Source organism: Pongo pygmaeus, chromosome 12, assembly GCF_028885625.2.
Source record: "Pongo pygmaeus isolate AG05252 chromosome 12, NHGRI_mPonPyg2-v2.0_pri, whole genome shotgun sequence".
NCBI lineage: Eukaryota > Metazoa > Chordata > Mammalia > Primates > Hominidae > Pongo > Pongo pygmaeus.
Genome location: NC_072385.2, coordinates 44,357,387 through 44,501,244, shown reverse-complemented (window position 1 = coordinate 44,501,244; position 143,858 = coordinate 44,357,387). Strand labels below are relative to the sequence as shown.

The following is a 143,858-nucleotide window of genomic DNA, read 5'->3' as shown; positions in this document are numbered from 1 at the left end:
AAGCCAGGACATCTGGGATCAAGAAGACAGAACACAGTACAACAGCTGGAAGGAGTGGAGAAATGTACAGATGAAGCAAAATAATCAGGATATGAGATCTCTTTCCATGCCCAGTTAATCATCTAGAAGCTGTATTCAAGGCTGCACATTAACTTCACGAATACGCCACAGACACCTCAAGTGCAAGAGGTTTAAAGCCAAACTCCATGTTTTAACCACCCAATATGTTTCCTTCCTGTGTTCCCAATTCCAGAAAATGCCTCGGTTAGGACTTTCTGAGCCTTAGTTTTTCAACCCACAAAATGGAGGGAGCAATGCCTGCTCTGTCCACCTGGGCTGCCAGAGTCAGGTGAGAACCCAGACAGAAACACACATTGGAAAATAAAAAATGTGAGGAAGACAGAGACCAGAGCATGCTCACTCACTGCCAACATTGGTCACCTCGTTATTGACTCTCAAAGGAGGGACCCCATCTAACATGAGCATGTGATGGCACCATGCAAATTGCAATGGGCTGCACCAGCAAGAGAATGACAAACCAACGAGGCCAGCACCATAAGACGAGAGCACCAGAGACTTCCTTGAGATGCTACGCACAGCCATTTCCACAGAGACCCGTTAGAGACTAAAACTGAATTTTTAGTATGAAACAAGGGACTGACAATGACAGCAGGAATTTTCAGCAAGAAGGGAAAGGAGAGCAACACATAGCAGGCTTGAGGGAGGGCTAATTGGAGCAAGCAAGGATGTGGTTAAAAGGGGAGGACCTCAGCAGTAATCAACTATATCCCTTATTTCCCAGCGGAACCATTTAAACCGAGAGAGGATGTGGAGGTTAGCCTCCAGCATGGCTCACAGTGATCCCCACCTCCTGGAAATCATATCGTTGTGTAGTCTCCTCCCAGACTGAATAGGGGTGACCTGGAGAACCAATAGGGTATTGAGACGATCACAGTGTTTGACTTCTGCACCTGTGTCATAAAGCACATGATGACATCTGCCTTGGATCACTCACTCTGTGGGAAGCCAGCTTCCCTGTGGTGAGGACACTCAAACAGCCTTAGGAAGAAGCTTCCATGGAGAGTAACTGCAGCCTCCTGACAACAGTCAGCAAGGAACTAAGACTTCCTGCCAACAGCCACATGAGTGACCCATCTTGGGAGATGATTCTCCAGCCACAGTCAAACCTTCAGATGATGTGGTTCCAGCCAATGTCTTAAGAGCCTGTGAGCAGACTCCCAGTTACACCACTCCCAGATTTCTGACCCATTATACTATGACATAATTAATAAATGATTGTTGTTTCAATTCACCCAAGTTTGGGGTTGCTTGTTATACATCAACAGATAACTACTACAGAGGGTTATTTCATTTCTAACTACTTTCTGTATTTTTACACTATATCCACAGTCATTACCTCATTTGATTCTTATACTTACTTATTTTCTCTGGCTCAAAGATTGATAAGCTGTGTCTTGGAGAAGTTAAGTAGCATTTCCAAATTCACATTATGCATGGTGGCAGATCCAGGTGAAGGGCCAAGCATTCTGACTTCTCATGTTTTCTCTCTGCATATAATCCAGATGCTGAAATCACATTCTGTGGGCAGCTGCATCCTTGAATATTGTCTGGAGCCTGCTCTATTTTGAAAGAACTCTTTGCTGCATGCTCTAGGGCACAGATGGAGGCAGCATCATAGGTGGGTTAAGCAGTTACCTCATCTTTGGCACAACCTGCTAAGCTAACCTGAGGATTCCCAGCCATTATTCCACAAGCCTCTACTGAGTGCCTGCTGTATGACAAGTGTCATAGAACTCATATCAACAGGATGCGTTTCCTGGAGGCACAGTTCAATAGAGAGCTGGGGGTGAAAAAAAAAAAGAGAGAGAAAAGAAAAAATAAGAAAGCTATAACATTTGAGCTTGAAATGTCACAGGGAGCCAAGGAAGTTGTCTGATGGATTGCCCTGTCATCTCCAAGCCAAAAGAAAAAAAACTTTCAGATCCATCAATTTGTTCCTGCCCTTTTAATCCAAACAATATTTTACAGCATCAGAACGCAAAGAAATTATTTTCTTAGACATTCAATTCCGCATGTGGACTGCTGAGCACTTAACCAGAAAGCGGCAAGTGAGAACTGTAGGTTATTCAAGTGTCTGCACATCTGATTGATCCAGATTGAATGTATAATATACTGGAACACATATGAGAGCCTACTGGTAACATATGTTCATTCATTCATTCATCCATGAGGAGTTGACATCTCTTTGCCATAGACAATGAATTTGAAGAGACACCTGTGTACACATGCACCAGCTGCCCAGGTTGAGGACTGCTCCTGCCTGCTCTGGACCTGCTCCTCCCTTTGGCTGGCTTTCCAATTACTGTAGACCTGTTCTCCAGTATCTTAGCCTCTCCTCGGGCCACATTTGAGGATACCACCATCCACTCCTTGGATCAAATGTTTGGCTCTTGGGCTCAGACCCTGTTGGGATATAGCTTTATTTGCAAAGTAGGCTGAAAGACTCCCTCTCCTGAAAAGGAAAGCTGATTGGCAGTATGAAGAGTACATTGCAGAAGTTTTGAGGAGGACAAGCACTTACGATGGCTTTACAGGGATGGCTGCCCAAGTGAGATAGAATTTAACATGGGTATTTGTCAGCCCTCAAACAAGTCCTGCCTTCTTTCCTCCAGGTCTTTATTCACACCGCTTCTGCCTCCTCTAAGCAATCCTTCCTGATTTCCCCCATCCCCTCAGTCAGTGTGCTCTCTCCCTGTCCCCTCGTTGTTGGTTCCTCTATCTTGGTGATCTGCTTTGCATGCGAACGACCCATGTGTGTGTCTATTTCTCCCACTATATTGTAATTTCCATGGGACTTAACTGTGTCTGTATTCCTATACAATGTCTAGCACAAGGAATAATAAATCTTTATTACAGTGACTTGAATGGGAAGAAATGTAAAGTGGGCATGTCCTGTATTGCTTGTGGGATAAGTGGAGTAATCATCTGTTTGTTCATACAAAGACTTGTACATGAATGTTCATGTGAGCCTTATTCATAATCACCAAAAACTGGAAACAACTCAAATGTCTACATCAATGCAATGGAATACTACTCAGCAATAAAAAGGAATGAACTACTGGCATATGCCACAACATAGATTAATCTCAAAGGCATCATGCTAAGTAAAAGAGCCAGACATAAAAAACTGTATACTGTTAGATTCTATTTATAAGAAATTCTAGAAAATTAAAAACTGTAGTGGCAGAAAGCAGACTAGTGGCTGTATGGGACAACAGATGGCAGGAAGTGGGTTGAAACAGTGGGAACATTATTTGTTCCTGGGGACACAGGGAAGTAATAGAAATGAACTAATCCTGATTGTGGTGAAAGTTGCACAGCTGTGTTCATATTCTCACACTCACCAAACAGTATATTTAAAATAGATGAATACTATTGCATAAAATTACACTTCAAGAAAGCTATAGAAGAAAATTGGCCAGAATGGGAAGGATTTTGGGTGCAACTTAAGATGTTTGAACTCTATCATTGGCTATAGAAGCACTAAAATGTTTGAAGAAGGGAGAAATGGATAGTGTTGGAGAGAAGATGCTGGGTATAAGAGTTTTTTGTGTTTTTTTGTTGTTGTTGTTCTTGTTGTTGTTGTTTTTTTTTTTTGAAAAGGAGTCTCACCTGTCACCCAAGCTGGAGTGCAGTGGCGCTATCTTGGCTCACTGCAAGCTCTGTCTCCCGGGTTCACGCCATTCTCCTGCCTCAGCCTCCCAAGTAGCTGGGACCACAGGCGCCTACCACCACGCCCAGCTAATTTTTTGTATTTTTAGTACAGATGGGGTTTGTCCATGTTAGCCAAGATGGTCTTGATCTCCTGAGCTCATGATCTGCCCGCCTCAGCCCCCCAAAGTGCTGGGATTACAGGCGTGAGCCACCTCACCCGGCCAAGAGTTTTTTTTATGAATTATGAAATAGAACAGAGAAGATTATGGCCTGAGTAAAGGTGGGAACAAAGGAAATAGAAATGATCATATGGATGCAAGAGACTCAGCAATGAAATAATCACAGACCCTGCGATTGAGGACTAAAATGATGCGTGTTTTGGCTGAGCCTTTAGTTTGATGACCTTGGTGAGAGATACTTGTACAAACCTGGAGCCAGCTTGGGGAGAAAGTGGGTGGATCCAAGGTCCTGAATTCTACCATGGAAACAGATTTAGAAACTTGATTTAAGCTAGGTGCCAAATTGATTCCACAGGATTGCCAAATATTGGGAGGGCAGGGACAAAGATACTGGCATTAGTGATGTGAGGAGGCATGAGACTCCATGTGGGAATGGAGGCTTACGGACATGGATTCCTTTTGTAAGGGCCTGCCCTCAGGAAGCCTCTCTGTCTGCCAGGTGAAACGTGTAAGAGGAAGCCAAGGAACAAAAGGAATGATTTAGGTCTGAGTGCCAGAGAGCATTGCACCACCACTGATAGACCCAGAGAACCCAGAATGGGAGATGCTCAAGGACAGTGGTGGTGAAAAGCAAACACAGAAAGGGAACTTTGATGGCATCCAGTCCTACCTACCTCGCCAAAGAAGACACTTCTGCTATGTCCCCAGTACCATTTGGGTTGAGTGTTCTTCTAGAAACATGAAGTCTACTGCTTTGTGAAGAGTTGGCTCCATTACTGGACAGCTCTAAATGCAGGTGATGATGATGATGATGATGATGATGATGATGATGATGATGATGATGATGATAGAAAGAGGAGCAGGAGAAGGGGACAACTAACATGTATTGAGCAGTCTCCTTCTGCCGGGCATTCTTCCAGGTTGTACATGCACTGTCTTATTTAATCCTCAAAATAACACTATAAGATAGGCACTATAATTATCTATCTTCGTTTTGCAGATGACAAAATGAAGGCACAGAGAAATGATATAGCTTGCTCAAGGTCATACAGAAGTGGTCGACCTGGGATTTGAACCCATGGCATCTGATGGCAGAGCCTTCACAAGACTGGCATGTATTGCTTGCTAGTGATTCCATATCTACCTGTCTGTAATTTCTATCTAATTCCATTTTCTGTAGGAATTCAAATCAGTAAACAGAAACTTTTTTGCATTTTTTCAAATGTGTTAAGACCGCAAAGTGTACATTTTCTCTGAATTTTCTCTTCTGTAGGTTAAATACATCCATTCTATCAAGTGTTCCATAAGAGGAGATAATTCTAGTGCCCTTACCATCTTGGTCCTCCTTATTGAATATCCCTGAGTTGGTCATAATTCTCACTGAAGGTGAAACCTAGAGGTAAACACAGTACTCCCAGTGTGACTCAATCTGAATGCAGTAAAATAAGAGAATGTAGTGCATGATGGTTCCCTGTGTGGGGGTAGAGCAGATGGCAAGAAGACTAGGCCTGGAGAAAAGCCCACTGTAAAAGGATGGGGTGATACTGAATCAGAAAAGAAGACGAAACAATGAGTTTAAGGAGGATAAGAACTGAGAACTTAAACAGATCTGCTGGCTTAGGGAGAGTCATTGGGAAGAAATGCAGAAGCTATGGAAAGAATAGGTAATGAGCCAGCAGGAGGGACTACGTGTTGTCCTCTCTGGTTACAAAAGGAAAGGGAAAAGGACAGTGGCTGGTGGGAGGTGGAACAGACAGAAGGATCAAGTAAGAGGTTGTTTACATGCTAGGAAAGTGAGGATGGTGCGTAAGGCAGGGAAAGGATTGTCAATAGAGAGGAAAGAATGCAAGAAGAGGGAAAGACTGAAGTTGCTGCAGCCAGAGTCAGATGGAGGCAGCAAGTGAGATGAAAGGTAAAAGAAGCACTTTGGGGGTAGAGATAGCGATATCTGAAGGTGCAGAGAAGGAGGGCTGATAACACCTCTCACATAGTGCTTCATGTTGTGCAAAGGTTTTCCATGTTCATTATCTCATTGGATCACACACTAGTCCTGAGAGGGGAAATACTACTATTTGTAGTTTACCATGGAAGACAATGGAGAGTCAAAGAAGGTAAGTGACTTCCCCAGTGCTATGAAAGGAATACAATTTTCTGATTTCTTGTCCCTTTTCCTGAGTCTATGACTACAGCCTATTACACTGTGTCCCAGAGCGCTCAGTAAGATGTGAGTCAAGACCATGTCCCAAAAGGGAACCAAGAGAAGTGAATCGTTGAGAGAAATTAGGAACTAAGGAGAGCTTGGAAAACTGAGCACATTGTTTAGAAAAGGGGACAATGAGAAATAGAGAATTGGTCTGGCAACATCAAGAGCATCAAGGAAGATAGCCTAAGTCTGCACTAATTTAAAGGAGGCCAACCCCAACCTTCTCCTGTGTTCTGAGAAACAATACTCCATCCATTAATCCCACTGAATTTAATGAATGCCACAGTGCATCAGAGAAACAGTAGGTGACTCAGAGCAGGAGCAGGAGTTTTGTGCGGCCAGACACAGGGTACAAGGTATAAGACGTACATGAATCAGGATGACGGTCATGCCGGGCAGGATGTTACCAAAGAATGATGTACCTGCACAGAGACCCATAGGAAAGAAAGGGGACTCAGTGGAAGGGGGTGATCTAAGAAGGTTTCTGGGGAGTGCTGAGCCCAGAATTTCACACATGTATAAGCATGGTGGTGAGAGTAGCTACAAAAATTAAGAAACGTTAATGTTAGTGAATGTGTTTGGCTGAAGACAAGTCCTTTTACTAAAAGGGCTGTAAAGCTCTCCCATAAGGGTTGGCAAAGGAAGCCTTTGTAAAATCTGATGTGGAGAAGGGGCATGATGAGTCAACATGGCATTGAAACTGTCCATGAGAAATCAGGTTAGGAGACTAATGAAACATGGTGTGAAGGCCTAAACTAGGGTTCTGGCAATAATGATGGGAAAAAATGTTATGAAAGGGAGAATAAATTGATTTGATTGCTGAATAAGATGTAGATAATGAAGGAGAAGACAGAAGTCAAGGATGAGTCTTGATCATCAATGAAATCATAGCAATATTGATGGATAAATAAAAATTAGAAGAGTCACAGTTAATGAGGAGAGGAAAGCTTAAGAGAACACAGGGAGATATGCATAGATACCTGGAGACACAGTCTGATGTTCTCATCAGTGATCAGATCTAAGTGATGAGATTCAGAGGTCATCTATAAGGAGAGACGTATGACTCCTTGAGTGTGGGGAACAAGGGAGAGAAGCAGAAGGCCATGGTCTGAGCCTTGAGTGACATCAGAGAAATTTTCTATCTGCTAGGGAAGTGGGAAGAAACATTTCAATTAAAAAGCATTTCAATTCAAAAATGAGAGATACTGGAAAAAGAAGCTGAAGGCATCAAAACTTAGAGATGGTAAGGAAGTCCTTGGTGCTCTTGGGTTGAGTACCTAAGATTGGTGAAGGGGAAGCACTGTGTGGGGGTGTGTGTGTGTGTGTGTGTGTGTGTGTGTGTGTGTGTGTGTGAAGGATGGCCTGGGACAGGCAAGGAAACCCAGAAACTTGGAGTTCTTTCAGGCAACTGTCAAACTCCTTTAGCTCCCAGGATGCTGCTCTCAAGGTGTTGCCAGGGTAGGACCAAGTGCCCAAAGATGCTGGCCACATTTTTGAGGTTGGTAAAACCTGGCCTGGAACTCCTGGTGCCACGTTGGCATGTAAACAGGTATCTACTAGCCTCACCTTGTCTCAAGACCAATATATGCTGGACGATCTTGGCCCTAGATGGAACTCCATAACAAATACATGAGGGGAAGTGCATTAGAAAGCATTTCCATTTGTGTACAAACAATACTTTAAAAACTGCTTGCATTTTTGGGAGTAGAGTTTGGCAGTTGCCTGGAAGAATGCCCAACCCCAGTTCTACTAGAACTCTTGGCCCAGCTAGTGATAATTAATGTTTTATGAAGAGTGTGAGCTGACTTACAAGAATACATATAAGAATGGTGAAAACATGTTTGAAGTTATCTCAGTACATAAAGGTAGAGTCACCATTTGTGTGTAACTAGAGAGTTTGAGTTGCCCAGCCTGAGTTTGAGACCTGCAAACCTCACCTCCTTGCTCTGTAAACTTGAGCATGTCTCAGACTCTCAGAGCCAACTTCAAATCTCAGACCATCTCACGGTGTAAAAAGAATAAAATGGACCAAATTACATAGCAGGACTTTATGAATTTTAAAGTGCTTTTTAAATTATTGTATTGCCAATAAGTAGTAAAAGAGCCTTTCTTTAAGTTGGTCTTCAGAACCTAGAGTTCAAGCATTTGACAATGACTTTCCCTGCATGGCTTTTTCCCTCATCTGCTATTCCTAATTCAGTAATACATAGCAAGTTTCCTTTTCCCAGTTATCCTCAATCATTTTTAGCAGAGAAACTTCACAGTCCCATGCCCTCTAAAATGAGTTTGGAACTAAGTCAGGAGGTTTGGGAAGACAGTTCGGTGATCTGAAACAAATAATTCATTTGGGGGCTTATGTCTCATTTTCTTGTGGGGTAATTCCAAGACCTGACTCACTTTGGGCTGAAGCTATTAGAAAATGTCCATGTAGCCTTAGTTTAGGAGAGCTGCAAAACACCACCTTCCAGGCCCATTATAATGCCAGGAACTTTCACGTCCTTTACAATACAAAATTTAATCTAATCCTCAAAGCAGCTTCTCAGGTTGAAACTACTATTCCTAGTTAACAGATGAAGAGTCTGAGGCTCAGAAAAATTAAAAAATGTGCCGAAAGTCACATATATATGTGCCACAGCTGAGATTTTCATCTTTTTTTTCAAGTCCACCCCTATATATCACCATTAAACCACCCCTATAAGGAAGAGTCTCTGTGAACCAAAGGAATTATTTTGAGCTCCTTCTCCCACTATTTGGACTCAAGAGTTTCATCGAATATGCTACTCTGTCAGCAGGGCTGAGATAGAGAAATTATCCAGTGGAAAGGATCACAGAACCCAGAAATAGATCCACATATGTATGAACACCACTTAATATAAACACAACTGACAGTGCAGGTCAACAAGGAAAGAACAGACTATTCAACAAATCTCACTGCAACAACTATTTAGCCATAAAAACCAACTAAATTGGAATTCTGCTTCACAGCATACATAAAATCAATTCTAGGTGGCTTAATAACTTAAATATGTAGGGTAAAATTTAAAACTTTAGAAGACAATATGAGGGAATATCTTTGACTTTAAGATAGGAAATACTTTTGTTTTAAAACACAATATAAAAAATAAAACTCATAAAGAAAAGATTGTTAACTTTGACTGTGTTGAAATCAAGAATGTGGGTTCATCAAAACACACTATAAAAAATTGAAAAGACTGGGCACAATCTGGGAGAAAATATTTGCAACACATATAATCAACCACAGGTTTTCAGGACAGAATTTCTGCAAATCAGTAAGAAAAAGGCAAACAGCTTAACAACAACAACAATAAAAAATGTCAAAAAAAATCATGAATAATCATTTCACAGAAGAGGAAACACAAGTTTCCAACAAACATACAAAAACCCATTCAACCTCACCAGTAAGCAGAAAAAATGGGTGAATGAATGGGGTGACCAGCTCAAAGCCTATATAACATGAATATAATTCATAGAAGCTCTTGGGGCAACTGAGGGAAGAAAGCAGAAGAGCAGAAGCTAAGACCTGAGGTCTGCAACCAGGAATCTCTTTCTCTTATCTTCTGAATGCGCTCAGTCAGATAGAATTAGGGTCATCTAATCCAACATAAGCCTAATTAGGCCAGGCACGGTGACTCATGCCTGTAATCCCAGCACTTTGGGAGGCCGAGGCAAGGGGATCGCCTGAGGTCAGGAGTTCAAGACCAGCCTGGCCAACATGGTGAAACCCCGTCTCTACTAAAAATACAAAAATTAGCCAGGCATGGTGGCAGGCACCTGTAATCCTAGCTACTCAGGTGGCTGAGGCAGGAGAATCGCTTGAACTCGGGAGGTGGAGGTTGAAGTGAGCCGAGATCGTGTCATTGCACTCCAGCCTGGGAGACAAGAGTGAGGCTTCACCTCAAAAAAAAAAAAAAAAAAAAAAAAAGCCTAATTAAATCCTTCTTTATTAAATGAAAAGAAGAATGAGAGTATGTGAATTCTGCATTCTGCACAACCTCTCCACTAACCCCACCCTCACCAGTCTCCCTGCAGAATGTCTTCTTCTTTCTTGACTCCCTCCTGCTTTTTCCCTGACCCCTGCTCCCCAATCTATGCCAATTCAGTCCTTTGAATGCTCTTTGATTGTAGACATTGTTTACTGGTTTGCAAGCTCGATGCCCTTCTAGGCCCTTCTAGGCTGTAAGCTTGATGCAGGGAAATGTGTCTTAGTCATCGGTTAATCCTGCACCTCTTACAGTGCTTGGCAAATCATATGTGCTGGACACTTCTTTTGAATCTAACAGACACTAAGTCACAGACCATGAAAAGCAGCGAATCTAAAGTCAATGACTCAAAACGCAAGTATTAATAGATTAACAGAGTAGGGATCTCAAAATGAAAAGAAAGGGCAAAAATACAAAGTAGACTCCAGGCTGATTATGACTAAGATATAAAAAAACAATTTAAACTAAGCCCTGAAGTCTTGCTGAGTCCCCTGCTAAGCCAAGCAAGTCTGATGCACATAATACCCTTGCAGGCCACACACAGCCCAAGTTTGGGCTGGGATATCCTCGGAAGAGAGAATAAAAGTCAACTTTGTGGAAATGGGGCAATCCAGATTTTTAGAATTTGAGGTATTTGTCCCTAGAAAACACTCACATCATTGCATACTGAAAGGAGCAGGCCGGTGGCAAGGTGACAAGGCCAGGGGTAGGTGCAGAAACACAAGGAGGTAAAGGCAGAGGGTAGGGACCCACCCACAGAGAAGTGTGAGCATCAGAATGAATCATGCCTGTTATCACTCAGACCACTATCTGCACTGAACCTGTATTAATTCTGCCAAAGTGGCCAAAACCCAGTGGAAATTCTTCTAGCAGATACTTCTGGAAACTCCTCTTCCAAAAATCTCTCAAAGTTGCTTTACTTTGTCGTACATCAAATGCTTCCTTGCGTCTGAATATAAAAACAGAACTTGAGGATGAGATCAGGTTAGAACTCATAATAGGTTCTGATGATTTCCTTTCTTCTTCTTTTTGGGAATATTCTCAAATGTTGACCGGTGTAGCCTGGTTAGTGAAAGCCATTATTGTTCAGCTAATGGATTAAATGCCTAACTAACATTACAACACAAAGCAGGTACAACTTGTTGACCACTCATGGTGTGGTCACCGTCTTAATCAGTGAATGTGTGTTATCCTCATAATAGTCACAGTAGTGTCCTCGGCCAGGATTGTTATCAACCCCACTTTCCATATCAGAAAACTGAGTCCTGAGCAATAAAGTAGCCTCTACTAAATAAAAGCACTGAGATTATTCTCCAAGGCCATCTGATTCCATCTCCTTCTAGCTGATATTCATGAAGAAGGATTGCTCTTGGGAACACCGGGTTCTCTATACGCATTGTCAGTTATTTCTGCAAACAACAATAACAACAACCATTAAACTCTGGGAAACTCATGGGCAGGACTCAGCGCAGAGCTGGGCATCATGCTACTTTGTACATCTGCTGATTAATTTTGTTTGTATGAAGCCACATACAGCATCAGGAATTTGAGAATATTAGCTAACCAATGAAGACTTCCAACTCCAGGGGGTCTGTATTCTTTTCCTCTTCTTTCCCTTTCCTTTTTCCTTCCTTCCTTCCTTCCTGCCTGCCTTAAACATTTATAGGCACCTACTATGTACCAAGTGCTGTGCTGTGAGCTGGGACACAGAGATTAAAAAGACATGGACCACTCAAGGGCCTTGGCATCTAGGTATGGGAACACACCAATGCTCAGTGCAAGAAAGGCTACTCAAATTCCAGGGAGACGAGTGAATAGACAGAATCAAACACATCTCCTTTTCTCTGGGTTCCTCATTAGACTACAGGGCTATATTTCTAAAGGGAAGGGGAACTCCCAGGCAGGTCTGTCTGGAAAGTGAGGGCAAGTCTGCAAAGGAGCCCGACCACATTACAAAGAGGAAGGACGGTGCCTGTGACAAGAAGGAAGAGCCACAGAGCCAGGGTGGTGGCACAGTGCAGGACCTGGGAGAGGCAGACAGATTCCCCTATGCCAAACCCTGAAGAAGCGGGGAAGGGGCTGCAGGTCTGGGAAATAAGTTAGCGAGCAGCAGAATTCTATCTGACCAGTTGCACCCCAGCTCCCACACTCAGCCCACTATCTCCCAAGGAGGACTTTGACTTCTCTTTGTCCTTCATCTTGTAAATAAGAAGGGAAAATGTAAATCACCTCAGTGCTAGAGAGTAGGACAGGGCTGGAGCCCGCCTTCCAGTGGGAGGGGGAATATCCATTCCAATATTTATTTATTATTATTATTTAGAGGAGAGAGAGGAAAAAAAAAAGCCAGAAATATTTCCAAAATGTCAACACTATTAAGGAAATCTGAACACCTTAATCCATTTAAATGTCAGCTAGAACCAGGCAAAGGGTTTTCGGGAGGGGAGAATGAGGAAGTAAGGAGGGGCAGAGAGAATTAACGCCAGATTCCACATAATCTATCAAAGTTTCTTTCTTTTCTTAATATATTAAATATTAAATGCTTCTTTGCATCTGAGTGAGAGAGGAGAGAGAGAGGGACCAGGGTGGAACTCATAAATGCCTAGATAATTGGTTTTGAGGTTTTTTTTCTTCTTTCTTTCTTTCTTTCTTCTTGGCGGAATCTCAATTTCCCTATAAAAGAGAAAATTCATTTCCAGCCACTAATGTAATGTCAGCGTGCTGTTTACTAAGCATGGATGATGTATAGGGGGACACTACTTTCAGAGGACTACTTAATGATGCATAGAATTAAATCCTGAGCTCCTCAGCTGAGCCTCCTCCCTCCCTCCTGGTTCCCAGGCTCCCAGTGCATCCTGGGAGAAGCAGGCTTGGCATAGCCTGTCTCTCTCATTACTAGAATTCTGGGGTCTCTGCCGAAGAAGCTTGGAAATCACCCTTAACTTTAGCAGACACATTTGCCCTTGGCGTAGACCAGAGTGAGCTCCTGGGCAGTAAGAAGCTGATGGCCAGGGGAAAGCAGACTGCTCAGTGCTGAGGGAGATAGAAACAAGGAGTTCATAGGATGCACCAGGGTGTTGGGGTTTCCCTGTAGGGAAAGGGCTGGCCAGGGAGAGAGAGGGGTGGAGCTTCTCCCAGCTCTCCTTCTGCGCCCTGGGAACCATGGCATTCAGATGTCAAGTAAAATATATTTCCCTAGTTCAGCTGCAACCTTAGGGGCCTGTGAGGCTGTCATTGCCAGAGCAGCACCTTGGTTCTCCTGCACCTGCTCTCACAGTGGGCTGGCCAGCCTGGGTGGGCCTGGCCTCTGCTGAGGAGCTGCACCCTGCTGAGAGACTACCCCACCTTCCCCACTGGGGAAAAGTGATTCAGCCATGCCACCAAGGAGACCACCAACTGGTGGTCAGCACTGAGGAATTGGGAATGAAGGCAGGAAGGTAGAAAATGGGAGGGATGAGTGGGCTGAGGGGAGAGGGGGAAATGTAGCTCTCCTGTGGTGGGGGTGTTGGGAGGGGGTATCCAGACATGCAGTCCCTTCTGAATCTCCGCCAGGGTCGCTTTGGCCCTCTTGAGTCTACTGAAACTGACTTCCCCCTAGGTAAACCCAGTGGCCTCATTTTCTTTATCCTCCTGAGCGTTTGCTATCACTAACCACTCTTTCCTTTTGAAAGCCCTCTACTTAGGCATGGTCGATGCTGCTCTCCAGAAAATTCAGTGAGTCCCTATCTCCTTTGTGGGGGTCTTGGGCTCTTCTAGTCTGCGCGCCAAGGATTTCCTATAGGAGTCTTTCTTGATGGCTCTCTCCTCTGTATATTTTCACTCCCTATACAGGTTCCCTGTTTTTCATGAATCCAAAGCCCATGTCTCCAATCTAACCATGAACCTGGGCTCCCAGAGTATGTCCACAGCCTCCTCTAGCAGCAAATTCAGAACTGTTCCCCAGTCAGCTCCCTTCCCCGCCACCCCACTTCTGCCCATGCTATTGCCATGGCTTTCAGATTAGAGAAAACTTAAAGTCATCATTGTCTCGCTTTTCTTTTATTAAAATTTTGAAATGACCTTTGGCTTCCATCTTTCCTACTTATCCCCTGACCCCCATCACCCCTGATCCAAGTCCTAGGCCTAAACCCTTGCCAAGGTCCCCCAAATTTTGCCTTCCTGCAATTGAATCATCCCAGCCTATCCTGAACTCTGAACCCCACCTCATTTTCACAAAATACCATTTAAAACCCATCATTTTACAGAGGCTAGTCACCACCCACTGAACTGTGTCCAGACTACACAGCCCTGAGCAGATCCTACTTCAAAGGAGAATCAAAGGGAGCGCCTTCACCAGCTGAACCTGTGGAACAACAGTTGGAGAAACTGAGTTTCCAACCTGGAAAAGGGGAAGTTAAAAGGTTGCCGAGCTTGTTTAGGAAATCAGAAGGGCTGCTCTGCAGCAAACAGGGAGAGATACTGATGACACAGAGAGAGGTATCTGAAATCAGTGAACACCAGGAACTATGAGCTAGGCTCCACAGGACTTTCCAACAGAGACACCTAAAGGTGAAATTATCTGCTCCCATCTTGAAATATTTCCCAACAAAGACTGATGATCACGTGTAGGGATCTTACAGAAGAAACCCACATGTAGGACTGGGAAGGCATGCATAGTGTTTCTAGAAGGGTTTTAAAGTTCCTCCCCAACCAGAGGTCCTGTGATGCTGCACCTCGCTTCAAGACCTTCCTTCATCTAGCCATCCCTCTGTATTCCTCTTTTTTCCCAGCATCCCAGTGTATGTCCAGGCAGGCCAGATTCCTCACTGTCCACACACACTCCATGCAAGTCTTTGCCCATGTGGCTTCCCTATGAAGAATGGCCTCTTGCTGGTCCTTCAGACCTCCTCCTCCAGGAGACCTACTCAGACTCCTCTGCTCTCTCTTATCTTTGCTCAGCCCTTCAACCACACAATCTTGTACTATACTCCCCCTCCCTACCCTTAACTTTTTCTAAGTGAGGATGAATCTGACCTCCTATAGTATATGAATCATAATGCATCTTTTGCAATCTCACTGTAGCTAACACAGAACCTTGAAACACTGGCCATTAATAAAAACTCGATCTGTTGATTGATTAAACACAAGTACACACAATTTTCACTGCCCACCTTGAGTATTGCTGTGTGAGCCTTGCCAGTCAGGAAGTGTTGCCCAAAGAAAAATTCTGCATGTGGCTCTCCATCATATACTGAACAAAATGCCAGTTCCTAAGCATGACACTCAGATCCCAGCCCATAGTGATCCTGAGCTACCTGTTCAAGTGTTCCTGCATTCCTTACTCTATCCGCTGGCCAAATCAGACTATACGCCATGAACTATTTTCACAGTTTCCCTGCCTCAAAAGCTCTTCCCATTTTTATGCACCTGGACATTCCTATTTGGTCTTCAAAAGGCAGCTCAGAAATCACCTTCTCAGTGGAGCTTTTCCTGATGACCTCTAAGGCAGCTTCTTTGCTCCCTCCTCCGTGCTCCCAGGACACTTTGGGCAGATCTCCATTATATTGCTCACCATATTTTATTATAGTTAATTGTGTACACATCTGCCTTCCCCGTCATATGATGTGCTTGCCTTTCAAGGGCAAGGACAATGCCTTACCCAACCCTCATGCCTCTAGTACCCAGCAGCATGTGAGGTGTATAGGAAGAAGGAAGGAGAGAGGGAAGGTACAGAAGGAAATGGAGGAAAGGAGGAAGGGATACAGAAAAGAAAAGAAGGAAAGAAAAGGGAGAAGATATTATGGGCAGTGGAGATGTTATGACAAGGATCCAATAAAGCACATTAACCTGGCCCATAAATAATAAGTGACCAATAAAAGACACTTCATGAAGCTTCATGAGTCTGAAAAAGGAGATCTTTGCCTTCTTTCAGACACATCCGCTCTGGTCTGAATATACTTGATTCATGGCTACAGGTTCTCTGCATTACAGTCCATACTAATTAAAGTAAATGTTCTCTCCCTTCTGGGTCTTTAGTGTGCCCTGTTGCATAAGACAGAAGACAGTAACTATTTCCCAAAATAGTGGAGGTCTTGCATGATGAGATAATTCAGTGCAGGGATCTGGGAGCATGTCTTGCCCCAGGAGCATCGTTTATTCAGCCATAGTTGGGTGGGAAGGTGGTCCTGGGCTTTGTGGTGATAGTGGATGTGTTGGACTAACTCTTGGCAGATTCGGTCCTCAGGGAAGTTCTGCCTAGGTATTGCTGCTAATTGGAATAACTAGGTGTCCCAGCTGGGCCAGAAGGGAGCCCCTGGAACACTCCGCTAGATGGAGCTGGAAAATACCATTCTCCAAAAATGTATGTGATCCCTTGATTACAGCAGAAATGAGATATCGCTCAAAAAAAATGTTAAACTGATTCTATAGGAGTTTGCACATAAATAGACATGTCTGATGAGCTACTTGGTGTTTCCTTATGGAAGCCCATTTGCAGAAAGGAATGATATGAACCCTGTGAGATAATTCACCAAAAGTAAGAAAGTCTGCCAAGGTGAACCAGACACAGCAGCAGGACTGGAGCTTAGGGTGATGGTGGCTCTGTGTGCAGCATTTGAGTAACATTAGGAACTCATCCCAATTCAGCTATCCTAAAGACACAAAGAGAAGAAACGTCTGTGTGTTTGTAAATTGACTAAATTTTGTCCCACTAAATTGTGACCCTTTGAGGTACAGACAACGTTATTTTGAGATCTTCCTCAGTGAAGCACCGGGGACACAACGTTCTCACTTCCTACGAACATCACTGGTTGAGCCAGTTGGCAGCGATTTAGGATGACAGAGCGAGCCCCTTATCATGGCAATCCTGGGACAAACAAAGACTTTTGCTGAATAGTAGAGGTGACAGGCCAAAGTAACAGAAGCCAGCATCAAATGGTGGCTCGGACTGCACAGCCTCCAGCAACTACCCCATGGGTAGTCCAAGAATGTTTGGGAGGAGGGAACTCAGTAAGACACTGTGAAGCAGGTGGGAGCTCAAAGGTAGCAAGGCTCGAAGCTATGATTCAGATGTCATTATCTGAACCTACAGACTGGTGAGATGCAAGACTGAGAATACATTGTTTTGTTATTTTTGTTTTACCTTTTGATGTTTGTTTAAATACAGAGAGTAATCATTTAGGCCAGGGGCGATAATAAAATAACCCTAGCAGATGCTCATACCTTAGATCAACTCAAGACACCCTACAGCCGTGTGCTCTAAGTTCAGGCTCGGTGTGTGGGGCAGGCATTCCCCAAAGATAAGAGGTCCCACCTGGGAATCTTGGCTTTACCCCCTGAGAGTCCAGGAAGCCTGGGGTGCTCCCAAGGATGAGATCGTGAAGGGGAGGCAGAGTTCAAAGCCCACCCTCAGGGTGTCAGAACAAGGACCTCCTCCCTTAGAGCCTCTGTGTGGCATCAAAAGAAAGGGATTTCAAGAGACCCTAAGAAGTTGGACACCTTGCCATCAGTCAGTCCACCAAGAGCTCTGGTTGGCAGCAGCTCTTTAGGTCTGAGCACCTGTTCCTGGGATTTAGGCACAACTAGAATTTCCTTGTATTGTTTTCTTTTCTGCATCCTTTGATTTTCCCCTACTAAATATAAATTCTTTTAGACTATGGCTTCTAGATTTTACCCTTTAACGTAATTCCCTAAATAAAATATCCTGATCTCTCTCCCTTCTCATGTCCTCCACAAGCCAACCCATCTCCATTAGCAGGCCCACCACCCAAGATAATTAGACTGGCCCCAGAAGAAAATGAAGACCCTACAAAATCTGCCTCTCCCCCAGGGGGTCACCGGTGCCTCCAAATCCGGTCCAGCAGGCTTGGCCTCCTCTTTTCCCTCAGCCCCATTCCTTCCTGGTCAGCCCATTATCCACTTTCCTGGGTCTTATAAATCTAGAGCTAATCTGCTAAACTCCTCTGGGTCTGAATGTTAATGGCTGCTGCGAGTAAACGGGTTACCTTTCCCTGGAGCCTTCTCAAGCCACTATGGCAGGAGATTTCCACTCAAATCCTTCATATTAGTAGGTTCCTGAGACACCCACATTTCAGTTCTTTGGAAAGTACTAGGGTCAAACTACTGGAAGACCTAGGACTCCGGTCACACACCCCACCTACTCCACACTTCCTGCACTGTCCTGGGCCGTCTCTCCCTCCTGAGGGTCTCCACAAATGGCTCAATTCCATACGGTCTTGTTGATCTTACATCAACCAGTGTAGAAACTTCTGTCTCTCTCTCCCCATTCCTAACTCTTTCTTTCACATTTTCTTATTCATACTCACCTTCCTTTAAAATAATTCCATGGATCTTTTTTCAAAGTTAAAGTTAAAGAGACTTTTAAGAATCTTAGTTTGAGTCTGTGACAAAATAGGGGAAATATCGTCCCTGAGGATGATTCTTGAGACAGTTATAAATGACTATAATAAAATTAGAAATTTAGAATAAGAAGGGATTCCCAACTGCTATTCTTCTAGCCAGGAGTCGAAACAGGCCCTTCACAAAGGGAGTGACAGGGAGGATGGCAGGGAGGGGCAGTGAGGAAAGTGGGGAGTTGAATAAGCCTTGCCAGATTGGGAAATGAGACCCACAGGGAAACATGACTCCAATCCCTCCTCAGCCATAAAGCCTTGTTCACACACCCTCCCCAGCAGCACTTCCCACACACATGTGTAAACAACAGAAAGGGCTCCAGGGAGCCAGGCTCTGAGCGGGAGTGGGAGAGAGAGAACAGTCTGAACTCTCCTGGCTTGGGATTTAGGGAAAGTGTCCCTCAGTTTCCTCATCTGTAAACCTTAATAACTGAAGCTAACAGCTACTTAGCCATCGCCATGGCAGACACTTCCAATTTCTTTATGTGCATTCACTTACTCACTCCTCACGGCAACCTGATGAGGCAGGTCCTATTATTGATCCCATTATACAGATAAAGAAACTAAGGCTTGGAGAGATAAAGTCACCAGCCAGAGCTTATATGGTGCACCTTCAGTTCATCCACAAGACTGGCTATTTTTCTACCTGCTTCTCTGAAGCCTTTTATGGCAGGACTTGTATCTTATTCCCTTGAAATACAGAATCTTCCTGGACCTTCTCCTTCTATGTTCCATTTTTGTCATCAGTAGGCTAGGGACAGAAAGAGGGTAGACGAATTTTCTTTGGTACTAAATTGGTCTATGGGTCAAGAGGAAAGTTAGCCAGGGATATCAACCCATGCACGTGGACAACACCTCACCTGTTTTAAATTTTTCTTCCACACATTTTCTTTTGGCCTTCTCAGAAGCCTTCAAATATAAATGAAGCAAGTCTTCCTCATCTATAAAATGAGGGTAAAATTGCCTGTCTTGCAGCGTTGGTATGAAGACTAAACGATTATAGGAGAGCCCTTAGGACAATGTCAGGCACATAGTTTACTCTTACCAAACGTGAGGTTCCTTCCCAAGTCTAGGAGAGTGATGGCACTGACATGGAGACTGGACAATGCATAGTCTCACAACTGTAATTCCAGCACCCCGGGCTTCCTCCCTGGAAGCAAGCATGACAGCATCCTGTGCCTCTTCTCTAGGCTACCTTTCTCCCTGCCTGTTTCTTCTCCTCTCTCCCCACCTCAAATGTCCCAAATCTACAAGTTCTAAAATAAATTTACAACACGGTACTGTGCTTTAGGACAAGAATGGGAAAGAAGACCCCAGATATGGAATGGATAAGGGATGTTTTGGGGAGTAGGATGCAGACATCGTCAGGGAGGGAAGGGCTCAGGTCACTGAGGGGAGGAAAGGTACATGGCACTGAAAGACACCCAGATGAGTGCATATGCAGCACATGCACACACATGCACATGCATACACACATATATGTACACATTATCCAGTGCCTTGGTAGACCACACCTCTGGCAGCAGTGGGTAGTCTTCACAAATGAGCCCCTGCTCACTCTAGAAAGCTATTCAGGCAAACTGTTCCTCTAGGAAACATTGATTTTTAGGGACTCTTCTGAGAAAGAGCAATTGGGGTTAATATATGCCTATAATCATATAAAATATAACTATGATAAAGGCTCTGTTTAAAATGTGGCCAACTGTGCCTGAGGACCAGTCCCCTTGGCTGGCCTTTTAGTCCCCATGGCTACCCCTGAGATATCTCCACAGTTCCTTAGGGCACCACAGTGTACACTTTGAAAACCACAACCTCAAACCAGAGAAGGAAGAAATGCAAGGTTCTGAAGTTGGGGACAGGGGACCATGGTTGACTCTCTGATCACACTATGCAGGCAGTTGCCTATGCAGCTCTGGGGGGCAGATTGCCTGGTCCTCTACTTGATGGCATTCCTGAACCAGAGCTGGATGGTCGCCTCCACATCTCTTGCTTTGTGAAATCCTTATAGAGCCCTGCTTTGTTTAGGCTTCCACTGTTTGGATTTTCTGTTATATGTAGGTCTGCTCAGGCCCCAGCTGATCCATCATGCTATTATTCCTCTCCTGGCCTCCTGCATCCTGGGCTGACCTCCTGCATCCCAGGCTGACCTCCCACACTAATGCTCTCTCCTTCCCCCGGCCCCATTCGTGACTTGACAGCACTTATTCTCTTCCTCTGTACAAATCATTCAAGATGCCCTCCCTGTCTGATTCACTGCAGTATTCCCAGGGCTCAGATCCATGCTTGGCACACAGTAGGCACTCAATGAATGTTTCTTAAGTAGACAAACGAATTATCTCACCAACCTGGCATTGCTCTCATTATCTGACAGCTGTTCAGCCTACTCTCAAACCCTGACCCCTTGTCCTTCTCCTATCTCATATTTCTTATTGTCTATGAAAGATCTCTATTTGGTTGGCCTTCCAACCCCTGCAACAAAATTTGTCTGAAGCAAAGCTTGTTATCTTTCCTTCCAAGCCAGACCCCATTCCCAACTTCCCAGTTATTGCTAGCAGCACAATTAGCCTTAGGACCACGTGGTCATTGCTCTTCATTTTTCTCTTTGCTTGGCGTTCACTCCCTCTTTGACTCCTGTCTGTTCTTTCTCAGCAAGGTCTCCCAGTCTCTGTACTCTCTTTTCTCACAGCAGTTCCTGATCCAGGCTTGGACTCTGCACTGGAAGCACCAGCGGGCAATCTTCCTTCCCACTTTGCACCAACACCAGTCAAGTGCAGGTCCTGCCAGTCCCCTGACAGAGAGGGCCTTGAAAGTGAATGTCACAGAGAGCACTCAGTGAGTGTGGGATGAGAGATGAGTAAAGGATGCCACATCTCTTTTTCCTTGAGGAGAAGGATCCTCTGTGTCTATCGTACCTTTGCAATTAATACAATAATTGTGAAGACAGACTGGAGGCTCTTCTCAATTCATCAAGTATATTGCATCCCCGAAACCAATCTAGAAATTTTACCCCTCTCCACTACCTTTACACCCTCACTCCTTCTCCCTTTCTCCTGATTCTGGGCCACAGCTGTTCACTGAGTGGCTTCCACACAACAGCTGGGGAAGCGCCCATGATAGGAATCACTGCTGAGCTCCACAGCCTGCCTGCAGGAGGCAGAGGGTCCTGGCCTCATCCACCTACTGGCTTCTCCTGATTCTGTGCTCCCTGGCTTCTCCTTCATCACTCTCTGGAAAACACTTCAAAGCTTCCTGCTCTCTCAATGCTGACCCTATGGTGCTATTTCCCAAATAAATAAATGACAAAGAAAGAAACAATAACTCTTCATATAGGCAGGGCAGGCCATTTTCTTCACCATCCACCTCCATTGCAAACTCTAATTACCTGATCCTACCTATAGGTGCTTCTCACATGAAGAATGGCAGAGAGGATTTTGCTCACCTTAGCATGCTTTCTGGGTATAACTCTATGTCCCGGATAAGCTTTTGGGCTCCCTGCACCCCACACTCCTCAGTCTATTTGCGCCAACTGATTTATGCAGGGCTGGGAAGCTTCCAGAAAACAAACAAAAAAACAATTTGGGATTTGGACATATACAGACATGTCTGATGACATTGGCAATGCCTTCATGAAAGCCAAATTGCAGTGAGGAACTTTAGGAGATAGATCCCGAGGGAAAGAAGCCACCATTATGAACCAATCTGGAAACAGGACCTGAGCAGTAAATGGAAATATTTCTGCATAGAATGAGGCCAACACTGCTTGAGCATCCTTGCAGAGAAAAGGTCGTGTATATGCAAAGTGAAAAGAGCTGGAACGTCTTGGAGCTCAGGCATCCCTGTAAAGGAGTCACAAAGGAAGAGAGAAGCCTTTCCCTTCCCATTCTGTAGATGTTCAGATAATAGCTGTCCAGAGAAAGTGGTGGTGGCCACACTTCAAGAGGCAGCCTGAGCAGAGTGATGATGGTGACACAGACAAGAAGCAACAGGCACAGCAAAGAGATTCATGAAAGCATCATGGCAACCCCGGAGTACCACCTGAGATGGCTAGGAGGAGCCACGGAAGGATGGCAGAGGGTGGTGGCCTCAAGTTCCTAGCCGCACCTCTCCAGTCCCAGGAGCCAAGCACACAGTCCCTTGTGACCTCATTGTACCCACAGGTAGTGAGGTGAAGAAGCATTTAGATTATATAAAGAATCCTCCACTCAAGGTACATCAAGTAAGTCCAAACAATTATGTAGGAAGAATAAAAAAGACAACAGGCTTGCAAAGCATTGAGCATATTTGCAAAAGCTGAGTATAGACAGTGCAGGTGCTGTTTGGTCAGGATTGAATGGGAGGCGGAGGAGAGGCCAGACTTTGGTGTCCACTCAGCCCGTCCTGAGCCAGCACTGTCCTTGGAGTGATGGAGGGTTCGAGTAAGTACAAAAACACTGGAAGCCTCAGAGACTGGCAAGTCCAATCCCTCTTTTACATGAATAATCACCTGGGCTTTCCACAAAAGAAAATGGTTAGAAGTAGCATTTGGGTGGCACATCACAGAAGGTCCCCACACACATTAGCCTGGACGATTCTCACAATGTCCCCATGAGATTGTGTTGTCCTCACTGCGAAAGCAAAGAAATAGGAGGTTTGATAATATTAAAGAAAGTGCCCAAGGTCTCTTGGCTCCACTGCACACCATGCTCTGTGAAAGACGGAAGGGGTGGGAGGCAGGGGCTAGTGGGTTATGCAGGGGCTAGTGGGTTATGCAGAGGATAGCTTGATGAGATATTGCAACCATTAGTTCAATACAAAGAATGCATGTGAGTGAATGAATGAAAGAATGGATGAAAACCTGTGAGATATTAATAAAGATCATCAAACACAGGCTGTGTAGGTTTTTAAGAACTGAATAATCTCATTAAATAGTGGGAAAATTTAAGATTCCAGAAAACTCAGAAAATATATGGGCCAGTGTTTGGTGTACATCAGTTCATTAAAATTATAGATGTGAAGACTCTACTCATAAACTACTGAATCAGAATTTCTGGGGCCTCCTTATATTCAACAAGCTGCCCAAGTGATTCTGCTGTGTGTGAAAGTTGGAGAACTAGTGATTTAGGTTATAGTTTAATTTGTAATAATCAAGACAAATAATTAAATGCCTTGTAATAAACACTCACATTCACTGATTGCCATCATGTCTCTTTCTGATAATAATAGTGAATCTACATGAGCACTTACTCTCTGCCATATGTGTATATTCTGATTGAATTTTCATAAGAACTTTGCAGGGTGAGTATTATTATCTTCACTCAGTAAAAACAGGGCCTAATGCTCAGAGGGATGGAGTGACTTGGTTAAACCGACATTGTTAGATTGTGGCAAAGCTGGCTCTGCAACAGGTCTGCCTGTCCCCAAGCCCGTGCTCCCTCCATCAGAGCCAGGACACCCCTCCTCCTCTGCATGAAGTTGGACCCAGGGCTGGGCTGGGAGGTTCAGAACAGTCTGTCATAATTTCAAAAGTGATGAGCATAATTCACAAATGTGAACACTTATCTATCATTGCAGCAACAAATAAGAACTTTTGAGAAGCTGGTGACCAAAGTTAAGAAGCATAGATAGCCTCCAAAAACTCTAGAAGAAACGGAGACCATGCCTGTGAAAGAATTATGAAACATTAGAGAGGGAGTTTGAGGGATAACAGAAGGTGGAGAAATGGAGGCTGGCTTGAGAAATGTAAGTAGCCTAGATCTGGAATCTGGGAAGGAAGGGAGTGAGGGAGTATAGTGGAAGGTGCTGCAGAAAGGAAGTTGGGTGAAAGGGGAAGGAAAGAAACTTCCAGATGAAAGGATTCAAGGATAAGCCTGATGTGATGGAGGTGGGTAGAATGAGAGCAAGAGCCAGGAGAGAGAGAGAGAGAGTGACAGAGAGAGAGAAAGAGAGAGAGAAGGAGAGAGACAGGCCTTGAGCGGATGATTCACCCATGCATGATTTGTAACATCATGCACTGGTCACTTAGAAAATGTTGGATCACTGAGTTACAAAGATCTTCCAAATGCACAGTAAAAAGCCCCACTGTACACCTGGAGGTAAATAAGAAAGCAAAGGCAAACGACCTTGAAACAGCATTGACCTCTCAGACACCCTGAAAGGATCTCAAGGAGTCCAGGAGTCTCAGGCTAACACCTTGAGAATTACTGCTGTGGTGTAATGAAGAGCGTTCTGAACTGGGAATCAGACAAACAGGATGCTGTATCGGACTCACCTTTTCATTAGCTTGGGCACGTCCCTGAATTTCTCTGAGCTCTGTCAGACAAGCTGGATGACTCATTATTTCTTAACAATTCCCCATGAATTCCCCCATCAGAGCATTTCTCTGCTCTGCCTAAGATAGACTCTTCTCTGCCCAGTTCTCCAACTGCCACCTGCCAACTGTACCCCTTCTTGAAGGCATAGCCAGTAACCACCGTGACATGTTCTCTATTTCCCCTCTTCAGATACATCTCTCCTTCTTAGGCCCTTTACTGCCTGTGTTTGGACCTCTCCTGGGGATCTTATCTCGCTCTGTCCGCAGAGTAAAAATGACCAGAATCCTTTTCTGGCACCCCAACACCTCTGGCACCCCCTCTTCCCCTTCCCAACTGGACTGTGAGTCCCTGAAGAGCAGAGACCACCAGGTCTTGTTCATGTTTGTGTCTCCTTCAGCCACTAGCCCAATGCCTGATACAGAGTAGGCACCCTGTAGAAGTGAAATTAATTGGTTAGCATGTTTCAGAAAGATCTATCTGTAAGGTTAAATGGATATTTATGGGAGAAGAGGCTGGGAAAAGGTGACTGGGAGGTGAAGGGAGAGGAATGGCGGTAAAGGGAAATAATGAGAAAACTGATGGAAGGGGCCTGAGGGGAGAGGTCAGAGTGTACACCTATGGGCTGAAGAGATGGGGTGTGATGGGGGCACAGTAAGAAGATAAGAAGGGCATTTTATGGTAGACTTAGAGGATGGGGAGGGGAGTGGGATGCTTGGGCAATGGCATTCCATTGGACTAAGACACTAAAGAATACTTGGGATGAAAATCAGGAGACACTGGGTGGAGGAGGAGTCCTGGCTGCTGGATGAGTCCTTGAGTGAGTGAGGGGCACGAACAGAGGTGCTAGGAAGCCGACCCCATTCACTCTGCACACGATGCCAGGGATGCCATTGGATCTCCTGTGTGGGGCTTCCTGAGAACCCCCCTTCCAGGCACCTGGAAACCCTTGTCAGCTCCCACACATCTGGTGAGGAGCAAGCCCGCATGAAGCACAAGTGGAAAAGAGCGAGACACTCAAAACCTCTGTCTTTTTCTCTTCAAATATTTGCAGAGGGAGTGTGGCAGGAGCTCAGTAATGCGGTGCTTATTGCTCACACTACATTAAAATTCAGATTGGCTTGTGCAATATCCCTGGCATAACCACTCTGTGCTGATATTTTTATAACTCTTAATATCAAACAAATTGCCTCTTCACTGAGACAGTTTAATGTGACGGGGGCCGTGCCTGCCAGCTTCCTCACGCCGGCCCCATAAAGATCACCGTTCTGTTACTGGGGACAGAGGAGCTATGAATTTACTGTCCAAAATATGACTAGATTATGCAGAGTAAATCTTGGACTGTATTAAAAGGATCATGGTGTTTTAATTTCTTTTCTCTCTGCATACACTCACCACCGCATCTTTTTTTACTAATAAAATAAGATGGGGGCCTCCAGGTTGAATCATCTATGAATCATCTTTTTTGGCCTAGGTTCCTGTTTTTGTCATATTCATGCCTCTTCTTCAGTCGTCAATAGATGCCTTTGGCTCCGCCTTACATTCAGTAGATGCCTCCTCTTTCCTTCATGATCTGGGAGAGAAAAAGATTTGAATGAATTTTTCTAGAAAATCTCCACCATACTTCAACTTCAGGGTCAACAGAATCTTCTCTCATTTGGGTAACTTTTACCCCAATGGCATCTGGGGAGTAGAGAGAACTGTAGTTGAACACTGCACTCTTCTTCACGAGCTCATTCTATCAAACACTCCTTTTATTACAAAGATATGATTTCCTACATAATTAGGAAAAATAGACTGTATTTATTGAATAATCAGTTCTCCCTTTCATTTATAAATCAAGGACCTAGAAAAATGCCAATCAGAGCAATCCTTTGAGATAGTACGTATTCCCTAATTGAGTTGTTATAAATCAACCCAAAGCAAAGAAACCTGACATTTTACTAGCCCAGGTCACTTTACTGTAGGTAATCAGTCCTTTCCAAATATTGAACATAGTTTGTGAACTCTGCCCTCCCACCATTACTGCCCTAGAGAGCCACTCAGAGACCCAGGACACTGAAGTTTAGAACAAATGAGTAAGGTGTCCTCCAAGAAATACATTGATTGGAGGAGTCATGTGAGTAGAAGTCTCAGTACAGCATATGCAAGTGCTAATAGCAGCACAAATGCAAAGAACAAATGATCAAAGTGTTTTGCATCATCTTCCAGCCCTCCTGAGACCACACACTCCAGACTGACAGACAGACATACAAATGGACACCAGTCACACATCCTTGCTTTCAAGGCAGGGAGGAAAGCTTCCACTTGAAAAGTGCCCCATCACTTGAAAGAGTTACCTGTGTGAGGTCACATAGTTTTGAGTGTTTTTCTCTCGTATCTTTATATGTCAGATCTTCTTTTTCTTCTCTACTTGTATTTTATGAAATAATACTTAGGATGACTCCACCATTTTCAAGTTTTACATTTTAATATAGTTTGAAATTGGTATCCTCACATAACACAGTTAACACCAATCAGAGGTAACTTCACCTAGTATTAAAACTTGGTGCACATTTGTTTTGTAAATGTTTTAGGAAGATTTGAACTGAATAATCTTTTTCTTTAAATACCATATCTTTTTTGTTTCCTATGGCTGAAGCCATATCCACTCCCTTTGCTTCCAGAACATTCCAGATTACCCTGGCTTGCAGCAGTGGTGGTCTTTGAAAATCTACAAAGTCCCAGAAAGGCTGATCTAGGCTAGGAACTCAGATCAGGCCCTGCAGAATTGTCAACTATTAAAATATGTCACATCTTATGCTTATGAAACTAGGAAAAAGCATAAATCACGCTTTTATAACTGACTGCTATGGTCTGAATGTGTCCCCCAGAGTTCAAATGTTGGTAACTTAATCTCCAATGCAACAGTGTTAAGAGGATGGATATTTAAGGGTTATTGGGCTCTGTCCTCATTAATGGATTAATGATGTTATCATGGGAGTTAGTTATTGATGGAGCAGGTTTCTGATAAAAGGGTGAGTCTGCCCTGCTTTCTCTCTTGCTCCCTCCTGCTCTTTTCCCCTTCCTCCTTCCGGGGTAGGATGATGCAGCAAGAAGGTCCTCACCAGATGCAGCCCCCAACCTTGGATTTCCCAGCCTCCAGAACAGTAAGAACAAAAAAATCTTTTCTTTATAAATTACTTAGGCTGTGGTATTGTGTTATAGCAACACAAAACAGAATAAGACACTGACTATGATAAAAATGGGATGTTCTGGGCCAGGTGCGATGGCTCACACCTGTAATCCCAGCACTTTGGGAGGCCAAGGCGGGCAGACCACGAAATAAGGAGATCAAGACCATCCTGGCTAACATGGTGAAACCCGGTCTCTACTAAAAATACAAAAAATGAGCCGGGTGTGGTGGCAGGCGCCTGTGGTCCCAGCTACTCGGAAGGCTGAGGCAGGAGAATGGCGTGAACCCAGGAGGCGGAGCTTGCAGTGGGAGGAGATGGCACCACTGCACTCCAGCCTGGGCAACAGTGCAAGACTCCGCCTAAAAAAAAAAATAAAAAATAAAAAAAAATCTGAATAATGCAAAAGTTAGGAAATCTTGATAATAGCAAAAATTTAGAAACAATCAAAATGAACAAAAATATGTGCCTTGTTAAAAAAAAAATCATCCATAGAGCATACAAACCTATAATAAAACACTGTAACAACTTAAAATTTTGTTTTAGAAGAAATATTTAATATGATATAAAAAGGGGCCGGGCGAGGTGGCTCACGCCTGTAATCCCAGCACTTTGGGAGGCCGAGGCGGGCGGATCACGAGGTCAGGAGATTGAGACCGTCCTGGCTAACACGGTAAAACCCCATCTCTACTAAAAATACAAAAAATTAGCCGGGCGAGGTGGCGGGCACCTGTAGTCCCAGCTACGCGGGAGGCTGAGGCAGGAGAACAGCGTGAACCCCGGGGGGCGGAGCCTGCGGTGAGCCGAGATCGCGCCACTGCACTCCAGCCTGGGTGAAAGAGCGAGACTCCTTCTCAAAAAAAAAAAAAAAAGGTATTTACAATTTAACATTGAATGAAATAAAGCAGGTCAAAACAATGTTTACAATATGACCTTGTGTTTTAATACATATATATTTTGAGATTTAGGATAAATTCCAAATTGTTTATAGTAGAATAACAGGTGATTATTTTTTTCTTCTATGTTGCTTATCTCTGTTGTCTTAATGTTTGATGGAACAAATAAGTGTATTGCTTTCAAAATAAGAGAGAAAAAAAGTAGTCTGGAAAATTGTTTTCATTGCACATCTGTGGGAGTTGAAAATTGAGCCTAGAGCTTATAAGACATTCTTGTATTCATGCATCTCAACAAATAATACTTATGGCCTAAGGTAAGTTAGCCCTGTGGCACTGCAGAAAAACCAAAGACCCACTACCTGCCCCTGACAACTTATAGTTCTGCCACCCAGACAAGAGAAAACTTCAATCGCTGCCTTTGAGGTGAGAATTGAGGGCTCACCTCTGCCAAGTGCCTCTGAGACTTCCACAGCTCCTTGGACTGAAGTTGGAGCCAGCACTGCCTCCTGTGCCCTGAGGGTCCCAGGGGATCAGGGTGTGGCTGAAGTAGTCTGGGCCTGCAGCTACTTCCTCAAGTCCACTCTCTCACCCGGACAGCCTGTCCCACTGCCCTTGGACACCCACCTCGTCACACTCTTCTGTTTCTCCCCTTCCCATCCTCTCTGTCTGGTTTCTTCCAGGCCACCTCCAAAGAGATCTGCTGCTCCACCCTCAATCTGTTGCTTGTGCCTTACTAGAGGTTTCTGCCCTTTTCAGCGCCACATCCCAGGGAAGGAAGAAACATGCTCCAGGGCTGGAAGTTCCTCTTTGAGGGGAGGAAGTTCCCTGGAGTCTGCAGCAGATGGGGGAGGCCCCAGTGGGGCGCACGTGGATGCATTTCTGGGAGGAAACCAAGTACCATCCTCTCTCGCTCGCTCCCATCCAGTGTTTTCTTCCCCCAGTGAGTCTCTTAATTTTGCTCATTTATCTTAAAGAGCTCCGTAAGCGCCGTGGGCTCTGGTGGGGGGTGGGGGGGGGCGCACGGGGCCTGCGACACCCGACCCCCACGCCTGCCTCCCAGAGGAGCCATCCAGCGCGGACCAAATCTCATTTTCCTACAAATAGTTTGTCAGAAGCAGCAGGGCAAGTAATAAATCACGGAGAGCAAGAGCGGAGAGAGAAGGGGGGGAGACTGGCGAGGGGAGGGCGGGGCCGAGGGGGCGGAGGGAGGGTTGGCGGCGCAGATGGAGGAGCGCGCGGGAGGGTGCGAGCGGCGGGGTGGGGCGCAGGCTAGGGAGAGACAAACGGAAAAGGAGGGAAGGAGATCAAAGAGACAAAGAGAGGAAAACACAAGGGAGGATGAGAAAGGGAGAAGGAGCCAGGGGAGTCCAGGGAAAGGAAGCAAAGGGAGAGGGAGAGACTGAAGAGAGGAACGGAAAAGACTGGAAAAGATAGCAAGGGGTGAATCAGGAAGCAGAGAAGGGGAAACAAAAGGAGAGGAGAAAATGAATCCAAAAAGGATGCGAAAAAGGAGGAAGGAGAGAGGTCTGGTGGAGAGGCAGACCCGGAAAAGGAACGTGGGCGAGGGGGTGCTCCATGTGTCCTGAGCCCCCTCTATGCCCTGAGCCACAGGGGTGCCTGTAGTCTGACTCCTTGACCTCGTCCTCCCTCATCCTTATCCCTGCTGCCTGCTCTCGGTAGACTGATGCAGGATGCAGGCAAGGATGGGCTCATCTTTGTCCACTGTTAGCCAGCCTAGAGAGACAGTCATTGCAGTGTGTGTGTGTATGTGTGTGTGTGTGTGTGTGTGTGTGTGTGTGTGTGTGTGATGGAGACAGGGAGGGAAACCTGCATACCAACTATTATGATGAAGACATGCGTCCTTAAGCAGGCTACTTCACTCTTCTGAGCCTCAGTTTTCTGATCTAGAAAATGGGAACAATAATCTCTCTTTGCAGGCTTGGGAGAATTGAAAGAGATGACCCACAGGAAAAGCATCTACCACACGATGCAGGCTGTCAATTAGGAAACGCAGCCTCCCTTGAGTTTCTGTGTGGGTGAATCTGGCTCCTGGGGCCCCGGGTGGGGGTGCCAGGCTTCAGAATCTGCACACTGCTTCACCACCCCCGCAGCCTGTGATCCCAAGCCAGGCCCTCTGATCCGGCAGCTGTCAACACAAGCACACTCCAGTGCTTTCTGCTTTGCTGTTGGCCTCCCTCGGGAAGCTTTGAACACTAGTGAGATCATCATTGTCAAACTCTCTGAGCTCTGGTGCAAGGGCAGTCAGATAAGGAGGAATATGACGTGCCAACCCTCCTCTTTGGTCCCCAGCCCTCAGCCTCACCCTGCTGACCTCTGGCTCCCGCTTAACTCAGGAACTGTAGGCTCAGAACAAAGTTTGAGGTTCTGCTTCTCTGATTCACCCCTTTCTCCTTCCTGATTACTGGCATGGTGCCAGGCACTGCAGGACAGAAATCAGGTAACTTTACAGATGGGAGGAATGAAGTGGTGCTTTTAGGGGCCTATGTTGTGCTGGGCACCAAAGTAAACTGCATGAGGACAGGGACCTTGTCTGCATGGCCCACAGAACTATCCTGGCACAGTGCTGGCACATGTTGAGCTCATGAAATGAATGAGTCAGTTGATATTGTGAATATGCATTCACTTATTCACACCTTATGACTAAAAAAAGCTGTTATTCCATTTTATGGAAAGGGCAACTGAGACGCAAAATCACAGGCAGGAAGTGATCAAACCAGCGGTTGAATCCAGAGCAATCTGTCTCCAAAGCGTGTGTTCCTTCCGCTGCAGCCCGTGGCCTCCAGACATCCTGCCCGTCAACGCCTGAGGCACCAGGGTGTTAGGAGTGGCAGAGACCCAAACCCATGATTCCTTCTGGACCTTCTCCTTCCCCCTAGATTCTGGAGAGGGCACCCCACAGAGCACTCCATTTGAGGTGGCCCATTCATTTCTGGGCTCCTTGCCATTGGCATTGTCCTCTAGCTCTGGACTTCAGGCTATGCCGCTCTCAGCCCCTCAGCCCCAGCCCCAGCCCCCTGCCCTGCTTGGGACTTTGAAGATGAGGTCACGTGCCTCAGAACTCCTCTCACCTCAGCTCTTAGGACCCCAGCCATACCTGCTCTGCCCCCTTTCCCCTCTAACCCTCCAGCAACGGGGGCTTCCTCTGGGGATCTCATGTCCAACCCCGAAAAGCAGCAGAGCCCAGGGAAAAGAGAACCAGGTTCCGCTCTCCTGCCATGTACCAGCTAGATGACTCTGGGCAATTCTTTTCACCTCTCCAGGACTCAGGTTTCTCAACTGGAAAATGGGGATTTAAAAAAAAAAATCCACGCCTAACTCCCAAGGCTGTCATGAGAATGGATTAAGGCAAAAGCTGTGAAAGTGCTTTACAAATGAGAAAGCCTCCAGCTCTCCTTCCCAAGGGTCTTGCATTTCCCGCACAATGTACCCCGAGCACTGTACATGCCTGTCCACCTTTGCTTCATGAAAAACCATGATATGTCGCCATTCAAAATCCAAATAAAGCCTCACGAGTGAATTTACTTATGGGAGACAGAATAAAGCAATGGCTAAGAGCTCTAACAAGAGTAAAAAATCAAGTCTCCAATTTTTAGCTCTTCCACTTACTAACAGTGTCAACTTTGAACAATCATTTTACCTCTCTAAGCCTCAGTTTTCCCATCTATAAAGTGGGATAATAATAATACCTGTCTTATCAGGTAGATAATGTATATGTAACACTCCTGTCTTATCAGGTAGATAATGTATATGTAGCACTAGGGACATATTAAATACCCAATAAATGGCTACTGTTGTTATCTCTTATTTTAGTCTCAACTCTTGAAAAATGAATCAGTTGTCAGACTTCATAGCTTGTCACCTCTCTCTCGATGGTCCCAGTGTCAGTTCCTTGGCGCATGTCCTTGTTTTGTCCTCCTTCAGTGATGACCACACCCTCCTTTTCCTGCCCCCAAGTCACCCACCGCACTGTGTTCTGACCTTATCACCACCATGGGTTCCCAGGGAGCCAGACCACATGAGGATGAGGGAATGCAGACGAGGGGAGGGGACCTGCCCAAAGTCACAGGGGTGCTACATGGGCAGAGCCGCTTCTAGGCTCATGAGGCCAATCATTTGGATTGTCCCCACCCAAAGCCCCGACAGGGCATCGAATTCCTTAAAGCCCAAGACAGGCTGCCTTTGTGAATGCCCTTTCTTAAAGCCCTTTGCAAGGGTGCCTTCATGGCCTGGCCTCCCTCTGCCCATGCTCTGTCCCAGCCTATCTTTCCAGCCCCTTCCGATTACTGTCACTCTCTACTTCCTTGACTGTCTTGCCCTGCCAGGAAGCTTTCTCCCATATGATTCCTTCAGAGCTTGTTCTTGCATGTGCCAGGCCTCAGACTGGCTACTGTGGGAACAGGAGAATCTGAGGCACAGTTTTTGCCCTCAGAGAACCCCAGTCTAGTGGGTGCCACATGCCCAGTTAAACTCCCATCCTAACCTTGCAGCTCAAGCTGTCCTGTCAGTCCCTGAAGCCCACCTTCCTCCATGAAGCTCTCCCAGATTGGCTGACTAATTCAAGGCTGCTTCCCAAATCCTCCCAAAGGGCACCATTCCTCTTTGGAAGCTATACACATGAGGTATTTTTATCTCCTTTTAAAAACTGCACCTCTCTCTCTCTCTCTCTGTTGAGATAATATATATGGCTGACATCTTAAAGTCCATTTTCAAAATGTATACTATCTTTTCTGTGTTTCCTGAATATAAAAGTCCATGCCAGCCATATTGTATTGCATTTGAAACCTCTAGAGGTAGGAATCTCAGTTCTGTGTAAGTCTCAGGGTATCAAGGCCCAGATGCCATAGCAGGAGGGGGCAGCCAGGGCTGCCTTCAGGAGGAGAGGAAAGGCACCCACAGAGCAGCCAGAGCCACGCAGATGTCATTGGAGGAGAGATGAAGTGCTGTGGACGTTAGGGAAGGAAAAATCCATTTCTGGATGTGGAGAATCCAGGGAGGCACCCATCCTTGAGGACCAGCTCAAATGCTGTGCCTGGCAGGACAGCTTCTCTGATCCCCCAACTGCACTTGAGCTTCTGAGGAAACACCCCAGTTTTCCCGGACTCACTTTGTGACACTTAGTGGATTCTCTATGGGAGTTTGGGACAGTTAAATTTGTACACAACTTTGCTTTCTCTCTTTATGACTCAATTTGGCGAATTCCTCCTCAAAAGAGGCCAGATACGATCAACTTTTGTATCCCCTCCCTCCACAACATCCCCCTAATGTCATGCCTCATACTAAGTGGGTGCTCAATAAATGCTTGAGGAGGGGAAGAAAGAAGGGAGGGAAAGAGAGAAAGGAAGAAAGAAAAGAGGAGGTAGAGAAGAATAGAGGAGAGGAAGAGAGGAAGAAGAGCTGGAAGGAAGATGGGAGGGAGAATGGAAGGAAGAAGTGAATGGGAGGAGCATTGAGGAAATGCCCACAGGTGGAAGCAATCCCCTATAAATGCAGGGGCTCTTCTCCGTGCTCTTTCAGTGCCAACAAGGGGCCCTGGGAACAGATTTAATTTTCTATTATCACCCTGGGGATAGAGCCCCTGTCTCCTAAGCATGCTGTGTGGAAACCAACACTTTATGGATAGCACTGAATATGTGTTTCCAATGAGAAGTAACAGCTGCAAACTCATTAGGATGATTAAGATGGCTCCGATCACCAACCTTGAGCAGGATCCAGTAAAATTAAAAAAATCCGTCAGCACCACTACCCCCTTTCAGAGCAGGAGGTTGCCAGGCAGAGAGGAAGTGCCAGCAGCCAGGGTCCTCTGGCCCAGGTGCAACTGCAGCTTCCAGGTGAGAACACAACCGCCAGATGGCAGACACATGGTGATGGCTGGGAGGTCCAGGGGCTTTGCGCCTTGCATATGGGGCAGGAAAAATGCAGTCTACTGAAATGTGAACCAAATGGAAATGTATTCTCACATTTCGATTCCTTTTTCTGAGACATAGTGGACCTCAGATTCTCATGCTGGTTTCTTTGTAGCAGGGTAAGGATTTGTCCCACATGCGGGGCTGAGCCAGGCCCAGGAAGAGCAGCGGGCTAGGGCAGAGCTGCTTTGAGCTGATGGCATGGCTTTGGGCTGTTTGTTTGCCTGACCTTGTCCTAATCTGTAAAACCTATTTTTCCCACTCAAGGTGGTACCATGTCACAGTTTGTCTATACAGACTTTCTAAATGGGATTTGGAAAGTTGTTTTTTTTTTTCCTAGAAAAAATCTTAGACTGCAGCTCTCATTATTTCTATTCAACACAAATCCTTCTCCCTCTCCACATACATCTGATCTTTCCTTAAGTGTCACTAACCACATGAGAGTCTCCTCTGCTCTGAAACTCACTCTGCCCTCTGTGTCAATGACCTGGTTACTCTTCATCACAGGCTTCCAAAAAATCTCCAGCCATTCACTCAATCAGAGGATCCTTTATCAAGAACATGCTATACGCAAGGCTATGGGAGAAACAAAGATGGGTCACACAGTTTCTTTCTTTAAGAAGCTTCTTTCCAGGAGAAATAATTTAAACAAACAAGTAAATTATTATAGTATAGTGTCCTGTATTTCATAAACATAACGCCCTATGATGAATGTCAAAGTTGATCAAAATTTTAGAGGTCATCTAGCCTTTAAAATATCCACTTCCTCAAGGTGGCTTTACAAATCCCATCACAGCACCATCTTTGCACCTAGCATTTGGAAGGCCTAAGTTCTGTGGTTATGGAAAGAGATCAGAGTTTCTTGATGGAATTATTTAAGAGAAATGCCTGTTCTTCTGGGTGTTTCCATGTCTCTCCCAATCCTGCTGGCCATTTGAATCCAGGGTTTAGCCTCTCCAGGCCTCAGTTTTCTCCTCTGTTAACTGAGAGGGTTGGACTACGTGGCTTCTGAGACCCTTCCAGAGCTAACATTTTATGATCTGTGATTAAGACTGAGACGGCACTGTTCAGCCCGCTGTCCACAGGGTGACCCACTAACTTTCATAAAAACAATCATCATTAACCTATGTTAATTGGTCAATAAAACCATCACAATTTTATAGCGTGAAATCTGAGACCTGCTGAGATCAACGCTACTGGTGAGCCAACTGGAAGTTCAGCCTCAGAAACGAAATTGCTGACTAGTAACCCCAGTGTCATATTAGTCAAAGTGGCATAGACTCAAACTTATTCTGGTTGAAATAAAAACAACTGATGGAGAAACTGAGTGGCACATAAAACAGTCTTGAGGTTGGAAGAGCACAGGTCAATCAGACTGTGGGGGCTTCTTGGGGTAAGGACTGGTATAAATGAAATCGAGAACTATGTTCTTCTCCCCTTAAAACACCTCCATCATAACCACACTGGTACCCAGGTAACCTGTGGTCAGTGAATCAGGGCTGGAGCCTCCCATCCTTTCTCAAGTTTAATCTGCTTATTATTTGTCTCATCTCAGATTTGGGGATCATCTCTTGTTCCTGATTATCCACTTTCCCCTTGGATTTGATAGAATTCTGCTGATCTTTTAGGCTCACCCTCAATATCTTTCTATTTTTCTGCCACCCTATTCGTAATTAGAGTTATCAAGTGTACCACCTATTATGTGCCAGATGATTGTTGTGCTTTATCTCAGTAAATCCTTCCAACAATTCTAGGAGATTGGAATTTTTCTCTCCAAAATTTTATACTAAAGGAAACTGAGGCTCAGAGAGTTTAGATAACTTGCCAAGGTCATACACCGGTAATTAGGGGAGCCAAGATTGAAACCCAGGTCTGCTTGCATCCAAAACTCTTTTTCTAACATCTAGACCCCTACCCCATTCAGCCCCTGGGCCAGGTCTACCTAGCACCCCTCAAGGAAGAATTAGATAGTCACACTATGAATTATCAGTAACTTCACCTTGTCCAAGAGGAGCAACAAAATGTTGACAAGAGCAAAGTGGGGGTTGAAAGCTGACCTGACCTTGTCCTAATCCGTAAAACCTACAGATTAGGTGCTCAATAAATGTTTGAGGAGGGGAAGAAAGAAGGAATGGAAAGAGAGAAAAGAAGAAAGTAAAGAGGAGGTAGAGAAGAATAGAGGAGAGGAAGAGAGGAAGAAGGGCCAGAAGGAAGATGGGAGGGAGAGTGCAAGGAAGAAGTGAAGGGAGAAGCATTAAGGACATGCCAGCAGGTGATTTGCATTTAAGCGGAAAGACGGAGACCATAGGCAAAAACTAAGAGGAGACAAACAATGAGTTTGGGAGTCAGGGAGGTAAAAGGAGCCAGACACAATGCAGGTGAGAGCAGAAAGCCTGATAAACCAATGCAGGACATGTGAGCCTGCAGTAAGAAGTGGCTTTTAGCACAAGGCACATCCTGCCAGGGAGAAAGAATTCCATTACAGATGCTGCATGTGGCTGGACAGGGAGAATCCTTGAAGGTCAGCCACCCAGCTTCCATCATTCTGTATCTCCTCTGCCAAGAAGGCTTCCAGGCCAGTACAGAAAGCCAAAGTCACTCTAGTTAGAGCTGTAGACTCTGTATAGTAACTACCAGGTTAAAAAATACCAAAGTATACATGTAAACTTACAATCTATACACCTACCAGCTTCTCACTTATGAAGACTGCAAAACAATTGCCATAATGTTCCAAAAGTTAGCCCTCAAATGTGAGTTGAAGTCAGCCACGGTGGAGTGCACCTGTAGTCCTAGTTACTTCGGAAGCTAAGGTGGGAGGATTGTTTGAGTTCAGGAGTTTGAAACTAGCCTAGGCAACATTGTGAGGCCACCATCTAAAAAAAAAAAAAAAATAGATGAGTAAATAACTTGTCAACATATTATAAGGAGGCTCTGCTTTGAGAAAACGTGTTATACAAATGTATAAATGCATCAAACTTTGTTCTGGAGGAAAGGATTCTTCAGGTTACCTGTAGATTTGAGTTGCCCAAATTCAACTTAGACATGAGTTTTCTAGAATGCATCTATTGTGTAAAGTGATGATGATTTGCAGGTATATAACCCTAGAAATCATTGCAGGCAGCCACACTGTGATCACCTGCCTATGCTACTGGAAGTTTCTGTTCAACCTGGTATAGCAGTCAGTAGTCATTCTTGCTGTTGTGATATCATTAACCAGAAACACTCCAGAGACATATGTTTGCAAGTTAAACGAGGACATGGCTGGTTATTATGTACATATTTAATTAACACTCCTATTTGTGTAAGATATAATATGGTGTTATATGCCTATTCTCAATGCTTGATTAGCAATACATAATATTGTTAATGTTTTAATGAAGGATAATACCATGGTCTTTCCCAAGCACTCACACTGAACAAAGTCCCTAATATGTGAGAAACATTAACTAGGAGCCACAGGCTTCCCAAGCTATGAGGACTAAATCCAGCTCTTGTTCTTTTGAGTTGTGGGTTATTGCTTAAATTGCTTCACCTCTCTGAGCCTCAGGTTCCTCATCTGTACCTTCTGAAGGAGACCTACCCTTGAAGCCCCACCCTCCTCATGCTTTGCTCCCTTCTTGGAGAGCCACTTCCTCACCAGGCTACCTCCCACCATGTAGCCTCTGAGCCTGCTGCCCATTCTGCCTGGCTCACTGTTCTCCATTTTTAGCCCACAGAGCTCCTGTCACCCTTCATGTCTCAGTGCAAGCATCAGGTTCTTCGAGAAGCCTCAGTGCAGAAAGGATCAAGTCAAATCCTTCCGTCATTGTTCACATTTCATGGCATTTATCGCTGATGCAGATTTCTGTGCATTTGTGTGATGATTTCATTCACGTTTATCTCCACCAGTGGACTACAGGTTTCTGAGAAGAGACACTGTCTGTTTATACTCACCACCATACCCCAGGAACCACACCATAGTGGGAGCTCAATTCATGTGTCATGGGTGAAGGGACATTAATCAATCAGTTGATATGAAACAGGATGACATCACCTGAATCACCATCATCATAAAAAAGAATAGCTGACTCTCACCCTTACTGCACCCTCCCCCAGTACATGACCCTGACCTTCAGGAACATATCATCTCTAATCATAAACACCTGATCTTACAAGTGTCTCGTTCCTTCTGCCAGCTGCCAGCTGCCCACCGCCCACCACTGATCTACTGAGCCAGGGTGTCCTGAGTGAATAGCACCCTTAATGGCAGGCACAGGTAACCATCTGCCTCCACGCTTATTCTCCACTGCTTCCTTTTTTTCCCCAAATGAACGTCTTGTCCTTCTTCCCTCTTTGCTTCTCTCTTTCAGAATCATCAGAAAACCCTAAACCATTTTATTTAACAAATCAGCTACTGGTTAGTATCTTTAAAGAAATCTGTGCATTTTCTTCCTTCCCTTTCACTTTACCCTTCCCCTCTCGTCATTCCTCTCTCTTTCTCTCTCACCATTTTCTCCCTCTATTCATTCTATTTGTGAGCCAAAAACTGACCTTAATAATGACTGATAAATGCAAGAGCAGGGCTCAAGTGATCTGTCTGAATCAATGAGAAGGAAGGTGGAATTAGATGTCATAAAGAAATGGTGCCACCAACCTAAAAAGTCCTTGAACATGCCACATCCTTCTCCAGAGTCCCCTCAAAAGTCTACCCCTTCAACATCCCTTAATTGATTCTCTTTCTTCAAGAGGTCAGCATTCAGGGTACATGCAAAAACTAGTATATTCAATTTTCAGATGCATTGTTTAATTACTCACACAGCAACAATATTATATGCTTGTTCATCTCATTGAACGCACAGATGTGCAAGGTCTTAGCTATACTGTGAGTGGCTGATTAGGGAAATCTAAGGACAATTTATATTATTGTTTCTATGCAAAAGGTCTGGACTCCTGAGCTCCTTTGTAATTTTTATCCTCCCTTCTGAGAGTTGCAAGAAATCTGGTAATCATGGAGAAAGATCTCTCCATTGGAGATAAGACCACCCGAATTTTAAAGAATGCTGGCAATGGCCTGAGAATGCCAAGTCTTTGCTTTAGGATCTAGATGGAACTCCCAGACATTTGACCTGGAACAAGCTCTCAGCAGCATGGGCCCCAGGATCCAGGGTAAACGAGATTCATGCAAAGTCTGCAGCAGCAACAGCAGCAATACTTTGCAGAACTCCATTTCCACCACCCTGAAGGGATCTGCTGTGCTTGGGACCTCTTTCTGCCTGTCTTTCTGGTATGGCTGTGCTTTTCCTCTGTCACTATCCAGCCGTCAAGGTGGCCTGCAGTCATAAGATCATAAAAATCACAGCAGCAGCAACAACAGCAGCCGTCTTTCATGGAGCATCTCCAAGCGTGTGCCACACCCTTTGCAAACACTGCCAAACAACTTGCAGATGAGAGGATTCAAGCTAAATGACAGAGACTGTGTCAGGAAGCTGAGGTCCGAACATCTCTGGCAGCCGTCTTTCCTCTAAGCCCCTGCATCCCCTGTCCATTCTCGGTCCTAGGAGCTGACATGAGTGTGTCTGGGTTCCTGATCCAAGGAGTCACTTTATACACAGTAGATAAAACCCAAATTGCAAGTGTGAGATGCATACAGAAACCAAGGTGAGCCCTAGAGAAAAGCAACCCAGATCCAGTCAGAGGGGTAAGGGGAGAGGGAGCAGAGCAATGGGCCTGAAAAGAGGAGCAGTAAGAGCAGACATCCCCAGGTCCAAGACTCAGGATAGGGTCCTTGGGGAAGGTTAGGGGTCCATGATACACACCTTTTCAGACATGTCATGGATTTCAAGGTAACTGGGACACCAAAGTGCCAGAAATGGAGCAATCACTTGCAGAGCATGTGAGCACACTCACCTTAAGCAGTAGTTGGGGCTTTGCAATGTTATATATTACACATGGACCAAGTCCAATTTTCAATGCACCAGGGAAGTGCACTTGTTAAAAAGTCTCTAAGAAGAATAAAGAAATTTAAGACGACTAAATAGGGAGCCAATTTAAGACGACTAAATAAGGAGCCACCCTACCTGTCCTGGCCTGCAAGCTCGTGTTCTTCCAAAGCAGGTCTTCTCCCAAAGTAGGATAAAATACCCTAGCCGATATTTTATCAGCCCACCTTGGTTTCTGATGAGCAGCGAACCACTGATTATTGCCACTGATGGTTGCTGTGTCCTATTTGTAGTGGTCTCGGGGGAGGAAGATCCACAAGCGTCTTCACAAATTCATTTCAGCTCCTCTCCTTCTTCCAGGCTGAGGCTTCCCCTCTGCTGCCAATTTCCCACCACCCCCCTTAAGATGAACAGGCTGGGTCACTATCCCCTATAGTTCCTTTGTAGCTAGCAAGCCATATGAATTTCATAATTCTGCTTTTTCTTCTAACACAGGACACCCGGGTCTACCTTCTTTTTCCTGAAAAGAGAGAACTATGGGACACAGAGCAAGGCATTGGGGCATAGGAATGGCACAAGTCAGACTCCTGGGAGGGGGTTCCAGCTTTGCCACTTATCAGTGTGATCAACTTGGCCTTGTGACCCGGCTGCTCTGAGCCACAGGTTTCTAATATGTATGAGGTAGACAGGAGTAGCAGTTACAATGAAGGTTCTCAGGATTCCAGAAAATCGTGTGCAGGGCACCTGGCATGAGGGAGCTATGACTACTACCGTGTCAGCCTCACAGACACAAAATAATCTCTTCCATATGGTTAGGTTTAAATCAGGTTAACAAATATCCATTGTGACCTGCAACACTAAGCCAAAGTACTATTTGGGAAATGAGAATGGAATATTAGACATGGTTTCTGTCTGAAAAAGCTCGTAAGTGATTTGACAGAGACACCCAAATCCCTCTCACCACCCCCGGCATAAACACACACTTCCATGCTAGGTTGTTGAATGGAGGCAAATTCTCTAGTGGAGTTTTCTTCCCTTTGGTCCTCTGAGCTCTCCATGAGGTCTGTGGATTGTGGCCCCTGTAGATTTATCTGAAAGATCAAGCAGAGGTTCCTTACCAGAGAATAAGAAGTGGAGTGAAGAGCGAGAAGGAGGCCACACTGACAGTAGGAACATGCCCTACTGCCAACTAGGCACGTTCTCTGCCTTAGTCTCTGTGCTGTATGTGCATTCCAATCATTTAACTTAATCCTAAAACAGCACTGCAAATACTACAGTGGATGCTGTCCTGCTTCACTCTGATCCCCCATCAAGCTTAAAGGACTCATTTCCCAGCTCTTGGACCTTTCTGAACTACCCTTTATAAAGAGAGCCAACTCACCCAAGGTCAAGCCGCACATCCAATGAGTGGTCAATATGGGGCTTTACAGGCCTGGTCCCCCTCACCCCAAGTCAGTACCGCTCTGCAGAGCCATCCAGCTTCAGGGTACTGCATCACCTACATTGCTGCTCAGTTTCTTCCTCTGTCCAACTCTACTTCCTCCCCTTCCCCAGCAGATTCTGCTCCCAGAAACACTCCACAATAAACTTCCTGCACACTTATTTCCCTATGAAGAAACAGAGGCTCAGAAAAATTAAGTAGCTTTCCTTAGGTCATGCAGATTTTAAGTGATAGAGCTGGGCTCAGACCCAAGGTTGTATGACAACAAGACTGTCAATTTCAGTGCACAAGATGAAATCCCTCGTTAGGAATCCAATGGCTCAAACTCTAAAATTCCCTGGAAGAAGTAGGATGCATACTTCAGACCAGTAAACATCCAAATGAGATAAGTTCTTATAGTTTAAAACAGATTATAGCACTTAGTCCCTTCTCCTACTGTGAAGCTGTCCCTAACCATCTATGCAGACTGTCTCATGTAACTAACAAGAGCAGCAGGGCCCAGCTGGATAGCCAGCAAGAGAAGCCCAAGAACTCAGCCATGGGGTTCTTACAAGCCACTTACAACTCTCAGCTCTACCATGACTTTAAATAAGCTACTCACCATCTCTGGATGGGCTTCAGTTTTCTTATCTATAAAATGGAAATAATAGTCCTGCCCCAAAATTGGTTTTAGAACTAAATGACATGATAAATATTTTTAAACTATCTTGAAATGCATAAAATCTTCCAGTTCAATGGGAATGCAGAGCCTAGAAAAGGTGGAGATAAAAGTGTGTTTACCCAGAAACCCAAGGCTACTTCCACCAGCTTCTCAGCCTTGAGACTCAGGTTTCACAGACTACTGATGCTCTCAGGGGACCATCTGACTAATGTTCACGGTCCACCCTGGAGCAGCATGGCGCATGGACGTGCAGGAGATTGGACGTCAGAAGACCCAAACTGCACAGTCCTAGTTTTCTCAAAAATGAGCACTGTGAACTTTATAAGCCACCTCCCCCCTCTGGCTCTTGTTTTGTCTTTATTGAAATGAGGAAATTGGACTGGATGCTCCTTAGTGCTCCTTCCATCTCAGGCATGTAGAATTCTGGGATGCCTGGTGCCTTCTTCAGAAAGTGTTTCTCCTTCTCCACTCTACTCTTCAATCTCAGTGAATTGAAGAGTATTCATTACTCAGTGAATTCATTACACCAACCTGCTAGCTCAACACTTCTCTCCTGTTGGGGGCCAGGGGCAGGGGTGGTGGGGAGCGATGGCTTTGCGACCCAAGCAGGAGGCAGAAAAGGAAGGGACAGGATTACTAGCAAACCAAAGGTCACCTAGAGTCCCTGGTATCCTTGGACAACAATAAGCCCACGCTGGTGGTTCTTTTCAGGAGGATGTATGAATGCTGCTTACCTAAATGCCAAGCCTTCACAGGCAGGTCTGAGTGTGTACCATGCTGTTGGCTCCCACAGGCAGGTCTGAGCGTGCACCATGCCACGTGCTGCCTGGTTATGCATTTATATCAAGCCTCACAACACACCCCATTGTTGACCCTATAGAGCATCTCAGGAACTACACTCAGATCTTACCATAAGTCAGAACAAACACAGTTAGGAAGGAAAATGTACTAGAGAGGAGTTGAGTAGATATACACCAAAGTGAAATAAACCACAGTTGTTCAGAAAATCAGTTTGCAAAGTTAATGACCAACAAGTTCTGCCCAGGCTAGGCCTTGCCGCCTTGCCCCTCTGCACCTTGGCACCTGGGGCAACAGGAAGAGAGAGCAGCTATAACTATCACCTCTTGGAAGCTCTGGTTTCCCCTTTTTGCAAAGCCCTGCTCTGAGAAATATGTGCTTCCCAGGAAAAGAGAGTGGGTGATTTGGTTTGCAGGCATAGAGAATGTTTCCTCAGCGAAAACTATCAGCAGTATGTTGCAGTTTTTAAAGAGATTGCTTTCACTGGAGAAAGGTTTTTAAATCAATGGAAAGGTTTCAGGAAGAAATACAGAACACCGGTGACACTGAGGGCAACAGGAGAGCTTTCATTTTATTCATTCTTCATATGTTCATTCAAAAGTGCTTGATAAGTAGCTGCAATTTACTTGAGTGTCAACCAAAATTGTGAGAATCCCAGTGTGATTTCAAATTGCCCTTTTAGGAAATTAAGTAGAAAAGTGATAACGAGTAACTTTTTGTCATCAGTTCTAAAAAGCCATTTGTGAATTTACTTTTATACAGGTTTTGTGACAATAGGGCCACCAGACATTTTGTATTATACATGCCACTCCTGCCAACTGTAGACGTGATATTTAGAGATGATTCTGAGCAGTTGCCAGAGAAAACATGACATATACATAAACCCAAAGTCATTTACTAGTGTTGAGTTTAACTCTCTAGTTTAGAGATGATCACGAGTTCATCTTATGTGGCAACTCCATTGGCTGGGGTGCCGTGTTGAGACGTCTCCTGAGGCCAATATGGATCAGTAGGAAAAAGTGCCTTAGGATCTGGGCAAGAGGGATACTTGGCATCCTGGCTGCTCCATCTTGAAGGCTGTATCCCAGCATCCTTCAGGCCTACTGATCAGGAGCATTCTCCAGCTGTTCATTTTCTCCTAGGAAAGCATTCGTGATGAGGTCTGGGCTCTTTTTTCTGGGGGAAGATCTGAACTGGAGAGATGAGTCACATGGCTAGAGCAAGATACCCAAGTGCTAGCCCCAGACTGTCTGCCACTTCCCTCTCTGTTCCACACAGCCAGCAACAGAGCAAGCTTTTTCCTCCCAGCAGACAGCCAGTGTCAGGCATGGCGGAGGCAAGGCCGAGCAACCCTGGGGGCGATAGAGGGGAACGGGTTTGGGTTGGACAAGCCCAGTAGACCTATTTCTCTTAGGACCACGAAAAGCCTGTCCCCCACACTTGGCTGGGAGCTAACTGTAAAAGTTGCAGCTCCTTGAGAGTTAACTCCAGAGACAGCTGCACTCCTCACCTTGTGTCTGCATAATTAACCAGCAGTTGTTCCTGCTTTGTGGAACATGGACCAGGCAACCCACATGAGGTCCTGTGGGGACATTCTCAGCCTGATTGGCAGACAATTGGCAGAGGCAGATGCAGCTTCTGCAATGCTTGACTGAAGGGACTGAGGACAGTCCAATTTTTTCTTTCCCACCTCAAATCACATTTATCCTTCTCTTCTGTCTCCCTTCCTCAAGGCCCTCCCACCATGACCAGCCCCTCTGTGCACTGACCCTGCTATTCTCCTGAGGTGGTCCAGATCAGCCCTGATATCTGCTTCTGGAATGGAATTTGAATTGAATCCCTAAAACCTTAAAATGTAAATTCTATAGTGTCTAAGCTAGAACCTTAAATATCTTGTGGACAATCTCACCGTTATACAGAAGAAGAAACTTCACCTTGGCATACCCAAGGACACACAGCTGGCCGGGGCAGGGCTCAGGCCGACTCTAAGGGCTGATCATGGCCAAATTCCACTCACATTTCATCCTCCCCAAAACCCTACAAGACATTCAGTCCACAATCATCTGGAGCTGCATGATCTCCCTAGATAAGCTTCATGCCATCACTTTAACTCCCATTTCTATACCTTCAACACTAACATCTTATTTTAATTCCAGACCTATTTTTTTAGGTACCTAAGAGTCCTCAGATGCAACCCAACAGAACCTTGCTGCCTTCTTCTTTCCTAAACCTATGCAATCTTCTGTGTCCTTTCCTGTCTCCGTTACATTCTTCTGGATGTGAATCTATTCTGGGAGGCAAATGAGGTGCCTGTTCCTCTGGGAGGGAAATGAAACATGTCTCCCAGCCAGATGGCCACAGGGAAATTTCTCTGGGACTGAACGTCAGACATGAAGATGAACATGAGGCTACCAAGATGACTGGCTTCCCCTAGTGGACTCTCAGGGAGTGGACACAGAAGCTTGGACATCTGACATCTCTCTGTTCTCATCCAGCCTCAGCTGTCCACATTCAGGGACTGAAATTCTTTCCTCCCAAGGGATTCAATCTGTGGTAGTTCAATCTCTTTCCAGGGGAGGGAGGTGTGTTAGAACCTAGTACTTCCCAAAGGTGAAGTGAAACCTGCCTCTCTCTAAATTCCACAGTGGTAATTAAATATCCCATGTGACTGCCTATCTAATATTAAACATGACCCCCATGTTTCCCGGACCAAACACCTTCCCTTCTCTAGACCAAGCATCTCTAGGTCCCAGTGCTCATGGGACCTAATCCCCAAACCACCCCAGATACACACCCTCTTTATGCTCATGGGGGTTAAACCCTGCATAAGGTGCTAAGGACAGACCTGGATAGAGGAGAACCTCACCTCATCTGCCGTGTTCCAGCAGGAAGGTCAATCTGCTCGAAACTGCCTGAGGTTACAGCAGTTGTGTGGGCCACCCAGTCCACAGGTCCTTTTCCCAATCCTCCAAGACAGCGGGGCCCAATTTCCATCGCAATGTCTCCTTCCTGCCCTCAGCCAGGACACCTGCCTTGTTTTCTCACAGCCTCTCCTACACCTTTTTCAAACTCCTTCTCAGATCCCTCCTCTTCTATGGATCTATGCTATGTGCACCTCCTTGCTGAAAGTAGGAGTGAGTCATTGCTCTTAAACATTACCTATAAAATGAGGAACTGAGCTGGGCAGTCACTAAAGTCTCTCCTCACTTATATATCCTGTTAATTAATTGTCTTATCTGTTAACTTAATCACAGCTTCTAGTTTGCCTTCCTCCTCAAGGGCACGATAGGGTCTGACCCAGTTCTATTGCTAAATAAACACTGCTTATTAAATTGAGTTGATACATATTAAGGAATGGAATGAACCAGGAAAGGGAGCTGTTGATAGGGAAAAGGTAGGTGCTGGTTCAGAAAGAGGCAGAGGAGGGGGCCCTTCCCCAGGAAGGTGACTTGGGTCAGGACAAGAAAGATGGGAATAGGCTAGAAGCAATGGACAACACACAGAAGGGAAATAAGAGAGAGATACTATCATGGCCACACCTCTTGTTTAGGATTCCGGGTTAGGGTGGCGATCGAAAAAGAGATTGAAGGGCAAGGGATATGATTGTCATTAGTCCAGGAGCTTCAAAATCAGGTTTTGCAAGCCACTCACATCAACACTCTCAGCCTCCTTTTCCTTCACCTCCAAAATGAGAGACTTGTAGCAGAGCCTCAAAAGTGTGGTTTGGGCCTGTTAGGAATGCAGTGTTCCAGGCCCCACTCTGGGATGGAATGGGCATTCAGCCAGATCCAAGGAGATGCATGCTAAAGTGTGAGAAGTGCTGTCCTGGGCAACCTCTCTGAGATTCTAAAGCAGAGATTGTTAAGAGTGAGCCTCCATGGTGCCCAGAGTCCGCTGCACGATAGAATCACCTTGGAAGCTTCGAAAATCCCATGCCCACAAGAGAACTTTCTGGGATGGTGGATTATTCTACATCTTCACTAGGGTGGTGGTTACATAAATGTATACATTTGTCGAAACTCATGAACTGTACCCTTTCAATGGGGATATCATAGTATGTGTAAACTATGCCTCAATAAAATTAATTTTTTAAAAAAACTATCCCTAAACTTAAATCATTACTCACAGTAAAACTGTAATAAAGAATACTATATTTAAGAATATCAAGACTGCCTTAAAATGTACTGTATTTCTCCCCCAAGGAAGGGGCTGTGCTCAGGAATAAGTCTGAGTTGGCTTATTTTCTAAGGATATAAATAAATGTTTCTTTACCTGATGCCACAGCCCATACCAATTAGGTCAAAATTTCTGGGTATCTTTTAAGCCTCTCCAGGAAATTCCAATGGGCAGCAGGGCTGAGAACTGCTTGAGTGCCTCTTGCAGATGTTAGCAGTCAATCCTTAACTTACCGCTGCATTGGGATCTTTCCGAGTGCCCAGCACTGTGCAGAGGGCAAAAGGTGGATAGAGAGAGGAAAGCAGGCAACACACTATGTCTCTCAGTCATTGATGGTCTGGTTTGGAATACAAGGCTGGACCTACCCAAAAAGCATGAAGTTACTACTGAGGCAGGGCCACTCTCACAAAGAGTTTGAGTCTCTGGTGTTTGGCTGGAGCCTCCATCCTTGCCTTACCCAGGCCTAACCTGGCATCTTGGATAATGTCAAAAGGCATGAGTCCCTTTCCTAAAATGCCAGGCCCCATGGAAGACAGCTTTGTCCTGCCTCTCAAACCAGATAAAGGCAGAGAGCACTGCCCTAGAGCTGCTGCTTCCAGCAGCCTTGTCTGCCTCCTGCTCTGCCAGCCCAGCAGAAGATGCCCAGACCTACCAGAGTGGCAAGGACATGGCGACTTCTTGGAGGTCACAGTTATTCACCTCTGAGGTTGCTTTTGAGAGTCCTCCTCTCAGCTCCCATCCCACCTCTGCTTTTATAGATTAATAAGTGGAGACTCAGAGAAATCAAGCAGCTTCCCCAAAGTCACACAGCTAGGGAGTAGAAGGGAGACCTTGAACCCATGCCCCCCGGGTTCCAGAGCACATGCTCTTTCCAGAGTGCCACATGCTCCCCATTGGGCAGCAGGGTGAGATCTCCCCTCCCTTATGGATTAGCCAGAACCGATCAATTGCCCTACTATGCGGTACTGACTGGCTCCCTGGGACATGGGTGCAGGAAAATGAGGCAAAGTAACGGTGCTGTGTGTTGAGGGGGGTCGGGGCCTCTGGGTGACATCCCCTCAGCATGCAGTCCCAGGGAAATGCAGCCACCGGAGGGCACAGGTGCCTGGTGCTGCCTCAGAAAGAGGAACAACCATGTGCGAGGGGAATAATTCAACTCCAGGAGGCGAGGGCATGGCGAGCCCCGCTGCCCCTCCCCCTTTGCCAGGGCAACGTGGGATGTCAGACAACACTGTGGCCACCTCATTATTGGGCTGCTTGGCCATTGTCCCCGGGACAATGGTTTCCGGCCCTGGCTTTGTGTGGGGCTGCCAGCCGAAGTTATTAACCACGGGAGCTGCCTTTGAGGGACGTCCAAGGGAGGGGTGAAAGGTCACTGGAGCAGCGAGGGGAGCGGAAGTGGGAGGGAGAGGCAGCACAAAAGAAAGAGATGAACCCCCGTCCCCCTCCCCTGAAGGAGCCCCAAACAGAGCTGCGCCCAGAGGGAGGCATGCGGAGGCGCTTTCAGAGGAAGTTCTTGCTGCTGCAGCGGGACAGAAGCAGCTGGGATGGCTGACCATCCTGATAGGCCTTGGAGGTATCAGTGTGGATGGGGATACAGGCTGCACATGGAGAGGACTGAATGGGTTGGTGGCGGGGGACGGGAAACAGGAGGCGGCAGCAGAGGTTGCGTTTGGGGCTTCTCAACTCACTCCTTAAATAGGTGTTTGCTACTCAAGCCCTCTGATGTCCGTGACATCCTCCTGTGCCCCAACCCTCAGAGAAGCAAACTAGAGGGACCCCAATATGTTGGTCCCGGTAAAGAAAGCTGCCCTTCTTCCCAAGGCTGCCTGTGTCAGCCCCTGCAGGTCTGGACGGTGTTGGTAAAGACACCATGGTTTAGGCTTGTCTGGGCAGGTGGTTGTGGAAATTTGGCCATAGATGGAATTGCAGAGGTTGCGTTAGTTATTCAGTGTCAATCTGCTTTTAATGGGATAGGGAATCTGATGCCCAGACAGGGAGAGGACTCTATCAAGGGTACAAATCCAGCAATGGGCAGAACTGAAACTTGATACATTATCTGTTCCCTGCCCTTGAGAAAAACTGGGCCTCTGGTGTTTGGCTGGAGCCTCCATCCTTGCCCTACCCAGGCCTATCCCAGCTTCTTGGATAATGTCAAAAGGCATGAGTCTCTTTCCTAAGATGCCAGGCCCTATGGAAGACAGCTTTGTCCTGCCTCTCAAACCAGATAAAGGCAGAGAGCACTGTCCTAGAGCTGCCGCTTCCAGCAGCCTGGTCTGCCTCCTGCTCTGCCAGCCCAGCAGAAGATGCCCAGACCACAGTGTGCTGCCCTCCAGAGCAGGGCTAGAAGGCCCGGAGCTTTTGGTCATGAGGCCCCAGGAGGCCCATAGCTCGTCCAAGGTTGAGGGGTTAGGGTGGGAACTCTGGTCTCGCTCGTCACAGTCTCTCCTCCAGCCAGCACACAAGGACGGGACACAGGCATGGGTAGGTGGACCATCAGCTGAATTATAAGAAAGCATTTATAGCTTATCTACAAGTTTGGATATGTCAGGGCATTTGAGGAGAAAGGATGAATTATTCTACCCAACTTTTATATTTAAGGTTATATATTTTTTAGAACTAGAAAGAATGCTTCAGTCCCACAATATGGTTGGTTGGAGAGGAGAAGAAAAAGGAGACATCGAAAAGAAAATCTAGTGCTGGGTGGATATAGAATGTGAGGATGTAGAGCTGGGAAAACAGAGGACGTGGTGGGATGGGGAAGGAAAGGTTGTGGAAGGCCTGCATCCCATCTCAGTTCCTCCACTGCTTCATCCCAGATTCTGTTTTTGTTCCCCTGATTTAGACTTAGTCTGCCTCCATTCTCCCATCCCCTGTGTGCCCCCATCCTGGTCCTGCCTCACTGGACAGCCTCTCCGCGGCCTTCCTCCTCCCTGCTCCAGAATTCTACCTGGTGCCCCCCAACCCCACTCAACTCATTGTCCACCTGGCTTCTGAGGCCAGGCACCCTCATTCCCCTCTCCCACCCATCCCACCCAAGGAAGCCCAGCACAGACCATCTCAGCTCACTCCAACCTCACTTCTTTGCCAAATGCATTTCCAAACACCCTCATGAGCTTTGCTGATCTCTTTGCCATCTCTCCCTGCCCCACTCCAAGGGCTCCTCCTGCCTGGTGAAGACTGCCCTGGGTAACCCAGAACTGAACCTGTAGCAGCCAGCATAGCTGACCTTGGAGGCAATAAGCAGCCAGGGAAAGGCTTTCTAAAAAAAAAAAAAAAAAAACAATAACTCACTAAGCAAATTAAACGAAAGTAGAGATGCAGCCCTCCACCCCTCTCACACACACACTCATCCTCACACACAGCTATACCACACCTCACAAATGTTGCTTATGTTTCCTTGGTCATTCTGTCCACCCTCCTGTCTGTCCAAAGCCAAGGACACAGCTCTACTCTAAATTTTTGTCCCAAAGCCCCCAAATACTGCAACCCTGACCCAATACATGAAGCCACCCCAAAATACAGCAGAGGACACCAGGACTTTCATTTTCCCTCAGTATGGCCCATCCTTTGGGTATGCCAACTCCATGGCCACCAAGCACTGCATATGGGACAGGGCACAGTTTGGAGGCCTTGGTCCAGCCACTGCCCCAGACCCACCTTGGCTCTCTCCTCACTAACACCCGAAAAGCCCAAACTTCCCAGTGTTTAGCAACAGATTAAACTCTAAGCCAACAACAACAGAACAGGGTGGAGTGAGTGGAAAGCAAATGAAATGTTAAAAAAAAAATTAAGCAATACTTGCATTCTCATTAGTAGGAACATGTGAGATGAAGCACGTTATGTTATTAGGCATTCTCTCGATTCAGTAAACACAAGCTGAATAAATTTATAAATATCAGCACTAAGTGAGATTTAACGGGGAGCTGTTTATCTTCTGCCTTTCAGGCAGGCGGCAACGCTCTCCATGTATCACTCGCCAGCCGTGCAGTCCTCACTCTCTTGCCCAGGTAAGCTGGGGAAGAGCCTGCTGCAGCCCAGCTCTGGTTGTGGGAGGGCTGGCACCAAGGGGCTGCAAGCTTACTTCACCTCATCTTCCCTCACCATGCTGGTTGCGAGGCAGCCTGTGCGATCCGTGCTCAGGAGGTCACACTCCCACGCTGCATCCCAGCCCCTCCAGCAGCACAGCATGTCCTGGGTGACTTTGAGAATGCTATTTAACCTCTCTAAGCTAAAGCTCCTCAACTGCAGCATCAACAGATCAGTGCCGACCTGGTAAGGCCGTCGAGAGCATCAAATGCTACTGTTCAGCAGGTGCCTGCCACATAGTAGGTCCACAAGCAAATGATTTTCCTGCTTGCATCATTTCTAGCACAGAGCTGGAGGAAATGGCGAAGTGCAGGTGGCCACTGGGCCCTGCTATTCTACATGGGAGCAAGACAGCTGCTAGGTGAAGGGGAATGACCAGGCAGCCACAGGTAGGACATGTGGCCTCAGGAAGCCTGGGTGTGTATCCTGGTTCTATAAGGAACACGTGTGGGGCTTTGTGTGGGTGACTCTCTGGCTCCCCAAGCCTCCCTTTCCTACTATTATATCCTTAAAGTGCCTCTGAGGCCAAAGCCTTTGTGGCAATTGTTAAATGAGTCCATATGCAGTGAGTATCATGTTGAGGGAGGACAAGGTCACCAAGAGCTGAGAATGTTTCTCCGAGTGATGAGACCTAGATATTGGGTACATGGAGGTCCCCGGTCCCTTAGTGATGCCAGCAGCCTGTTGCCTCCTTGCCTGGACCCCGCCTCAGCTCAGAAAGCCAATTCCCTGGATTCCAAAGGCCTTCCCAGACCGATTAGCATGTCCTGCAGCTGTCAGCCCCCTGTGCCTAGCCTGGACCTCAGCCCATGTCTAGCACCCAGTCTCCCACACCCACACATATTCACAAATAAAAGAAAATAACAAATGACATAAATTCTTCACTCCTGGTCTGGCTTCCTGTGTGTAAACTGCTATGACAATACAAGACACAGAGGCAGGCACCCAATAAAAGCTGTTGAAAATGTGACTGACACCAATTTTCAGCTATCCAGGAAGGCACGGATCCTTATAAGGTCCAAGCAGAGTCCTCGAGAATAGTTGAGAATTCTTGGGTTCCATATGAACACAGGAGATACCCACACAAAGGCTTGGATTTCCCAATACATGACTACCCCTGAACACTCCTTCTTTCCCTTGTCTCTCTGCTGAGACCTCTAGACCCCAAGGATCCACCCACGACAACCTCTCCAAAGGTACCCTGATATGCTTTTCTTCCAGGCAGCATTTCCACAGAGCTGTGGGTGAAAGTCACAGGATGAAAATGTGCAATGGGACTGTATCCCCCACCAACACACTGCAGGCAGGGGGCACACAGAGTTCCCCCTCTGCCCATCCCAGGAATGGCCATCTAAGAATGATGTGATCTTTTCTAATAAGAAAGTAAATAAAGGCAGGTGCCATATAAGAAGACCTGGGGGACTGTGGGGATGTTCCTTAATGTTTCAGAACATCTGCCTCCATCAGTGAAATGAAGGATTCAAAGCAGCTCATCCCTGAGTTGACCTCAATGCTGAATCCTAAACACCACCCTTAGGATGCTATCTGGCTGGACAAGGAATGAAGGATCTGGGAGCCGAGTTGCAGGAAGCTGCAGCAGCTCCCCATTTACAGATCCTCTAGTGCCAGTTTTTCAGGCTTCCTGACTAAGAGAAGAAGCCAGGCAAATTCCACCATTCAGCTACATTTACAGGAAGCTGGCTATTTGGGAGGCTTTCTACCAGAGGCTTTGGGGAAAAAAATGCAGAATTAATGTAAAGATCATATATTTACCTATGAGAGAAAAGATATCCAAGGATGCCCCTAGGCCTCATTTGATCTAAAACTAGGCCTGGAGCTATCTAATTGTCAAGTCAGTTCAGGCTTCTATAACAAAAATACTATAGACTGGGTGGCTTAAACAACAAACATCTATTTCACATGCTGCTGAAGGGAACCAGCATGGTCAGGAGCATGGTGAGGGCCCTCTTCCTGGCTTGGAGGTGGCCATCTTCTTGCTGTGTCATCACATAGCAGAGAGACAGAGAGAGAAAGGATGAGAATGAGAGGAAGCAAGCAGTTTCATATTTTATCTTATAAGGGCACTAATCCCATCATGAGGGCCCCATCCTCATGACCTAATAGCCTCCCAAAGGCCCCATCTCCAAATACCACCCCACTGGTAGTTAGGGTTTCAACATACAAATTTGGGGGCACACAAATATGCAGTCCACAAAACTAATACCCCTAAGTTGTCTGCATATATATGCTTGTTCTGGTGCTGCTTTGAGGGTCTCAGATGATAAAATCGAGTGTAGATCAAACTTCTCTAGGCCTCAGTAGGGTGAATCTAAAGATTGGTTCACAATAATGGCAATAAGCCACAATTCACTGGATTAATCTCACCTACTCCTTCAGGGGTCTATCCACATTCAAAGTACCACAAGTACTTGTAGAAGTCTCTGAGCAGTATCACAAAGACTGACATAGATACATGCAAAATAGAAAATGGATAGATGGTAGTATGGGGTTTGGGGTGTTGTGTGTGTGTGTGTGTGTGTGTAAGTTAAAGAGGATGTCTTGTTCTTGGGATACATGGGGATATGTTTCTTTCGAGGCTCTTCGGTGGCAATGCTTGCCCTGAGCTCAGGAGACAGGCCAGAGAGATATATCTGTTCCCTACTTAGAAGAGAGCACTGACGCATGAAGGTCGGGAGGAGGCCCGAGAATAGTGTGTTGAAAGCAGAGAATGTGACTGAGGCCCCAACATTAAAAATGAACCTTGAATTGGAGATGGGGAATGAAGAAAAAGTCAGAGAAGAGGGCACACGTGGAGCAATCTGAAAAACAGGAAGCGCCACAGGTGTGCACAGTAACTGGAATGTGAGGTTAGTAGAGAGCTTCAGGAAGGAGGGAAAAGGCAATCATGACAAACACTGCAGGACAGTCACAAAGACGGGGAATGAGTAAAAGCCATTGAACTTGGCATTGATGACCTTCATGGGAACCATACAAGGAGAAACCTGTGGAATGAAACCTAACTACACAAAGCCAAGGAATTAGTTAGCAGTAAGGACATTAAGGCAGTCTTATGGGTTAAATCATACACACAAAAATTGTCAAAATTCTCATCCCAGTACCTAGAAATAGAACCTTATTTGAAAATAAGGTCTTTGCAAGTGTAATCAAGTTAAGATGAGGTCATTAGGATTGGTCCTTAAGCCAGTATGACTTGTGTCCTTATAAGAGAGAGAAAGATGCCAAGTGAAGACACAGACATACAGAGAGAAGACAGAAGATGGAGGTGGAGGCTGAAGTGATGCAGCCGCAAGTCAAGGAACTCCTGGGTTACCAAAAGCTGGGATAGACAAAGAAGTATCCTCCCTTAGAGCCTTCAGAGAGAGCAAGGCCCTGCCACATCTTGATTTTGTAAGCCAGATCTCCAAGATTGCAAGAGAATGAATTTCTGTTGTCTGAAGCAACCCAACTTGTGGGACTTTGTTATGGCATCCCTAGAAAACTAACACAGGCAGTAAGTGCACTTTTATAAGAAATGTGTTCATGAAGAGATGGAGTTAAATGCTTTTAATAAAGAGAATGTTTGGTTTTCATTGGACATACTTGAGAATGTTTATAGACTAAGAGGAAAGAATCGAGAGAGAGAGAGAACTTGAAGATTCAAAACAATGGAAGGATGGTTAATAAAATATGGATGAGGAAGAAAAAGATTAAAAGGAGAACTCAAGTGGCATAATTGGCCTAAAAAGGTGAGGGACACTTTGTTATCCCGGGCCAGGTGTCTTGGCCTAAATCCTATAGAAAGCAGAGCCTGAGGCAAGGATTGAACTGCTGACATTTTATGTGGGGGAAGGGTGCAAGCTCAGGACAGTGAAAGTGAGGAATAAATGGAAGGAAGGCAAGTGCAGGTGCAAGGCCTTGTGATGAAACGCATTGCTATCCTAGTGGCAACTTCACACCAACCTGCGAAGATGCTGTATTAGTCAGGGTTCTCCAGAGAAACAGAATTAATACAACATAGAGATAGAGATAGATACATAGATATAGACATAGATCTCTCACATATAGACCTATATATCTATACATGGAGAGAGAGAGAGAGAGAACAGGGGAGGGGACACAGAGACAGACACATTGAGAGACAAATTTATTATAAGGAGTTGGTTCATGTGATTATGGAGCTGAGAATTCCCAAGATCTGCCATCTGCAAGCTGGAGAACCAGGAAAGCCAGAAATATAGTTCTACAGTCCAAGTCCAAAGGCCTGACAACTAAGAATTCCAGTACTGTAAGTTCCAGTTCAAAGGTAGAATACTGATGTCCCAGTTTAAGCAGTTAGACAGAGCGCAAATTCACTTTTCCTCTGCCTTTATGCTCTATTCAGGCCCTCAATTGATTGGAACGTCTACATTAGGGAAGGCAATCTACTTTATTCAGTCTGCTGATTCAAATGCACATCTCATCCAGAAACACACACACAGAAACACCCCAGAAATAATGTTTAGCCAGACACCTGGGCACCCCATGGTCTAGTCAAGTTGATACATAAAATTAACCATCACAGACATACAGCAGGTCACTCATGAGACATGCTTGCTTGACATGCTGGGCTTCTCTATAGGATTTGCAAGGAGAAATCATACCTTAAAGTATTCACAGGAAGGAGGAGGAGCATTTATCTGACCATCTTCCTCCAGTCTCCCATTTCCCACCAATCAAGATTTACCCAACAGTGAGCAAATCCCCCTGGGCTTCTGGATTGCATCATCCAGTCCCCATTCACCACAAAACCAAATCCCATGGTGTGATCAAGCCTGGAAAAGGAGGGAAAACTCAGAATTGTCTGGGCACCTAATGAGAGAAAATAGAGGCAGTTGAGGAAATCCAAGAAAGCACACAAAGTTTGTGTCCAAAATTAAGGGGGAAAAAAAAGAAAAACAGGTAAGTGAAAATATAGAGACATTTTTAAAATAAAGAGAAGTTGAGGAAACTGACTTTGAGTGGTAGGTGATGTTCAAAGAGAGCTCAAGTAAACTGTGGGAAAGGAAGGAATGGGGAACATGGCTGTGACCCCAAAACCTTAAGGACCTGCAATACGTTTTTAAAAAGTAAAAGAAGCCTTGTTATAACTGCAATACTATAGAATCCTAGAAATTCATTTAGAAATCACTTTCCTTAACCTTTTCACTTTAAAGATGAGGCAACAAACGCTGGGAGAGAATTAATGGTAACTAACTTTTATAAATGTACAATGTTTGCTATGAATGAACCTGTGTGTGTGTGTGTGTGTGTGTGTGTGTGTGTGTGTGTGTGTGTGTGTGTGTGTGTGTGTGTGTGTGTGTGTGTGTGTGTGTGTGTGTGTGTCCCCAGGATGTCATCTACACATTTCTCCACCTGGTGGCTCCTGCCTGAATTACAGGCAGAGTCCAGCCAGTGGAAAGAAGCAGCAGAGGACACTAGGACACTGTCTTGGAATCCCAGAAGAAAATCTTAAGAGCTGAGACCTGAGACCTCCTTCACAAACCCAGGCCAGCTTCTCGTGGACTAGCCTTAGTCCTCAGAGACTCAGAATGTTTGCTGCCCCTCTCTCCAGTTCTGTGATCCCTCCTCTGTAGCTCCCTTTCCGTAGAAGAAAATACCAACCAGGGGAAAGCAATGAACAAAAGGTATAATGTTTGACCAGTGGTCCTGGACACTAATTCTTTGAAGACTTCCAAGATGGTAAATGGAAAGAACAACCCACATGTATGCACATACATACACATATACAAAATGCAAAGACTAAGACCCAATTAGCCACTCACTCTGTTTCTTTTACAGGAAGGGAAGTGTCATCAGCCTCAACTACTACTCCCCATCCCCTGAAACTGTCATTCTTTCTGACTTGTCTCTAGAAAAGGCCATGTGACCTCTCCCTCAGGCTGACCCATTGTCCCAGCCAGAATGTCCAGCCAAAGCAGAATAAAGCATCTACTGGACCTAAAGGAGTGCCCCTGATATCTCCCAACTGGGTTCTGAAAGGGTCCCCTGAGGGGATTTTATCAGACACATTTAAAATGCCAAGAATGAATCAGTGTGTCACCAAATTTCAGTGTCAGTGCTAGAGGCAGATTTACAGTTCAAATGAAGTCTGTTAAAAAAGAAGAAGAAGAAATTCCACTTTCTTCTCTAGCTGTGAAAATATTCTCTGAGGAGTCTCCTATCTGAACACCTATATGACCAAGAGTGGAATTTATCAGAGCAGATGTGCGAATAAGAGTTTAGTGTTAGTTCTCTATTGCCATGTAACAAATTACCCCAAACTTAGAAGTTTAGAACAACAAACATTTATTATCTCAGACATCTATTCCTGAGGGTCAGCAATCCAAGAGCTGCATAGCTGGGCGATTCTGGCTCAGGGTTTTTCATGGGGTTATAGTCAAGCTGTCAACCAGTCCTACAGTCATATGAAATCTTGACTCAGGCTGGAGGATCCACATCCACAATGTCGCCTAATTTCTGACTGGAGGCCTTGGGTTCCTAATGGCTGTTGGCAGGAAGCTTCAGTTTTTCTCCACATAGGCTTCTCCGTGGGGATACTTGAGTGTTCTCATGACATGGCAGTGGACATGTAATCCAAGAAAGAGCAGGACAGAAGCCTTGTCTTTCAAAATCTAGCCTCAGGATTGATATACCATCAACCTGCTGTACTCTAGTGGTCATATAGACTAACTCTGATAACATGTTAGAAAGAAATATACAAGCACCTAAATAGTGGGAGGCAGGGAATGCTTTGCCTTTGGGATTCTCTAGTGGCCACCTTTAAGGCTGGCTATAACATATTAGGTGGTAAATGCAATGGAACTCATGACTCTAATATATAGAATAAAAATAGAATTACTAATACTGAAGATTGGTGGTCCTCAGATTTGAGCAGGCATCAGAATCACCTGTGTATTTAGCAATACACAGATTGCTAGAATCCACCCCTAGAGTTTCTGATTCAGTAGGTCTTGGGTGGGGTTGAAGAACTGGAATTTCAAGCAAGTTTCCAGATAATGCTGATGCTGCTAGTCTGGGGGCCACACTTGGTGTAGATAAGTTTGTCAAAATTTAGAGTTTGAACATACCTTAAAAGTCTTCTGATTCAATGGTTTCCAAGTCCAGATGACCATCAGAATCACCTGTGGGAGATTCGTCCCCACCCCAACTCAAGAGTCTATGATTTTTTAAACTCCTCTAGGCAATTGCGTGATCAATCAGGTTGGGAAATCCCCAATCCCAAAGTCTCCTCTGCTTAGCATCCACAGCATCAACCCTCCTCTTAAAGAAGACTCTTAGCAAATTGTGGTGTATGTATATACCATGGAATACTACTCAGCCAAAAAAAGGAATGAAATAATGGCATTCGCAGCAACCTGGATAGAACTGGAGATCATTATTCTAAGTGAAGTATCTCAGGAATAAAAAACCAAACATCCTATGTTCTCACTCATAAGTGGAAACTACGCTATGAGGATGCTGAGGCATAGGAATGATACAATGGAACTTGGGACTTGGGGGAAAGGGTGGGAGGAGGGGTGAGGGATAAGACTACACAATGGGAACAGTGTACACTCCTTGGGTGATGGGTGCACCAGAATCTCAGAAATCACCACTGAAGAACTTATTCATGTAACCAAACACCACCTGTTCCCCAAAAACCTATTGATTTTTTTTCTAAGAAGACTTGTAGCATAGCAATAGGCCATTAACTCCCTCCTAAGGCAATGCCCATTACAGTGTGGGCAGATCAACTGCTTCAAAAGTGCTGCTCAGACTTAAGCAAAACTGACTTGTCCACGATGTTCACACATTGCTCACCAAGCATATGGTTTCTCTCTCCTCATAACCACTGTCTAGTTTTCTAAAAAGGACTTTTATTTCACCCTCAGTCTTCTATTTTTTAGGCAAAATATCCTTCATTCCTATAATTCATCCTCAGTGGACATGGTTTACACTGCTCTCATGGTTCCTAGTCCTTTCTGTTTCTCTTTCTCGGTCCCCTTCTTTGTAGGTAATGCTTAGAATGGAGCTATTAACCCAAGTGTGGTGCAACTCAAAGAAGTATAGAGGAAATATAGCACTTTTATCTTGGATGTGCTTTTCCTATTAGTCCCACCTAAGAATATAACAACCTTTCAGTCAGCCCCAGCACACTGGATGGGTAAGTTATGACAAATAGATGTTTAGAAAACTCCCAAGCCATCTGAGAAAGCACCCTCAATGAGTATCTTCGAGATGTCTAAGCAGCCTAGAAGATCTTGACTTCCTATTCTCTGAGAACTGCGATCTTTATTCACAAAAATGAACCCCCAATAGCCTCAGTGAGAGCGGACTGGACCAGGGTGTCAAGCAACACAGGCTGGGATGAGGAGATTCTCTTTGATGAAGGGAGAGTGGTCACTCTCTTCGTGAGGATCTAATGGATAATCTCAGGACCTGCCTTTTGTCTGATGGAAAAGAGAACTTCCCTGCAGAGATACAGAAGGAGAAGCCAATGCTCCAATAGAAACGGGGGGGGCAGAGACAGAGAGAGAGAGTGGGGGAGAGAGAGAGAGAGAGAGAGAAAGGAAGGAAGGAAAGAAGGAAGGAAGGGAGGGAGGGAGGGAGGGAAAGAGATGGCCAGCAGCCCAGTGAGTGACCTTCTGGGTCCTGGTTCTGGTCATTTCTGAAACTCAGCTGCATCACTGACCTTGGGTTCCATAACCCATCTCTGCATCTCTATAACCCATCTCCTATATTTTTTGCCTAATTGGGCCTAATTGGTTGCCATTTTTTCAACTAAAGAGTGTCAGTGAATAGAATACAATTTCCAGAAGACCTTTGGCACTGCTCGTGCTATTATGTCTGCACTGGATGGAAACAAGCCTCCCTTGTGCAGGGTTGGTATTCCTTGGGCCTCTAGACCCATCAAGACCTTTCTTTTCACCTAAATCAGTTGAGGACCTGTCTGCACTCCACTAAGCCAGCACCTTTCCCACCCCTAGCACAACCCATTCCAGGGTAAGCCCAATTTTATATTCAACAATAAAATCAACAAAACCTTTTAAAAACTTTTGGAAATGTCCATTTGGAGGTGAATAAATCATTATGAGAAAACTGGAGCTTCAGCTCACACTGACGTGTTCACACCACCTCACTCCCTCTCACACGGCTGCAACCCTAAAGTGGATTCACCTACATGAAAGCTGCCTTCCAGTCTGCTCTCCTACTTCCACACCTTCTTTCTCAACTATTTCTTCTTGGAACACTCAGTTACTACTTACTGCTTCTCAATATTGAGAACCTACATGTACCAGGAGCTGTGTAGGTCAGTGTGGACTCAGAGAGGATAAGGCAGTCCCAGGTTCTGGCCTCAGAGAGCTTCTAAGAATGCCCTCTTTGCAGCCCTCAGAATCCCACCACTCACAGAGCTCACTGCTCAGATCCTTGTCCTCATCCCCTTCCCATTCCCAGCCTGCCTTCATCTCCATCAAATTGCACCTGCCCTAAAGATCTATTCCCTGAGTGTCGTGCTCTCTGTTTTCTGAGTGATGGCAAGCTCACTGAATGGTCCAGTGTCTGCTAATAACTCTGCTGAGCCTTTGGCTTAATATAATCACACTACTCCCAACAAAAATATTTGTGTTTTGACACATCTCTAAAGTCACAGTGCCTGAAATGGAGAAGAGACCTGACCTATTGGGTGTCATTTCAAGCAAGACACTTGTCTTGTTCTTCCAAGTGAACTATTCACGAAGATTCCACTTTTCCTAGGCAAAGCCTGGGGATTCAACAATCTTGTCCAGATTCCAGTTAACTTCCTGATGGTGTTTCTTAGCCCCAGAGACAGACTCTGGAATTGGAAGGCCTGGGTCCAAGTCCTGATTTCTGCACACAGTCATTAAATGACCTGACCTTGGGTATGGTGTTTAGCTCATCAGAGCTTCACTTTGCTCATCCATAAAACAGATCAGCAGTAACCTCATCAATTGCTCATGAAAATGATATGAGATAATGTTATTAAATTACTCTGGGATATGAATGCTGCCATTATTTCAAGCAGTCTCCCCGCCTTCCCCCAACTCAGCACAGCACCCGTGCAAAGGAGATGTGAGACAGGAGAGCTCAGCCCACTCTGGGTGCATGGCTGAGAAAGTGCTAATGAAAGACGTTCATCTTCTAGGTCCTTCACCAGTGGGCAGGGAAGGAGAAGGAGTGACTAAAGACATGCTGAAAACACACCTCTAAAATAAATCCTGAGCTCATCATTCCCTCTCCCATCCCTGGACCTAGGTCTACCCCAGACCTAGAAGAGTATTAACTGACTGTCTTTTTGGGCTGACTCCAGACAGTAATGTTGTCCATTAGGCTCCCAGTTCCAGAGGCTCCACAGAGCAAAGTGAGAGGAAATGTTGCCTGCTTTCCTCAGGAGCATCACGGGAGGGGCTGTGGCATGACCTCTGGTGTCTACTCTCTGGAAGACTACAGAATGCTGGTGACTAAGGTATTCCACACCCCTTCCACCTTTTCGTCCACATTGTTTCCTCCTCTGTCTTTTACATGGGCGTCTACGTCTACTTCTGAGCCCAATCTATGACCCATTCATTCATTCATTCACTATATATTGGTTGTCTACTCTGCATCAGACACTGCATGGAAATGAAACACAGCAACTCCCATTACCACACCCCACCCCCATGATGCCTGTCTCCTAGTCCAAGGAAGAAAAATTTGTAGAAAAGGACCATCCGAACTAGCTTACAGAAGTGAGGGGGCTGGGACTCCTGAGTCAGTCTGGGGTAATGAGTAAAAACTTAAGCAGAACTGGAGAAGCCCGTTCTGCATCTCCCTTTCCTTATCTGTAAGAATCAGGCCTCCTTCCTGCTCTTGTCCCTTGGTCCCTAAGACCCTGGGGCAGCTGGAAGGGGTGGATGTTGGCCTGGGGATGGAGAGGGACTGGAGTGGGACAGTGAGCAGGCCAGGAGCAGTTTACAGACAAAACCTCAGGTCCGTTGAGGAAGCCAGAACCATGAGACAGAGGTGACTGGAGTCAGAAACAAACACGTGATCTGGAGTCTCCCAGGTCTGTGTCTGAGCCTCCATCAGAGCACAAGTACTTGGAGGGAAAGGAGTCTGGTCTCACGCAGTCAGCTTCCTCTCCTGAATGGGAAAAGATGGACCTGGGAGACCAGCTGGATGGGTTTAAACCCCAGGTCTGCCTGCCACCATCTACATGGCCTTGGTAAATTTGCCTGATTATCTTAAGCATCAGAAAACAAACAAAAAACATTTGTAAGGATCTGCCGCTGACAGTTCGTTTCCTGCTTTTCTCTGACAACCAGTGCCACTTCGGGTGAAACATTCCTGCAGTTTTTAACCACCTGCTACCTGATGTCATAGTTCTTTGTGTAGTCACCAATACAGATTCCTCCTGAGGAGCTATGAGTTCCAGGCAGGAGTTGTGACTGTCCTTCTCTGGAATACCCACGGAACTCAGTCCAGTGTCTGGCGCACGTAGGTGATCAGAAAACAGCTGTTTTCCTCCTTCATTCAGCCCACGGAGATGCGGGCTGTGAACGCGCTTTGCCAGGGGAGGATGGGGAAGCTGCGGCGCCTCTCCTCGCGCCGGGAGGCCCAGCCCTGCGGGGCGGAGGGGCTGGAAACCTGACAGCTCCAGCCCGGTGACAACCGCCGCCTGCGGAGTCCCAGAGGGCCGCGCCGGGAAGCAGAGCGCGCACTCGGCCCTGGTGTCCCAGGACGCTGCACGACGACGCTCCGTTAACCTCCTGGCTCCTTCTGATACTGAGGCTGCATAAAAAGAAGGATCCCATGCAAATGAAGGCCAGTGTAGCGGAAGGCTAAATACTTTTAATTAAAGGAAGGCACCTGGAGACCCAGCCGGTGGGAGGAGAGAACTAGAGCAAGTCAGCTGTGCTCTGGGCGGGGAGGGGGAGAGACACCTCTGCCCTGGAGGGGCTCGCCGTTCCTCCAGGGCCCTTCTCCTCTGCTACCCCAGCCCTCCTCCCTACTCCTTCCACCTTTATCAGGCAGAGGGGACAGGAGGTGGCCTGACCCAGAGGAGTTAAAGGTGTGACTTGGGCGCCTGTAGGAGAGGGGACTTTCTGTCCCTTGGAACAATTCTGACATTGTGTCTCTGACCCAGAGCCCTGGGGACTCAACCCTCAGACCCCGATCTGAAGGTGCGGAAGGAGAAAGTGATTGTCCCCAGGCCACTAGGCAAGTGAGAAACACTCAGGCCTCCCAGGACTGCCAGCATCAGGGCCTTCTTGCTGCCCTGCTGCAAATTCTAGGCAGCAGTGAAGCCAAGGATAACACCTTGGGGAGCCTTTAGAGCACTCACATTTCTTCTTCATTATCACGGGCATGTCTAAAATTTGCAGAGCCCTTAACAAGCCCTGTGCCATGTGCTTCATCATCTCATTTAATCCTCACACAACTCCTGAAATGAAGGTGTTCTCATTATCCCCATTCCACAGGTGTGGTCACTGGGGGTCCAGAAGGGCTAAATCACCTGTTAAGGTCCCACAGTAACTTGCACAGAGAAGTCTCCAAGACAGTCCAACTCAGAAGTTCAAGGTTGCAGACCTTTTTCCTTAGAGATAAGGGTACCAAGAATGGTGAAAACGTTGGACACACTGCGCTTTGGACAGCATCTGACACATAGTTGGTGCTCGCTCACAAAGCAGGTGTTCAGTCATTGCAGTGGCCTCCTCCTTTAGCCAGACCTCCCTTCCCATGGTCAGGGTGTGTGTGTGTTCCCCTGGAGGATGACTCTGGAGAGACAAAACATGGGACACAGAGACCACCTGCTGGGCCCCAAGAGCCAGGGTCAGGGGCAAGGGCATCTCAGATACCTGGGTCCTGACCTCTAAACCAGTGTCTTTCCTGCAAGTGAAGATGGGAAAGGGTGAGTGCTGGCGCAGTCTCTTCCTCTGTCTTTGTGGAAAGGTATGATGAGGATTGGGGATAAAGCAGAACTGATATCTCTGAACCTATAACTAATATCCAGAACCCAAAATGGCCCTAGTTGGCTTTAAGCTTCTTGATTCGGATTCACCTTTTTTTAGCACTCACTACATGCCAGGCACTCAAGTATCTTGCAATGTACCAAGCAAAGGTACATCCTTATTCACTTGCCTTTTAGAACCAAGGTTCCTGTGGGCACCAGGCACGGTGACTCACACCTGTAATCCCAGCAACTTGGGAGACCAAGGCAGGAGGATGGCTTGAGCCCAGGAGTTTGAGACCAGCCTGGGCAACATGACGGGACTCATTTCTACTAAAATAAAATACAATAAATTTGCTGGGTGTGGTGGTGTGTGCCAGTGATCCCAGATACTCAGGAGGCTAAGGCGGACAGATTGCATGAGCCCAGGAGGTTGAGGCTTCAGACTGCAGTGAGCTGTGATCATACCACTGCACTCCAGCCTGGGTGACAGACTGAGATCCTGTCTCAAAAAAAAGGTTGCTTTAGTCAAATTGAATTCTACCTCATCATGCCATCTCCTTTGGGGTTACTTATAAAGAAAAAAATAAACAGCCCAAGGAGGGACTTCCTTGCAGTCTGAATGGTCCTGTGGAGTGAAACCTACCAGTGACCTTGTCCTGAGTGTCAACAGGGTACAAAGCCCTGTAGAACTCCTTGCTCCTAGAAGGACAATAACAAACACAATCTTGTACAGACCAAGAGTTCGGTAGCACCAAATCCTTGTCTAATGGTCTGTTGAGAACCAGATCTGGGAAAGAAGATCTTCAAGAATGGATGGTGACTTGATGGGAATTTCTGCACCCAGTCTTGACAGAAGGGAAACTTTTGGACTTCTGAAAAATCAGCAAGTGCTCAACAGTCTTCACCAAGCAAAGCAAATGTTGGAGGACAATAGTCAATGCCAATGTCATCAGGAGTCAAACAGTAATGATCTTGTCTACCACTCCTCATAGGGCCTGAAGCTAGAATGCAGTTATTTACTCCTTCTCCTGTCTACTTCTCCCTGGATCTCAGAGCAGGCCAGAGTAAGAGAGTCCCACAGAAGTGACCTCACCCTCCCGCAGGGCCATTAGAACAATACCTCCCCCTTTGGGGCACCTGTAAATCAGGGCCCCAAAAGGGTCTGGCAGTGCTGGAATGGGGTGTGGCTTGGCAAGGAGAACTGCATGTTTAGTACAATGGCCTGATTGTGTGGATTGTTCCAACCCAGCAGCGCTCAAGTGGTCACATGTTCCCTGGGCAGCAGGTGCTATAACCTTTGCCCAGAGATTTGGAGCCTTTGGTGGTAAGACTGAGTGCCGATGAGGAGGAGAGTGGTCTGGCTGTCTCCCACTGCCCTTGGGATCTGGGGAAGGTCACTCCCTGACCCTGCCCATGGTCTGTGCCCAATTCTCACCCATATTCTACTCAGAGCGTCCTCAGCTATCCAGAAAAAAGAGTAAGGCAGGCAGCATGCCCAGGTAAACAATAAAAGGCTACTGAGTTTCTGCTTCTGCCACTAGCTGCCAAGAACCAATGAGGGACAGGCATGGCTAAGCCTTCAGTCCAGTGTTTATCTTATTAACTGCTGTGTGCCCAGTACCCAGCACCACACCATCACAATGAGGTCATTGTGTTACCCTTGCCACTCAATCATTCCATCGAACACTCATGTAAGCACAAGCATTTACTGAGCATTGTCTCTGTGCCAGACACTTTTCTAGGCACTGGGGATACAGCAGTAAACAAAACTACCAAGAATTCCTGCCCTCATGTAACTTACCTTCTACTGGGGGGAGACAGATGATAAATAAGTGAAGTAGACAATATATCAAATGGTGAAGAGAAATAAAGCAGAGTGAAAGGGATAAAGCCGGTGGTGGGGTGGTGGGGGAAGCAGGGTTGGTTTGCAATAGGGGAATTGCAGAAGAGTTCCCTGAGAAGCTGATCTTGGAGCCAAGACTTGGAGGTGAGGGATCAATCTCATCAGCCCATCTATGGCAGTATTGGTCCTAGACCAGCATCCCCTCCTCACTTCTCTGGTCTGACTGTCATCAGACAGAAACTTCCCCTGGGCCACTGGAAGATTCTGAGGTGGGAGGAGCCATATCTGCTTGCAGTGACTACTGGGCTTGGGGAAGCTGAAGCTCACCAAAGGACATGGGAAGATAGGATGGGGCTTACCCTCATTCTGGTCTTCACAAGACAGCAACCCATCACCACCAGTCAAGGATAGAATTGAGAGTCAAAAGCTGACTATGACAATATTTCCCCACCCATCCCCCATCACCACTTCCCTCTATCCTCAGGGCTGCCATCATCCCTTAGAATTATGGGAACACAGTGCCCCACAAACACCCCACCCTGCCTGCAACCTGGCCTCCTCCAATCCATTCACCACACTGTAGCCAGAAAGAGCTTTCCAAAACATGTCTGTTCCTTCACTTTCCCCAACTAAGATCCCTTTGCTTTTTAGTATAAAGTCCAAATTTCTCAACATGCCTACAAAGATTTTTGTGATCTAACCCAGCACACTTTCCCAGACCCATCTCTCAGCTCTCACTGCAGATACATGCACACACACACACACACACACACAAACTTGGACTCTATTACTGTACTTTATCTCCCACTACACTGAACTTAGTTCCCTAAATGTACCTGGCCCTCTCTGGCTTCTGGACCTTTTTCTGCCAGTACCAGAACATTCCACCTTTACCCTTCACATTCTCACATTTGCCTGGTGGATTCCAACTCTTCTCTCTAGTCTCTGCTTAGAGGTCTCTTTTTCTGGACAGCCAAGACTCTGTGGGGTACCCTCACTGCTCCCCACACCTCCCCCTCTACACTCTAGCCACATTACAGCACGAAGCACACCTCCTTACCAGGACCTATTTATTTGTTCCATGAGGACATGGTACTTGTTTCAGTTGCCACTGTGTTCCCAGGTCCTAGCAGATAGTCCAGCACTTAGTAGATGCTCAGTAAATGCTTGTACAGCTAAATACATCAAAGGGGAGGAAGACAGGAAAACAGAAAAGGCTCTCCTGGTGAGGGAACCATGGCACTATATTGATCATCATAATTGCCTCATCCCTTGCTTTTCTCCATTTCTTAATAGTTTTCAAATCATTTTCACGTCACCCTGCTAATGAGATGTGGCTGTTACATGTATAGTTTTACTAAGTGTGAGAAACCTGAGAATTTGAGGTCACTGCTCAGAGCAGGGTGATATCATGAACCCAGGTCTCTCTGACGTTGAGTCCAGGGTGCTTTCCATAACTCACAACTCCTTGGGCTCTAGAATGGAGAGACTAAGTTTCAAACATGGCTGTACAGCTATCTCTTGAATCCTGAACAAGAGACCATAAGACTGAACTCAGTCACCTAATTTGACCTGTGAAAGCGGCTTGAGGATCTCAGGGGGTCGACGTGTACCCTCTATTTCCTGGTTACCTGTGGGCAGTCAAGGCTGCTTTCAGGATCAGGAGCATTACCCAGTCAGGATGCCCATCCTAAGCTTCTGTACACCTTGGTCACTGCCTGGAAAATGGCAATGGCCCTGGAATGGGGAATCTCTCCAGGTACTCCCTTCTTACACTTCCCTACCTGCTTACCTTTAATCTTTAAAGGGATATTCAAAAGCTGTAAAAAGACAAGACAGACTAGGTTTATGGGAAGCCAACTTGTCCATATTCATTCTAAAGGTGCTCAACCTGTACTCCCACAGTTCCATTTGTCACTTCTCATCTCTCCAGGAAAATATTTATACATAGAGTTCATTACAGAACAATCTTTTTTTGTGGAGTGCACTATCTTGGCTCACTGCAACCTCCACCTCCTGGGTTCATGGAGAAACTGAACCTGAAACGCCATGGCTCTGGAAGCCATGGGAATGGTATCTTCTATTCTGGATTCTGCTCTCCAGAGCCACAGGTCTCTGGTAGCATGGAACACTCTCTCAGAACTCAGAGAGTTCTCAGACAGTAGAACTTGGCAGCCCATTGAGCTTCTGGAGTAGGCTCTAGTCTGTGACTGTAGTCTTGGACACTGTAAGAGCAGACTCCTGAGCCCCAGAGAGTGCATACTCAGATCCAGGATGGAAGGGAGGAATCAGCTCACTCACACCTGAGAGACCACCTCCTCAGGTTGTCCTCATTGCTCCTTCTCCCCAGCCGCCTTGCCCCCCTGCCATTTTTGGGACCTCTCTCTGTCTCATGGTATCCCTGGTATAATGACTGTGACACCACACCAAGATCCATGAGCAATGCTTCTCTGACATCTTTCTTGTGGCTAGTTTGACTTTCAGCCACTAACATGTATTGAGCACTCACTGTGCTCCAAATACTTTGTGTGCCTTAAACATCATAATATCTTACAAGAGAAGTACCATTATTAGTCTCAGTCTTCACATATAGAAAGTTTGGCTCAGAGAAGTTGAGTGACTGGCACAAGGTCACACAGCCAGTATGAGAATGTGCCAGGGTTCCAGCTTTGGCCACCAGATTCCCAGCCCAGCAGTGTGACCCTATGGTCTCTCTGCATTATGGAAGAAAGGGTACCAGACCCCAAATAGGAAAAAAATCCTTCTCTCAAGACTCTAGGCCATCTTCACTGGAGCAAGTGATTCTACTTAAAAAATAAAATCTCAGAGAAGGTGGGATCAAAATCTATAAAGTGCAGGGAATGTGGACAAAGTGAACAGAAATTACCACAGACACAGCACACTCCAGGAGGTTCAAAGGAGTGGTGTTTGGAACAAATAAAAGGAAATGCTACATGACATAAAATATGGTAGGCCTAAAAATAGAAGGAATTTTAAAACAAGTTTAGAAAATGTGTAAATGGATGACTCACTCATTCTTGCCACAACTGTGTTCTGTTTCTGTGCTTTGCAAGCACAGTAGGAGTTCAGTTGGAGAGCAATGGGATTCACCATGACCCCAGCCTTTGATTTCCTTTATGTTCTTTCAGTTACCTACCCACTCTGTGGGCCTAAAAATCATACATCTCATTACTGGGGTCAAGCTTCTTCTCAACAGTCCACTAGTGGCCCCTAACACTGACACTGTTTTTTAAGCTTATTTTCTAGTTTATTCTAATGCTTCCTTGGAGTTATTACAGTTGTCCACACCTTGGAGCTACTCCATGGGGCAGTGAAGAGAATGCTGGTTCAGGCGTTAGATGGACCTGAGTTCAGATCCTGGTTCTGCTGCTCAGCAATTGGGTGACCCAGAGCACCCTCTGTGGCCCAGTTGCCTCAAAGCCCTGGCTTTACTGGGTGTTGTGAAAGATAAATGGAGCTGTGTATAAGGCACTCCACAGTTCCTGGCATTAAGTAATACTTAGTAAATTACAGTAGTAGTAGCTGTTGTTATTAGAAGGAAATACCATGCTTAGCATTCCCTTGGGGTAACGGTATGTCCACCCTGGTGTGGGGGCCATGAGCAGCAAGGATAGCCACTGAAGCATAGAGAGGAAAATAGGGCTCCAGACCCCTCAGCCCTCAAGGCTGCTCCTTCAGATGCAGGGAAGGCAGGCGCTGTGTGGTCCACAACATGACACAAGAGGACACAGCCCTGTAGTGAGCTTAGCCCCATGAAGGAGTGGGCAAAGCACCCAAGTTTGCTCCACTCAGAATGTGCCAGAAGCCCTCCTGGGGTAAGCAAAAGGCCAGTTACATCTCTTGAATCTTCTCTATGCCTCAACCTTGTTCCCTTTTCCCGCTCAAACCTGCAGAGTCTTTGGTCCCTTCACCAGGCCCCTGGGCACTGCCAGGAGCTGGGGAGGATAGGCCCTATTCCGTGGTTTGTGCCCACAGCAGGAACCGCTGGCATTCCAAGGCCATAAAGAACAAAAGCCAACCCTGAGTCTGATGAAAAGCCCTGGGCCTGGGTTTTTTCCTTGGCACTTCCCCAAGAACAGCTGTCAGGAAGGCAGCCACTCCAGGGCCCTGGCATTGGGCGGAGAGGATTCCTGCGTCCTGACTCCTGCTGCTCTGGGCTGGACCACAGGGGCCTAGCTGAGGGGAGGGCATTCCTGCCCGGTGAGCTGCTCTCCTCTCCTGTGGTAGGAAAGTTTTCCAGCCTTGGGGGTCTGACCTCACCCTGGCCACTCCCTGGGTTCCAGAAACTTCCTTCCTGAGGGGAAGGGGCAGGTGTGGGGAGTAGCAAAAACTAGGCTGAAGTGAGTAGAATTTATAATATTTAAGGCAAAGCCTGAGTCACTGGTGCTTTATTTGGCCACCTAGTTGGCCATCTGCTAGCTGGGTGGCCTTGCTCTCTACTTACCTTCCCTAGAACCCAGTTTCCTCATCTGCAAAATGGGTTGCCAAAAGGGTCTAGCTCATTTTTTGTAACTAAAAAAAAAAAAAAAAAGCTATGATTACTAGAGAAAAAAATTGAGCTGTGTACGTCAATCCTTTTATCTCCCTCTGTCACCTTCCTTTTTGTGTCCCCAGGAAGTTATTTTTCCACCCATTTGGAAGTACCAGGGTTTCCTTCCAGAAACCCAGGCAACTGCTACCAAAGGCTGTGGGGTGGGCAAAGAGCCCAAGGGACAAGTGCCCAGGACACATCTCCCACCCAAACCAACTGGACAAATGCCGCCAGTGGCTTCTTCCAAACTGCCTTCGGCAGCCCAGCCAGTGGCCCTTTTCCTTTCACCTGCCAGGACCTATATTTCTATTTCTGTGTTTTCAAAGCCTAGGGAGGTGGAGAACCTGGAATAATTAATGATTGATTTTCAGGCACTGCTACCAGGAGGCCCCAGGGCAGGCTGTCCGCCATTTCCTGGGTGTGGGGACAGGGTTGAAATCCCATGTGGCTTCGGTAGGATTGGGCAAGTCTGTGAGGGGAGAGGGTGGAGCGAAAGCTGCCAGTGCCCTGAACACTTCTGCCCTTTGCAAAATGATGAAGTCGCGGCTGGAAGTTCTGCTGTGGTGCTGGCCTTCTGCCATTGACTCTCCCCTCTCTCTGGGTCAACAAATGTTAATTGCTGCCCTCACAGACACCCCTGCCCCACTGCTACCCTTGCACCCACGCCTGCACCCACAGGCATGGACTCACCGGCCCTTTCCTCTCCAAGGCTCCTTTGGGAAAGGATTAAAGGAACCGACTTCCACAGCAAAATTTTAGAGGCATTTTAACTTTGCCCTCCTTGGATGTATTCCTCTGCCTTTGTTGTCTAATAATAATTAACTTTTGTACAGAGGTGTAGTTTTCAAAGGGCTTTCACATTCATAATTTTATTCATCCTCACAACAAAGCTACGAGGGGTCTGACCCTCCCCAGCCCCCCATCTATATCCACATCATGCAGAAGGGGAAACAGGTTGAGGCAGAAGAAATCATCCCATTCTACACAATTAGGGCTGGAACTCTTACCTCTGATGCAAAGTAGAGAGCTGCTGTTTTCTTCCTGAAGGGATGTACTTTAGTCCCAACAATGGTTCATTACGTAGGGGAAGTGGCATGGTGGCAAGTAAGCCAGGAGGATTGTTGGGAGCAGTGGTCTTCCCTTGAGGCTGGTCTCTGGGCATTGTGCGCAGAGAAACCAGGGTACATAGGAGTAAGAGGAAGAGCTCATGGACCTACTGGAGTTCAAGGGTCTCAGTCACCTGAGCCACAGGTAGAATGACCCAAGTGTGCAATCAATCACCCACCCAATAGTCAGTTGAAACAGAGCAGCTTATAAAAGACCCCCAAACCATCCCACTCCCGCACTCTAATCAGCTAGGATGACCAATTCATCCTGATTTGCCCAGGAAAGTCTCAGTTTTAACTCGTATCTAGAAAACACTCTTGGTTTCATCCAGGGCAAACCAGGGCACTTTATCACCCTACCACCAGCCCAGTGCATTACAGCTGAGTCCAGAAAAGAAAGAACATCTTTTGAAGGCTCAGCAGATCAGCATAGAATTAAACAAATCGTGGGATATTATGCAAATTCAAAAACCACTGTAGTTAGGCAATTACCTAGGATTGTTGGAATGTTAAACCTGAAAGAATGTTCATTTCCACAAAGAAACGCTCAGATCTGTGGCCAGATCGCTTGCATTTTCAAAGGCAAGCCAGAGTTACTCTCTCGTCTCTACTTCTGTATTTTGATATTGGCAATGAATTACATTTTCTCAAAAAAACACTGAGTTTAAAAAAAGTATAACTAGTTGCCAGTTGATAATATTGCCACGAAAGCCTTATGGGCATCAAGCCTGAGAAGAAAAGGTGGCAAATGAGGTATTCTTTTTAAAAAGTGAGTTCTAAGGCCGGGCCAGGCACAGTGGCTCATGCCTGTGATCCCAGCACTTTGGGAGGCTGAGGCAGGCGGATCACCTGAGGTCTGGAGTTCGAGACCAGCCTGGCCAATGTGGTGAAACCCCGTCTCTACCAAAATATAAAAAATTATTCAGGCATGATGATGCATACCTGTAGCCCCAGCTAGTCAGGAGGCTGAGGCAGGAGAATCGCTTGAACCCAGGAGGTGGAAATCATGCCACTGCACTCCAGCCTGGGTGACAGAGTGAGACTATGTCTAGAAGAAAAAAAAAAAAGAGTTCTAAAAGTCCCATTGAAAGTATATTAGTCACAGTGCAAATTTATTTTAAAATTTCAAATATCATCAAAGGAAGGCATATGATTTTTATTCTTAACTAAAATGATCATGGATTTTAAGTTTGAAAAAATACTGTGATAATAGGTGATTTTAAAAATATATGTATTTCAAACCTTTCGTTTTGCAGAGGAGGAGACTGATGCCAAAGAGACAGAGTTAAAGTACTAGTTAATGACATTTCCTTGGCCTTGGTCTCAGAGAATTAGGAAGTACCAAGGAACCCAGGCCTGATTTCTGATTCTAATTAGAAGCAGGGTCAGTCCAGGAGGACTGTGTTTATCTCTGCAGCAGAAGTTCACTGCATTCTCACTTCTTGCTGGTCCTAGATCTTCTCTGCTGAGTCTTCTGGTCCTCTGCTATGTCACCTGCAGTCTGGAGAAGAGGTACTGTCAAGGTGTGGGGTGTGTTTTTCCCTGAGGAGTAACCTTGAACAGTGCACATTGTTTTTACCTTAAAATGAAATTTTAAAGATAAGCTTATAAATGGGACAGGAATGTTCTGATAACTTGCTGGATTTGTCCTCTAAGAAATTTTGCCCAAAAAGGGGATGGGAAAGGGAGAGGGTTCATTGCTTGGGCAGAAAAGATGTGCATAGGCAAGAATGACTGCATGAGAGTCGATGGTTATTGGTACATATCAGAACCTTAGATTGGGTAGAATCTCTAAGGTTGTCAGAGCTGTTTGAAATGAGGGCGTATTAGATTCACCCTGGAGCATTGCCTCCCTGGTGGGAGGGAATCCTGGGGAGACAAAGAGAGTTTCTGCTGTAGCTGCCACACTCCACACCTCCCCTGCAGCAGAAGGACACAATCTAGGGCAGCAAACTGTCCCATGGGGTCCGGAGGACCTATGCCAAGATCCATTTCCATCCCAACACCCTTGGATTGTCTCTCTCTGGGAGGGACTGCCAGAGAAGTTAGGAATCTGGAGCTTTGAAAACCACAGAGCAATTTAAAATTACAGTTTTAGAGAAACATTTAAAATGATGAAGCACCAACTATTTTTGTTTACAGCCCCTCTTTGCAAATGTGGAGGAAACATTTAGGGACACACATCTTCTTCTCTCTTTTTTCACAAGATGATTCATTTCTCCTAAATTGAGAGATGGGTGGAAGGAAGTTGTGGATTGACATGAAAGAGAAAACGTTTTTTAATTCAGAAAAATAGTTCATGTGTTTTCACACACGTGTACATGTGTGCATACACACACACACACATCCAATCCCCCTGAATATCCCAGTTTCCCCTGCCCCCGCCTCGCTCCCCTCCCACTGGCTCCTTAGCCTCCTGTCCCAGAACAACCCCACCAGGCCTGCAGAGCCATCTCTGAAAAGGGCATGGCTGTCCTCTAGACTGTAATCCTGAGTCCAGAGGTCTGGCCAAAGATTGGGGGAGCATCCAGGCCTTGACCCCCAGGCCTGCCAGTGTTCCAGGACATTTGCTCACTCATACCCACTCACAATCTTACATGTACCCCGACTCCCCGACTGAGAGAACTATGAGGAAGGAGGGGGCAGCTTTTGCCATCACTAAGGTAAAGAGGTGCCAGGCAGCTCGGCTCGGTCCCAGGGCTCACCAACCCTGCCGTCATTCCCACTGGTGGACCCCTTCTTAACCACACGCAAGCCCCCATATTGCTGAGGCTGTTGATTCCTACAGACCAGGCCAGAGGTCAGCTCAGTCCTGTTCCTTTCTAAGGCCTTTCCACACAGAGGTGAAGTCTAGGCCCTCAATGCCCTTCCCCTGAACTCTTCTTCCAAGTTCAAAATCCTCAAGAAGCAAGAAAGAGGACAGGTGTCTGCCTGTGTGCTCCAGAGGAGAGAGGCGAGGAGTTGCTATGGAATGGGTTATGTGACAACTTTTTTAGCCTAACAATGCAAGGGTGTGGACGCTATCTGTGTAGAACAGAGAGAATGGCTTCAGGTGCTGCTCAAGATTCTTCCCTGGAAGAGGTCATAGCTGTGGTGAGAAGGTAATAGCATCTTGCCTACAGCCCTGAAAGCAGGCTCTACCTAAAGAATCAGGCATAAAACAGAAGTTCCCTCCTTCCTTTTACAAAAGAAAAGGCTGCTTCCCGGTGAGCAAACCAGGGGTGACAGGGGGCAAGAAGGGCATCCTACAGAGACCATCCCTCTCACTTCTGGTGGTCAGTGACCCAGGAGGACCCAGAGAGCCTCATCCTCAGGCTTCTAGGCCTCTGTTCCCCACTCCTCCAATATTTCTAGGCCTGCTGAGTTAGGGCTCAGCTGCCTCCCTCTTCCCTCCGCTGGAAACAGAAGCTCCCAGCGAGTGTTTCTAACTCCTGAGTCCACTCAGCCATGTCCCCCTTGCAAAATCCTCCCCCTCCCGCACCCCCCTGCACCCAGCCAGCCAATCCACGGCCTGCGAGCCTCGTCAGACCCATCTCCCAGGGCCTCAGCGGGATAAAACCGGTCGGTGATGCCCGGTGGATGGGAACAAACTTCAGAAGGAGGAGAGACACGGGGCCCAGGGCACCCTCGCGGGCGGACCCAAGAAGTGAGGGCCTGCAGCCGGCCGGCCAGGTATGTCACCCAGGGGTTAGCTGGAAGCTGGCTGGCAGTGAGGACGGGGGGATGGAAGAAAGGAGAGGGTCCCAGGAAGCCTGGCAGCCTTTTGCCTCCCAAGTTAAACGGCATAAGACTGGGAGAGCGGAGGGAGTGGGCACGGAGGTTGGAGTCTGGAGCTTCTTCAGCGCACCCCCAATCCTTGATCCTTCCGGGAAGCCTGTTAGCTAGGCTAGGCTGAGGTTGGCCCTACTTCGCCTAAAAATCCTCCTACTCCTGGCAGACGATGCAGGTGTAAAGCATAACGCCTGGGGAGGGGGCCTGAGGATGCAGGCATCGAATCTCATCGCATCTCATGCCCTTCTCCTGGGTTTGTGCAGGGCAGCTGCAGGCGAGGCCGGGACCTACGTGAGTAAGCCCCGAGCCCTCCGCGGGCTGCGAGAGACTCCCCGGCGATGCCTCACAACTCCATCAGATCTGGTAAGAACGCGGTGTGGTCAGGACCCCGAGCCCCCTCGCCGCCGAGCGTCGGTGCATGCGCTCGTGTGGTTGTATCTCGGGAGCGTAAGCACGGGATTCGCGGGACCCACCCGCGTGGGGACCCAGCTGGGGGCGCCTGGGGCCTGGCCCTCCGCTGGAGCCGCCTCGCTGTTCTCGGGCACTGGGGTTCCACTCGGCCAGCTGAGCCGCCCTTCCCTGGTTTCGAGGGACCACAGGGAACGGTGAGGGGATCTCTGTGGAGTTAGAGGGGATTTCCTTTGAGCTCCATTCCCAGCCTTGCATGGCGCATTAGTGTGGACATTCTTCGTGCTCTGTCCCTGGGCTGCACCAGTGCAGGACTTGCCATTTCCCCGTCCCCGACCTCTAAGTCCTCTTCCTCGGGTGCGCTCAGTCTTTCCCAGTGACTCCCCTGGCTGGACTGTGAGCTCCCCGCATCTCTCAAGCCAACGGGAATAGAGCCAGTGGTCCCGGGCCTGGGATCCGGCAGCGCACTCAGGTGCTCTCCGCCTCATCCTGGCCCAGCACCGGGCAGGCAGGGAGCCGTGCGCTGGGCGTCCGGCTGGTGAGGACTAAGCTGCTTGCGGAGTCAAAACCCCCTCCCCACCTGCGCCCGGAAGCGGGGCCTTCAAAAACACTCAAGCTCCCAGGCCGCGATGCCTGTTTTCCCCCTTCCCGGCCAGGGCTGGGCAGGGTCTTTGCTGGGAAGGAGCTCCAGGGTCGGGGCTGGTGGGTGCAGCCTTCCCGGCGCGCAGCGAGTGTGGACAGCGGCGGAGGCGCAGCGCGGCCCGCAGTGATGGATGGAGCCCGGCCGGCTTCAGAGAAGGCGATTTATGGGGCCAGGGCGCATCGCTATCGATTTGGGCCGGCGAAGTGAGAGGAAATCAATATTTCAGAATGAATTCTCCGCGAATATGAAGTCCCGCTCTGCAAACGGGACATTTGTTATAATAAGGAGGGTCGGATCGGGCGCGGAGCGCGGCTGAGATCTCTATTTAGCCAAGCGCACCGCGGGGCCCGGGCTGTGCGGCGCAGTCTCCAGTCCCAGGGCCATGGCTCAACTAGGAGGGGAGCGGGAACCCCCTGGGGCGCCGGAAGATTTCTCACTCGAGTTCTTTCTAGAGCTGCAGACTAATGCTCCCTCCCGGCCCCCATTCCCCTCAGAGACCTGGGCCAGAATCGTCTGGCTGCCCCCAAAAGGCGCGGGGTCCCTTCAAGGGCCTCAGGGTAGAGCCCTCGCAGCCATTCCCCGGCGCGGCGGGGTTGGCGAGCCCTGGGACCGAGCAGAGCTCCCTGGCACCTCTTTACGGTCCGCGCCCTGGAAACACGAGCGCTCCTAGGCCACTTTCTAAGGTCAGGATCAGGTTTTAGTCCCTTAATCTTTAGCCAAACCGTGGTACTATACCAGACATCGCCAGGACCATCCCTGAGGCCTAATGTGCAGTGCCCGGTGCCCAGTCCCATGCCAGGCTGGTCCAATGACACTTCTGCTCGGCTCTGGAGATCCATCTTTCCTCCTAACCTTCCCCTGACCCTTCCGGCAGTGGCAGGAGGAGTGGGTGCTCTCGGAAATCAAATTTACTGTGGCCAGGCTGGACCCTTACTCTCTGTCGCTGCCCAAGAAATGAGACGATGTCCCCGTCCCTCACATGAGCTTTTTTTTTTTCGCGGCTACTTATTTTCATTCTAGAAGTACTCATTAGAATAAATGGGAATACAGTATGCAAAGAATAAAAAAGGCACAATTTATTTTTACTGTAGTTTTAATCAGTAACAGTCCCAGATGATGAGATGCGCGCTTTCCCATTAGCTCGGATGCAAATAGCGCTTGAGTTTTGGGAGGGAGCCCTCTGCCCCTGGACCTACCAGGTAATTTTTTTCCCCTTTCTTCTTTTCGGGAACACAGAGGGGCTTCTTCTACCCCCTTTCCAAAACAAATAAACAAAGCAGCGAGGGAGGGAGGATGAGACTTTCTTCTCATAGTTTAATTTAAATGCTAATAAAACAAGAAAATGGCCTATAACAGCATAGACTGCTGAAGGCGCTCCCTGTTTCTTTTCTGAACCCTCCCTCGGCAAACCTGAGGGAGAGGCCGTCTGTCTTTCTGATCAGTTTACCTGACACTGTTGTCTGTAATTGGAGCTAAATTCATAAGCGGACCCCTCTTGTTTTTACAAGCCCATTTTCTGTCAGGTTTTAGCAGCTTCCCCCTTTTCCCCAGGCACCTCTATTCCTGAGTTCGGCAGTGCTTAGGGAGCTCCCCTGTAAGTTTTCTTTGAGCAGAGCGTGGGACGCAGGCAGCCACACGGCTTTTCGCGGGAGCGAGGCCGAGCGCACCCTTCCCAATAACCGGAGACGCTCAAGAAAACTTTCTTGCGCGGCCTCCGCCGCCCAGCCTGCCACGGCTCTCTCGCCTAGTCGTTGGCTGGTCTTGCCTTGCAGAGAGTCTTAACATCGTCTTTCCTACAACTTTATTCTGAAGGAATGTTGAACGCGAATCATTCTAACGTGCGCAGGTCAGCGATGGGCTGAACGTTCCTTAAAATCGCTATTTTTGTTGCATCAGGGACGAAATTCTCTAAAGCAAAAACATTTTTTAAAAAAATTCAAAGATGCAGAAGAAATGATAAATGCCACATATATATTAAAGTGAAAACAATACTGTACCAATGAGGAAGAGAGTTTTGTAAAAGCAAGCAGGCTGGCTATCATTAAAAGTTATCTTAAATAACTTGTCCCAGCCCACTCCCACCGGTCCTGAAAATAGTTCATTCAAGTGGTAAAATAAGACAAGGCAGAGGACGATGTCTCTAACTTCCCTGATGTGAGATCTAAAGCCCCATTCCTTCCTCTTGGTTTTAGAATTGAGGAAAGGGGCATAAATGCATTTGAAAAGGATCTGGTTTCTTCCCAAGTTTCCTGCCTGGATTGAAAAATAAGGTTTCGGGGAATGGAAGCAGCTTTGAGGAACATAAAGAGGTATTGGGGTTCATCAATTCATCTTTGTTTCAAGATGGTTTATCCCCCCCACCTTCCACAATGCAAGTTAATTAGGAGATAATTTAGCTACCTTGTGAATTAGTTTTAAGATAAGTATCTTTTTAAGCTTTGTCACTTTAATTGCCCCACTGATTGATAAGAAGTAATTATTTCTAATTGACACTTTTTTGATGTCTATTGGAAGCATTTATTTGGAACTTTTTGGGGGTGGAAGGGAAGTTAATTAATTTTATCAGTCTACCCCCAAAAGGACTCTGCCTAATTTTGTTGAAGAAGACAAAGGAAGTGAAGGAAACCAAATAAAAAATCAATCTCATGGAATTTTAATTATTAAGGGACACTTTGGTTTCAATTAGAGGGCATCTACTAATATAATATGTCAAAACGTTCTATTTATGGCCTCAAATCTCTAATTTATTGAGATGCATTTTATAGGTATTCATTTTCCTATGGATACACTCAAAGACCCTTTATATGCTGCCTTCATTTTGGAGCAGGTTCCTCTGCTGTGTAAATAATTTTTGTGAAAAGTAAAATCTGTCAAACTTGGTATGCCCAGAAAAAATGAAATCATTTTTGTAAGAGCCAATTGTAAGAAAGATTTACTAATAGTCATCCTTGTTCTGTAATTATTGATGGAGTTGGGTATAAAGGTGAAACTTTACTTACAGTGACATGCCTTTTCATACCTAAACCTTGGAGTAAACAGTTTAATCATTCACATCCTCCAGAACATTTTGCTGTGAGAGAGAAAGGAGTGAAAGAACAAAGAGAAAAAGAAAGACACTGAAAGGATGCAATGGGGGTGGAAAGGAAAGAAAGGGAGAAGGTAGCTGGAGATAATAAAATGAAAGCATTTATTTCAGAAATGAAGATAGCCAGGTGCATGGAATGTTTGCCATTCAGTATAAGAAAATTGAAATCCTGCTTTCAAAACACATTTTTGTTAACACCAAATCTCTACCACAGTCTCTAAGCAACCCCTAACCACCACGGGATACCCCCATTTTTCTACACCTTAAAAAAAAAAAAGAGGCAGAATTTTAGGAAGCTGGCTGATCCGGATCTTGGATATCTGGCTGTCAAAGTCTTTATTTGGGGTCCATGAAAAGGAAGTAAGAAAACGTACATTGTGCTCTGGGATTTATAAAGAGATTCGAGTGTTGTTTATGTTTATTTTATTATTAAAGCCCCTGTGGTCTTCATCTCTATTTTGCACACACAATCTTTTCATAGATCGACTTGTGACTTATTGATATAGGAAAGCATTCCCACATTAACCCGAAGTAGAGACGCACACACATGCACACACACGCACGTCTGAAATGAGAGAAACACAATCACACAGGATGCATTCCTGTCAGGTTAATTTCAGCCAGTGCCTTTTTCAATCATTTATTGTAAAATCTTGCCTGCTTTTATTGATGTTTCTCCCAGATTATGTGGAGCTGCAAGAATGAGGAAATATTTTAAATGAAAAATAAATTTAAGACGTACAAACATCAGATAATATCACATACCAACCTCACTATTAGTGAAATTGAAAGAATATATAAATAATGCAAAAAAAAATCAGCAAGGGAGAGTTTAGTAATGGAAAATTCCCCTGCAATTAAATGAAACAGTAATTTAGTGAAGATATGCCTGAATGAATTAGCATTTATTAATTGGTTCTCATAAAAACAATTTGTGTGTGTGACTTGGGGAGGGGGATGTTTAAAGTATATATTGTCCATAGATAAAGTTCCTCAAATATTCATATCAAATTATGTCGTTACCACATTCTATTTTGTGAGAAATTCCAAGTCTCTCACTGGCAAGTTTCACCTGTACACAGAGAGCTTGGGTGCAAAGGAAAGGAGTCCCATCTAGATCAGAAAGAGTAAAGCTGGTTCCCGCTTCTCTTGGTACATTTCCAAATGTGAAACGAATGAGGGACACACTGGCAGAGTCTTCTATGCTTAGGAACATCCAAACCGGGCCCCAAGAAGACTCCCTGAGGACCCAGCTCTTCTGGGGCACAAGTAGCTAAGCCAGAGCTAAGCCAGGGCTGCTTTGTGGTTCTGGTCCCTCAGCCTGCTCCAGCATCCTCTCCAGCTCAGGCAGGAACTGCAGTTTGTAATCTCAGCGAGGAGCTTGCTAGGGTTGACTGGTGCATGGATGTGTTTACTTTCTCTCGCCACAGTTGGTCTGTCTTCAGTTCTAAGCATTTTAAAGCTGCTCTATTTATCAGTCCAAGAAGTGCTGAGTTCTCCGTTGAGCTGAGAAGCTTTGAGCTCTATGGTTCTGAGTACGCGAGAAGCCAAAAGATAAAAGAAACTGTTTCATTTAAGAAAAAAAAAATGTTTTAAAAAGTGGGGGCAGGGGAATGAATGAGCCCACCTTCAAGACTGCAGATTAGTTTTGCTTTTGTTTTAGTTGAAAACTTGGTGCACTGGCCCCCATCGGGTCCTCATTCTCTTCAGAGATAGAACTTAGTATTGAAAACACCCTCTAAGAGAGGAGAATGTGCCCTCATGTTGTCTTCTCTTAGAGGGTGTAGAGTTCTTTGCAGGAGGGATTCTTTCCGAATGCAGATTGGAACACCTTCGCCCAGGTTCTTCTGGGGAGGGAGCTAACATATTCTGCCTAGGAAATGCAGACAATGACTACTTTCAGCAGGAGTTCTAGACGTTCCTTTTGTGGGGAAGGAGTACAGAGCATGACAATCCAGGAGTCTCTTGGCTCCTGAAAACTCCACTCTCCCACACCAATCCCAGTTCATCCAGTCAGTGGTTAGTGACCCTGGGGTGGATGGAGTCTCTGCAGCGAGGTGGAGTAGGAAGAAGCATCAACCTTCTTTGTTTATCTACAGTAATGACACTTTTAAATAGATCTTGAGTATTCATAATTATTTCCTTAGGTCCAGAGTTAGGGCTGACAAGACTTTTTGGGTTGCTGAAAGCCCCTCTAGACTCCTCCCTTGGCCAGATAGAAATACGATGAGCAAATTTCTCTTATATAAGCCACTGGCCAGAAAAATCTTCATGGGAAGGTTTCTGTCTTAAACCTCTAATTCACGTCACTGAGTCTAGACTTTACCTTGCTTGGCTGGGGGGTCCTTCCCCAGGAATGGGTCTGGGTAGAAACCAGCATCTCTTTACTGAGGCATGTCTAAGATCAAGGAGAAGAAAGTCCAAGAGTCCTCCAAGGATACTTGGGTTCCGTTTCTGTGTTTCTTCCCGTGGACCCTCCATAGTCCTGAATGCCATACAAGACGCCGGCAATCCCTATGGCTCAGCCCAGCCAAACTCACAGCTCCTCCTGCTCTGCCCATGTCACATTTACATCCAAAGAAAAAGAACATCTGCACAAGAGCTGAGCATACCTGGCACTTAGTGAGCTCTCAATGAATGGAAGCTGTGATTCTTCTCTCTGAGGACTGCCACAGGTGTGGTGTGGTGCTGAGAGCAGACGTATTCATCATCTCATTTAATTCTCACAACTCTGCCAGGCAGGTATCACTACTGACATTTTTATAGAAGAGAGGGGAAGGAACTGGTGTTCAAAGAGGTTGATATGACTTCAATTCCCCTTCCCACTGCTCCCTACCTCAACCACCCAAAGTCCAGCTCATCAGAACTCAGCTACTAGATGATCGACACCTGGAATCCTAGTGGAACCTCCCATCAGAACCCTTGATAAGAAGGCTCAAGTGCCCATGCTGGCAGTGACAGGCAGGGCCTTCAGTCCATCAGCTTGCTTTCCTCATCAGTGTTCCCCACTCTCCAGTTTAATTAAAATACGCCCTTTTCCAGTATGGTTCTCAGTCTTCCCATCTGTGAAATGGAGAAGTGGTTCCTGCCTGGATGCCTCTCCTAGAAGTAGCTATGAGAAGGAAGGAGATGATCAGCCACTTGGAAAGGCAGAGGGAGGGGGGTCTTACTTTCACACATCCCCCCAAGGCTGCCGTGTCTCCATCTGCACTGGAAAAAAAGCAGCTATCTTCAGGCACCACAAGTTGAAGGACCCTGAGGAACTTCCCTAACTTGGTATCTCCCAAGCACACTCAGCCTCCCTGCCTAGGTTCATCTTGGATGTGAAGCAAACAGCTTCAGAGTTGCTGGGGAGGCTTCACCATGCTGTTAGGGGCCAGCACTGGGGGCCCCATCCACAGGCAGCATAGCTAGGAGTGGTGGCCACTGGAGGTGCCGATTGTTATGTCCCAAAGCTTAGGTTCATCCCCTCTGCCACTTCCTCAGGATCCCTCTCACTCAGGGGCTTAAAAGCAAGGCATTTCTCTTTTGGAGCCTCTGCAGAGGTTCAGTTTTAGAACGTTAGCTTGAAAGAAAGGGATTTTATTTTAATGTTTTCACTTTTTCATGTAGAAAGTAGCTGCTTAGCTCCCGGGCTGTCAGATGAAAACCTGTCTTTGGTTTAAGCAGAGGGAGAGATTGAGAAAGAAAAAATAATTCATTCCTCCCTGCTTTTAACTTTTTTTCGTCGTCTTCAGCCACAATACTCATTGGTTTTGTCTTTTTTATTTGTTTTCTTAAATGGCCTTGGGGTGACCTGGGTAGTTAGTGCTAATTAGTCCACTAGGACATATTGTGACTGTCGGGGCAGCACAGCAGAAGGGTCCAGGAGTTGGTTGGGTGACGCACCTAGGAGAGAAATGGCTTAATCTGCTGTCATCGGTGTGTACTACAGTGTTTGCGCACACCAGGCCCTCTGTGTGTTGCAGTTTTGATTCTTCAGCATCTCCAGGAGGACAGTAGAACTATTATTCTTGGGATAAACTCAGGGGCCATGAGGTGTCAAGAGAGTGAGAGGCTTTTGAAATCAGCATGAAGCCAGGATGAAAGCCCCTGCCCTGCAGGCAGAAGAAGAAGGCGAAGCCCGGGCTTCCGTCTTGGCCCAGACCTTGCTGTTTTTATGTGAACTTAGTCAAGTCAGTTGTCTCTCTCGGCTTGTACTTCGTCTTTATAAAATATGGGGATGCTGCAGGGCTTCTGGGAAGTCATCTGAGTAAAACCTGTCTCCTCACCTGGCACATAGCTGCCACTCAAGACACTTTTCTGTGCTCCATGTAGTAGTCACCAGGGAGCAGAGTCTCCAGAACACATTCCCAAAGTCCCATTGTCATAGTATTTCCTGTGAAACGGCCACCAGTAACTTGCAACCCAGTACTTCATTCCATTTAAAATTTAGGACAGACTTTTGAATATTTCATGTGGACGAAATAATAGATCTACCACCTAGGAGTACTGGGATTAAATGAAGGGACGCATGGAAAGTGTTGGCTATGACCTCTGCGGCTGTTATCTGCTGTTACCACAGCCTGAAATGGAAAAGGATGCCTTAGTTCACCTTACCAGAAAACCCACTCATAGGGAAAACACTAAGCTTTTGATAGAATGGCTGTCTGTGGACTGTGTGTTGAAATCCAGAACATTCTAAGGGTTTAATAGAATTGGTCTTTGAGCAAAAATGAGCTCAAGTGGGTTTGCAGTTATGCTGTGTGTGCAGCTAAGACAGGACTGCAGGAAGACTTGCCTGGAGTACTTGTTTTTAATTGACACTGAATCATATATTTATTTTTAAAAAATTAAATCCACAAATCCTCTGCCTTCTGCTTTCTTCTGTCTCCCTCCCTCCCCACCTGCCTCTGTCTCATAGTTTTCTACTTTGGGTAATAATAATCCAGCTTTGGCCTGATAGCAAACCCTGGTTGACATTTAAAAGTCTCTGTGATTAGCTGAGCACCAAATCTCTGACTTAAGCTTTGCTTTGCTCCTTTGCTTCAACACTGAGCAAGGTAGAAGGCACCTCTACAGGGCAGGGAGCTGGAGTCTTGCTCTTCCCTTTCAAGAAGGCAGACCCGCAGAACCAGGAGGAAGAATGATCAGAGAAAACAACTCAGTGGTAGGAAAAGGACTGAACACTAACAACTCATTTGGCAGGAGCACCAAAGGTCATTTATCTTGAACAGCCACCCCAGCACAACTATGTTGTGGCTGTTGACAGATAAACCCCATCTGGCTTTCTCAAGTCTGCTCCTCATTGTTCCAGAGCCAGTGTGCTCCATGACGGTCTACACTGGGGCTCCATCTCAGGGCTGCTGGACAGTTTGTGGCAAAATGTGGCAGGGCTGTAGGTAGAAGTGCCATGGAGACACTTCTGCCAAATGAAAATGCTTACTGGACACTTCCAATGCCTAGGTTCCATGCCTTCACAGATATGCAAACTTTCCCCTCTCCAGGCCTTACATCTCTTTGGCAGTATGAAAAGACCTGGGTCCTTCGAGCATTGGGGACCTTCCTGGGCCCCCCATATTCCCTGGGGACATGGCAGTACCCCATACCAGGAAGGTCCCCATGGCCCATGGCCCACCCCCACTGCTGGGATGGGGCTGTCTAGACAGGTGCCCCACACTGTGACAGGCCTGCCTGGGCCTCAGGGCTCCCCCTTTTGCAGGTGGCACCTGCTTTCAAGGGTCCTGCTTACAGTGACATAGTTGCTGTCCTGAGACTCTCCTTTCCTCAGGGCCTGGGTGGGGCCCATGCCATGTCTGCAAAGCACTTGGTCACCTGCTGCCCACGTTCCAGCTGTCCTCACCCAACCCAGCTCCAAAGCCACCTCCCTGTGAAGCTGTCCATGATTCCTCTTCCTCTTCCCCACCTCCCCAAGGTCTCCTAGCACTCTGTTCATATGGCATGCCTTGCAGTCCAATTTTTGGAGAAGGCTTGATCTCAGTGGCTTGCAGCTTCCAGACTTGAGCTACTTGAGTACCTGGGAGAATGTATGCCTCGCACATCTCAGAAGCTTCATAGGCTTTCCTTATGCTGGTCTACCTAGATCCAGAGTTGTTCAAGGCTGGAGGGGGCTCACAGATGAGATTCTGTCACCACATTTTGCCAGTGAGGAAACTGCCAGTGAGGAAACTCTGCCTTGTGGCAGAGCAGACACTCCATCTCATCACCAGGACTCTTTCCATGACCCTGTGGTAACTTCCAGGGCATGTTGAGTTAGAGTGAGGGCTGACCCAACCCACGGAGCCTTTGCTGTGGCCTGTGCTACATAAGCAGGACCCAAGGAAATGAAGGGGCCTCCTTCGCCTGCTGACAGGGACTGGGAAGCCCAGTGACAGCTGCTGAGACATACAGACACACACCCATGAACACTCACATGCATGCACACACATACACAGCATATGTACAACACTCACATCCAAACATACAGACAACCAGAGGGGATTAGGGTGAAGCAGGAAGGCACTCAAGGTGCAAAATTCCAGGAGGCTCTCTCTCTCGGGCTCATGCAAGGGCAGGGTTGGCCCTGAGAGCAAGTGCCTCCTTAGATCTTATAGCCTGGACACCTGGCTGTCCTCGCTGTAGTCCCCTGTATCCATATGGCAAACACACTCATACCCAATTACACACACAGACCACAGTACTCACAGACATACACATGCACACATGAATACAATATTCCCCATCTCACACACATAAACATACAAAAAGTAAGCCTTTAAAATATACAAGTATGTGCAGAAGACTGTCCTAGGTCTGTGGGTGATTTAAAAAGACCAGAGAAGGACCTGCTCTCAGAGACCCTGAGAAATGCAGCTGGGAAGTTACAGGTGTGATTGATGAGTCCTGGCTGTACTCACAGTTGCTAGAAAGGAAGTCATAATTGATGCACTGGGGAAAGTAGGGTGTAAGCTATCCAGGAATCTGCTCTGTGCTGTGCATCTATTTAGGCATGAGGTCACTGACATGTGACCTCCCTGTTCTAGCAACCTGTGGTTTAAGGTCTGAGTAGAGGAATACCAGTGTCCAACCATAAGCCCCTCCTGGCCCCTAGCCCCTCACTGAAGTTATGGGTCATGGGTAGCCATGGAGCCCTGTAGAGACCTTTCGGTCCAGCATTCTTGTTTTCACATAAGATCGAGGGGCAGCCAGTCATTTGCCTGCATCAGCCCCTAGCACCACTAGGTCTCTGGGGTTCACAGTGGCTCTTCCCAGATGAGGACAGAGCTACCAAGTGGGAAGCAGCAGTAGTGGCAGGACTCATCCACTCAAGAACTGGCCTCAAGTTCCCCCAAGAATGAAGCACTGAAGGCAGGTGGCTGCCAGCTAGCATGGGTGGGCCTCTCGGCTCAGCTCAGGTTATTCTCTCTAACATTCTGTCCTTACTCAGAATTCCTGGGCAACTCTGTGCCTGAGACCCCTCAGCCCCAGGCAGTTCAGGCATGCTCTGTCTACTACACTCTAAAGGAGAAGCGTGAACACAAACCACAGTCGCATGCGCAACACCGAGCTTATTTCTCCACCCACATGAACTGTATTTGTCACTATTAGACACAATATGGTGCCATCATGCAAATTTTGTACATTTGATCAGCCAATATTTATATAACTTTCATAAATCAGTGATTCTCAAACAGTGTTACCCCATAGGGTGGGCAGAGGTGCTCATCAATGTAATAAAACTGAACAACAGTGGTAGAAAAAGGTACACTTGTACTTATCTTCAAGTTTAAGATGTAAATTTTTTCTGTTCAATGGCCACTATACCTCATATTATTTTTAGGATCTGGGATTGGACTTAGCTACACATTATGATTTTCAAGAAGTTGAGCTCACTGTTTTGTGGCGTTCTTTGCAGAACACCGTGAACTTCCGGGTGCCCCATGTGCTGACAAGTGTCAGAACAGCTGGTGTCCAGCTGACGTGAGGCTGGACTTGTGTGATAGGCACGTCGTGGCCATAGCTCCCCACTCTGTGAAATGATGAGATCGACACGCCTCCATCCATCAGTAGTATCCCCAGCATGGAGAATTTACACCATCACCCTTCAAAGAAAGGAGCCAAGTCCTGGGCACCTCCTCTCACCTTGACTTTCCTACAAAACACCCTTCTTTCCTGGCACCAGTATAGCACATGTGTGTTGGTCATTTAGGAGCCCAGGTGCCTTGTGGCAGAGTAAAGACACATACAGAAAAGGTGGTCTTTTCTTACTCAGCATCCCTGGAACACACCCGGAACATGATGCCCTCCTTGAGATTTCCTTTAAAGACCCTGTCACCCCTGAGGTTTCCATCCCAGCTACCCACAGAAGTCATGATTTCTTTTGTCTTGCTCTCAGCTTCACAGACTGATACTCCACCATGGGGAGGGCTTCTATTCCCAGCCATCCACTGTCCTGTGGTGAACCTCTCTCCTCTCCTCCCGGCCCATTTCTCTCCCAAGTGCGTGCTCAGTCTGCACCATGTGGCCAGATCATCTCAGGTTTTGATCCAGCTCCTAAAGAGGCACTCAGTGCCCCTTCACTCTCTCACTCTGACTCCCCAGCACTTGGGTTTTGCTGCCTCTGTGTCTGGAGTGCTCCATGCAAATTTCTCACCCCAACCGCTGGCATGCTCAGTTACCTTCAGTTTTTATGATGTGCCCTCATGCATCCCCTGGCCGCACAAGGCTCAAGATCTAACTCCAAATTATTTCAAAGAGCATTATTACTCAACTATTCAATTTAGTAAGTCAATGTCTACTGAGCCCCTCAGTGTGGCAGGCAGGGAGTTAGGCTTTGGGGTTATGGAACTCAGGAGACCATGCCTCTGCCTTCGTGCTGACATTCTAGAGAGAGGAAAGCAAACTGAACTTTCACCACAATCACAGAGAGAAAGCAAAGGCTTCAGTCTAGATAGACACAAAATGCTGAGCAAGTAGTAGAGGGAGGCATGCTGAGCTGTGACCGGGTCAGGGTGGGATTCCTTAAGGTGGCTCAGAGGAGAAACCAGCCCCAGCAGAGATGCAGAGTCCCAGGAGGGTGTGCAGGTTCCAGGCACCAGCAGTCAGCCCTGGGTGAAGGAGACAGCAATGGGAACATGGTCAGGGTTCAGCCCAACTGCAGGGGTTGACAAGAGAAGCTAAGCTATGGTGTTAATTCCAATGTGCCATCAGAACGTCTGAGTAAAGTGCACTCGATGTATACGTTTTAGGGCATTTTATTCACTTGTGCATGAAACTTCCATCCTCCCCTGGCTTGACCTCATGCTTCTGTTGTTGGCAGTTTTCATATCCTTCTTGGCTCTCTTGCCACAGCTGCATACCTGCTGACTCTGTTGTCTTCAGGCTTTGTGGTGCTTTTATTAAGTGGAAAAGCCATGACAATAATCTGTGATAGGCAATAATCTGCGATAAAGCTAGGTTATTCGCTTTATCAGAATGTTCTGATTTCTCTCCTCTCTTGGCTCTGTTTCAGACAAACTTAGCCTGGTGATTTTCCAAAATAATCACATTTCTCCTTGCACTTCCTTTTAATCCAATCATTAACAAGCATTTTCAGGCAAACTGCTGATCTACAATCCGAGAAGACTTTCTCCTACCTCCGTGGCCTATTTCCCACTATTTCCGTATGCAAACCCATGTTCCAGCCAGCTAGTCATTGTTTCCAAAATACACCATGTACATTCTCACCTCTGTGTCTCTGCCCATTCAATGCAGCTGCCTGGAACACCCTTCCCACTCCCACTCCCTTGACAAAGCCTCAGTCAAGCTCCACCTCCTTCCCGAGACCTTTTTAGACACCCTCCACCTTCAGTGACCATCCTGTCTGACTTCCCACTGCACCTGCTCTGCTCCACTCCCTGGGTACTCAGTACCTGTTCCAACAAATGTCACTTAGCTTCTTACAGTGACAACCTGCCTCTGAGCTAGAAAAGAACAAGAACCTTCCAGATCTCTCTCTATCCCCAGCACCTTACACAAAATCCTACATAAGGAGTGAGGACTCGACAAATGTCTGGGCTGCTGGTTTTCACCTAATTCTCCAATAACATTTTTTATTGCTTCCTTAGTTGATCCAACTTGCACATTTGAGTTTTGTATATGGAGTTTCTCTAACATGAAATACATCTGATCCTTTCCCATGATATTGCTGTAATTACTTTTCTATTTTCTTTATGATAATTGGCAATGAGGAAACTGAGAAAATAAGAAATGCAGCCTTTGAGGGAACCTGATGCAGCCATTCAGGCCAGAGTTTCCCCACTGGGATACCTGCCTGGTCCTAGGGGCATCTTGCAGGCACAGAAGCCTATGCTTGAAGGCCAGATAGCCAGGTTGAACAGCAATGGGCACTGGGAGTAAAAAACACTGGCAAGCCTGGGGAGTTCTGAACCAACAAGGGACCTTCCTAGTGGATGCTGGGTGTCGACTTGGCAGGGTGATTGGTCAGATTTAGGTTGACAGCATCTGTGAGGATAAAAGATTACAAGATTCCTGTAATTCCTGCAGACTAGGAATACAACTCCAAACAATATTTAGCACATAGTAGACATATACTAGGTGCTTCACAAGTATTTGTTAAATGGATCTTTCTTTTCTTCTTTTTTCCTCTCCTTCTTCCTTGCTTCCTTTTTTTTTTTCTTCTTCTCCTTCTTCTTTCTTGGCTTTAGATAAGTGTTTCTTAAGTGTGGTCTGTATCAGAACCTCCTGGGATTTTTGTTAGCAAATGTGGAGCCCTGGAATCTGTATCCTTCACAAGCTCCCAGGGATTTTTTTATGATCAGGACTCCCATGTGGAGTCTCCCATGTGGAATCCCTCATGCCTGCCTGCTGGGGGCACAGCCCTTCTTTTTACACTGTGCCTCTTCCTCCCAGAGATCTCCCATCTGGCTGTGGGTAGATCAGATTTGAATGCGGTCTCAGATCTGCCCCTAACTGGCTGTGCACAGGCCATTTGAGCCTCTGAGATGGCATCTTTATCTATAAAATGGGGCAAAGTGCCAGCCCCACCTACCTCATGGGATTGTTGTGAAAACCAATCCTGGATGCAACCAAGTCCAACAACTGGTGTTTGTTGAACTAAATTTAAGAATCACTTATTTGACAGTACTTTGGAAGGGCCCTGTGGATGTCAGGTGAGTTTATAACCAACATTTAGACTGGATCCAGGATCAGAAAGTTCTTGAAAGGAGGAGAAGCCTGGAGGTCCTGGTAATTGGAGGCAATCCAGCCTGGCATTTGGAATCTTTGCTGTGCTGATACACTGATGTTCTTTCACTGGAAAAAAAAAAAAAAAAAAAAAAAAAAAAAACATTGCCACATGATGCAAGGATCACAAATGGAGAACAAGATGATGAACAAGATGGTAGCAAGGATAGTAATGTCAAGAGAAACAGGTTCACCAAAAGAGGGTAAGATGTTAGAAAGGATTTTACCCTCTACTTGACTGACTGAACCTGCCTTATACTTAAGAGTCATTTGGAGGGAACTGGAGGGGCAGCCAATTACCCTAGGAGAGCGGCCTCCAGGGGCTGCCCAAGCCTGCTGTGTGAAATTCAGGGCTAAATCTTTAAAACTCTATTGATCTGTGCGTGGGTTTGCTAGGGCTGCAGTGACAAAGTACTACAAACTGGAGGGCTTAAATAATAGAAATTTATTGTCTCACAGTTCTGGAAGCCAAAAGTGTCAAATCAAGGAGTCAAAAGAGTTGTTTCCTTCTGAGGCTGGAGGAGAATCTGTTCTGTGCCTCTCTCGTAGCTCCTGGTGGTTTGCTAGAAGTCTTTGGCATTCCTTGTCTTGTGACAGCATAACTCTGATATTCACATAGCTTTCTCACTTTATCTCTGTGTCCAAATCTACCCTTTTCACAAGGACTTGATCATATTGGATTAGGCCCACCCTAATGACCTCACCTTAACTAGATCATCTGCAAAGACCTTGTTTCCAAGGTACTAGGGTGGTGGGTAGAGAGAGGGGAGGGGACTATTCAATTCATAACACCTAAGTATTGTGTGTCCTTAGTCCGTTTCAGTCCCCACCCAGCCCTGACTTGACCCTCAGCTGCTTTGGGTCTGAGCAACACCACTGCAGAAGCTCTGATTTGGGGCTGACAGAAAGAGGAGGGGAAGGTGACATCCATCCTCCAGAGCCTTTCCTATTGCTCCAACAGAGAAGGAGACTCCCCTTCCCAAGCCAGAATCCCCCAAAGACAGCCTGAAGTCCAGGTTCAACACTTAGAAAAGGCGAGTCATGGTGACTCACACCTGTAATCCCAGCACTTTGGGAGGCTGAGGCCAGAAGATTGCTTGAGCCCAGGAGTTCAAGACCAGCCTGAGCATCATAGCAAAATCACCTCTCTGCAAAAAATAAAAAACACTTAAGAAAACAAAAAGGACAAGCAAACAAGCTGATACAAGAACCTAAAATCAGCCGGGCGCAGTGGCTCATGCCTGTAATTCTAACACTTTGGGAGGCCGAGGCAGGTGGATCATCTAAGGTCGGGAGTTCGAGACTAGCTTGGCCAACATGACAAAACCCTATCTGTACTAAAAATACAAAAATTAGCTGGGCGTGGTGGTGGGCAGCTATATTCCCAGCTGCTTGGGAGGCTGAGGCAGGAGAATTGCTTGAACCCGGGCGGGGCAGAGGTTGCAGGGTTGCAGTGAGCCAAGATTGCACCACTTCACTCCAGCCTGAGTGAAAGAATGAAACTCTGTCTAAAAAAAAAAAAAACCTAAAATCTTTCAGGGCATGCCTTGCTTCAGGACATGTTCTGTGCAAACCTCACCACTTTCTTCCTCCACTCTACCAGCATGGCCCTAGTCAAGAAGCCACTAAGCTCCCAAAGGGTTAAGACAGGGATTTAGGTCAGAACGCTGAGGTTCTTTCTTGGTTCTGCCATGAGGTGAGTCTGTGACATTAGACAGCCCACTTCTCCTTCCTGGTCAAGGATCCTCTCAGAAGTGTGCCTTGCAACTCTGCCACTCCATAGACACTGTGCACATCCACCTTCATAATCTGTAAGCCGTGGCAGCCCACTTTGTCACCATGCAAGTCATGTGGCAGCCCATAGGCCCCACTGTGTGCTACCTTCCCTCATCTTATGGCACCCCCAGTGTCACTCCTGGTGTTTTGTCACATAGGAAGGTTACTCAATGTTTCCCTCTAGAGCTCTCTCTGTACCAGCTTCTGCGGGTTTCTGGCCTCTGTTTCCTGGCTGAGGGCAGTCCCAGAGTTGTAGACATTAGGACTGGAAGGATCATCTGCTTCTGTCAAGCCAGATGAAGAAACTGAGGCACAGACTGGCATTGTCACAGAGTGGGCAGAACCTAGGCCTCCTAATTCTCAGCACCCCCTGTTTCCTCTCCAGAAACCACAGCCTGCAGGCTGCATCTGCTGGCCTCTGTCCCTTCCCCTTTTCTTCTGCAGCGGTGAGGGCAGCCTTTAGAGTGGATAATCTCCTTCACCATGGTGCCTGCTATCAACAGGTGTGGAAACAACAGATGCACGGTTTTGTCACAGATTTTGCTCCTGTGTGTCGCTCAAAAAGGAGGTTCCCCTTCATTTGTTCTTACCTGTTATGGTCCACAGGATGGCCAGGCCCTCCTTCTGTCCCCCACCCTGAAGACTCTGCAACTCACCCACACAGTCACACACATACACACACACACACACACACACAAACAGTCACTCTCTCTCTCTCTCTCTAAATGTGCCCTAATTCAGGCTAAAGCCCACCCTTTACAAATGCCTCCTCCATGAGTTAGTCAAGCCCGTCAGGTTGTATCTTAGTTAAGATCTCAGAAGCAAAGAATCCCAGCCTTCAAAAGAAACTTAGAGGTCATTTAGTCCAACTGTCCGGGTGAGGGAGGTGTCTTTATGTGACTTCATTATATTGAATATTCCCTCGTTCCTCTGGCCTCTCAGTCTCTGCAGTCACCCCGGCTACAGCTGTTATTTCCTTCCTGTTCCCCCTTCTCCCCATCCTCCCTACCTACCCCTATGCTTATGGTTTCCTGCCCTCAGCAGGGGTTCTTCTCGCCACCCCTCTATTTCCCTCCTTACCCATCTCTGGGTGATTTTTAAATCAGTGCCCACTAAACTCACATTTACAGCATTATAACTTTGAGCTGTAGAACCTACCAGTACGTTATGTCCTTTACTATCCATCCCATCCCCAACACACACACATACTCACCCATGCGCACACCCACACACACCCACTCATTCATACACACATTCACACAGACACCCATATACACACCTCCACAGATATTCCACGGAGCTACTTGTGGACAGAATTGAAGGAGACGGTGCATGTAAATGGGTTGAAAATCTTTAAGGTTCTATAATATGTCAGGGACTATTAACTTGTAAGTTTCTCAAGGGCAAGGACTGTCTTCTACTCAGAAACCATCACCCCACATACACACAGCCTGGAATATTATTAGACACAGAGTGGGTGCTCACTGAATTGAAATCTAATGTATTGAAAATTGCTTTAATATAAACCCATTAAAAAAAAAGCATTAATAGCCACAGGCCTCTGACCTCATGGGGAGTTGAGGGTGTAGTGCAGTAACTTGTACAGTCGCTAAGCATCTAAACGCATGTTCGGCAGGTGCTGCCATACCTGCCTTGCCTGTTTCCCTCCCCAAATGCAGAGACCCTGGACCTTCCTTCTGCAGCCCAGAGGGTCTTTCCACAGCCCTGATGTGCGATGCCAGGAGTCTGCAAGTGTCTGGGAAGCTCAATGGGAAGGACCTGGGAAGAATGACCTCTAGTAAACCTGCAGGGAGCACTGGGAAGCTCCATTTGCAGCCCCTGACTAGAAGTTCATGTTTAATCAATTAATTAATGCTTTCGATAAGTGTTTGTTGACATCCACAGAGTAGATATAAAGTCTAGACTATCAACAGAGGAGATTTTTAAAAATACAGATTCAGGGATGCTATGCCAAAAGATTGTGACTGAACTGACCTGAGGCGGGAAGTTTCTGGACTCTCCAGGTGATTCCAGTGTGCAGCTGGGAGGAGGAAAGCACTGCTCTACCCACTGCAAAGCACGCCTGCATGGTCAGATGAAAGCTGCACCTCCCCTCAAGGAGCCAGGAAAGAACTTGACAACGAGATTCAAAGAGAAGACAGGGGCTGGGGAGGTCGGTGGGAGTATGGAGAAGGTTCTGGAAGGTTGCTTCTGGGAGGCTTCTCTCCCTGGGCTTCTGAAGGCCAGAGTGCAGGGTGTGGATTAGCCATACCCAAAGCCACATTCACAGAGTGGAGAGCATCACTCCTGCAGGAAGGAAAGGAAGTGAGTCCCCTGCTTGGGAAATAGTGCCCAATCTCAGAGGGAGAAAGTGGCTCATCTGCTGTTACTTTATATACCTTATATTGCTAATATAATTTATAGGATCTAAGACAGCATGAAGAGACCTCCAGAAATCTCTGAGACAGCACCAAAGGCAACCCTACCCAGGGAACCCTTGGACTTGGTGACCTTCAGGCTCAGAGCAGCCCATGTGTGTCTCACTTGCCTCAAGCTCTCTGGCCCCTGTGCTCCCAAGGCCTCCAGCCTGGCTCCAGGAAAAGGCAGGGCCTCATGTCAAGCAGTACTTTTCTTAAGAAGCTTAGAGGTCTGTTGACATTTGAAGCAGCTCCATCCCTAGAAATCCACACACTGAAGCCCTTCCTGGGAGGGAGGTGACAGGGTTAATCTAAGGGCTGGGGGAGGCGGAGAAAGGCCTTGAAACCACACAGTGAAGCCAACCAGATTAATAGAGGAAGAGAGAGGGGGGTAGACCATTAGGAAGACAAAGAGAAAATCATGCTGGAGCAATAGAAAGGGAAATCTAATATCAACTAGGGAAAAATAAATGGAGATTAGGGCAAACAAATTAGCTTTAATGGGTTCAATGCTAATACAAGAATAACAGCGGAGCTGCGAATGCCTTTGAGGAGAAGATGGGATAAAGAACCTGAGCAGTCATGCAAGCAATAAAGATTATGCAGGGAAGGGGGATGGCCAAAAGAGCCAGCGGGGAGGGAGAGAGAAGGGAAGACTCCGGGCAGATGGGTAGGGGAGCGGTGGCATTGGAGGAGTCTGCCATCTTTGACAGGAAAGGACTGGGACAGAGAGCTGTTAAGAACTGGGGAGGCAGCAGTCAGGAGGGAAATAAAAGAAAGCAAGGAAACTGGGAGACACTGAGGGCAGGGATGCAAACCCAGAGCCGGAAAGACTGGGAAGAAAGGAGGCAGTGATGGATGTAAACAAAGAGAATGGAGGACAACCAGCCAGTACACAAGAGTGGAGGGAAATGAAGGAATTAGGTGCCCTCTCTGACTGGAGAAAATTTAAAAAGGAAAAATTAGGCACCAAGAAAATGAAAAGCTGGAGAGGATTTGGAAGTGAGTTTTGGAAAGCACCCATACTTGGTAGGTGACAAAAGGACATATTCCCTCTTAGGGAGGGGTCTGGCTATTCCTGGAATACAGTGCTGCTGCCAGGGGTGGCACTGGAGGTGGGTGGGCAAAAGTAAGCAGTGCAGAGCATTCACTATGGCATCTGAGAGCTCTCAGCTTGAGTCTCAGTAATGCCACTTTGTAAAGGTGGAGCCTTGAACCTGTTACATGCCGTCCCTGTTCCTCATCTTCTCATCTGTAAAATGATAATGTACTTCATTCTTCAAAGGGTTATTACAAGAATTAATTGAAAAGATGCATTTAAAATACTCAGCTTTGCCCAAAAATAAGCACCTCCCATAATACTGGCTATAATTATTATTCTTAGGCATTGACTAATGGTGAAGAGGGGCTGGGTACTAAAGATAGCTCTTCCTCCCTCCTTTCCCCCTTCCTCTTCTTTTAGGTCCAACGTTGGTGAAATACCAGCCTAGTTTGATTCTCTCCCAGACAGAGTCTAATCCAAGGGAAACCTCTTTATCCATCCTCTATCTCCCTCCCCTGTCTCTCCCCAGCTCCCCCTCACTATTGGGGATGAAATAATAGTGCTAAGCCCTCCACCACAGCCACCCTCTGGGCTGATCTAAGGAAGAAGCATCAAAGGAAGCCAAATTTCATATTCTATTGGAAGACCCTCTTATATCTGCCTGAGCTTCAGAGTGTAGTAAACAAGGAACTGGAGTTGGTCCTCATGGCCTCACATCTTAGGGTCCTCCTGGGCTGCATTAAAGAGCATAGACACCCCACCAGAGAAACAGAGCCCCAAAGACCAGCACACAGCAACAATAACAAGCTAGGAGTCAATCAGTAACAGCCTAGTCATGGCACTAGAAGGGGAAAGAAGGAGCTGGGATTATTTCCTGCCCCTCCAGGCATCCCAAAACCCTGCCCTTTTATCATTACTAAGGATTTTAGAAGAGAGAGAAGAGAAATCAATCCAGGCAAGAAGAGGGGCAGATGGGGTGGGGGAGCTTTGCCACTTGCTAATAAATAAGTTAATTAACTTGAAATCATTACAAAAAGAATCTTCCCATAAAACCATAACCTCCAAGAGGGCAGAGACCCATCTGTCTTCATCCCCCTATGTCCCCAGAACCTGGAGCAGTGCCTGGTATGGAAATGGTGGGTCTCGGTGGTGACGGTAATGGCTAACATTTGTGGAGGGTCTACTGAAGCCCAGGTCCTGTGTCAGGTGCTACACGTGCACCATGTTATTTAGGTCACTTGGCACACCTAGAAGGAAAGACAGAAAGAAGTGACAGAAATTCATGCCAAAGTCATAAGTTAGTCAGAGGTGAAGCAGGGGTTTCTGACTCTCTCTTCCATATAGCTTTAAGGAATGGAAATAAATGAATACATGAACCTCACCCACTCTTCAGGGCAAGAGGACAGATTTGAAAGCTACCTCTCAGTTTCGGTGTTATTCTATATATATACACACACACACACACACACGTATATGTGTATATATATATATAGAATAATAGAATATATGAGGGACTGATAAATGGGCCACCTGGCAAGTAGTAGAAGTTTAAAGGATAGTGGAAGGACTTTCTTCTTGTTGTATGTGGCTCTTGTCAGCCAATACCTGAGCAGCAGTAGTTGAATCAGATTCCAGCTCTCAGATCTCCCAGAGCCAGCCTCACATGCCCCCCAGCAACAGCTGGGACGTGCCAGCCCTTTGGAGATCCAAGCCCCAGCTCCACAGGCCCTTCCTCTAAGCATGTAGTTCTGATAACTCCAGTTTCTTCCTTTTGCTTCCTCCAGCCCGAGGGGCAGTGGCTGCTTCCTGTAGCTACTATCTCTGGGCTATTTCAGTGCTTCCTTTGTGCTCCTACAGCCCTCCAACACCAGACAACAATTCCCCATATTAAAGCCCCTTTGTTGAAATACCTAGGAAGGTTTCTGTCCTCTGACCAAGCCCTGGCTGATACCAGAAGAGATCTGAGGAAACCAGATTCTAAGACTGGATTGATCATGTCCTTGGCCTTGAACACAGTACTGAGCTCCTTGACAATGAGAACTGGAGACTTTTTTTTTTTTTTTTTTTTAACTGATTGAGCCCTGGCAGGCATATGCATGCAGCACTGCCTACACAGTCCTGAGTCAGGAACTTCTCATGGGATCTCCGAGTCTGGAATGTCTGAGTTCTCAGGAGGGGTAGCATTTGCTGCTAACCCTCTGCCTCCCTAGCTTGAGCTGTCTCTCATGGTTTTCCCTTGATGGATGTTAAAATCTTCCAAACAGAGCTATCAACCCAGTGAGGGAGGAGTCTGTGTAGATCACCTCCCATCATTCTCCGTAGAGTGTCTATGGCCAAGGTTAGAAGAAAAAGACTTCTTGGCTCAGAATCCAAAGACTAGAGTCAGTGACAGTTTCCTTAGTGGTGTAAAATGGCAAGAGTAGCACTAATCTCACAGAAGACTCCTACAGAACACACTGCCACATTCAAAGCTGCTCTCAACAGTGTGAGTCTGGCAAGCACTCACACATTTAATGTTGACGTTGAAGGTCTGATACGTGAGCCAACAGGAAGACCTCTGCATTCGTATCCTGACTCCTTCAGAAGCAGGGCAAACCTCTTTTTTTTTTTTTTTTTGGACTGTGGAATCTGGACCGTCTTCTTTAAATAACTCATTTCTATGAGTATATGTGTCTGTAGAAAACAGAATTCTGTTTAAGGCAAAGAAGGTGTGGGCTTCACTAGACTTGTAGATCTGCCTCTCTCCTTCCCTCCTTCCCTCCCTCTATCCCTCTCTCCCTCCTTCCTTCTTTTTTTCCTTCCTTCCTTCTTTCCTTCCTTCCTTCCTTCCTTCCTTCCTCCCTTCCTTCCTTCCTCCCTCCCTCCCTTCCTTCCTTCTTCCCTTCTTTCCTTTCTTCTTTCCTTTCAATAACCAACAGGCACTTATATTCTGCTTAATGAGATTATGTCCTGGCTTATTTAAAAGAAAGGACCAAAGAGAGCAGGCAGGGAAAGCCAGGGAAGACTTTCTGTAGGAGGGAGCTTCCTGAACCGACTCCTAAGTCATGAATGGAAATCAATCAGGAGAAGGTAAGGATGGGCACTCCAGGCACGGAGGACACAGTCAAGGACCCAGGAGAAGATTCAGATGCAGCAAAAGAATGGCAAGCAATTCTGTGTTGTTAGGGCATCAGGTTCAAGGCTCAGACAGGTAAGAAATGAGGCTTGAACACTAAGTCAGGGTCAGGTAGTGGTAGGCACTGTCTACAAGATTTAGTAGCTTGGACTTTGCCATAAAGAAAATGATGCCATGCCTTGCAAGGATTCTTAAATATGGGAGCAATATGGCCAGACTAGGGTTTAGATGTGTTGCTCCTGAGCTGGGTAGCAAAGGTTCACTTGAACAAGGTTGGATGTGGAGATCAATGAGTCCAGGTGAGTAGTTAACTCCTACTCACCTTCCACTCAGGTTACATGTCATTTAGAGACATCTTCCTAATCAGCTTGAACTCATTTTCTCTTGCACCCCCACCCCATTATTTTTTAACACTGCACCCTGTTGTGTTCTTCTTAGCATGTATTCCAAGTAGTAATTATACATTTATTTCTGTATTCACTTTTTAAATATATACCCATCTTCAGCCTTCCTATCCCTAGCCTGGAAGCTCCATGAAGGTAGAAATCAATTCTATATAATCAGTTCTATTAAAATGTTTGCTACATGGTAGGCATATAAAATCATGGATAGAATTGATAAATGAATGCATGAATGTTTGAATGCTGGGGACAGACAGGAAGGTATTGGTTAGGTAAATATTTAGGAGGTAAAAATTGGTCTTGTGAGTATTCCATATGCAGAGAATGGAAAAAGATAAAGGCTATCAACTGATCCATGTGACATGTTTATTGAACACCTAATATAACTTAATAATGATCAAAATGAAAGAAGTCTTGCCCTCATGGAGCTTTCTATCTGGTGATAGAAGACAGTTATGATTTATACGTATATAGTTATGCAAAAAATGTAAAATTAAAATTTGGACCTAAAGATGCAGTTAAATTTATCTATGCTACCTCCCCAGTCCCCCCAAAATTCCTCCCTTGACTATGAGACTTTTTCTTCCTCTCATTTTCAACCAGATTCCAAACAGCAGTTATATTTGATGCTACATTTCTATGACTGCCATTCAAGAAAGGTAAAGCATGTTATTAGAACACCCAAACAGAAGCCTGAACCTACTCTGTAGGATAAAGCAAAGCCACCGAGGAAGTGACTCAGTGCTGAAATATAAAAGATGAGCAGGAGTTAACTAGATAAGACAAGGAGACAAGAGCTCCAGGAGGAGGGTACAGCATGTGCAAGTGCCCCAAGGCTGGGGACACACTGTTACTTCCAAGGTCCATGCAGAAGACCGATGACAGTGCAGTGCAGAGAGTGTGGTGGCAGGTGGCAGGAGGCTGAGTAGAAGGGGCAGGCCCTGAGCTTGCATGACAGCTGGTGTTGTTACCAACCAAGACAACATTAGAGGAGGAGCCCCCTTGTCACCTAAGAGGAAATCTCCAATAGAAATTGAAAACAAAAGTTGGGGAAAAGACCTGACTGGGGTTACCTGGGATGCCCACGATGCCATCATAAGATGCGTAGTAGGTACAACAATGAGAGTATGTAGGATCGCCAAGGATGGCCGTGAAGGGGGAAAGAAACACTGAGAACTAAGAGAAGCCTGAAGGGAGAAAACATATGTCATGGAGCAAATAAGGGAAGAGAACCCCATTAAAGCAAAGCAAAAAGCCTAGACTAAAGGTATAAGGAATCAGGAGATGGGATTGTCACTAAAATCTCTTCAAGAGGGAGAACATGGCACCCTCCAACCACTCACTGTCCATCCACGGCCACTCATCACCAAGCACACGCTAAGCAGGAGGCACAGAGCAGGCTGAGCACTGAATGTGAAGGGAGGAATGGGCTGCAAGTATAGCTGCTTTTTGACAAATTTAGTTGAAAACAATAGGAAAGAAGAGTATCATGGTTAAGGGAAGAATTTTTTTTGTTTAATTTATTTTGAGGTCAGGGGCTGGAGAGGCAACATAGATTAATTTAATTCCATTTTTACGTTTAGGGGAAGGACCTGGTATAAAAGAAGACGTAAGTAATGTTTTTAAATGGGAGGATAATTGACGGAGTAGGATTCCAGAACAGGTAGAAGGGCAAGAAATCAATAAGAAACACAAGCCACAGCTTTGCCTAGCTGCTGTCTTTCTGCTCCAGTTTCCCTTAGGAAGACAAGTGTAAGGCACAGAGATAACCAAGGGTCATGCAGCAAGTTGGGGGTAACAGCAGATGCAGGATGCTGCTTTCCAGCATGCCAGCCCCTTTTACCCAGTCCAAGGGTCTCATGTGTCCAGGTAACCCATAACCTCATGTGTGCTGGCATGATCCAGTGTGCAGACTTTGGACACTGGGATTCCATGGGCCTGGGACACTTTCTTCAGGAGCAGTTGGAGGCACAGACCCTGGCCTTTACTCCAGAAAGGCATCAAGCCAAGAGGATTAGCTGGGAGGTGGCACATGGAGATCACAGACCTGAAAGTGAGCAGCTGAGGAAGGGAACAACACCAAGCTGAGAATGCCAGGGACTGATTCGCATGGACAAGGCCTTTCCTTTATGGAAGGGGAGTAGGCCTGGCATGATTTGAAGGGCGCCCAAAGAGGCCACTGCACCTCTCACTATAGCCCTGCCAAGGCTCAACTATCACCTTGACACTCTATGGGACTAAAGCAAAAAGCCCCAGGTAGTTAAATGGAAATTTTTGCAGAACAGCACATTGAGCCATTGCCACTTTAGGACTGGGCAGAGCTGCAAAAGATAAAGCAAAAGGATAAAGAGGAAAGTACTGAAGCGTGGGATTTGGGGTCGCACCATGCAGAATCATGGGAATCCATGCAACAACCATAACCAATGTAAACCATTTGTCTACCACTTGTATATATGAAAACACTAATTACAGTAGACAAAGACAGGGCCCCTGCCTTTGAGTAACTCATAAAGAAACTCAAATAGAGAAAGTTACTGTTCAATGCAGTCAGTGCTATGATATGAATTTGTGCAAAGGACTATAGGAACATGGAGAAAGGATTTCCACATCTTAAGGGTTTGGATATTGGTGCATATAACAAGAATTTTGGTCAATGAGCATCTCTGTTTTCTTTCTGCCATCCCAACTACTCAGAGCTCTATAAAGGATGAAGAAATTACCAACAAAGTCCTAAGACCTCCCTGAATGGTCACTTTTCAAAAGGATACGTTTCTGGACAGCAAGCAAGCTTCACCTAGACCTTTGCTGAGCTCCAATCCCTTTACTGTAAGATAAGTCCTCTCTGACCCCAGGAAAGCTTGCATTTCCAGTCTGAGTACCTTTCACTCAGGAACCTGCTTGCATCCGGCCAGGCGGTCTTGTCTTCCTCCCCCATATCCACCCCGCCTCCCCACTCACAATCCTCCAGACATACAAAGAGTCTTTGCTTATGAGGCTTCAAACCTCTTCCTGGGTCACACCTTTCCCCCTCACCCCACTTCTCACCCAACCAGGAGGCTCCTACTCATTTGTGGCTTCCGGCCTCAAAGCCCACCCCACCTGCAGCTGCATGAAAAGGTGGTCAGCACAGTAGGCGCCAATCATCCCCCCAACCCTAGTGCAGGAAGGAAGTCTGCACCCACCTCTGGGCATTTGGTGGTGACTCACCCAGAAGAGTCCACTCCCCCACACCGGACACAGGAAAGACAAAATCTTTCCATTGCAGGGACTCAGCTCAAAACTTCAAACCATAGGGGCCATCTCCATCTGCAGCCAGCAGGCTCTTTCCAAATTCTCTTTCCTGCCTGTCCTACAGCCACACTAAATGTCTTTCAATTTCTTGAAGGCACCAAGACTTTATGCATGGATTTTTTTCCCCCTGAAGAAAATTCTTCACCTAGTTACCTCCGAGATACTCTTCCTTGCAGCTTCCCTCTAACCACTTACGGGTCTCCCCGAGCACCTGGACTTATATCCTTCAAGAAAGATCACCATTAACATGGTGATTCCTAATGTATCTTATCATATCCCCCAAAAAGGTTCGCAGTTCCTTGAAGACCAGGATTCTTGTCTTGTTCAAGGTTGCATTCCCAGTGCTTTGTACCTGAGTCATGATAGGCACTTGGTCAATGTCTTGAGTTGAAAAGAAATGAAAACCATAGTATACAAACAAGCATTATTATTCTTAGAAGAATGTTGGAGGAATATGAAGAGTTATTCTCTTACTTTTAATATACCAGCCATCACCTGTCCTAAACCAGTGGTTTTCAAAGTGTGACCCTGGCCTAGCAGCATTAGCACCACGTGGAAACTTCTTAGAAACATAAATTCTCAGTTCAATCCCAGACCTACTGGTTCAGAAACTTAGGGCATTGTGCTCAGTACTCTGTATTTTAATAACCCTCACTGCCAAGTGATTCTGATGCACACTGAAGTTTGAGAAAACACTCCATAGTCCTAGTCCTACTCCCAAGATTGGGTCATAACATTCAACCATGGGAATATTACAAATTAGAAAAACGTTACATTTATAGCAAGATTTGTTTATCTAAATAAGCACTTCTCCATCCTGATCCCCCTATCTTCTTTTTTTTCTTTTTTTTTTTTTTGAGATGGAGTCTTGCTCTGTCGCCCAGGCTGGAGTGCAGTGGTGCGATCTTGGCTCACTGCAAGCTCCGTCTTGAGGGTTCACGCATTCTCCTGCCTCAGCCTCCCGAGTAGCTGGGACTACAGGCGTCTGCCACCATGCCCGGCTAATTTTTTGTATTTTTAGTAGAGACGGGGTTTCACCGTGTTAGCCAGGATGGTCTTGATCTCCTGACCTCATGATCCACCCACCTCAGCCTCCCAAAGTGCTGGGATTACAGGCATGAGCCACCACACCCAGCCCCCCTATCTTCTTATAGGGGTTTAAGTCAGCAGCAGGCATAAGTTTTGTTAAGCTCCATTCGATAGATAAAAACACTAAGGTTGAAAAAAAATCCACTTTCTCAAATGATAAGACTAAAACAGGCAGTGTCAAAGAAGGGATCAGGCCCAAGGCTCTTTCCACAGTAACACAAAGTCATTCAGAAGACAGTCAAATAAAATAAGCACCAGAGAATTCACAGTTTAGGGGCCAGAAATGTGAATGCATCTTTCCCAGCACTACAATGCTTACTGATAACGGTAAATAACCTCTCAGAAGGCTTCCTGAGGGTTTGGGTTTCTAAGGATGCGAGTCAGTCCTTCATAATAATTAAGGGCAATGGCCCACACAGCTGACAGCGTCGTTTTGTGTTTTTTTTTTTTAAAGGCACAATACCCAATTCATGCCACCCCAAAATGGCATTTTTTTAAAACCTGCTTCACATTTGTAGAGGTGAAGAACCTCCACCTCTAAGAAACCTTGCTTCCAGATATAGAGGTCCCAGCCTAAACACCTAGGTTTGGGTGGATACGGCCCGGAAAGTTCTGGAAAATGAGGACAAAGCTGGACTGCTGAAGGTCTTGTCTGTGTTTGGGTGGCTGTCTGGCGCCCCCGTGTGTTCAGTGCGTGGACCCAAAAGAGCCGGAAGGCAACAATGATGCAGTGAGGGCAAATGGCTACAGCAATTCACAAATGGCACTCTGGCCAGTGAGGACCAGAGGAATGGGCTTAGGACTGGGCAAAGGCCCCTCTGCCCACCATCTGGGCTCTCCTGAAGAACCTCCAAGCACTCTTCCAGTGGAGAAGAAGTCACTAGGAAGACTTGCCTGGACAGGCATAGGTGGAAGCTGTGCCCAAGCTCACCCACTGTCTCCACCAGGAAGATGGGTCATTGCATCCTTCTTGCTGGGTGTTTGGCCAGAGGGCTTTTCCTCCTGACTTACTGCCCAGGGCAGAGGCTTAGAGCACCCCCACCTCCCTTTTTTTTTTTTTTTGACAGAGTTTTGCTCTTGTTGCCCAGGCTGGAGTGTGATGATGCGATCTCAGATCATCGCAACCTCCACCTCCCAGGTTCAAGCAATTCTCCTGCCTCAGCCTCCCGAGTAGCTGGGATTACAGGCATGTGCCACCACACCTGGCTAGTTGTTTTTTTTTTTTTTTTTTTTTGTACTTTTAGTAGAGACGGGGTTTCACCATGTTGGTCAGGCTGGTCTCGAACTCCTGACCTCAGGAGATCTGCCTGACTCAGCCTCCTAAAGTGCTAGGATTACAGATGTCAGCCACTGCACCTGGCCCCCACCCCCTTTATTAAAGGGAAATTGAGTGTTCTGCTGAAGACAGCTTGGACCCCTGAGGAGACATTGCAAGGCAGTTCTGAATGTGCTAAGTCAGTGGGTGATAATGGGCACTGTGTGCCCAGCAAAGGCACTTCCCACCCTTGGCCATAAATAGTCTTTAACTGGTTCACACAGAAGGCTGGGGTTGGCTCTTCCTTCTCACCTGCCTGCTCCCTGACTCCCACACTGCAGGGCTCTACCTTCCCAGTCATATCACCAAATCCTGCCCTTGGTGTGAAAAGACCATGGCATGTTCAGCACAAAACAGCAGAGCCAATGACAAGCATCCAGGCATAGCTCTAGCCCCAGAACAGGGCTCCCCTCAAGGAGCAGCCCTGATCTGAGCCTCAAATTCTGGATGGATCTCAGCTCCTCCTCATATAAGCTGAGTTAGACAAGTCATATAAATCAGAGCACTAAAACTCTCTGAGCCCCAGTCTCCTCATGAGAAAAATGGAAATCTCGGCCCTGAAATTAGCCCAGTATAGCTCTAGGGACTATAGAGTTGAATATGTTGGAAAATCTAAAAGACAAGTATCCTCTTGCCTCTGAGTCTTTGCACATTCTGTTCCCACTGCCTGGAACAGTTTTCACCCCTCTCTCCCTCACTTGGCTAGCATCTGTTTATCTTCATTCTCAGCTTAGACCTCCTCAGGAACCCTTCTGTGTTTCCTTGAGCCAAGTCAAGTTCCCCTCCAGTGGTTCCCATAACTCTCTGCATGTCACCAGTCCCAAAAGTGGTCACAAAATATGTTAACTGGCTGTTTGCTGGTCTAGGACCTCACTGTAATAAACCCCATGAGGGAAGAATAGGGATCATGCCTGCCTTATTCACCTTGGCATCGTCAGGGACCTGTGCAGTGTGTGGCACATAGTTGGCACTCAATACAAATGGATTTGACTGGATAGACGGGCTCAGAATGAAACACAGGCTGGGGCCAGAGAGCAGAGGCCAAGTCAGGAAAGCAGCTAAGGGAACGTGTACACACATCCATGACGTGGATAGATTCCCACAGTGGCCTGTAGCCCCTGTGTCAGTCCTGGAACCCAGTGCTATCTATGCCTGTGAGGACCCTGCACCAGCTCCCTGGTGCTCTGGCCTGTTAGAGAAAGAAGGAACCTTGGGGGTCATTCAGGCCAGAAGTCCACAGACAGAGCTCGTGCCTTCTCTGCCCAAGCTCTACCAGAGAGGTTCTGCTTTTATTCTTTTGTATTTGTTTTTCTCAGTGGGGTAGTGTTTTAAAATCTGGTTCCATGAGGAGAAGGAGAAAGGTGAAAATCACCTGTGCCGCCATTTTACAAAAGGAAAAGAGACTCTCAGAAGAGAAGGGGTTTTCCCCAAGGTCAAACGGCTCAGTATTGGCATGGGAAGACCGCACATCCTCAACTCCTTACACACTTTTCAAAGGGAGGGAAGAAAATAGGGGATTGTGATTTGGAGTGAAGGGCTGAGTCTGTCCAAAGAGTCCCCAAGCCCAAGGTGCTCCTGTGACACCATCCCATCATGGGAGATGAGCATCACATACCATTTGTGCCAGCATCCTGGGAGTGAGAACTGGGGAAGGGGTGCAGAGGGGCCCACAGGGCCTGGCCATGGGATTTCATGGTCACAGTCAAACACACACACACACACCTGCACCTGCACTCATAGCTAATCCCCACCCAAACTCCTACCTGGCCCTGACAACTGTCCCTGGGAATATTGTCTCCTTAGGCCATGGAGGGCTGAACCAGCTGGGAGGGGCCTTTGTGAACGGCAGACCCCTGCCAGAAGTGGTCCGCCAGCGCATTGTAGACCTGGCCCACCAGGGTGTGAGGCCCTGCGACATCTCTCGCCAGCTCCGCGTCAGCCATGGCTGCGTCAGCAAGATCCTCGGCAGGTAAGCACGAAATTCACCACAGGCCGCCTTCCCTGCAGGGCTTGACTTCTCCAGCTGATCTCAGGGCAGCTGGAAAATTCCCCTCCCAGGGAATGGGGATTTGCTCCCAATGTCCAGTTTTGGTCCTGAGACCTGAACAGTTATGGTGGTCCTTCTGGGTCTCTACCCAGCCACTATTTTTCTGTTTTCTTGCCCTTCCTTCTTTCTTTGTCCATTTATCCTACTTTTAGTTTCTCCCTCTCCCTTCTTCTCTTTTGCTCCATGTCTCATTTGCTATAGGTTTCTCTCCTTCTAAGGCAGGAGAATCTTCCCCCAAGGTCCTCCTCCTACGGAGACCTAGGGAAATTGGGCCACTAGGGAGGGGACACACAGTCAGATGAGCTCCCACGGTCTAACCCCTAAAAGAGGGATATCTGAATTTGTGCTTCTCAAACCATAATTCCCCAAGACCCCAGATCAGTGCTTCATAGTCCTGGCAGCACATTACAGTCACCAGGGGAAGCCTGATTTTTAAAATAGCAATACTGTTTATGCCCCAGCCCAGACCAATTAAATCAGAACTTTATGGAAATAGGCACAAGTTTTGGTATATAACTCCCCAGCCCGTCTGCCCCCAGAAAGTGACTCTAATTCTCTGCAGCCAGGGTTGAGAACCACTGACCCAAAGATTCAGGAGAGACCAGGAACAGCAAAGGCCTGCTTCTGAGCTGACGCAGTCACAGATTCCAGTCTGCAAAGCCACTTCCATTAAAAATGCCTCTGTGCCAGAGCTTCCAGTCAGCTCTGTGTACATGTGCCTGTCCCCCTGCTCTGACCCTTAGGTGGATTTAGGAGGAGCCCTGGTTGGACAAGGCAAAGGGACCTGGACTGTTCTTTGAACCGTGAAAAGCCCTGGCTCTCCTCCTGAAGTAGTTAGGGAAAGGCATGATCCTTTGCTGGGCTTGGGAGAGGGGATTCCTGTGATGGGCTGTGGTGTCCCAGAGGAGATGAGTCCCGGATGGAAGTAACAGATGAATGGAGTTTTAAAGAGCCAGATTCTTTTTCATTCAGATGAGAGCAGAGAGTTTCTACAACAAGAAGAGGAGGATATACTGACACAGGCCGTTGATCTGCCAAAGCAACTAGTTGGAGGACGGAGGGAGGGGAAGGGTGGAGGCCCCAGAAGAGGAGGCTCAGCTTAACAAGCTGGACCTGGCTGGGGATCCAAGCAAGGTCAGGATTCCAGAGTCCATGAGGAGAAGCTTCAACTTGAACCTGCTAAAACCTGATAGAAAACCAGTGATCAGGGCGGTGAGGGATATGCCTCAGGCTTGGACAGGGCAGGGAGCAAAGGTGAACCACCAAGACAGAGCAGAGGGTCCAGTGACCTCGGCTAGCTTTCTAGGTGGCCAAAGAAAATAGTCAGTCATTGGCTGGGCATGGTGGCTGATGCCTGTAATCCTAGCACTTTCGGAGGCCAAGGTGGGTGGATCACTTGAGGTCAGGAGCTCAGGACCAGCCAGGCCAACTCAGTGAAACCTGTCTCTACTAAAAATACAAAAATTAGCCTGGTGTGGTTGCAGGCACTTGTAATCCCAGCTACTCGGGAGGCTGAGGCAAGAGAATCGCTTGAACCTGGGAGGCAGAGTTTGAAGTGAGCCAAGATTGTCCCATTGCATTCCAGCCTGGGTGACAGATTAAGACTCTGTCTCAAAAATAAATAAATAAATAAATAAATAAATAAAAAATAAAAATAAAAATAAAAAAAAAACTCAGTCGTGCTTTAGCCAAAAGAAGCTGGATAGAGCAAACTGCTGTGCCCCTGTCATTCACACATCAGGCACACCAAGATTTCCTTTCTTAGAAGGGAAATCTTTTGTGCCCCATACAATGGCTGTTGCAGGTGCTAGGACACAAGAGACTGGCCAGAAGGAAGGGAGAGAGAGAAGCCAAGGTGAGGCCTTTAGCAGAGGATGCTGGTTTGGCAGTAGCATGAACCTACCCAAGCGAGGGAAACAGATAGTTCCATGCACATCAAGCGTTTGAGGCCAGGCTTGGAGGCACGTTTCACTCTCATATCCCTACCCAGAAGCCTCAGAGAGGAGGGAGGCTCTGGCTAAATCCCTGTCTAAAGACCCCACCTGCTTATTGGGTAATTCTTTGGGATTCTCTATTGGAGTAGGTACTACGAGACTGGCAGCATCCGGCCTGGAGTGATAGGGGGCTCCAAGCCCAAGGTGGCCACCCCCAAGGTGGTGGAGAAGATTGGGGACTACAAACGCCAGAACCCTACCATGTTTGCCTGGGAGATCCGAGACCGGCTCCTGGCTGAGGGCGTCTGTGACAATGACACTGTGCCCAGTGTCAGCTCCATTAATAGGTAAGAGAGAAAGCAGCCTCTGGCGTCAGGCTGGGGCCCCTGGGCTTTGGGGAAATCAGGAAAGAGACAAGAAGGGCCTGGCTTGGGTGGAGCAGAGGCCAGGAAGGGGCCTGATGCTGAACAATCAGGCAGGGAGCACACCTGGCTCCAGGCAGATATCATACCTCTCTGCCTCCTCCCTTGCCCCATGCTATGGGGCACCCTCCCCCGGCCCCCAGCCATAGTGTGCTATCTACAGTTTCCTTCCTCAAATGCCACATCTGCTTTCATTCAATAAAAGAATCTTCATGAATTGATCCTTTTCTAAGCCATCAGACCCCTAACCCGGCCCACATTGAAGCATTCACTCATTTATTTAGTCCCTCAATGATTCACTCACTGCCTCAATCAATCATTTACTTACTCACTCGCTTGTTCATTAATTCATTCACACATAATTCACTCATTCATTTTGTGCTAGGCCCTGGGACACACAAAGCCCATCTTTGCAGAGCTTGCAGTCTAATGAGAACACAGATATTAATCAACTACTTACAAAACATATTGTAAAAATGCAGCTGTAAGTCCTGCTAAGAAAAGGAACATGAGGATATGCAAGGTAGCATAGGATTATTTGGTTTATGAAGGTCATGAAAGTCTTCCCCTGAGTAAAAAACAACAAGAGAACTAGGTGAAAAGAGCTCAGACAGCTATGCAAAGGCCCTGTGGCTAATAGGATCAAAAGAAAACCAGTAGATAGGCCAAGTGCAGTGGCTCATGCCTGTAATCCCAGCACTTTGGGAGGCCAAGGCAGGTGGATCACCTGAGGTCAGGTGTTTGAGACCAACCTGGCCAACATGGTGAAACCCCATCTCTTCTAAAAATGCAAAAATTAACTGGGTGTGGTGGTGAGTGCCTGTAATCCTAGCTACTTGGGAGGCTGCGGCAGGAAAAACATTTGAACATGGGAGGCAGAGGTTGCAGTGAGCTGAGATCACGCCACTGGACTCCAGCCCGGGCAACAAGAGCGAGACTCTATCTCAAAAAAAAAAAAGAAAGAAAGAAAGAAAGAAAACCAGTAGATAAAGAGCAGGGGAGCATAAGGTAGGCTGAAGTTGAAGATGTCAGCAGAGGTGGCCTTTCAGAGGCTGGGGGCTGTGTTATACCTTCTTGCCTTTGGTCATAAAGCAATGGGAAGCCCTTGGCAGATTTTAAGCAGGTGGCCAACTTGCATTTCAGAAAGTCCACTCTGGCTGCAGTAGGGAGAATCACTTAGAAAGGGCCAAGAGGGGATGGGCGTGGGCCAGTGAGTGACCCTGGAACACTGGTGATGACATACACTAAGGTGCTGATGGAGAGATGCAGACAGGGGTCAACGGTGGCAAGGTTCACAAGGTCAAAACACAGAACTCGATGATGGGTTTGATAGGAAAGAGAGGGAAGCAGAAGTTAAGCCCCATCTCTGTTTTGGCCTTGAGTGACTGATGGTACCAATCATGAGATGCAGACAACTGGGGAGGACTAGGCATGTGGAGTAGGGTCACAGACTTGACTGTGGACAGTTGAGTTTCAAGTGCCTTTGAGATACCCAAGAGGGGTGTCAAAAAGGCGACTGGGTCTGGGGCAGCTATGAGTTCTCTTTCCTCCTCTTCTCTCTCATGGCCTTTCTTTTCATCACAGAATCATCCGGACCAAAGTGCAGCAACCATTCAACCTCCCTATGGACAGCTGCGTGGCCACCAAGTCCCTGAGTCCCGGGCACACGCTGAGTGAGTGCTGAGAGACCTGGATACACACACATGCTCGTGTACACCTCCCCTTCAGCGTACCCACATATACACAGAGGCACACACAGACACACCCACACAGACACAGCTGTGCACAGTACTATTCACAAACCCATGTGTAGACTGAGCTGTGCCACTGCTATGAAGTCTGGCCTGTTCCCAGGGCAGATTCACTGAACTATGGAGAGGTGCAAACACTTGAGACAGCTCTAACTCCAAGAACCCCTCCCACCAGAAGGCCCCCTGGAGGAAGGACCCGAGCCCCTCCAGGTCTCAGTCCATGGCTCGGCTTGCTGCCTCCTGCACAGTGTCAGCAGGGACTGTGAGGGGTGTCACTCTCACTCCCTGACCCTCTTCCTCTTCCCACCGCTGCAGTCCCCCCAGAGTCACCCCAGGGCTGTGAGGGGTGTCCCACCCCTTGCCCCTCTCCCTCTCCTCCAGCCCCTGCAGTCCCCAGCTCAGCTATAACTCCCCCAGAGTCACCCAGGGCTGTGAGGGGTGTCACTCCTACCCCTGACCCTCTCCCTCTCCCCCACTGCAGTCCCCAGCTCAGCTGTAACTCCCCCGGAGTCACCCCAGTCGGATTCCCTGGGCTCCACCTACTCCATCAATGGGCTCCTGGGCATCGCTCAGCCTGGCAGCGACAAGAGGAAAATGGATGACAGTGAGTGCTGGGACAGGAAGGCAGCGGGTGGTGCACGAGAGCAGTTTGTTCAGGCTTTGATGGGGACAGAAACCCTTCCACTTATGACATGGGACTTTGTAGGGGCTCTGCATGTGACTGTCACATGTCCTGTCCCTCAGTTGGCCAAGGCTCCTGGGCCCAGGTGGCTGGCCCTTTTTCTCCCTCCACAGTGAGTCAGCTTGGAGTCAGTCCTCTACTTTGGTCTAGAGCATGAATAGATAGGTCCCCTAAAAGCTTTCTTCCTTCCTGGGGGGTGCCAGGTGATCAGGATAGCTGCCGATTGAGCATTGACTCACAGAGCAGCAGCAGCGGACCCCGAAAGCACCTTCGCACGGATGCCTTCAGCCAGCACCACCTCGAGCCACTCGAGTGCCCATTTGAGCGGCAGCACTACCCGGAGGCCTATGCCTCTCCCAGCCACACCAAAGGCGAGCAGGTGAGAAGCTGGGTCCTGGGAGGTGAACAGGGTGGGCAAGGGCCGGAGAAGGTCTGTTCTCCAAATGAGCCTGTGCTCCACCAAAGCAGCTGGAAGTTGCATCAGTGGGCTCAGGGCATCTGCCTTATGCAACTCCAAGCCTGACACATGCTTTATTTTACCAGATGCCCTGGCATCTTCCTCTCTTTCTAACCCTCCTGGCTTCCTTCACCCAAAACCTTTGAGCTTGGGCCTTTCAGGGATGGCAGCACAACCTGATGATGCTATCCCTTGCCATCAGCATCTTTCCCAGACTGCGACATCAGGTTCCACAACTCTGAAGCAGTAGCACAAAGCCTTCACATAATGACCTCAGCCACCACTTCCTAGCCCCACCTTTGGCCACTCATCCTGGCCCCGAGCACGCCACCCTCGCTCACACCTCTCTGCCCTTGCACACCGTGTGCCCTCCACACAGAATGCCTTTCCTCCCACTTCTCTGCATGGAAAAATACCACTAGCCTTCATGACTCAGCTCAAACATCACTCTCTCCGTGAGTCCTCCCCTGCCCCTCTGACATGAATCATCTCTCTTGCCTCTTGCCCTTCTGCATGTCCCACATGCTGCTCTCAGTAGCTTCTCACAGTGTTGCTTAATAATCTAGCAGACAGAGAGGTACAAAGACACGCGGACTCCTTAAGGACAGGGAAGCCTCATGAAACATTAAACACCATTTTTATTCCCAGCACCTACCATTGTGCCCCCCTTATAATAGACAGTAATGGTATAGTGAATGAATGAACAAATGAATGAGTTGAGAAATCCAGAATAATACATCCAAAGCTACAGGGAATTTTTCTTGTTAGTGCTCAGGACAGGTGAAATGAATCATAACAGGTTGGTGTCTGTGAAAAGCTGACAGAGATGTGAGAGGTCCCACCCCGAGGCCAACAAAGACTCTGCAGCTCTGGCAGAACCACTAAGCTCTCAGCTCCTAGTCATCACATCTTTTTCCCTTAACCCCACCAAGTCAACCAGATGAGGAGTGTCTTCAGGGTGGGTCTGTTGCCCCTCTTTGCCCATGCCGCCATTTGCTGTAGGAGTGAGGCAAGCCCATTTGCCTTTAAAAACTGAGTAGGACAATGGAGATGATGCCAATAATCAGCCCACCACTTCCAGTGACGTCTGGGCCGCTGGTCCCGTGCCAGCACTCGCAGCTGGGCAGGCAATCTGCATCAGCAATTTTATCAGCTTTGACTGTGGCGACCACAAGCGTGCAGAGAAATCTGGCCATCAGCAGCATGGGGAGAGGGCCTGGGTGCTCACCCACCAGTCAGCACACAGCTCCAGGAAGGAAAGGGGGTTGCAGTGGGGGGCCTGCAGGAAGCTCACTCTGTGAGAGTAAGCCTGCAAAACTCAGTGTGCAGGCACCAGCCACTCAGTGAAAGTAAAGAAACCCTGCTGATGAGACTCTGGACACCCGCTGAGTCCCAGAGCCATTTCCTGGCTCCATCCCTAAGCTCCCCAAAGGACCCTGCTTGACTACAGAGCACCCCCATGCCATGCTGGCATATGAACATGGGGGATCCTGGAATGAGAGAGTCTTTGAGCTTTCAGCGACCTCCATGACCACCTTGTCCAGTTTCTCCATTTGTGTGGAGATAATCCAAGCAAGACAAGGAGGGCTTAGGCAATCAGAAGGTTTTGGAGCTCAGACCTGCCAACCCTCATTTCATTCAGACTGGTCCACTGTCACCTGTTTCAGATATGGTGCTTCTACGTAAACACTTATTTGAAGACTGAAAAAAAAAGCATTTGAAAACCATTAAATTTCTCCAACCACTCATCTTTCAGATGAGGAGACTGAGGTCCAGCAGTGTCCATAAATTATTCATTATCTCCTCAGTCAATCATTACTCACCTAGTCATTCACCTGGAGGGTGGTGAAGGCAGGGAGAACCAGCCAGTGCAAGGGCCCCTCATGTCCTGCTTGGCCTTTGCTTTTCCCACCTCTGGTAACTGACTATGCTGCCAAAGTAATACTCCGTGCTCTCTCACCAGGGCATAGGAATGCCCTCTGGCTTGGGGAGCCAAGAAAGAAGCACAAGTATTCATACCTGACCTTAGGACGGGTTGTAACACAGCTATCTTTTCTGCAAAATCAACAAGTGGGGGACCAGGCATGGTGGCTCACACCTGTAGTCCCAGCACTTTGGGAGGCTGAGGTGGATGGGTCACCTGAGGTCAGGAGTTTGAGACCAGCCTGGCCAACATGGCAAAATCCCAACTCTACTAAAAATATAAAAATTATCCAGGCCTGGTGGCATGCACCTGTAATCCTAGCTACTCGGGAGGCTGAGACAGGAGAATCGCTTGAACCTGGGGGGCGGAGGTTGCAGTGACCCGAGATTGTGCCACTGCACTCCAGCCTGGGTGACAGAGTGAGGCTCCATCTGGAAGAAAAAAAAGGGCAGGGGGAAGTGTTCAACAAAAACATCATGTGGCCTTATTCCTGGTTGCTATTTCATGACCAGACATAGCCAGAAGTCATACAGCTCTTGTTTCCCTATTTTACAAATGCATCAGAAAACATCAACGGAATATGAATATCAGTTTATTGACAGAAATCAAGAATTTGGTGGCTTCTGACTCTTCACATGATTCTGAAATAATATCTATGATAACTCTCATTGGGCATCTGTTGTCACCAAGTATTCGGTGCTCAGCACATTATGTATAAGTATACAAAATGTCATGTAATGCTTACATCAGCCTCATAAAGTAGAGTCTATGATTCCCATACAGGTGAGAAAATTAAGCTTCAGAGCAGTCAAGTAGACTAAAGCTACGTGGCAGGTCATTGCAGAACCAGGGCTCAGACTCGCTGAAGTTCTGAAGCATTTTGCTGCTCTGCCCTGATTGAAGGTCAATTCCAGCTAAAAAGCCCAATAATCACTGGGAAGTTTCAGCCATTGAATACAAAATCACCAAAAGATTTGACTATATAGGTTTTCTTTTTCCTTTTTTTTACTAAGTTACCTGGATTTTGAAATAGCTATAGGATTCTGAGTAGATATTTTGCTGTCGAAACAACACATCCATAAAGCATTTTAAACTTTTCTTATACTCTCTAGAAATTAGGTATTTCGTTCAATTTCAATAAGCCACACCCTGGCCAGGCGCAGTGGCTCACGCCTGTAATCCCAGCACTGTGGGAGGTCAAGCCAGGCAGATCATGAGGTCAGGAGTTTAAGACTAGCCTGGCCAACGTGGTGAAACCCCTGTCTCTACTAAAGATACAAAAAATTAGCCTGGCATGGTAGCGCGCACCTGTAATCCCTGCTACTCGGGAGGCTGAGGCAGGGGAATCACTTGAACCCAGGAAGCAGAGGTTGCAGTGAGCCAAGATCACACCATTGCACTCCAGCTTGGGCAACAAGAGCAAAACTCCATCTAAAAAAAAAAAAAGGCCCTAAGAAACTCCACCCTGCCTCTAAGTGGGCCCCCTTGGAAAGCATGGAACCAGAGCACCATTTAGTCAGTAATTGCTGCTATGTGCTAATGGTGCCCTGTGGCCTCCAGAATTGACTGCAGCTTCCAAAAGTGCCCAGCATGCAGCCGGAAAGTGCTGTGGATCTTTGCAGAACCCAGCTCAATGGAAATCACTGAAAACAATTGCCTTTAGTGGCACTGTTATGTAACCACTGAGCATTCCCCTGAATTCAGCTTTGCACATCTCACGTAGCAGGTATGTGACGTGTGTGAAGGTATGTGGGGAATGGTTGTGTTCTTTTTTCTGCGCTATCTGCTTCCCCGTTGGGAGGAGGCCATGGTAAGGATGAGGTACACTTGCCTTTAGTTAAACAAGTTCTTTTCGGAAGGAGTACCTAAGGTTATAGCTGTGCTCCTGGCAAGGGGAGGCCAGGAGGCATCTAAAATGAGGTCTTACTGATGAAGACCCCCAGGTACTTGACAAAGAGTGTTTCCAACAAAAACAACTCTAAATACCATTTTCAAGCTGAACTTGCACATTTCTATTTGTTTGGATGTGGAGAGAGAAAAGAAGAAATCCACATGGTGGGTAAAGCACCTGGGTCCACAGCCGAAATCCCGGGTTTGGTCTCAGTTTCATTATACAAAACTGGGCCATTTACCTGAGTTCCAGGCTCCACATATAAAACACAGACATAATATTACTCACCCACGTCACTGGGCTACTGGGGGACTCTACTAGGACAGCAGAGGCAAAGCTCTGATGTAAGCTCTTTGCAAATGTAAGAAGTGGTCCTTATGTCACCCAGTTTAGGGCAGTGGTTGAGAGCAGACACATTCTGATCCCTCGAGTCTGAATCCTATCTTTGGCCCACCTGGAAGTGGGACAAGTTTCTTAAACCTTTGTGCCTGGGTTACCTTTGTGTATCTGGGTTCCCTTTGTGCCTGGGAAGAATAAATTAACAGATGGAAGGACCCTGAACAGTCCGGTCGGAGACTGCTCCAGTCCTTGGCACCGTCCTGTATTCTGTGGGTCCCAACAGTGTGGTGAAACCAGGAAGCCAACCAGCCATCCAGCCAGGGTGTGGTCCTCTGGCTGAGACTCTCTATCCCACATCTGGGCACTCATGCCACCAGCTGGCCTTGAATTCCAGGGATGCGGGAGGACAATGAGCATGAAGGAAACGTGCTGAGTGGAGTTGAGAACGTAAAGGAACAAGGGGACGATGAGGAACTCTCCTGGGGAGATTAGGGCTGCCAAGTCCTAAGACAGGCTCAGGGTCTGCAGGAAGGTCGGCTTGTTGGATCATCTCTGTGCGCTGACTTCTCTTTGCTCCCCAGGGCCTCTACCCGCTGCCCTTGCTCAACAGCACCCTGGACGACGGGAAGGCCACCCTGACCCCTTCCAACACGCCACTGGGGCGCAACCTCTCGACTCACCAGACCTACCCCGTGGTGGCAGGTATAACGCCCCAAGCCTCCCTGGCAGGTGGAGGGCGGGGGACTGAAGAGCTTGGCTGGCTGTCAGGCAGAATGTGTGTGGGGCCCTGGCCTGGAGAGGAGAGGTGGGCTGCGCTGGCTGGGCCTCAAGGTGGGTCAAGGGGGTCGTACCTCCAGTCCTAGGCCGCTCCTGGGTCTCCACGCTCCCTCCTGTGGGAGAGGCGGGCACACACACTCCTTCCCAGTCTCTCCATTTTCACTGCAGAAGCACAGCAGGGAGATCTAGCTTCTCTCTCCCCTCCTTGCCACACCTCGTGGGCCCTGGCTCCCCAGCCCAGACTCTGAGAACAGCTGGGTCTGCCTGCCCCGCGCCCCGCCCGCACCCTCCACATCTCATGGCTTGGTTTGTGCATGTTCCCACCCCGTCATCTCACACCCCTCTCTCCTTGTTGTCTCCCTCCCTCCGGCAGATCCTCATTCACCCTTCGCCATAAAGCAGGAAACCCCCGAGGTGTCCAGTTCTAGCTCCACCCCTTCCTCTTTATCTAGCTCCGCCTTTTTGGATCTGCAGCAAGTCGGCTCCGGGGTCCCAGCCGGTGCCTCGGTCCCGCCCTTCAATGCCTTTCCCCATGCTGCCTCCGTGTACGGGCAGTTCACGGGCCAGGCCCTCCTCTCAGGTACGACAGGGAAGTCCCGGGGCCATGCAGCTATTGCGGTGGGTGGGAGGGGGGTCCTCAGGGCCGACCGCCAGCCCCCTCTCTGGCCTCAATCTCATCCACCTCTACCCTATTCCCTAATTCCTCCGGCAACTTTTGGAGGCGCCAACATGAAGTTCTCTGTGACCGGGAAGACATGCTCAGAAGGGGCAGATGCTCGGAAGGGGTGGATGCTCTATGGGTACCAGGAAGTGGGATACACCACCCCAAGACCCCATGGAAAAGCAGGAACCCTAAGGCCGGGAGCCGGGTGCTGTAACATAGCAACATTTGGCCTTGGTAAATGCATAAATAAATAGAAGGAAAAATGAACATTTTGGAGGGAAAAAGGCATTGGCTTTTGGAGCCAATTTCTGGATCAAATTTCTAAAAAGGCCAAGGGTCAGTCCCAATTGTGTTTCCATGATGCAGCTATCTTCATGCCTAGCTTAACAGCATCACCGGGAGAACAGTCAGACATCTGTTAAACATGATAAATTCAGTGATTCAACAACTTGAGAGAGGAGGAGTGAGGGACCTCCCATCAGGAACCTCAACTGCCTCAAAATATTTAAAGCTGGAAGCACTGACCGGGCGCGGTGGCTCACGCCTGTAATTCCAGCAGTTTGGGAGGCCAAGGCAGGTGGATCACGAGATCAAGAGTTCAAGACCAGCCTGGCCAAGATGATGAAACCCCATCTCTACTAAAATACAAAAAATTAGGCGCGCGTGGTGGCAGACACCTGTAATCCCAGCTACTGGGGAGGCTGAGGCAGGAGAATTGCTTGAACCCAGGAGGCACAGGTTGCAGTGAGCTGAGGTCGCACCATGGCGCCCCAGCCTGGGTGACAGAGCAAGACTCCATCTCAGAAAAGAAAAAAACAAATAAATAAAAATAAGTAAATCTGGAAGCACCTGAGGGAGCCTCTAGAGCAAACCTCTTATGCTGATGAGGAAACTGGCCCAGGGAGGAGAAGGTCCCTGCCAAGGTCTCTGGGTGGGAGCACCATCTGCAGCTGGTTGAGGCCTGGGCCTGCACTCCATAAGTCAGACCTCAAGGGGAGCTGGGTCCTCCTGGCAGAAGGACCTTTGCCCATCCAGCCAGGGCCTAAGGAATGGCTGAGAGTCAAGTGCTTGGCTTGGGCTGGAGAGGGCCTGAGATGCAGTGAAAGTGGAGAGCAGAGACCCATATGGTCTTCAGATACTTCAAGGGCTTCCACAGGGATAGGACTATTTTAGATGTGGGCCCAGCGGGGACCCAGGACCAAGGAAGGAAGCCAGCTAGCTCTCAGTTCAGCATTGGAGGAATCTCTTTAATATCGACACTGTCTCCAAGGAGTGTGGGTATTTAGTGACAGAGTAAATGCGTCCTCACCTCCCACACCCTCCTACCCTGATGACCTTGAAACGCTAGAGCAGAGACCAGTGCAGGGGTGGGGTGTGGGAGACCTGTCACAGAGGCAGCCCAGAGTCAGACAGTCCATCTGGACCAGTGGTTTCAAATTTGGGCCTCTCAATGCTCTCTTGAAATGAAGCCTTTTGCAGAAGACATGTATGCTCACCAGACCCCTGAAGAACTGCTCTTTTAGAAGGGGGGCCCTGCCCCTAGAAAGCCCTTGGACTTGAAAACCACTGCACCAGAGGATTAAGACCTCTACAAGCCCAGAGTAACCACAGGGTCATGGGATAAAAGTCCATGGACCCTTTTTTTTTTTTTTTTTTTTTGAGATGGAATCTCACTCTGTTGCCCAGGCTGAAGTGTAGTGGCGTGGTCTCAGCTCACTACAACCTCCGCCTCCTGGGTTCAAGTGATTCTCCTGCCTCAGCCTCCCGAGTAAGTAGAACTACAGATGCGCGCCACTACACCCGGCTAATTTTTGTATTTTCAGTAGAGATGGGGTTTCACCATGTTAGCCAGAATGGTCTCGATCTCCTGACCTCGATCCCCCCACCTTGGCCTCCCAAAGTGCTGGGATTACAGGCGTGAGCCACCGCACTCGGCCCATGGAACCTTTTTTATAACTGGCTCTACATTTTCTTTCTGGCTGGCACCCGGGGTTTTTTTTTTTTTTTTTTTTTCCTCTGTGCATCCCTGCACCTAATGTGAGAAGTTTTCTTAGAAGAGAGGGACATCCAGTATGTGGGCAGAGAGATGGTGTTTAAGGGTCTAAAGCGAGGAATAAAATGTTGACTCGGAGTTCAAGAATTCAAGAGGATGAAGTCAGCAGAGATGGGTCATTTGTTTTGACCAAAGTGATGAAAAGAGAAAAACCTGTGAGCTGAGTAAAATTATGTCAGCCAGAGAAAATGGGATGATGGGGAGGGAGGGGAATGAGAGGAGAGTGGACAGGAAGGGAGGGGAAGGGAAGGGAGGGGAGGGGACGGGGTGAGGAGAAGAGGTTCATGTCAGTTACAGGGAGTTACACAAGCCTGCATGTCTTCTGAGAATGGCACGCTAGGGCTGGGGGCGGTCATGGGGCAGGCAAGGGGTGAGGGTGTGGTGATGCCCATGATGATGGGGAGCAGGTGCTGTGGAAGCCGCGGAGAGGCTTGGCAAGACCAGCTGAAAGAGAGGGAAGGGTGTAGGGCAGCTGGAAGCGGATAGACGTATCAGAGTGCAGACATAGAGTGCAGACATAGGCTGTGGTGTAAAGTGTAACTGGAACAGCCCAGGGCAAACTCCCTGCTCCCAAAGCCCCCACACTTTGTCCCCTCCCTGTCATCCTGTTAGCATCCTCTGTCAACATGCAGTCAATCAGAGGTGACGCCTCCAACTACTGTCAGCTGTTAATTTAGTGGACATGCCCACTCTCCAGGCCAACTGCAGGACTGAGAGGTCACCCAACCCATGGGACAAAGCAGCTGGCAGCAGACACCAGGTGGTCATGTAGGGAGCAGGCAGCCAAATATGCAGCACTGGCATATCTTTCAGGCTGGTGGCCCCCAATCCAGGCCCAGATGATGCTGAAGTGCAGGTGTGAGCACTTTGAAGGTTGCTGGCTGGTCACAGGGCCCCCTAGCCCAAGGGTTGACAATTCAGCACAGAGGCAGAGGCTCTGAAAAGAGTGAGGAGTGCTAGGCTTGGAGGATCTGGGGTCCAGGCAAATGGCCAAGAGTAGGAAGCAAGTCAGAAAGCGGCTCAGACACAAGGGAGAGGATGGCTGGTGTCCATGCTGAGCTCAGGGTGTTGGCCTGGAGCTCCTTACAGACTGTCCACCTGAGGCCTCTGGTCAAGACTAGACCTCAATACCTAACACGTGGCTGAGCCATGGTGAGAGAGCTGGGAGGACATGATGGGGGCGGTGGGGAAGGTTAGGAAGGGAATGGTTCCAGGAGCGCAGGAGGCTGCAGACTTTCCCAAGAAGAGGTGAATTTGAAAGAAAGAGAAGGAGCCTGGGCCTGATGGCTCACACCTGTAATCCCAGCACTTTGGGAGGCCAAGGTGGGTGGATCACCTGAGGTCGGGAGTTCAAGACCAGCCTGACCAACATGGAGAAATCCCATCTCTACTAAAAATACAAAATTAGCCAGGTGAGGTGGCACATGCCTGTAATCCCAGCTACTCGGGAGGCTGAGGCAGGAGAATTGCTTAAACCCAAGAGGCGGAGGTTGCGGTGAGCCGAGATCATGCCATTGCGCTCCAGCCTGGGCAACAAGAGCGAAACTCCATCTCAAAAAAGAAAAAAAATAAAGAAAAGAGAAGGAAGCTGAGGCCACATTATTCCTAGGTAATGCTGCAGACCAGAAGAGAGGAGAGAGGACACAGTGAGTTTTCATTCCATAATCAGCTCAGCTTTAACCTGTGTGAATCTTCCACATGCCTCTGAGTGACTCCCAAGGACCCTCGCTGCCGCCTCCTGCAACTCCTTCACCTGCTTCATAGCGTTTTTCTCTGGGTCACTTATTTCCGCCTGGTGGCTCTGATAGTGTGATTTCCAAGGTGACTATCCTTCTGAGTCTCAGCTCGTCCCCAGTCAGCCAAGAAAGAAGAAACAGCAAGGTTTGGGGAATAGCAAGAGTGCCCCTAACGTTGCTGCCAGTTCCCTTTGGAAGCCCCAGTCTGGAGTCCCAACACACTGGCCAAAACAGCAATGTCGAGGCCGTCCTGGTCCCAGCTGCTCTGGGACTGACTCCAGCTCAGCTCAAAGGAAAGCTGTGAGTTAGGTTTTATCATCAAAGAGTCCATTCCCCTCCTCCATCCTTTTGTACAAAATTATATTTAGTTCTGCCAAAGAGATTTCTGGGTTGCCATAAATTCTCCTTGCTATCAGAACGAGATAAGGAATTGAAAAGGGGTTACATGGAGGGCAGACTTCAAAGGGGGCAAATAAAATAGTCTGAAATCACCTCTACCCTCTGAATTCCTCCAGGCAATAGCTTTATGATTCTGGCCTCTATCAATATTTAGAATATTTACCAATATTTCAAGGTGTGGGGGGAGCTAGAGTTTTCTTACAGAACCCCACTCCATGGCCAGTCAACATGGGCCTATGCTTTCTGTCAACTTCTTAAAAATAGGACCACATTGGAAAGAAATTTGGGTGTAGAGGAGATAGAATTCATAGCAAGGATAGTTTTATGATGAAGAGTCTTAAAAACAGAGAAGTAGATAAGAGGGCACGGTTAGGCCGTGATGGAGTTTCCACCCCACAGCTTCTGTGGTTTTGTTTCTAAGAAGGCTTGTAAGCTTCTTGGCTTTTTGGAAGAAACTATGCATTTAAGCAATTGGAGCAAAGGGTTTTGTAGGGCTGTTGGGAGAGTTTATTGTGCCACAGTCTGGGTGAGAGCCATGCTGAAGAAAGTCTTACCAGTCTTTCCAGGAAGACCAGCTTTCATGGCAGGAAGCCTCAGGCGTCTGTTCTGATGTCCGATTCAGAAGCCTCTACCCCATTGGGAAGACATTAGGTGACTGAGGGGAGATGAAGATTAAAAATCTTAGAGTACAGGGGAGTGAGACTGATGAATTCCATTTATAAGATCAATGTAGGGGCTAGTTCTCATGCGGTGGAGCCCCGTGGGGGCACCTTTGGATCATATTCAGCTGTGTTGTAAGGGGAGTATATGCCCTGGAACTCTGCCTGCTACTCTGCCAGGCTCGAGAGGCAGCAGGTTCAGGTAATAGAATGAGAAGGAACAGGATGAAGGCAGAGGGAAGGGGAGCACGGGGCCACAGGCTGCCAGGCCAGAAGCAGCCCTGCAGGGCATGAGGCCAGCAGCAGCAAACAGGTGACCTAAGAGTCAAGACCACCTCCCACTGCTCCCCACCCCGATCATGGCAGACACAAGCTGCCTCAGAATCCTTCTCAACATTGGGTGCCAGGAAGTCCCTACCAGCCAATCAGGTAGTCAGGTGAATCCCGTTTACAAGCTGAAATCTAAACTAGTTCCTTATGTGACAAGCAGGAAGACGTGGTTCAGAGAATTAAGTGGCTGTCTTTCATCCAGGGTCCAGCCTGGATCTAGAGTTCCCTTTCTCTCTGTCTCTCATGGAGGAGGAGGTAGGGAGGGAAGAGAAAAGAAGGAAGCAGGCCTGAATCCGCCACCGCCCTCTTCCATCACTCCCTCCCTCACCACCTGTCCCTGCTCTGTGCTCCTCCTGCTCTCACAGACTTCGTGTCACTCCTTCTCTCTTGCCTAGCCAGTGCTTCATCTGAGGGCCAAGGGGGCTGAGTTTGAGGGTCGATTGTGTTGTATTCTTCTTCACAGAAAGCTCAGATTTTATCTCAGTATAGCTTCTGCATATTTCTCCCTCTGCGTCTAAATATCTTAAAATTCTCTTTTCCCCTCCTGTGTTTCCAACCCTTCATTTGTTCCCTTGATGACCTTGTGTCAGGTGAACTGAGCACACCTGTAGAATTCTAGTGGGTTTCACCCCATTCGGTCCAGTGCCAAGCACAGCTGGACACGGCAGGAAAAGTCAAACAAATTAGAAGGTGGTGTTCAGGTTTACCAAAACATTCGCACAGTTTTAAACAATGAACACTGATGGCTCTTTATTCTGTAGGAGTTCACTGGCATATAACCATTTCTAGAATGTGTCCATTGCGCTAATCAATGTCCACCTGTAGCATGAAACCCTGGCTCTGAATTATACAGATAACCTCATAGAAATTGTAATAAGGTGCCTACAGCTATGTTTTTTTTTCCCATTTTGCATATGAAGAAACTGACACTTGGGGAACATACTAGGCTTATCTAAGGGCACTCAGAAAACTAGCCACAGAAGCAGTATAAGAACTCCAGGCCCTCTGATTCCCAGGCCCTTCCCTCTAGAGGAAGGGAAGAAGTTGTGTGTGCCTGGTTTTTGTTCATTGACCCCTTGGGCTTGGCTCCAAATGCCTATCCCAGCCTACGTCCCTTCTTGATTTAGTGCCTGGCCTTGCTAATTTAGCATCCTGGCTTTCTGCTGTATACCCAAGTGCTTAGAAAAGTGTCTAGAACATAGTATTTACTCAATAAGTATTTAGTGAATGAACATTGTCTTTGGGGAATCTCCAGAAAGAGAGATAAGGAGGAGGTAGTCACTGTAGTATTGGCAACTTACAGGATTTCATGGGGCGTTTCTTCCCTTCTGTCATGACCAGGCACCCCTTGAAGGGGCTGAGGTATGAAGGACCTGGGGTGGACTGATGGGTGGATAGTTGGACAAGCAGTGCCATAGAGGAGATGAATTTGGTGAGTTGGTTAACAGGGCTCACAGGTGGCCCACACAGGTCCTGGGAGGAAAAAGCAGCCCCCAGAATGGAAGAGGCAGAAGACATTTGGGTAAAACAGTCATAGTCCAACACAATGGTTCTTAGCCAGCAGCGATTTTGCCCCTACTACCTCCTGCTGAGGACATGTGGCAATGTCTGGAGGCATTTTTGTTGTCACACTGGGTGAAAACTGCTGCTGGTATCTACTGGATGGAGGCCAGAAATGCTGCTAAACATCCCACAATGCACAGGACAGCCTCCTGCAGCAAAGAATTGTGCAGCCTAACATGCCAATGTTGCTGAGACTGAGAAACTCTGTAAACATCACCAAGAACTAGGATGAGCAAATAACTCATTATTCCAACTGGAGCATTTTGAGAGTGAAATGAGCATTATTAACAAATATGCTGGGATACTGGTCATCACCTGGGTACACCTTGGCAAACCAGGGTGTATTGTCACCTTGCCAAGAATCTTGGGATGAAGCAGAATCTGGTTGGGGCCTGCAGGACACAGGAGTGATAGAAGACGGGCAGGGGCAAGGGATCATGTTTATGTGCATTGTTATATGTAGTAGATGGGAAGATGCTTGCCAGGTCAGGTGGGGCCTCCAAAATGGGAAAGTGATTTCTCGATATAGAGGTGAAGCAGAGCCGGGAAATGAGGTCTTTACAGAGCTGATTTGGTACCACCAAGGTGGGGGTATGACCCACAAGCTATAGATAAACAGAGAGATTGGTGTCTGTTTTGCTAAAAATGGTTCTTTTCAAAATAGAATGAACAGATATGTGGCTTGTGGTCATGTAAAAGCTAAATATCTCCGCCACATCTCCTTCTAGGTTGGGGTTAGCCAATCGGTGTCCTGTACCTTGCAACTCTGATAGATTGCATCCACTTGGAAGGCCCCCTCTACTCAGGGGAAAATGGTATAGTGGTTGATTAGCAACATCTGTCACAGGCCCCCCAAAAAATAGTGGTGAGTTGGTGGCCCACATACATGCCATCCCTTCGTAGGGTCTTATTCTTGGTACTCCTCAGAGCCGGGAATGAAAGGGATGAGCTCTGAGTCAAGTGGCCTCAAACATATTTATGGAGGCCAGCTATACCCACTGCTCTGCTGGCTGCTGTTGGAGGTAACAAAGAACAGAAGACATAGCCTCAGCCTCCAATACCAGGACATTCTTGTGGATTAATAAGATAACAATCACGTAAACAAAACCACTGGAGAACAGGGAACAGTGTGAGACTGCAGTAACAAGTGCTCCCTGCATGGTGGAGCCTCTGTCCTGCAGAAGACCAGACAGAGGTGACAAGAACTTGGGCTCAGATGAGGAGTGGGGGCAGGAGGAAGTGGGTTTGGAGAATGGCTGTAGAGAGGGTGGGAATGGCATGGAGGAAGACAGCCTCAGGAGAGTGAGATGATACATATGGGAGCCCCCATAGTCCGACTGATGACTCTTTGCTGTATTTTTCCAGGGCGAGAGATGGTGGGGCCCACGCTGCCCGGATACCCACCCCACATCCCCACCAGCGGACAGGGCAGCTATGCCTCCTCTGCCATCGCAGGCATGGTGGCAGGTAAGGAGAGGGCCGGCAGGAAGGGGAGCACTGCAAAGAGGAAGTATTGGAGCAAGGTGGGACACAAGGGGCAAGAGGCATACTGTGCCCTATTCATAGACTTCCCAAAGGGCATTGAAGGATGGACCAAAGGGGGCATCTCCTTGTAAATGTCTGGAGACGATGTCCCAGTGCAGTCCTGACTCCCTATTTAATTTGCCCCAGCTCGGCCTCCTTCTTCCCAGGCATGCTACATTACCCTCCATGATGAAAAGGGAGGGGCTGAGATAGGTCTGTGTTCAAATCCAAGCTCCACCACTTCTTCCAGTGAATCAGTGAGCATAAATGGAGAGCACTCTAAGGGCCCCAAAACACTGTGAGTGGAAGATGAACCCTACCCTCAAGCAGTGCTGGTCTCCCAGTGATTTAACTCTGATGAATCCCAGTTTGCCCATTCTGTAAAATCTGAATCTGAAGGGTATTGATGATGATGATGATGATGACAATGATGATGATGAAATATATGCTTCACATCTCTCTCTCAAGCCTGCATGGATAGGACCCAGGTTCTAGGTACTCTAAGAGTACTATAGAGGATGAAATGAGCCTGGAGTAGCTCTCCATCCTCATTTGGACTGTTCTGGAACCTGCCTGCCAGTCATTTGGGTTTCTTTGTCTGCCAGTCATCATCCAATGATGATTCAAGGTGACAAGGTCTAGACGAATGAAGATAATGGGAGTTTCCTTGGGCAAGTCTCAATTTTTTAGGAGCCATGTAGGAAAGACTTTGGGATGGATGAGCCATAATTGAGCCATTTTCACTGGTCAAAAAGGCCTGGGACCTGAAGTTTCTGGAAAGAGCTCTGAACACAAGGGATCTGTGACCCCCATGCCAGCCCTAGGCCAGCCTCTCTGGCTCTGACCCCAGAGACTTGGCATATTTACCTAGGCCTGCTTCCCTTCCTTGCCGGCAGGAGTTAATCTTTGCCAGCCACCCACTCTGGGCACCCTATGCAGGGGCAGGTGGGCTGGGATCTCCTGGGCAGAGGGAAGGGAGGGAGAGAAAGAGGGAGGGAGAAAGGCTCTGTGCTCCCTGGGAACCTGCTGAGCTGGCACTTGTTGCTGCCTGGTTACCGTGGCGATGTGCTTAATGCAGCGTTGAAAATACAGAATACTGACTCCTCTCTCCCTCCTGGCCCCGGACTCCCTCCCTCCCTCCCTTCCTCTTCTGGAGCGTGAAATGAGATTGGTCAAGATAAAAAAGGAAAAGATTCGGTTATTTTTTTAAGAGTGTGGATAATGGGGCCTCTCAATCAAAATCCCAGGCTCCAGTCGGCTCCCCCCATTCCCCTTCCAACCCCTCCACCTTCCCCTGCCGCCTGCTTAGAGGAGGAGGAAGAAACATAAAGCACAAGGCTTTTCTCTTAATTATGAATCATTCCCTGAGGGCAGGCCCAGGGCAAGGGGTTCCTGGGGCCCAGAGTCTGACCTGTGAGGTAGCTGGAAGGCTTGGGCCTCTCATCAAAGTCCCCCAGGTTGTTTCCAGAAAGAATCCTGAGTGGGTGCTGTGAAAAAGAAAAAAAAAAATAGCACAACTAGGACACTGACTGCAAGTGAAATCCACAAAGGAGGGACCTTGCCCTACACAGTTGGGCTCCCAGTGAGTTCCATGAAAATCAGTTTTAGAAAATGCAGTACTATTTAAATGAATCACTTGGTTCCTAGGAATAGCATTGTGCAAATGAATTCTTAAGGAAATTTTTTTGTGGAGAAATTCTATGTTCATCTCTTACCACTGCTTGCAATCTCCCAGTTGATTGGATGGGGACTCCTGCAATTAAAGTGAATAAACTTTCATCGAGCACCTACTACATGCATGTTAGGTACATGATAAATGCTTAAAGCAAGGCATGCCAAAGACATTCATCAATCGATTGTGAAAGGAAGGAAGTGATCACTTATTATGTACTTTTGCATGTCTAGCCATTCAAATATGTATAACTTCATTTCTAATTTTACCCTGACCATAAGACTAAGAGGCTAATACTATCCCAGTTTTATGGATAAGGAAACTGAAGCAAAAGCAAAGTGGTGTGCTCAGGGTCATAATCATACTAAGTGACTGAGTTATGCAAACACGGATTTTTCAATTTCAAGTCTAAGGCTCTTTCCTCTACACCATACTGCCTCCTACCATACCAGAAATAAAGACACAGGCTGCAAGAGAGGAGCACAGGAAAAGGGCTAGGACGGATTTCCCTTGTCTATTCACCTTCTGTTTCTATTTTATTTTATTTTATTTTATTTTTTGTTCTGACTCCATTAACAGTCAATGATTCTCAACCAGTTCTAGAGCAGAACCAGCAGCTCCAGATACATGGATCCATCCAGTCATCTATCTTTCCACTCATTCATCTTCCCATACATTTTTCCACACATCCATGCATTTTCCCATCTATCCTTCCATGTTTCATCATCCATCCCGTCATCCTCCACCTTTCCACCAATGCTTCCATCTTTCCATCCATCTTTTTTTTTTTTTTTGGAGACAGAGTCTTGCTCTGTTGCCCAGGCTGGAGTGTAGTGGTGTGATCTTAGCTCACTGCAACCTCTGCCTTCCGGGTTCAAGCGATTCTCCTGCCTTAGCCTCCCCACTAGCTGTCACTACAGGGACCCACCACCACACCTGGCTAATTTTTATATTTTTAGTAGAGACGGAGTTTCACCATGTTGGCCAGGCTGGTCTTGAACTCCTGGCCTCAGGCAATCTGCCCGCCTTGGCCTCCCAAAGTGCTGGGATTACAGGTGTGACCCACCGTGCCCGGTCCCTCCATCCATCTTTTAATTCATCTGTCTTTCCAATTATCTATCATCCATCTTTCCATCCATCCATCTTTCCATCAATCCTTTTATTTTTCCATCCATATTCATTCATCCATTCATCTTTTCATAGAACTATCCTTTAATCTGTCTTTCCATCCATCCTTTCATCATCCATTCTTCCACCCATCCCTCCTCTCCTATATCCATCTTTTCATCCCCTTTTCAATCTATTCCTCCATTAATCTATCCATCTTTCTATATATACATCCTTTTATCGACCCATCTTTCCATCCATCTTTTCACCCATCCATTCTTTCATCGTCAGTCCTTCCATCATTCACACTTTCATTCATCCTTCCATCCTTCCATCCATTTACCACTTTTTCACTTAACAAATACTGGTTGAAGGTCTACTGTATAGGATGCTGGGGATGCAGCAGTGAATAAGCCAGATTCCTTTATTCCTGGAGCTTATAACCTAATGGTGAAGACAAATGGACAATAAATAAGTCAATAAATGAATAAACATAATAATTTATTGTCGGTGAAGACAATAAAATGGGTGATGTAATAAAGAGCCACAGGGAGAGGAGATAACTACTTTAGATTGGGCTGTCAGGGGAGGCCTCTCTGAGAAGGTGTTCAAAGTGATCATCCAAGTGATAAACTGGGGCAGACCATCCCTGGCCCAAAGAACAGCAAGTGCAAAGGGCCTAAGGCAGGAACTAGTTTAGCATGGTAGCACATAATTGGTAGTGGCTGGGTCAAGTTTGAAAAGGCTAGTCTGATTTCTAGGAAAATGAATTGTACATAGTCAAGAGAGAAAGCATAAAGACCAGTTAGGGGACAGTTGCAGTAGTTCTTGCAAGAGATGATAGTGGCTTGAGTTAGGGAATTAGCAGTGAAGGAGGAAAAAAGAGACCCTGAAAATATATTTTGGTTGCAAAGCCAGCAAACCTTGCTGGTAGATTGGCTGTTGGGATGAGAAAATAGAGGAAACAAGGATCATTTGTAGGTTTGGGGCATGGATGATGGTGGCAAGTATATATATGGGAGACCAGGAGGGGAAGTGATGTAGTAGATGGCAAGTGGAAATCAAGAGTTTTTTGGGCCATGTTAGGATCGAGATGCCTACTAAATGCCCAGTTTTAATAAGTTAGCAGGTACATCATGTATGTCTGAAGCCAGGAAAGAATCTGACTAGAGTATAAATTTCAGCCATTGCACAAAACTGTCATTTAATGATAAGACTACTAGAAACCAAGCCTGGGGTTCTTCAACAATTTAGAGCTCTAACAGAGAAGAAACAGCAAGGAGAAAGAGTAGGAAAGACAACTGAGTTACAAAGCAAACAGAAGACTGGGCGTCACAAACCCAAAGGCATGGAGACAGGGATGAGCTAAAAGGTCAAGGGAATTGTGGATATAGAAGTGACCATTGGTATGATGGAGTTAGAGACTGTGGGGACTTGAGGGGATCAGAGTTGGCCTGATAGGAAGGGATAAGAAGGTGAAGGCAGAGACCATGGGGCAGAGAAAGGCACTGGTAGCTAGAGAGGAATGTAGGGATAGGAAGGGGACTTTTTAAAGACAGAAGATAGCAGAATATGTTTGCAGGGTGAAGGGAGAGACTGATGAAACAGAAAATGGGATCATTGGAGCTGCCAAATCCTTGGAAAGGTGAGTAGGGTGGAATGCAGAGCAAAGAGGCAGGGTTGGCCTTTCATCAGGGCAGAGACGTTTCATCTGCTGTGACTGCAAGCAGGTAGGCACATCTGATGACGGGAAGATGCCACACCCAAGCGTGTACCACCTACCGAGCTCCATCCCCTGCCCCAGGTTCCATGTGACTGAGGTACTCAGTAAATGGTAGTTAAATACATAAATAAATGGGTGAGTGAGTGAATGCATGAATGAGTGACAAAATGAGAGGGTAAACACATCATGTTTTCCACCTCTTTCCCTTGTCCTTTAGAGCCTGCTGTGTTTGCCATTGGGTAGGGTGTGGTAAAAGGTGCGAGGGCCCTTGCTATGTGGCCAATAGAGAGTCAGCTGAAACCCAGGAGACCTGGGCTAAACGGGGGGCAGTTGGCACTGGGAGATGCAAGAGAGAGCACCGGTGTGGAAGGACGGGGCCAGGGTTCTAGTTCAGGCTTTCACTGAACATGTGGCCTTGGCCAAATGTCTTTACTTCCCTATGTAACAGCTGTGTTATCTGTTAAATAGATGTTTAGAGTAGATTATTTCTTAGTTTTTCATCTGTTAAATAGATGTTTAGATTAGATTATTTCTTAGTTTTTTTTTCTTTGCTTTTTTACTTCTTTACCCTCTTCCGTTTTTTATCCATGTTTTTGCTTGATTTACGTTAGACTTAGTCTCTGCCCCTAAGGAACTTTCTTACTGTGTTCTTAGTCCATCATTGACTTTCTAGGCAAGGAAAGGATCCAGTAGCCTTTCTCTGCTTTAGGCTTCTCCTCTTCATCTCTCTTCTTCCTGTATAAATGCCTACTTGTCTGGCAATAAAGCAGCTCCCACTAACCCCAACCCAGGCCTTAAGACTGGTTGGATGACTGATGTAAGCCTCCATTGAGCTTTATTTTCACACCTGTTTAATGGGAAAATAATAAAAGCTTACATTTATTGAGCACTCCCTATATATTTGAAGCATGGTGCTAAGCATTTAATACATATTTTCTCATTTAATTCTCATTAAACCAAATGAGATGGGGTAATTATTTGGCCCATTTTACAGATGAGGAAACCAAGGTTCACCTGTAAGTCGCTCACTCAGAGAGGCTAAGTGACTTCTCCAAGGTTACATAACCAGGAAATGGGAAGTAAGGATTTGACTCTAGACAGGTCAGCTCCAAAGTCAGGGAGTTTCAAGCAACCCCTCCAGAGAGTCTGGGGAAGGAGACTCAGAACCATGTAGCTCACAATCATAGGTGAGTTTCTGAAAAGCTGGGTGGACATTCATTGAGTCTCAGGGTTGGCAGGAATCTAGCTTTGTAAATGGAATTATCGCATAAGTGAATAAAGGGATTATCTGCAATTTCGAGTCAAGAGCCCTAAGGTCGAGTTCTACTCTGACATTTAACAACAGTGTGATTTGAGGCAAACTACTTAATCATGCTGCACTCCAGTTTCCTTTTCTATAAATCGGTAGTATCCATGAGTACCTCATAGGGTAGTCTTGAGAATAAAAGATCACAATGTGTGGGAAAGTGCTTTACAAACTTTAAGCTCTTTACCAAGCACCGGTAGTAGCTGTGGTGATCAGCTTGACTTTGTTTTTGTTATGTAAGGGAATTCTTAAGTGATTTCTTCGGTAAATAATTCCTTTGGAAAAGTCAAGAATCCATTAACAGAAGGAGGTGATCTGATTTACTTTGTGTAAATTTCTACGTTGAGTTTGCTTAAAGTGGCAGACTCAGAATGGAACAACAAACTACTCCAAGTCCCAGGACGCAGTTTCCTGGGAGGTGTGTGCCCTCTGGGGCTCTCCCTCCTCTCCCATCCCTAACCCTCACACCTCCCCTCAGCCCCGCATGCACACAAACACACACACTCATACCTAGGGAGGCTAAAAGGTTCATATATATGGATTTCCTGTTTGGCCCCTAACCCCATACCCCTGCTGTGGGGCCCTCCCAGGAGAGCCCTTCTCCAGAAGGTCCAGGCAGCAGAAGGAGCAGTTAGTCCCTGGGCCCTAGAGTCACAGCACAGTTTCTGAGCTCCACCAAACCCTCCAGCTCTGGGAGCTTCCGCAGATCCCAGAGGCTCAGTTTCTTCATCTGGAAAATGGGGGTAGTTATAACATCTACCTTCTGGGCCTCCTGAGAGGGCTGTAGTATGTCAAGCCAGTGCCTCCAGTACCTACGGAAAAGGACACTGCCCCAAATTATCCAGACCGATGGGTTCCAAAAGGGATGACAGAGGGACCTTCTGAGCTCCACTGTTCCTGCCGTGGCTCCAACTGTCTCCCCCACCATTCCTGAGCTTGCCCATTGCCAGCCCTGCAGACCTCCCCACACCCCAGCCCTGCATTGATGCTCTTCACCTCACAGGCCTCTCCCCTGTGTGCCTCCAACAGGAAGTGAATACTCTGGCAATGCCTATGGCCACACCCCCTACTCCTCCTACAGCGAGGCCTGGCGCTTCCCCAACTCCAGCTTGCTGAGTAAGTCCCTGGTGCCGCCCAGGCCTCTGCTGGGCAGGATGGATGCAGTGGTGGGGGGCAAGGGTGGGTCAAAGGTTACCTGAAAGCTGGGAGGCCTCAGATTATACAGAGGGCCTGGGAGACGGTGCTGTTTGTGATAGAAGAAGGCAGCAGGAGGGAAGTGTACCTGGTTGTTTGGGGAAAGAGGGCAGAAGTCCAGATGCTTCCAGGCATTCGTTTCCCTCCTGCTTCTCAAGCCCGTGTCTTTTAAATCTTTGTTTTGTGTAAGATTCAGGGCTCAGGCCTTGAAGGGGAGGACAAGGGAGGACTTGAGAAAAGCCTAAGAGAGGACCTCCTGCCTCCACAGCTTACAGTCCCACAGTGCAGACACTGACGCAGGGCACCCCGCCAGAATGCAACTGCCCTCCTTCCTGGGAGCCGATTTCAAGAATGCCATCCTGTTGCCCCTATTAACCATCTAAGTGGCTCAGAAATACTCATGATTCAGCACCAAACCCTTACACAGAAATCCTTTGTTCCACCACATTCCCCATATTTAGCCTGAGATGCAGACAGTATTCAGGGTCGAGGTCCAGAGAGTGAGCTTCAGCGAGCTTCCAGGCTTCTCTTCACCCCTCTCTTGTCCTGGACTGGGAAGAGAAGCTTTTCAGCAAAGCAAAACCCCACCAATGGGGGGACTTGAGGGATCCCACTAGAGCCTCCCTGAGTGGTGGCCTTGAGGGTATCAGAGCAAACTGGAGCCAGACAGAAGCAGTGATCCAAGGATGGCCGACCCCACAGGCACCATTGCAGGCTAGGAACCATCCATTCCCCAAGACCCCCTCTCCTCCCATTACCTCCTTGTATTCCAGAAATAACTTGAAAGGTGGCAGACCTGGGCCCTGTTTGCCAGATCAGTTCAACTCCAACCCACCTTTCCATTCAATTTAGCCAGAAAAGACGAGGGCAATGAGACATGCCAGGGTTCAGGCACCTTCCCACTGAGCCTCCCCAGGCTGCCCATCCTGCAGGTGTGCAGAGCCTCACCTTAAGGGCCGTCAAGCCCAGATCCCCTTTGACCCCTCAGCAGTCTAATCTCCCTGGGTCTTAAGAGAGAAGACTTTCTGTCCTGGCACTGTTTGGGCAAGGCTAGGGAGGATCCGATGACCTCTCAGTGCACTTGATTCTTTGGGGTTCCACATGCAATTGTTTTCTATTGCCCTCTCCCTGCAACGAGGGTGTTGAAGGTCAAAGCAGCCATAGGGGGAAGGGGCAAGAAGCCACTGTTCTCATTCTGGCCAGAAACTCAAAGGTGAGGCCAGAGAAGGAGGAAATAGGGCTGGAGAGGAGTTAATCTTTGATGATCAGATAGGCCAGAGAAATGAATGATTAACTTGTGTTGTCTTAAAGGTCAGCAGATGCAGGGAAGGCTATGGTGCAATTTTCCTTTCTGACCAGCAGTGTTGTTGTTATTTTTTTTTAATGTGTCCAGGTTCCCCATATTATTACAGTTCCACATCAAGGCCGAGCGCACCGCCTACCACTGCCACGGCCTTTGACCATCTGTAGTTGCCGTGGGGACAGTGGGAGCGACTGAGCAACAGGAGGACTCAGCCTGGGACAGGCCCCAGAGAGTCACACAAAGGAATCTTTATTTATTACATGAAAAATAACCACAAGTCCAGCATTGCGGCACACTCCCTGTGTGGTTAATTTAATGAACCATGAAAGACAGGATGACCTTGGAGAAGGCCAAACTGTCCTCCAAGACTCCTTAATGAGGGGCAGGAGTCCCAGGGAAAGAGAACCATGCCATGCTGAAAAAGACAAAATTGAAGAAGAAATGTAGCCCCCAGCCAGTACCCACCAAAGGAGAGAAGAAGAAATAGCCGAGGAGCTTGGGGGGATGGCAAACGGTTCCTGCCTGGGCCCAAGGGGTGCACAGGGCACCTCCATGGCTCCATTATTAACACAACTCTAGCAATTATGGACCATAAGCACTTCCCGCCAGCCCACAAGTCACAGCCTGGTGCCGAGGCTCTCCTCACCAGCCACCCAGGGAGTTACCGCCCTCAGCCTCCCGCCTGCCCCACACGGAGGCTCTGGCTGTCCTCCTTCTCCACTCCATTTGCTTGGCTCTTTCTACACCTCCCTCTTGGGCATGGGCTGAGGGCTGGGGTGAGTCCCTCAGAAATTCCACCAGGCTGTCAGCTGACCTCTTTTGCCTGCTGCTGTGAAGGTACAACACCACCCCAGGTCCTCCTGCAGTGGGGCATCCCCTTGGCAGCTGCCGTCAGCCGGACCAGCCCCAGGCAGCTTAAAACAGACATTCCACAGGGCCTGGGCCCCTGGGAGGTGAGGTGTGGTGTGCGGCTTCACCCAGGGCAGAGCAAGGCAGAATCGCAGGAAACTCGCTTCCCCTTCCCGACAGCTCCTGCCAAGCCAAATGTGCTTCCTGCAGCTCACGCCCACCAGCTACTAAAGAGACTCAAGGCACCCCCTGAAGCCAGCGATAGAGGGTCCCTCTCTGCTCCCCAGCAGCTCCTGCCCCCAAGGCCTAACTGTATATACTGTAAATGAAACTTTGTTTGGGTCAAGCTTCCTTCTTTCCACCCCCAGACTTTGGCCTCTGAGTGAAATGTCTCTCTTTGCCATGTGGGGCTTCTCTCCTTGATGCTTCTTTCTTTTTTTAAAGACAACCTGCCATTACCACATGACTCAATAAACCATTGCTCTTCATCTCAGGCTTTGGGGTTGGCTGGGGAAGGAGGCACCTCGGGGCTGGGCTTTCTCCCAAGAACATCAGAGCTGAGTAGCCGACAAACTCACTTTGGGGCTGTGGGTTGGAAGGGACCATCTGATGCCCCAGAGCTCTGGCTTGGCCTTCTCCCTCTGCCTTTAATTCATGTTGAACGCTGGGTACCTCACTCATCCCAAGTTCTTCAACACTGAACAAATGCAAGGATAGCACAGTATTGAGCCAACCATAGACTCCCCACAAGGAGTTGCTGTTGTTATTAACAGGAAGCCAGAGAATCAGCAGGATGGGTTAGTGAAGGATCCGGGAATAGCTATGACTGGAGCCTGCATAAACAGCTCTGAAGAGAGAGAGAAGACCGGGCTGTCTTGTGTGCCAGGCACAGTATGGAGGGCTTCATATAAGTTAAGTTGAAATTAGCCCTGTTTTACATACAGCCTCATTTTACATATGAGGAAACTGAGGCTTTGAAAAAAATGAGATGTCTTGCCCAAGATAAGAAGTAGTAGATTCAACCAAGTCCTCTTACTCTAAGCCCAATGCTTTTACCCAAAACCCCAGAGTCCTCATCAGGGATGCCAAACGGTTCTAGACCCAATGGGGATTCTGGAGCTGCCACTGGGGATTTAATTTCTTTTGATTTGCTAAAAATTTGGCCTGACTGAATGGAGAGGTAGAGTGTGGTGGGGCCAGGACAAGGTGAGGGAGGCTGTAGAGACTTAGGACTTTAGGCCAACCACCTCCAGGAAATTTGGGAAATGCAATGTGACAGCTCGGGCTCTGCACTCCAGGGGGCTGTCTGGTGTCCACATGGACCTTCTCCATGTGAAACGCAGCTGGAACAAGGAGGCAGGGGCCTGCAGCTGGGATCCCCAGGTGAATGTGGACAGCTGGACAGACAACACTGGGATTGAGTCAGATGGAAGGGGCCCAAGGACTCCAGGGCTGGGAGGACAGAGGCTGGGAGAGAGGGCTCTTACCTCCTTAGGCCTCCCAAAGAGAGGTTAGGGATGCTGCCATGGATGGCATGACAGGGGGGAACCCTCCCTGGAAGAAAATCCATCTCTTCTGAGGGGATCTGAGATGCAGCTGTTTTTTCAATGGCAGAACTTCCCTCTGCAGCGCGACTCCAAATCCATGACATCTGAGAGTCTTCTTGACCTCAAACCTCTGGGATCCCGAGTGCTCCCTACCCAAGAATCACTTTGAGCACAGCATCCCAAGGAGCCCGTAGAGCGATCCCTTGCATTCACAGCCACAGCCCCTCTGGGGACACTCTGTACTCCCGGCAGACCCTTTCCAACTCACAACCAATAAAGGGGCTTGGGCTGTGCTTTGGCTGAGGTGACCATGGTAAAACTCGCCTTTCTTTCCCGGAGGTGAGCTGGGTTTGCCAGGAACCTCTGCTCAGAGCGGGTGTTTGGTGACTGTGGGATGTGTTCCCCATGTAGCGGGCCTTGGCTAGTACCTACCCAATATTCTGCCCATGGTCAAACCATGGGTCCCCTTTTTGGGCTCAGAAAATGGGGCCATTTATGTATTGGGCGAAAGAAAGACAATTCGAAGTGCCCCAGCATTTGGGGTGGTGTTGGGAGGAGTCAGGCTGGCACATGGGGGGACGCAATGAAGAAGGGTGTGATGACAAGGACAGGGAGGACACGCAGAGGGCTTTGAGGGTTGGCCAAGGGGCCACTTTCACCTGGGGTAGGGAGGGCAGCATCTGTGAGTGGTCGCAGGTGAAGGGGGGTTGCTTTATGGTGCAGGGGAGCCAGGGTTTCTCTGGGGGTGGTATGTGTGTTGGTAGGAGAATTGGGGATGAGGCATGGGCCAAAAACATTGCTGAGGCATTGAGAGCACTGAGGGCCTATCCCTTCCCCCTGGAATAATACCTTTAACTGCTCATGTAGAGAGACCACCTGAGCTTCCCAGGTAGTTTACTCTTAACTTCTCCCTGGTCCATTACCCTCACTCCTCTTCCTCCTCAGGTTCTAGCACAGGCCAGGCCAGCCCAGGGTGCTAGGAGCTTGCAGGAAGTTCATGTGGACCAACCAACTCTGGCAGGTCAGTGGGTTTCTTGCTGGGAAAGGGGGCAGCTGGAACCCTGCCTGGGGCCCACCAGATGAACAGAATTGCTGTGACCCTGCAACCTCTACCACAAAGTTCCAGGAGTAGAGACAGCGGAACTGGGAGTCCTCACCTACAAAGCCAGCCCCCAGGCTAGTTCCAACCCCTCCCCTTGTCATATCATCTCTTACTTCTCCAGTATCCTTGCCATGAGTTCTGAGACTAAGAAACATGTATCTTCTGCCCTCTGTGTGCCAAACACACACTCAAAAACACACACTCAACCCTGGTGACAACTTCAGGCAAGAGGAGTTAGTGAAACCTACTGGAAGTGGAAGCAGGAGCCTCCAAATAGAAAGACAGAGAGGTTGAGGCTTTTGCTAAGATCTCCCCTCTCTCCCACCAGCCCTCACCATCCTCCCACTTCCACCACCCAAAATACACACACCTTTCCCATCCATATCAACATGAGGCTTCCTGGCCAGGCACTGTGGCTCACGCCTGTAATCCTAGCACTTTGGGAGGCTGAGGCGGGTGGATCACGGGGTCAGGAGTTCGAGACCAGCCTGGCCAACATGGTGAAACCCCGTCTCTACTAAAAATACAAAAATTAGCCAGGTGTGTTGGCACATGCCTGTAATCCCAGCTACTCAAGAGGCTAAGGCAGGAGAATCACTTGAACCCCGGAGACGGAGGTTGCAGTGAGCTGAGATCGCACCACTGCACTCTAGCCTGGGTGACAGAGCGAGACTCTGTCTCAAAAAAAACTAAACAAAAAAAATCCCATGAGGCTTCTTTAAGATAATTCACACTTCCTTGTCCTTTGGGGGTGGGCACCAGAGGAAGGGGACTGCAGACCTCAATGCCATTACTACTGGGCCTGGGCGTCAGCATCAGTCCTGTCAATCAGGGCTGAGGGAGGCCGGGGGGAGCGGGGGATTGAGCTCCCTCCCAGGCAGCTCCTGCACCCACAGCTTAACAGCTCTCTGTCCTGCCTCAGCCTCAGAAGTGATAATAACCCTCTACACAGGCTTAGTTTCTTTTTCCATACAAAGCCCATTCACATCCATTCACATCTCTGATTTTGAATATTGGCCCCCTTTTGTTTTGCACTTGGGGAATCTGACACCAAGAGATAACTTGACTTTTTCAAGGTCATTTAGCAAGTCAGCAGAGGAGCAGGGACCACAGCCTGACCCCTAATCCAAGGCCTAATCTGCATCCTGTTGTCAGGCCTCAGATATCTGGACATGGCCAGGCTTCTGAGAGATCTCAGACACCCTTTGCTTTGCAGGGAGGGGCAGAAGTCACTTGGCCAGTTGGGGCACAGTGACTTCTGCTGCCCCTCCCTGCAAAGCGTGACTGGACACAAGGCCCAGAGCTCAACTGAAGAAGCACTGGGGCCAGGCAGATTTGTGCCAGGGTGATCTCAGACTTGCCTCCATCCTTGGCCCTAAATCTCCCTTCAGGGTGCCCTTTGGCAGCCCCTCTCTAACCTTTAAGGTCATAAAGCCTTCCATGTTCCATAAAGGAGCTGGTGGCTCCTCTGCCCCAGGCCGCTGTGCTACCTTCTGACACCAAGTGACCGAGCTGCCGTGGCTATGGTTCTCATGGAGGAAACTCCCTCTCTCTCACCTCTATCTCCTTCCTTTGTTCACTTCTTTTAGTTTTCTAGTTTTTTTCCTTTTCTGCTGAGTCTACAGCAATTATTCCTTTCCCAACTGTTTGAGAGACATTCGTGTCTCCAGGGCTATGAATGAGGGAAAGAGACAGGGAATGTTTGGGGAGAGCCTGGAGTCCCTGACCGTGCTCAGGAAATGCCAAGAAGCATCCTTCCTCCCTCTCTCCAGTGCCCTCTTGGTATCACCTTCTCCCCATCACCTTCTCCTCTTCTCCCTGTCCCCATCACCCTGCCCTCTTCTCCCTCTCCCCATCTCCCTCTCCCCTTTGTCCTCTCCCCATCACCCTCGCCCCATGGCCCTCTCCTTGGCTTCTTGCTCTTCTCATTACTGTCTACAGCTCCTGTGGCTCTTTGGGGACCACTGGGACACAGACGCTGGAGGTCATTACCTCCTGGGTGGCAGACGCCTGTCTCCACGAGTCCCCAGTCTCATAGGCACACACCACTGTCATCAACCCCATCCCTACATCTCCATGACCTTCACATAGAAGGAGGGTGCCTGGTTCTCCTTCCTGGAAGAAGCTGGAGCAGGCAGACAGGGCGGACAGGTCTCTCCTTCCCCTGACCTCGCTCTTTCTCTTACCCTTGAGAAGCAGCAGGGGCTAAGGCCCACGGTGGAGGGGCTCAAGCCTCCTGGAAGGTGGCAAGAGGGGCTTTGGATGGGGAGAGAAGGGAAGGTGGGGGACCCAGCTCCTTGGCATCTGTGCCTGCTGGCAGCCGGCCAGGCTGTGGAGGGAAGCGCTGCCTGCGGCTCTCCCGGGGAAATGTGATTTCCCCCTGAGTGAAGCGGACTGTGCAGTGTGGAAATTGGCTCTTTTCTGAGCGAGCTGCTGCTGTTGCTGCAGAGTCGGGGCGGGCCGGCTGGCCCCTGGAGTGAGCCGGGAGCAGCCATGTGCTGAGAACTCATTAGGGATAAATCAAACTAGTAACAGCATGAAGCCAACACCCCCCCACCGCGCCTCCCTCCCCTACCCCCTCCGAGACCCCCCCACTTCCCCTCCTCCTCCATGGGCTTCTTCCCGTCAGACTCTCTCCTGCCTTCTCCACAGCCAAGGCACCCTCCCTGAAGCCAAGGCACCTCCCCCAGACAAGGCACCCTCCCCTCCAGTTTCAGGAGCCCGAGCTCCTGCTCCCGAACACAACCGCGTGGGCGCAGGCTTACCCGCCTACTGCCCAGACGCCCAGAGCCACCCCAATGAGAGACAAGTTCATTTATAAATACTGTCTTTTTTGTTTGTTTTATGTTTGTTTGCTTTTTTTTGCTGGAGATGGGGGCCTGGTAGCAAGCTTCACTGACAGCCACGGGCCTTGCTAGGGGCACAGATTGAGACCTCACAGTCCAGGCCCTCTCATCCTCCCACCAAAGTCACATCATTCCCCTGTCCTCACCTCCTAGAGGAACCCAGTGGGGAGGCCCCCAGCTGTGGGTAGCATTGGTACCCCCACATATATCCATCCCCCTGGGGAGATGAGAGCACCCAGAAGACTTAACTGCAGCGGGAAAGAAATTGTCCTTAAAACAGAGGAGCTTGGTCAGAATGGAAACTCATTTCCCCACCGGAGGAAAACAGGAAGAGAAAGAGACAAGGAGGAAGAAAGAAGGCAGGAACAAGGCCTGGAGCTCTTGATATCATGAAGGCGATGAAAGTGTTTACCTGCAAAGTGTAGCCATTTCTTCCCTAGAAACACCCTCCTTGCTGAGGGGAAAGGGTCGGCCCGGTCTGTTATTCCAGGGGCTGAACTGGTTGGTGTTATTAAAGTTTTGTTAGTTATCATATCATAATAACGTGGCCCCTGGTTATTGCCTTTGTTTTCCCCCTGGGAGAGATTGGCTGAAGGATGTTGCTAAAAGGGCCCAGACCTGGAGTGTAGGGTTGTGACCAAATTTCTGTCCCTTCCCTGCCAGCGACCCCAGGAGACTGCTCACTTACCTCCATTGTAAAAGGCATGGCTTGAGCCAGAAAAATGTCCAGCTTAACACTGTGACGCAGTAGTGACCCAGGTCAGTGACAAGCATTGAAGGCCTCATCTGACTGGTTTAGGTATGAAGCCCTCTTTCTCCAAAATTTCCCTGGTAATTTTCCATCAGGCAAACACCATATTTCCATATTTGGAATCTGCTCTGTGTTTGGCTTGGGAGTGGGGCGGCTTCTGGTACCCCACCCTGCCTGATGGGAGCTTGGGTCCTGACTCAGCTTGCCGAGGTAAAGCCAGGCTCCCAAAAAATTCCAGGATGGGGCAGAAACCAGAGGAGAGCCAGCTAGCCACAGTTAGTATAGGCTGGGGCATGAGGATTCTGCTATAGCCTTTACATTAGTTGATTCATTCATTCATTCATTCATTCATTCATTCATTCAGAAGTCTTTTATGAACTACCTGCTATGAACGTTTCCCTTTGGTAGGCACCAGGAGAAAACAAGATGAACCCAAAAGGACTCCTCCCAGCTCCCAAGGGGAAAAAAAACCAAAAACAAACAAACAAAAAAACAGCTTAAGAAACGAGACTTGTACAGAACTATAGAGCAAAGTGGGAAAGTGATCAGAAGACAGTTGTACATAAAATACAGAATACTGTTGGGTTTCAGATAATATTTGCAGAGTCCCTCATGGTCATCCCAGGCCTCTATCTGGGATCACTGTCTTCTCCAAGAAGCAGCCACTAGGAACAGGAACTGCAAACTCTAACCCTCAAGCCTGAAGTCCGACCTGTCTTCCTGGAAAAAGGCTGCTCCCCTGGCCTCTTATGCTTCTCTGTCTGGGAGGAGTAAGGCGGTGCTAGGCAAGGAAGAAATAAAACATCATCAGCATCCTTTCCCAAACACCCTCTCACCCCATTCCAACCGCCGTCTTCCAGACTTGCCCCAAACCTATCTAACCGGACCGCAAGCCTAGGACCAGAAGGCCTGGGTCTCTCTCTGAGCTGCTTCTTTGTTCTTACACCTGGGTGGGGAAGGAGGCAGTGGGTGCCCAGGGCCTGAAAACAGACTACAGGCTGCCACTCCCTGCACATCTGGCTGGTCCCCTCCTTCCCGTCTTGATAGCCCCCTGCACCCAGGGTGGACAAACCCAGCTCCGCAACCACAGGTTGGAGGACTAGAAAAGGGAGAGAAGGGTCCAGGGTGGGGAGAGTGGGAAATGGCGGGGAGAGTGGGAAATGGCAAGCAGAGGAAAGAAGAGGGCCAGGTACATCACCTGGCTGTGAGTTCTAGGACTGCTGTGGGGGGTGACAGTGATACAGGCTTTAGGAACAGGCCTCACCTCCATGATCCCCATGATGCATGCACATTTTCTCAGAGGTCTACTTGGAGGATGGAGGGAAGGGATTTTAGAGGCTGAAACACAATGATGGGGGGATGCAGTACCCAAATGTCCCAAGGAAGGGAGG

General features: G+C 47.4%; 1 protein-coding gene and 1 long non-coding RNA gene across 5 annotated transcripts; one reads left to right on the top strand and one right to left on the bottom strand.

The window, feature by feature from the left end:
* Nucleotides 1–75,920: 75,920 nt before the first annotated feature.
* On the top strand, nt 75,921–138,786 carry PAX8 (paired box 8). 4 transcript variants are annotated; one of them, XM_054476045.2, is made up of 12 exons: nt 75,921–76,011; nt 76,374–76,473; nt 107,719–107,884; nt 110,046–110,243; nt 111,903–111,991; nt 112,551–112,673; nt 112,955–113,130; nt 117,944–118,064; nt 118,513–118,719; nt 126,909–127,010; nt 133,905–133,991; nt 135,463–138,786. In XM_054476045.2, exons 2-12 carry the CDS (start codon nt 76,449–76,451, stop codon nt 135,537–135,539), a joined length of 1,371 nt encoding a protein of 456 aa, XP_054332020.1. In that variant the 5' UTR covers nt 75,921–76,011; nt 76,374–76,448; the 3' UTR covers nt 135,540–138,786. The 4 variants fall into 4 exon arrangements, with proteins under 4 accessions (XP_054332020.1, XP_054332019.1, XP_054332022.1 ...); XM_054476044.2 differs by having other exon boundaries at nt 75,927–76,011; nt 110,043–110,243; nt 135,463–137,953; XM_054476047.2 differs by lacking the exon at nt 118,513–118,719 and having other exon boundaries at nt 75,927–76,011; nt 135,463–137,953.
* On the bottom strand, nt 113,812–118,568 carry LOC129030569 (uncharacterized). Its single transcript, XR_008500700.1, has 3 exons — nt 118,525–118,568; nt 116,441–116,563; nt 113,812–115,563 (listed from the first exon to the last, which is right to left on the bottom strand). It is a non-coding gene; the product is annotated as an uncharacterized LOC129030569 (long non-coding RNA).
* Nucleotides 138,787–143,858: the final 5,072 nt, after the last annotated feature.

What these genes read in the sequence shown, in the direction of transcription:
- PAX8 (XM_054476044.2), top strand. Translation starts at nt 76,449, where the DNA reads ATGCCTCACAACTCCATCAGATCTG. An exon ending in GTCAGCAAGATCCTCGGCAG is followed by an intron (nt 107,885 to 110,042) that starts GTAAGCACGAAA and finishes TCTCTATTGGAG; the next exon opens with TAGGTACTACGAGACTGGCA. An exon ending in AGTGTCAGCTCCATTAATAG is followed by an intron (nt 110,244 to 111,902) that starts GTAAGAGAGAAA and finishes TTTTCATCACAG; the next exon opens with AATCATCCGGACCAAAGTGC.